The sequence below is a fragment of the Ipomoea nil genome, unplaced genomic scaffold (genome assembly GCF_001879475.1).
Source record: "Ipomoea nil cultivar Tokyo-kokei standard unplaced genomic scaffold, Asagao_1.1 scaffold3069, whole genome shotgun sequence".
NCBI lineage: Eukaryota > Viridiplantae > Streptophyta > Magnoliopsida > Solanales > Convolvulaceae > Ipomoea > Ipomoea nil.
In genome coordinates this window covers 7189960-7311855 of record NW_017619497.1, presented here as the reverse complement: position 1 = coordinate 7311855, position 121896 = coordinate 7189960, and the positions used below count along the sequence as shown (strand labels likewise).

The 121896-nt window shown below is 35.0% G+C and overlaps 15 protein-coding genes, 3 long non-coding RNA genes and 2 other non-coding genes across 23 annotated transcripts in view; 6 read left to right on the top strand and 14 right to left on the bottom strand.

Annotated features, from left to right (window-relative positions):
• Positions 1-426: 426 nt before the first annotated feature.
• Positions 427-1854, top strand: LOC109165660 (squamosa promoter-binding protein 1). The gene is made up of 2 exons (XM_019314515.1): positions 427-845; positions 1465-1854. The coding sequence occupies exons 1-2, from the start codon at positions 541-543 to the stop codon at positions 1580-1582; spliced, it is 423 nt and encodes a 140-aa protein (XP_019170060.1). The 5' UTR covers positions 427-540; the 3' UTR covers positions 1583-1854.
• Positions 1855-4920: 3066 nt separating this feature from the next.
• LOC109165659 (mitochondrial arginine transporter BAC1) lies at positions 4921-9815 on the bottom strand. Of its 2 annotated transcripts, none has more exons than XM_019314513.1 (8): positions 9415-9813; positions 8222-8311; positions 6525-6626; positions 6264-6368; positions 6095-6193; positions 5838-6026; positions 5630-5728; positions 4921-5553 (listed from the first exon to the last, which is right to left on the bottom strand). In XM_019314513.1, the coding sequence occupies exons 1-8, from the start codon at positions 9505-9507 to the stop codon at positions 5419-5421; spliced, it is 912 nt and encodes a 303-aa protein (XP_019170058.1). In that variant the 5' UTR covers positions 9508-9813; the 3' UTR covers positions 4921-5418. The 2 variants fall into 2 exon arrangements, with proteins under 2 accessions (XP_019170058.1, XP_019170059.1); XM_019314514.1 differs by having other exon boundaries at positions 5428-5545; positions 9415-9815.
• Positions 9816-12140: 2325 nt separating this feature from the next.
• On the bottom strand, positions 12141-13276 carry LOC109165661 (dormancy-associated protein 1-like). Its single transcript, XM_019314516.1, has 3 exons — positions 13014-13276; positions 12637-12859; positions 12141-12558 (listed from the first exon to the last, which is right to left on the bottom strand). Exons 1-3 carry the CDS (start codon positions 13105-13107, stop codon positions 12522-12524), a joined length of 354 nt encoding a protein of 117 aa, XP_019170061.1. The 5' UTR covers positions 13108-13276; the 3' UTR covers positions 12141-12521.
• Positions 13277-19209: 5933 nt separating this feature from the next.
• LOC109165778 (putative leucine-rich repeat receptor-like serine/threonine-protein kinase At2g14440) lies at positions 19210-24725 on the top strand. Its single transcript, XM_019314705.1, has 9 exons — positions 19210-19454; positions 20023-21081; positions 21359-21506; positions 22497-22568; positions 23078-23149; positions 23296-23367; positions 23443-23520; positions 23977-24158; positions 24281-24725. Exons 1-9 carry the CDS (start codon positions 19361-19363, stop codon positions 24409-24411), a joined length of 1908 nt encoding a protein of 635 aa, XP_019170250.1. The 5' UTR covers positions 19210-19360; the 3' UTR covers positions 24412-24725.
• A 7463-nt stretch (positions 24726-32188) lies between these two features.
• LOC109164548 (ethylene-responsive transcription factor 4-like) lies at positions 32189-33269 on the bottom strand. Its single transcript, XM_019313039.1, has one exon. The coding sequence runs from the start codon at positions 33168-33170 to the stop codon at positions 32481-32483; it is 690 nt and encodes a 229-aa protein (XP_019168584.1). The 5' UTR covers positions 33171-33269; the 3' UTR covers positions 32189-32480.
• An 11421-nt stretch (positions 33270-44690) lies between these two features.
• Positions 44691-45865, bottom strand: LOC109165380. Its single transcript, XR_002051537.1, has 2 exons — positions 45553-45865; positions 44691-44996 (listed from the first exon to the last, which is right to left on the bottom strand). It is a non-coding gene; the product is annotated as an uncharacterized LOC109165380 (long non-coding RNA).
• A 1347-nt stretch (positions 45866-47212) lies between these two features.
• Positions 47213-49484, bottom strand: LOC109165376 (protein DEHYDRATION-INDUCED 19 homolog 4-like). Of its 3 annotated transcripts, XM_019314101.1 has the most exons (6): positions 49267-49484; positions 49017-49156; positions 48136-48213; positions 47737-48023; positions 47538-47654; positions 47213-47407 (listed from the first exon to the last, which is right to left on the bottom strand). In XM_019314101.1, the coding sequence occupies exons 1-5, from the start codon at positions 49379-49381 to the stop codon at positions 47546-47548; spliced, it is 729 nt and encodes a 242-aa protein (XP_019169646.1). In that variant the 5' UTR covers positions 49382-49484; the 3' UTR covers positions 47213-47407; positions 47538-47545. The 3 variants fall into 3 exon arrangements, with proteins under 3 accessions (XP_019169646.1, XP_019169645.1, XP_019169647.1); XM_019314100.1 differs by having other exon boundaries at positions 47213-47654; positions 49267-49483; XM_019314102.1 differs by lacking the exon at positions 48136-48213 and having other exon boundaries at positions 47213-47654; positions 47737-48017; positions 49267-49483.
• On the bottom strand, positions 48247-49001 carry LOC109165382. The gene is made up of 2 exons (XR_002051539.1): positions 48569-49001; positions 48247-48357 (listed from the first exon to the last, which is right to left on the bottom strand). It is a non-coding gene; the product is annotated as an uncharacterized LOC109165382 (long non-coding RNA).
• Positions 49485-50488: 1004 nt separating the features above from the next.
• Positions 50489-50560, bottom strand: TRNAG-UCC. The gene has a single exon. It is a non-coding gene; the product is annotated as a tRNA-Gly (tRNA).
• Positions 50561-52869: 2309 nt separating this feature from the next.
• On the bottom strand, positions 52870-53329 carry LOC109165381. Its single transcript, XR_002051538.1, has 3 exons — positions 53248-53329; positions 52999-53082; positions 52870-52912 (listed from the first exon to the last, which is right to left on the bottom strand). It is a non-coding gene; the product is annotated as an uncharacterized LOC109165381 (long non-coding RNA).
• A 774-nt stretch (positions 53330-54103) lies between these two features.
• TRNAG-UCC lies at positions 54104-54175 on the bottom strand. The gene has a single exon. It is a non-coding gene; the product is annotated as a tRNA-Gly (tRNA).
• A 4415-nt stretch (positions 54176-58590) lies between these two features.
• On the top strand, positions 58591-60538 carry LOC109165378 (protein NUCLEAR FUSION DEFECTIVE 6, chloroplastic/mitochondrial-like). The gene is made up of 3 exons (XM_019314104.1): positions 58591-58854; positions 58954-59078; positions 60087-60538. Exons 1-3 carry the CDS (start codon positions 58688-58690, stop codon positions 60092-60094), a joined length of 300 nt encoding a protein of 99 aa, XP_019169649.1. The 5' UTR covers positions 58591-58687; the 3' UTR covers positions 60095-60538.
• A 1637-nt stretch (positions 60539-62175) lies between these two features.
• LOC109164810 (protein E6-like) lies at positions 62176-62889 on the bottom strand. Its single transcript, XM_019313357.1, has one exon. The coding sequence runs from the start codon at positions 62887-62889 to the stop codon at positions 62176-62178; it is 714 nt and encodes a 237-aa protein (XP_019168902.1).
• Positions 62890-67315: 4426 nt separating this feature from the next.
• LOC109165375 (dnaJ homolog subfamily B member 13-like) lies at positions 67316-68721 on the top strand. The gene is made up of 3 exons (XM_019314099.1): positions 67316-67606; positions 67761-68173; positions 68283-68721. The coding sequence occupies exons 1-3, from the start codon at positions 67442-67444 to the stop codon at positions 68719-68721; spliced, it is 1017 nt and encodes a 338-aa protein (XP_019169644.1). The 5' UTR covers positions 67316-67441.
• A 242-nt stretch (positions 68722-68963) lies between these two features.
• LOC109165374 (triose phosphate/phosphate translocator, chloroplastic) lies at positions 68964-72050 on the bottom strand. Its single transcript, XM_019314098.1, has 12 exons — positions 71594-72050; positions 71449-71514; positions 71301-71366; positions 71130-71208; positions 70580-70700; positions 70373-70468; positions 70155-70267; positions 69984-70061; positions 69767-69883; positions 69590-69689; positions 69396-69496; positions 68964-69255 (listed from the first exon to the last, which is right to left on the bottom strand). The coding sequence occupies exons 1-12, from the start codon at positions 71860-71862 to the stop codon at positions 69238-69240; spliced, it is 1224 nt and encodes a 407-aa protein (XP_019169643.1). The 5' UTR covers positions 71863-72050; the 3' UTR covers positions 68964-69237.
• Positions 72051-75009: 2959 nt separating this feature from the next.
• LOC109165377 lies at positions 75010-75849 on the bottom strand. The gene has a single exon (XM_019314103.1). The coding sequence runs from the start codon at positions 75810-75812 to the stop codon at positions 75177-75179; it is 636 nt and encodes a 211-aa protein (XP_019169648.1). The 5' UTR covers positions 75813-75849; the 3' UTR covers positions 75010-75176.
• Positions 75850-90580: 14731 nt separating this feature from the next.
• Positions 90581-94177, top strand: LOC109165841 (receptor-like protein kinase HSL1). The gene is made up of 2 exons (XM_019314794.1): positions 90581-93336; positions 93494-94177. Exons 1-2 carry the CDS (start codon positions 90747-90749, stop codon positions 93889-93891), a joined length of 2988 nt encoding a protein of 995 aa, XP_019170339.1. The 5' UTR covers positions 90581-90746; the 3' UTR covers positions 93892-94177.
• A 4240-nt stretch (positions 94178-98417) lies between these two features.
• LOC109165749 (guanylate-binding protein 4) lies at positions 98418-104978 on the bottom strand. The gene is made up of 14 exons (XM_019314665.1): positions 104558-104978; positions 103688-103849; positions 103354-103419; positions 103020-103163; positions 102799-102912; positions 102578-102679; positions 102296-102481; positions 101736-101825; positions 101536-101670; positions 101092-101214; positions 100908-100993; positions 100200-100812; positions 100020-100097; positions 98418-99719 (listed from the first exon to the last, which is right to left on the bottom strand). Exons 1-14 carry the CDS (start codon positions 104822-104824, stop codon positions 98682-98684), a joined length of 3204 nt encoding a protein of 1067 aa, XP_019170210.1. The 5' UTR covers positions 104825-104978; the 3' UTR covers positions 98418-98681.
• Positions 104979-112762: 7784 nt separating this feature from the next.
• Positions 112763-114446, bottom strand: LOC109164961 (aldehyde oxidase GLOX1-like). The gene has a single exon (XM_019313526.1). It carries the CDS (start codon positions 114428-114430, stop codon positions 112787-112789), a length of 1644 nt encoding a protein of 547 aa, XP_019169071.1. The 5' UTR covers positions 114431-114446; the 3' UTR covers positions 112763-112786.
• Positions 114447-121213: 6767 nt separating this feature from the next.
• The window catches only part of LOC109164928 (homeobox-leucine zipper protein ATHB-52-like), a 1211-nt gene continuing 528 nt past the window's right edge, over positions 121214-121896 (top strand). The window contains exon 1 of the mRNA XM_019313486.1: positions 121214-121896. This exon is cut by the window's right edge and continues 528 nt beyond it. Within this exon, the coding sequence (XP_019169031.1) occupies positions 121303-121896 (594 nt within the window). The 5' untranslated portion in view covers positions 121214-121302.

Sequence of the window (121896 nt, the reverse complement as noted above, 5' to 3'; positions counted from 1 at the left end):
CTAGTTGATGACAGACAGGTCTGCTGACTGCCCAACTAATTGCACTCTAATGGAAAAGTAGGGGAATTAGAGATAGCAAATCTTAATACAGATACCACCACAGTTCATCATAAATGCTCTTCATATGACTCTTGTACTATGCTATTGATGGTCACATTTTTCTCTCCCATATAATAATGCATGGTCACATTAAAGTTTGAAGTTTGTGTGTAAAGTTAAGACCAATGGGCAATAAGAGAAGTTTCCAACAGCTATCACCTCTCTTTCTGTACAATTCACCTATCATACTTAATTACTTTTAGCTCATTTTCACCTATCTTTTTGTACAATTCACTAATCAGATTTTAGTATTTTCCAGCTATCTTAACCTCAAAGCCTATTCTACACTACTATTACAGACCCTCAATTAGGAAAAAGTATGGAGCCAGTGGTCCTCACATATTCTTTACCTTTCATCTTTCCTTCAAGTTTCCCATTCTTCATCTTCTTCTCTTCTCCTGCTTGAGTTACTTCTTCCCAACTTCTTTTACCATCAAAGAAATGGAAACAAGCAAACCAGAGGGGAAAAGAAGCATAAATGAAACTGACTCGGTGGCAGAGGGGGGAGAAGATGAAGACGAAGATGTTGAAGAAGACAACAAAAAGAAAAGAGCATTGACTCTATCTGGAAGGAAGTTAACTGGTGGAGGGTCAACACAGCTGTTCTGTCAGGTGGAAGACTGCACCACAGATATGACAGATGCCAAGCCATACCATCGCCGCCACAAGGTCTGTGAGATTCACGCAAAGGCTCCGTCAGTACTTATAAATGGAGTCCAACAGCGCTTCTGTCAGCAATGCAGCAGGTTAAGAAACCTAATTTCACAAATTTTTCTTCTATCTCACTGTTTCTCTGTCCTGCCTTTGATAAAAATTGTAACAAGGCAATATATATATACATGCCCATTTAGAGTTCTAAGTTGAATTCATAATGCTTGGTGTGCTAGCATATAAATTCAGTTTCCCATCACTGAAAAAACATGTTTCTTAAACCACTCAAGAGAAACAGTGTATAAATTACACAAACAGGACTGCATCCAAGTTAAAACAGGCAACTAGCCAACTACTAGTAATTTATTGAACAAATTCTTAGCGTGTTTCATCATGGAATTATGTCCGGATGTGTTCATCATGCAAGCTACCTTAATTCAAATATAAGAAATTGATCAATAAACAAGGTAAAATATATTATTTGCCATTCTCTTCAATTCTGTTGATCTCTTTAGTACTAAGTTCCCCCATTCCCTCCCATCTCTCTCCCTAAAATGCAGGAAGTAAACATAACTTCCTGCAAAATGTGCAATCATTGATATAAAATAACATTTGTAGTGCAAGTTATCGTGCATTTATTAATGACTAGCTAGATAAGAATATATAAGTGTGCAAAGGGCAGAGGTTTTTCTTCTTACCATTATGTATATTCAGGTTTCATGAATTAGCCCAGTTTGATGAAGCTAAGAGGAGTTGCCGGAGGCGATTGGCAGGTCACAATGAGCGCCGCAGGAGAATTACATATGATCCTCGTGGTGAAGGGTCAACCTGAAGACGTAATACCAGTGGGGGGACAAACCAACTCCTTATTGGAACTCATAAGAAGATTGGTCTCTGAACCACATAGCTTATCAATGTAATTTCTAGCATGCTCTCTATCTTCTGTCAATTGCTAGACTTCAATTACAAATCATTGCCTCTATGTGTGGTTTGTAATTCATTCAGCCTCCATCCCCTCTCCCAGTGGGAGGGTGATTCAGGGGAGCATTATCATTTGGATGAAGTTTCCTATATCTTATTATCATTTGAGGCTTGAACATCTCACTCTGCTAGTATATATTCGCCCACCAACATCACAAGTATCTCTAGATCTCAAACAGTGCTTAGCTTCATACTAGAAACTAGCCCTGCAATTGCTTTTGCCTGTGCAAGATAATACTTGGCATCATGTTAGTACATCCATCACTTGGCACTTTAACATTAATAACTATAGAAGTCAAGCCTTTGAGTTCTCGTAAACTTAAACTCAACCACTCAATTGGAAATTAAGCCAGTAGGAACATGGATATGATGCTGGAAGGCAACAATATTTTTATCAATTACTGCGTATTTATTAGATGTTTTAGTTAGATTAGAATTGTTTGATAGTTAGTTGCTTAGTTTTTTAGGTATTCCAATTTGATTCAATTAGAAGTCTTTCTACTAATTAGTTATCTAGTCTTAAAGTGATTATTAGTTATGGCATTCTTGTATTTCTCCTATATAAAAAGTGAGAATTAATTGGATTAATGGGGAACATAATTTTAAATTCCAAAAGGGGGCTAAGGGAGTTTTGGGTCTCAAGCAAACCCAGCCAATGTGGCAAGACACTTCTTCCTATTCCTCCTTCTGCCCGTGACGGAGACCATAACATTTGGTCTTTCGGACAATCCAGCATTCAAAGCTCTCAAAGAATCAGTGAATGAGTTGGAGAAGTTAATAAAAGAGTACTGCATACAACGTCTCAGAGAATTAGGCAAAGATGACAGTGAACTATAGCAGTCAATAACTAAATACCTAAAAACCCTAGGCAAAACACCGAAAACCAATACACCCACTTCCTCAAAAATTCAGCAAGCTGAGGGTGATGTTATTTCACTCAATGTGGATGATCCATCCTCCACAATTATTAATCACCCATTTTGAGGTAGCGCCAATGCAAGCTAATGTATCGGCCGATCAGCCTCATGTGGGTGATAATTCAACATGGAGGGCTGCTGATTTTCCAGAAACTGATGATGTGTCCTTTCTAAAAACTATCTAGTGCATGGGAGGGTTATTTCACCACTCTACCGCCCCATCTCATTCCATCAAGGTTGTAAAAGGTGCCTAGGTTTAGATCCACTAGATCGATGGCTAGCATTTGCCCACACTTCTTACAAGATGCTTTGTTCTCATGGGAGTCAGACCCTATATATATGTAGGACCAGGTTCACATGAGAACAACCTCCCAAGTGAGAACTGTGGACAAATCTGATCCATCCATCTAGGATGATCAAACGCTGAAAATCAATGAAAAAAGAGAAAAAATGCAGTGACATTTATGTAATTATGATTGTGCATTTAGAAATGTTTGACAGTGCATTTGGAAATGCTTTCAATGCATGAAATGCGTTTATGTTCGTTTATTAAGGTAAACAAACATAAATGAACAAATTTTAGAGCTCATTTAATAAGTGAACAGAGTCTGAACATTTGTAGGCTCGTTTGCTAAGAGCTCATAAACAAGCTCGTTAGTGTTTGCTTAATAATGTTCATGAACAAGCTCGGGTTAGTGTTCGCTTAATAATGTTCACGGACATGCTCGTTTAGTGTTCGTTTAAGATTGTTAAATGAACAAACTCATTTAAATACAAGTGTTGATTATGCACAATTTGTGCTCATTCCGGAAGGAGCTTTGCTAATTAGGACGAAAGGAGGAAAATATGAAAAATACTATTTCTTATTCACGAACGAATTATGATCATGATCATGTACATGTTTGTTTATTAGCGTTCATGAACGTGTTCGCAAACGTTAACGAACATGTTCGTGAACGTGTTTTAAAACCTTAACGAAATGAACACGAACATGAACACTCCAAAAATCTTAACAAACGACGTTAACAACCCTAGTTATCTTATCTAGTGATTGGAGTCTTGTATTTTCCCTATTATAAAAAGGGAGAACTCATTGCATTAATGGAGGAGGAGAATTTTAAATCTCAAAAAGGGGCTAAGGGAGTCTTGGGTCTCAAGCAAACTCAGCATTTGAGGTGTGGCAAAACACTTCCTCCTATTCCTTCTTCTGCCCATGACGTAAACCATAACAGCCAGCTTTTAACGTATAACATGTACCAATTAAGAGATATGCAACTGAACATCAATAAAGTCTCACCATTTATCATTAATCACTTAAAAGCACTACAAGATGAACCACAGAAGCCATGAATAATAATCAGAAAAAAGGTAAAGATGAGAGCAAAAGTTGTGTACCCGAAGCAATCTGCATCAGTGAACAACCTTGAAATTTTTACTCATACCTTTTGCCTTTCCATTCCACAAGTTCCACAAAGTTGAGTAAAGGGTAAAAATCTTAAAGTGCTTCAAGCAACATAGCTGCACATGCATTTCACATAACAATCCTATCCTATTTCCAACAAAGACCACAGAACACTGGAAAGCTACTAATTCAGAAAAATGGTTTAGAGAGAATAGTTGGAACTATATTGAACGTCTATTTAAATTCAATTTGGTGCTTCAAAGATTTAGTATAAAACCTCAAAAATGTTGCATTCCTAGATGTTAGGTCATAGAAAAGAATTTTTTTGACAGATGTAAGAGATTACCTTCCCTTTATTGCTCCATTTTTTAGCATATTTCCGACATTCTTCATGAAGCAAACTTAACAGATACTCCAGAGCTTAAGCAACCATTTTTTTTCCACCAACCTATGTAAGTATTTTCTGAAAACTTATGCACATTCATGATCATCATTAAAATTGTCAAATATAATATAGCAAAAGTTTGAATATGGAGCATAAATTTCTATCTACTGCAAAACAAATACACACAGAGAACTGTGGTCAATTCTCAAGTACCCTTAAAAAGAGGAAGCTACAATGATTTCTGTCTGAAGTCTATGCCATGTAAAATTCAGTATTTTCAAGTTTCAACAAATGACCTTTACATACAATATTTATATGACAACTGTTTACAACTTAACCTATATCAGAGTTTGTAATCACACAATTTATCTGCAGAGTCATGCACAGTGTATACATAAATAAAAAATAGCAATAACCGAAAATCAAGTGCATCATCAATCATGAGTTTAGCTGTATTAAGAATCAATGTTTTTCCTTTCAAAAAAAAGAATCAATGTTTTCCATCACCATGTAACAAGAATTGTCTGACTTCTTTGAAATTGCAATGAACAGCCATCATGCAAGAACCATTCCAGATAAAATCTCTGATTATTCATTAGTTTCAAAAGACCAAATCAAGTTCTCGTGTATTGCAAGCATTTTGACTATCATCCAGGACTCAAAAAAGCATGCTTGACAAACACAATGTCATGCTAATGATTCTCCAACCTTCTGAAGACAAAAGGCTAAATTTCTTGCAGAAGAAACAGCCAATACTCTGGAATTGATCAAATTTTCAGTTTCCTTGGAAGATCCTTTGCTGTGATGTGCATTTTGAATCAAGTGAAATGTCATGTCAGATTAGTTGAACCATAGACCGGCCATGTCAATGTCGAATCTTGTCATGTGACAAACTTAGGTGTTAGGTGACAGCCTCTAAAGCATTAAGCCAATGGCATCAGAAGAAATACCTAACAGAGTAGGCAATCAATTTTGCAACAGTTTTAATCACGTTTGATCCCTAAGATCTTTGCAGATACCTCCCAGGTAACTATGGCAGCAGCATTGGCAGGGAAAGCCCTAACCAGAGTAGGGCCTAAACCTGTATAGCATCCTCTAAGGCCGGATAGCCTGTAAATCTAACATAAAGAACCAATCATGCATTCTGTATTAAAACTATCTCATGATGAAAGCAGAAAGGATTAGGATAAATACCTTTTGTAAAATCTGAAAAGGATTTCTTGTATGGTTTATATCAGGGGAGGTTTGGATTATAGTTTTTGCGACATCCAATGGCAGAACAGCAGACCAACACTGAAAAGCCCAAAGTTAAACGAAGAAATTTAAGCCAATATGGCACACATCAAAACAAAAAAGGTTGAACATTTGAATATGTAATACTAAGTAACAAAAGAATACACACCGCTATACCACCAAGGCCACCACTCATTATGCCAACTCCCACATCAACCAATTGATTTGACTCAGATGAAGCCCCTTTCAATTGCAGATGCATTTGATAACGTACATATTCGTATGTACTAAAAAAAACAACATTTCCCACAGATTCTCTTAACAAGGTCGTGAAGCCTCCTTGAAAAATGCCTGTAAACTGAGGAGTTATTCTGTTAGCTTCAACTAAATCAGATAGCAAAATAGCCTTGAGCAGAGTTTTCTTACCCCTCCTGTTTTTACTGTTTTAATGGCACAATCAAGAGGACCACTGTATCTGGTGGAGTTCAGTAACAGAGAATCTGTGCCCTGAACTTGTATCCTACACTGGAGCACATAACTTCAATATAATGACACTGCAGCAAGATGATGGCAAGAACCCATGCATATGACTTACCTTAATCAGTTCTGAGGGGCACAATATAAAGCTGATTATACTTCCAGCTAAAGCTGCTGATGGAATTATTACATGAGGCTGTGGCTTACCACCTTCGAGTCCTCCCTTCAAGAGCAAAGGGAAAATGTTTATCTGGCATTCAAAGCATTTTGATGCAAGAAACATAGGCAAAAAAATAGCTAAATTGAAGAGACCTTTCTCAGAGACGATCTTTGAAACAAATAGCATTTAGGTTATCCAAATAATAAGCATAGAACAAACCTGAAGGAACCTTTTTGTTTGTGAATAAATGCCAAAAGCAAGTGAGCTTTCGAAAGCCATCCCAACAAAAGAAGAGGTTGCTCCTCGGTAGAGCCCTTTCATCTGTGAAAAAGTAATTGTCAGTTAGTGCCTCGAGGATTCCCTCCAACCAACCAACAAAAGGACAAAAAGGAGGGGAAAAAAAAAAAACTTTTGGGGAGAAGAAGAACAACTAAAAGCCACATGAACCTATTTAACTTGAAAGATAATAAGAACCAATAGAGAAAGTTCACGAAGGATAGAAATACACTTTCCATTGGAGGAGAAGATGATAAAGATTATGAAAAATCAATTAAATATGTATACTAATGATAACGTGAATTCCTATGAGCAAGTACACAACTTTTTCATGACAGATAGCAGACTCATTATTATTCAGAAAGTACTCAGAATATGAAACCAGTCACACTGTGCCTATCCATTCTACTAGTTTCCTGCCTTGCAAAATAGTAATTCTGGTCCTTCATTATTTTTTTCCTTTTTTTTTTGGCCAAAAGGTGTTTTCTCCAGGATCTACTTATATTCCTAATAAGTGTCAATCGCAGTGTATTCCAAATTTATCTTTCTGGAACACACTCCAAATCATGCTAGTTAACTCAACAGACCTTCCTTAGTTCTCATAATTTGTAGGAGTTCACAAGACCATTATGAATTCGGAATTCCTCCTGCAAGCATTATAATTGTTTTCTTCAAGAAGTTCCACTTGCATCAAAATGGGCCATGACTTGTTCTCACATTAGTTGAGGGCAGCATCGTTGAGGACCTCTGACAAATCAGTACTCCCTTCATCCCATTTTTATTGGCCCTTTCCACTCCCTAGTGGCAACTAACTTATCTTTGATCCACTATTTCAAATATATGTTTTTAAAAATTTAAGATTCCAATTAAAGAGAAAAGTGGTACTTTTCATATGTTTCTTAATGCATAGCTTATAACTTATACAATTAAATTTACCATTGCCAAAACTTAATTCAAAGCTTAGTAAAATTGACCAAACGGAGTAAATTTTTTCTATTTGCTTTAAAGTGAGGACTGAGCCACTGAGGAGTATAAAATCTCACTCCAACTTATAGGGTTCTAGAAATCCAGCTAATGTTTGCCATGAAAAAATACTCCCTCTTTCCTCTGAGCCCATGGAGATTGTTAGTAATGTAGAAGAACAAAAGTAGGAAAAGGGGAGAAAGTTAACTGATTTCATCATTCTTGTTTTCTCCTTATCATCTAGTGTGGTTGTACACACATATAGAGTATATACGGACTATGTTAACTCTTGGCCCTTTATGACTCTTCCCTCTAGATAAGTGAATTACATTCTAAACAGAGATTACTAATTTTGTAAACCTCCAAGTCATATGCAAGTAAAACTACTTTCATCAGATATCAGGAACCACAAAGTTCTTTACACTCCTCCCAGTGTAGAACTGAACATTCATGCTAAAGTTCAATACTGCTTACATAAAACTTGCAATGGAGTACTAAATCTCTGCCATGATCACTTCATAGAAAAATGCACATGAAGGAAACATATATAAGAATATTAAAAAAAAAAAAAAAAAAAAAAAAAAAAAAAAAAAAAAAAAAAAAAATCATGCAAAGAGAATCTGCAAACACCAAAAAGTAGTTTACAATTGGATCTCAAAACAAAGTTAGAAGCATACTCCTTCAGCCTTCAATATCCTAGCAGCACAATGCAGTCCATTCTTGTACTTAATACCATTGGCAGAAGTGTTGTGTTTTTGGAGCTTTACCTGACAAATACGAATTGCGACATTCGAACAGATTTTTCATTAATTCTAGGACCTCAGTTCATTAATTCAAAACAGTACAGAGATACTCAAAAAGAAAAGCAACTGTGTCTAACATCAGGACTTGATCAAGTGTATCTTAAAACTTTAACCATGTTTTCTTAAAATGTAGAACTGATTTAATATCCATTTTATCCAGCATTGATGGCTTTATGGAGATGATTCATAGTTAGTTAACATTTAAACCAAAATTCACTAATACCCTTTTAAACTGTTGTAGTTTCTAAACAAAAATCGTGTAAATTGAATATACAAGTTTTCTACTACCTTCTTTCTTTTTCCTCCTTGAGTGGCCAAGTGAGGAAAACATAGATACAAAATAAAGCAAGAACGATCTCTGCTCTCCATATAGCATATAAACGATCAGAAGAAACATTCCCTTCTGCGCTTTAAATCTAATTACAACTTACAGGAAGCAATATATAACACTTGCTGCAGCTGTTCACATTCACAAAGTTAAAGCTACTAGGTAGTCAGGAGTCCAAATAAAGGGATGACTACTTGATATAAAGTGACCAACACTAACAAATGAAGAAGCAAAGATCATTTAAACTTTGCACAACAAAAGTTTGATGAATACTATGCTCGAGACAATCTATATCAGTCTATATATAATACTCCATACTATATATAAAAGTGCCTTAATTTGTTCCCATCTTTTTTTGTAAAGAGCAAAATACCATTTACTTAAATTCTATCTTCCTTTTTATTTCACTTAATAATTATTGATTATTTGAATCCGCATTCATACTTTTATACTCTTGATTTGCATCATATTCAGCACAAATGACAGGCACATACATTTTACTAGCTTTCTACATCCGGTTTTGCTTCATCAAGTAACAATGCCCTTTAATCTTTGAGCTATGTGAAGCTGTATGTCACATGATCAAAATACTACGAACAATAATTAATTAGATTAGCTATCCTGTGCAACGAAAACTGAGATGAATTATAAAGAATGAGTAATTAATGCAGATGCGTGTTCTCGTATCGAATGATATTATGATAATAAGGAGAAAACAAAGTGAACCGGATCGAAATACCTTGACTGTATCGAATGGGTGCCCGGCAATCACAGTGGCAACTCCGGCTAACATTCCCGCCACATAATCTTTGTACCCTGAACTCTCCCCCATATCTCTCTCTCCCTCTATCTCTCTCTCTCTCTCGCTCGCTCACTCACTCACACTCACACTCACACACACACACAAGTTATGGTGTGATTTGAGGTGAGGATCGAGGTGCCATTATCATATAGCCTGTTGTGCAATTTTGCAGGGTTTTAAAATCGGAAGGGTTTTTGGCTCAGTGGACCAAAGAGCTTGAACGGCGGTGGCACTTTTAGCAGCGCCGGTGAGTGCTGGGGGCGGCTGCAGTTAACGGCGTTCAGGCGTTGAGTCCATCATCCGCGCTTTATTTTCATTTTCTTACCATTTTAGGGAATTTTGCATTTTACTACCTATAGTTTGACTTTTCACAAGTTTGCATATTTTGGGCATCTTCAATAGTTAGAAATTTTACCTAAATTTTTGTGGATCCCAACATCCACCTCATCATTCATTATCTCACTCAATCACAAAATTTATTTTTTCATTAATTTTAAGTTTTTTCACAACTTTTTGTGGACCCACCATTTTATATCTGTATTTTAATTGTTTATTTATTTATTATTATTATAAAAAATTATAATTATAATTATTATTTTTATTATATTTAAATTACACATATCAAAATTAAAGTAAGTTGAAAATTATAAATGTTTACAAATTTTTTAAATATAATTTTATTGCATAAAAATTTAATAACAAAATTCAACAAAAAAAAAACTTTAAAAAATTAACTTTTCAGCTAAAAAAAAAAAAAGAAAGAAAAAAAAAATTAATCGGAGGAGCTTCAATGACATCCATAACTAAAGCTGTTTTTCTCCTGCAAAATCTCCGTGCTTACAGGAGTTTAAAACCATTAAAATCTTTCCTTCCCAGTTGTCTAAAATCTCCAACGTACCAAAATTCCCTTAAAACACACAAATGGAGATGCCCTTAGGTTAAGTTTCTTTTCCTTATATACAATAATCACATAAATAGTATCTAGATAGGTAATATAATCCTGACCTAAGCCCCTAATCGAACTATTCATTCTTAGAAAACATATATATAAAGGAAACACAAATAGGTAATAAGAACATTGCACAAGGTAATAAAAAAAAAAAGACTTGAGAAAAAAATTCTTTATTGAAGATGACTAATGTATGGTTGAATTCAACTCTAATCAATGATTACAGGACTTTGAAATAAGTTCCAAAATGAAATACTAGCCTAATTTTCGCTACAAGTGTCTAAAGAATAAAAAGAAATCAGTATCTTTTCATGCCCAACTCTTTATACTATCAAAAGACCCTAAAATCTCTAATAATTCGTAATAGGGGACTACCACACAGGCATGCACACACTCATGTCTGAACATGAGCTAACTCACTGGCATCGCCTATATCCAAAGATGGGCATGCGCACAGGCGTTGCACCGCCTCTGTGACAATCAATGTCAGAATTCCAGCCATCTTTTGTGCGTAAGAGCTCGTCCATACAATCTCCTTCCAAAGTACTCAAGCGTGACACCGCCTATGCGACCATGCCATAATTTCATCAATCTTTTGCGCGCAAGAACTCGTCTATGCAATAAAATCTCATTCCAAACTACTCCATAATGCTCTTAACTGTCTCGAAAGTCATGCCCTTACTTACATTGACATTGTGGGTGTTGCCAAACCAACCAACCGCTATATCATGCACCAGGGCGCACAATGCATTGAGCGCCTTGTCCAAAACGACGTCGTTTTTTTATGTTCATATTTTATGTGTATTATGTTAAAAGTTTACGTGTATTCAGTTATGACTTTATATGTATTAAAAGTTTATGTGTATTCTGAGAGTTTATGTGTATTATGTTAGATTATATGTATTCTGTTATGAGTTTGCATTCGAAACAATGATTTTTATTTTTTTTTTTAAATTAACAGCAGAAACGAGAAATGAAATTTCTATTAAAAAAAAAAAAAAAAAAAAAAAAACAAGCCAAAACAAAATCATTTTGGTCCGAGCGCATAGTACATGTCCACATGTTCTTACGGGAGGGACTATATGTGCACCGTTTTGATATTTGAGGGACAATATTTACGTCACTCATAATTCAGGAATAACATTGATAATTGGTATATTATAGATGAACTTTTTTAACAATTTTCCTATTATTTACTACCTTGTTCATTCTCTATGGGATATTTGTGTGCAGTTATTATACAATATAAAACATTGAACCTCTTATTAACAACTCGATCCAAATCCTTATCCACCATTAATACCAACTTATTTGATTTATCCCAAAAAAAACTTGTAATTGCTATCTCAAGAATTAATTAATTTTAATGTATCCACACGGGTTTAGCTCAATAGTTCAGTAGTTCAGTGAGCAGTGGATAATATTTGAGAGAAGAGATCAGAGTTCAAATCTCAGCAACAGTAATGAACAGATTCCCCTTCTGCCATTGAGTAATCACCGTTTTACATCCTCCCAAATATTTTGCGGGGTGTGAGGTCTTTGGAGTTGGGAATTCAACATTTTGAGAGAAGTTAATTTTAATCTACTAAAAAAGGGTAATTTTAATAATAAAAAATGAAAATATCAGTTATCACTATCGACAAACGGCGCAAGTGCCAACTGTCTAAATTGTTGATCTGCCAGGTTTAAGATAAGGTTGACAACACAACGACACTAACACAAAACAACCTTACTATTATTATTCATAATCATTATTATCACCCCTATTATTCTAATTTATTACTCGGAATCTCCGACTGATGCGCACACAGATTACTATAAACTGATTTGGCATCATCGGAGGAGTTAGGTCATCACAAAACCTTAATTACAACAAACCATACCAAAAACAAAACCAAAATTAAACAGGAAGCATGACGCCATAGCCGTAACTAATATTCTTAATTAAAGATAATTATACGCCATAGCTACGCTTCTTAACCGGAAAATTTAACCGCCGGCAAAGCAACTGACGACGGACCCACACCCTATTTACACGTACGCAAACACACTTCTTGTCGGCGAATGGCACGAAATGAACCCCTCCGATCGATCTTCAACGATGCTTGGATCTTGTTTCACCACTATACAGCCTGCAATTAAGTAGCTTTGGTTAATTACATAAAGTGAGATTTAGTTAGATAAAAAAAAAAAAAAAATTGATGGCCCACCAGTCATAAACAGTAGGAGAGTTGGTATTCTTAGGCTTGTCGAAAACCTGGGCGCCGATGTTCTTGGTGGCGAGGTTGCTGCCGGGGTTGAAGACACTCCTCCACACGTTATCTTTACGCGCCGCCGTGGGCGACGGAGTGGTTGGTGTCATCGGACCTACAGGGCTGACCGGCATCGACAAAGAGCTCTGGTACTTGCTGGATCCTTCTCCAACCCCAGAATCTAATCGCAAAACACAACAACCAACCAAACATTAACAACTAAAAACAGTACAAAAACAATCAAGTCCCCTTAAAAACTCTGAAATCTCAATCAAACCGCTAGATCACAACATCTTTGAGATGCATATATGCATGATCGGAGAAGTTAAGAATACTTGTTTTGACAGTAACTGTCTGCGTGCGAAGCTTGTCGAAACCTCGATCTCCATTTCTACGAACATCATCCCAACTCCTATCAATCAAAACCATCTTTAACAACGTTTGCCTTCCTTCTTTTTACCCCTTAGCTTCTGTGTTTTCTCCCTAGCTATGGCGGCTAAAGTGAGAAACTTCTTTTACTTGGCCTTGTGATATATAGAGGCTTTGGACTTTTTGGAAAGATCTCCCCACACTCTTTACCACGGTTAACTTTAATTTGATTATATGGCTAAAGTGCCACGACAATTCGCTATTAATTTGATTATTTGTTCAAGAGTCATTGAAAAAGATAAATTATGAATTTAGAAATAACCCAATATTGGATAAATTAAAATTTGATAGAAACAAGAATTGGGTGCAAGAACGTTACCAACTTTGACGGTAAGGCTCTTGAGCTTGCCAAGGGCAGGGTGGGGTCCAGCCATCACATCATCCCAGCAATCTGCCATTTTTGTTCCCTTTCTTTTTTCTACTGTATTTGTTCTTGTGTTAGTTGTGTAGTTTGTGAAGATAACAGAATGCTAATCCTCAAATAAATACTAAGATTAGAGCTAAAAAGTTTCCTAGTATCTTGTAAATTCAGTTGCAAAAACTTCCCCGTTTTGAATTTGTCTTTTTTACATGAAATATATTAATATAACGAAATTAGGAAGATTATTTAGTGTTTAACCAAATTAGAAAGTAATAAGTGAAATTTTTTTTAAAAAAAATCGTTTTTTGGATAAGGATGAGATCATGAGAGTAGTGGCAAAAGTGGGACCCGGTAGAGTAGACAATAATCCCTCTGAGTGAGGGATGGGTGTCCAGGTGTAATCAGATTTTAATGAAGTGTGTCATGTTCTTTAGTAGAAAACGTGGGGTCCATGCATGATGGAGTCTACAGACTACAGTTAATTTAAGTTTGATTTGGGATCCAATTCCATGGAAAAAGGTGCATGATTCACCATGATGTGATTTTTTTGATCTTATGATAAGATTTCTCTACAAAGACTTGCATTTCTTGGATGCACTAACTTCTTTTTTTAACTGTTATCTCAGTTTCGTCAAAATAATTCTAAATTCACATAATTTTGTCCCTAGAGTCACTGTGGAGGTAAATCACAAGTTGCGTCATCAATTGATCATTCAAATCTTAATTTTCATGTCTGTACAAATTATTCAATCCAGACCTTCCAGTATCCTTTGATACACTAAATTGAAAGATCAACCAGATGATAAGTATTATATTCTTTGTACACGTGTGTAACTTTGAGTTCTCAAAGATAATTCATAAGTCATTTACAAGCTTTTAAAAATACTCCATAAGAGATAAATCATTATCTAATTCGACCATCTAATAAGGAATTTACGAGCACAACCAGGCATATTCGATTCGTACGATATTAGTCGGAACCAACCATCTATGATCGCTGCTAACCTCATTTACCTACCAGAGTTCTCGATATGAATAAGCGTCTGATAGACTCTCTTCAACTTATATTGTGTCCGTCATTCCTGACTGGACCCAATGAGTTGTCGAGCCTTTTCCTCCAGAATTACCTCAAAAGGTAATCCCCAATTAATCCCCAACAGAGCAACTAGTCATATCATATTCCATCACATTTTTAGTGTCATCTAAACACTTTGCATGAAGATTCTAACAATCAAACCTACATTCAACACGTGTAAGATATGACCGTAACTTGACATGTTTACTCTGCCTCGCCTATAAAATGTGCATTAATTGTTAGTATGGGGGGACTTATAGACCTTGAGCCACCTCAAACACTTTACTTTCGACCACACCATATTCACTTCTCAATATTATCACTGTCTAGAGTAGTTAGATTCATAAAGCTACATGATCACATTTTTTTTACCAAAAACTTTAGTATTTAGCATAACACCATCTATTATACATTTAACATAAAAATGAGTCACTCCCAAAATGGCACGTTTTTAAGTCATTGACAACATTTTTTCCGCACAACCTATAGGCTCTTAAGTCTTAAGGTTAAGGATGGACCAAACTTCAACCCCATTTTCACTGCTGATAGAGTCTTAGTAATAGTATATACATAAACCTCGTAAGCTAATAACTTAAGTCATTACGAATCAACAATTGTTATACAGGGACAATGGTCCATATAGTACTATGTGAACCATGATCTTCAAATAAAATTATAGTATAATTAAAATAATACTTTAGGGTTGTTATAATGAAACTAGCGTGTGTAATAAAAGAAACTAAAAAGCATAACTCATCCAACAACGTATATTGTCAAATGAAATTGTAGTATAATTAAAATGATAATTTACTATAATGAAATTAGTGTGTAGAAAATGAAACTAAAATCCATAATCATACACTAACATATATTGTCGAATGATCCTAGAGTGTAATTAAAATATCATTTTAATATTACTATAATTAAACTAATGGGTATGGAAAATGAAACTACAAAATAGAGCTCATGCAATAATGCATATTGTCAAATGAAACTGTAGCATAATTAAAATGATACTTCGTTATTGTTATAACTAGTAATCCACCCGCGCGATGCACGAAAAAAAATTATGTTATTGTGAATATAAATAAAAAATAGAAAAACTAAAATATTTTAAATTATTTAATATAATAATATTTTTGAGCTTCCATTGGTCAAGTATTTATTATTTTTATAGAATACAAAATTACAATTAAAATTAAAATTATAATTTTGTATGGTTAATATAATCTCTAATTATGTGCATATTCAAATAAATTTATAGAGATAATTTACATAATTACATTGATTTATTCTTAATTGTATTTCATTTATATTATAATTTTCACATAACAAATACTAGCTAAGATAATTACATTTGGAAAGCAAATTTCAAATTTTGTATGTGTAAATTTAAACTCTAATTGAACACATTTTTTATATGATTATATAATATATAGCTATTTTATTTTTCAAAAGTATATTTTTTTATATGATTATATAATATATAGCTATTTTATTGTTTAAATGTTGTGTTTTTTTTTTTATTTATAATAAAGGATGTTGTGGCATTAATTGTAATATTAATTATTTTTCAAACCATATAGCTTTATTATATAATAAAGGATGAAATTAGTGTGTGTGAAAAATGAAACTAGAAAACAAAGCAATAATGTCAAATGAAATTGAAGTGTAATTAGAATGATATTTACTTCATTGACCACACTGCTACACGGACCATGGTCCACAGCAAAATTTGCCACGAAAACTGGTTATACCATGGACCATGGTCTACATTGCAATGTGGACCCTGGTCCTAATCGATGTATAAATGTGTATATTTAGTATTGAAATTGTGAATTTCTAGAATATAAATTGTGTTTCTATGTCGAAACACATAACAAGTTGTAGAAGGGAATTTGTGAATACAATACATGGTCATCAAATTCTAATATGTTAATATTGTGTGACGGTAGTATTTGAAAGAAATTTTGTGAATATAAAATAAGATATTAATTACATATATGTTAATATTGTGTTATAGAAATTGTAAATTTTCAAAAGGTAAATTGCGAAGATTGGACCGGATCTATAGAATAATTTGCGCAATTTAAAAGGCCAGTTTTTGTTTTTTTTTTTGGGCTCACGGAGATGGCAGTAGCTTTCACCCAAGTGGGCCCTTCAAGCACTTATATGGACCAAAAAGAATATGGGTCACATCGTTAATCGCCCATTAACTTCCAAGAGTCCGGCCCGTATCCGGAACTGGAGGCTTTGATGGCGCACTAATTTCCGGCGGATTGGAAGTTTGATATATGCAATTACAAGCGAGTAAAAAGTCTCCTCTATCAACGGTTCGGAACTTCCCTTAAAGTCAAGGTCAAACCATTCAAGACTTTAGAGTGAAGAATTGACTTTCTCATTAACTATTTTATTGTTTATGATTACTACTAACCATTTCATTATTTATAAATTTTTTTTTTTTATGAAAGTTTTGTTTTTCATTTTTCAAATTGTGAAGTTTTATTTAATGTTACCAAAAGCATTGAATAAGAGGACATGAGTTTCTTAATCACAATATCAACAGGTCAAAATAATTTGTATGTAACAAAATGGCGTGATGTCCTTCTCAACTAATGGCAAATTAGTCTTAAGGGCGTTGGGTAAAATCTCTCTGGCTTGACCGTCAAATTACTTTCTTTTGCGTTAACAATTATCGCACCACGGAAACAAAAAAAAAACAAAAAATAAAAAAAAATAAAAAACTTATGATGCAATTATTGATTGACTCGTTAGAGTTAATAACTAACATAGATGTTTGGAATCTCTGGCTACCATCAACAACTCAAGAGATAAAATCTACCTATCAAATTGAGTTATGATGCATTTCGAAGCTTTTAAGACTTTAAAATTGAATAAGTTTATTTTATATATATATATATATATATATATATATATATATATATATATATATATATATATGTATTTAATGAAGTTATATCTATGTATTACATCATAAGTAACTAAAATAAAGTTCATGAATAAAAACATATCATAATTAAAGTATACTTAACTTAAAGATGAACTTATCACAAAATACCAAACTAAATTGTACTTTTATTCTCCGTTTCACTGTACAATCCTCACCGTTGGATGTTTCCCTTTGCACCATTGCTTTTGTCGTTGGTTAGCTAGAATAAATGAATACTCCCTCCGTCCCGAATTGGTTGTCTCATTTGCTTTTTGCACGCTTTTTAAGGAATTAAAGTAAATGTTATGTATTTTTCAATTATGCCCTTCACTTTTTCACTTTTGGGAATAAAAGCAAAAGTCATAAGGGTAATTTGGGAAAAAGTAGAATGATGGTGATGTTCAATTTTGGAAAGAGGACAACATTTTGGGACAAACTAAAAAGGAAAGTAAGACATGCAAAATGGGACAGAGGGAGTATTTAATAGTGCATGGGGGGAAGTGGTTGGGGTGGGATGGACTTTGAAAGCTTAATAGGGTAGGCAATAGGCATCAATGAATATTATGAATGAAAATGATGAATGATTAGCGGCCCCAGTGTGACGCATGCGCACACTTACTCCCTGGACCCGCAATTTTTAATTTACACGTGACCCGTCAATATTCACTAATGAGCAATGATTATTGTTTCCTCCTTTCTCACGGATCAAGAGTCTAAGATCGTTTTCCGCTATTCCGACGGCCATCGTGTAGCCTCCACCAACACTTTCCTACACCTCAGTAGCACGCAAATATTACCTTGTTCACGGGTCAAAATAAAAAGAAAATAATTTAGAGTATTGCAATGTTTGCTTTCTAAAATTACATCCCAATTTTCATATTCTATTGACTTATTAATTACTCTATTAGCTTTTTATGTTAAAATAAAATAATTAAACGCTACCAATTAAAAAGACAATCTAACTAATTAGAATAACCTTTATAACTAAATTCATAAATTTTTGTACCCGAATGTGCACTCTAACTAAAGATTACTTTATAATCTTAGCCGAACTAAAAGACCATAAGGAGGCAAATCGACATAGTTACATATGTATTTGTTCAAACTAAATATGCTAATAGACAATCCTCACTAGTAGTCAAATTTAAGATCTTATGATTACCAAACTACCGGTTAGTACTTACCAACTTAATGATTATTGAACCAAATATGGTAAAGACTCAATCCTATATTAGTGGGATTTGAATGCGGTAATTTCGCGTACGAGAATAACAGGCTTAAAATAGAAAAAGTTTAAAAAAAAACATTTTCAAAGAATAATATTGTTTTTTCTCTTAATTTTATAGTTGTAATGTGTGACAATAAAATAATTTTTATTCATCAAGTATTGTGAATTCGCTGATCATATTCAACATTATCCTAAATTAGTGAGATCTAAATATAATAATTACGCATAAGGAAATAACTGTCTTAAAATAGAAACATGAAAAAAGAAAACATTTTTCAAAGAATAAATCTATTTGTTCTCTTGATTTTCTAGTTGTAATGTGTGACAATAAAAGTATAAAACCATTTTTATTCATTGGTATTGTGAATGGGAACATTACCCTAAATTAGTGGGATGTGAATGTAATAATTACACAATAGGGAATAACTGCCTTTAAAATAGAAAAAGAAAAAAAAAACATTTTTCAACAGTAATATAATATACAACTACAAACTACCGTATAGCTGCAGAATTAGCTGCACAGCACGTCCGGCTTGTCCATCTCTTCACCTTTATCTCTCTCTACATTCTCAGAAGAAATGGAAAATGGAGGATTCAACGATTCAAAAAGACTGAGGAGAAATTGAAGCAAAGAATCCGATGAAGAAGTTCCAGTCCAAAATGCACAGCCTTCGTTTCCTCTCCATCTTCCTCGCTCTCTGTTTCGCCTTCAAGCTCTCCTTCTCTAGCCCTGGTAATCTCTTCTCTCTCTCTCTCTCTCGCTCTCTATTTACATTCACATATTTCTGTAACTCTGTATAGGTCAAGTGGTCACAGTCATTCTCTGTGGTTTTGTAGTAGTATGGACATGCAGTTGGGGTAGCGAACCTTTCGTTTTCGCCGTTGTACTATATTTTGCTCTAATTTTCGGTTTCCTGAAAGTTGAATTGAAGTTCTAGAGCTTCTTTTATCTCTTGATTTGATGTTTAGGTTGATAGATTAGGTTATATGTAGTTGTGCTTTGACCAGGAGTTAACAGTTGTTTGGATCTGAAGAAAAGATGGGTGGAGATGGAGATGGAAATTGAAATACTCATGTTTTTGTTTTGATAAAAAAAATATTAAGTTTAGAGAAGTGTGAAGATAGGTAGTAATTTCCGTCGCAACTTTAATCATTTTAGACGGAATGTTGGTAGTTATGTCTGCTGGCTTCATATCAGTTGCTTCTGAAACTCTGTGAGAAATGAAAGTATGAAACTTTACTTGAATATTGGAATCTGAGTCTAGATTTTTACTTATATAATGGTGTTATGTCAACTGCAGGGCCTTATGTTATGCGGATTAGTTGTGGAGCTAGGCAGAATGTTCATACCAAACCTACAAATACTCTCTGGTATAAAGATTTTGCATATACAGGAGGGATACCAACTAATGGAACCCGCCCGACTTTTATCAGTCCTCCACTTGAAACACTTCGGTACTTCCCTTTATCGGAAGGTCCAGAAAATTGCTACAATATCAAGAGAGTGCCACATGGCCACTATTCAGTAAGGATTTATTTTGGGTTGGTGGCAGATCCTAGTTTTGATAATGAACCACTTTTTGATGTATCTGTTGAAGGAACCTTAATTTATACTCTGCAATCTGGTTGGAGCATTCATGATGATGAGGGAGTGTTTGTTGAAGCCCTTGTATTTCTTGAAGATGGCACTGCATCGCTATGCTTTCACAGCACTGGTCATGGAGATCCTGCAATACTGGCTATTGAAATTCTCCAAGTAGATGATAGAGCATACTACTTTGGAACTGGATATGGTCAAGGAACAATCCTTAGAACTCATAAAAGACTGAGCTGTGGTGCTAAGAATTCACAATTTGATGTTGACTACAGTGGAGATCGTTGGGGTGGGGATCGATTCTGGAATTCCATCCTTACTTTTGGACAAGGTTCTGATAACTCTATATCTACGCAAAAAAGTATCAAACAGGCCTCTATTCGGCCTAATGTTTATCCCGAAGCTCTCTACAAATCTGCTATTGTTAGTACTGCTGAACAGCCAGATTTAACATACTCAGTGGATGTGGAACCCAATCAAAATTACTCCATTTGGTTGCACTTTGCAGAAATTGACTCATCTATTACAGGAGAAGGGCAAAGAGTGCTTGATATCCTGATAAATGGGGATGTTGCATTTCCAGGGGTTGACATTGTGAAGATGGCTGGGGGTATTAACAGTGCTCTTGTCCTGAACAAGACAGTTGCTATCAATGGCAGGACTTTAACTATAACGCTGCAGCCTACCAAAGGAACTAGTGCCATAATCAATGCCATTGAGATTTTTGAGGTTCTAGTAGCTGAATCCAAAACTGTACCAGAAGAAGGTAAAAATAAACTTTTAATCAAATCATATTCTCATGATGCTTCTTATCAATAATGCTATAAGAGGTAAAATGGATTGTGAAGGTTTAAGACTTCTTAATAATAGCATTGTGCTAGGCAAAATAGCTTCATGTTTAATTGCCAAAGGGACTTCTGGTTGCTCCAGAGACTTTTACTTTTCACGCACACAAACATTTTCAACAATTTTTAATCTTCAACGTTAGATGATGTAAATCAGTAAATGAACACTGCAGTTTCTCCTTGTCTTTTTTCTTTTAGTCAAGGCCTTGCAGTCACTTAAGGATGCACTTGGACTTCCACTTCGTCTTGGATGGAATGGTGATCCGTGTGTTCCACAGCAGCATCCATGGAGTGGAACAGACTGCCTATATGACAAAACTTCTAATAAATGGGTTATTGATGGCCTGTATGTCCTTGATCTTATGCTCTTGCTGAGTACTTTCTGATATCCAAATATATCATGCAAATATTTATTCTATGCACATACAGAAGAATTACTTCAGTGAGTAGTGATAATTTATTTCCTTGAGAACATAGAGCATATTGTCTGTCCATATAGAAGAACTTTACAGAAACAAAAATCTCACATTTATATGCTTAGGGTGTTTGGTTCAAACATTGGAATCGAAATGGTAATTGGAACCAAATACTTGGTAATGAATAATGATAATGGATTTAAGTAGAAGTAGTCTCTTTGTTTGGTAGTAAATAGGAATTGGAATCAAAATAAATAAACAAATAATTAATTATTTAAAATAAAAATAAATAAATATATAACAATGTACATATATATACACATACATATATGTGCGCACGTGTGTGTGTGTGTGTATTAAAGTTGCATTGATAATGACCTTTTTATTTGTTTTCCCCTCATTTTTTATTCCATTGTGGCATTGTTCAAAAGTGTGGGAAGAGAGGGGTAATGGGTTTTATGATTACTTAAAAGGGATTTGAATCCAGTAGTAGGATAACAAAAGTAGACAAACAAACATGGTTATGGGTATCAAATCCCATAGTAAGGTACAAAAGTCCACAATCAAACGCCACCTTAATGTAGTAGTGTCTCCAAAAATTAATAACATTACTAGACTGTTCTCTTCCATTTGTTCTTAGAGGTGTTATAGCCTAAAGACAATATTGACTTGTCTAGTCATTTAATAGATGAGTTACTTTGTGTTTAGTGTTGGTTTTGAAGATCTGAGTTTCTAAGCTTCATTGCACAACTAACCTTCTGAGTTACTTAAAAAATGTGCGTCACTTTGTGCTAACTACTATATTTTATATTTATTGTATAATAAATGCATGCGTCACATTCATTAACTATAATGTAAAAATGCTTTTACTTTTTCTTGTATGATCATAATCACTCATGTGACATTTTTACTGCAATCAGTGGCCTGGACAACCAAGGTTTGCGGGGGTTTTTGCCAAATGAGATTTCCCATTTGCGTCATCTGCAAAGCATGTAAGTTAAGAGATACAAGGTTGGAATATGTATTTCAATAATTACATAGGTCATTTTGAAGGTTGATGATTTTTGTTAAAGAATAAAAGACAGCCCATTCATGCTTACGGTTCTGCTTTTATCATTATTAAGAGCTGGTTCTGGCCTTTGGGCCAGATAAAGGAAAGGTTTTCTCATGCCTAGTTCTTAGGGGTGAGTGTGTGTGTATATGAAGTTAATTTAAGTTTGAGCAACATGTATACACTATTTTGTGTGAGTGTGTGTGTATATGAAGTTAATTGTGTGATATTGTATTAAATGATGCATTAATAGCATTAGTGCATCACACTCACAACATATTGCACTATTTTAGGGACATTATCCTTTTCCTATTCTTGCAACTGAAACAAATGCTAACAGAACCCTGCATGCCAAGCAGCAAGTTTCAAAGTTTTACTCTGTCAGCATGTATAGTATATATATGAGTCATTTAGCAAAATCCCATCTCTTATGTTCTTGTACATTTTCAGAAATCTGAGTGGAAACAGTATCAAAGGACCTATTCCCTCAGCACTTGGACTGGTGACTGCCCTAGAAATGCTGTAAGTTAAACCCCTGCATATTACTCTTATGATGCAATTGATTAACAAAGTATGAGAAAAGTACATAAAACTAGGAGGCTTCACTCTTCTCCGGTTCTCTTTGAAATGCTGGCTTGGTGATTCATAATGCAATATTTGAATGGCAGGGATCTTTCGTACAATTCTTTCAATGGATCTATTCCTGAAAGCCTCGGACAATTGACCTCATTACGAATATTGTAAGATACTTTAAACATCTGAGGTAATGAGTATATATAGAACTGAGCTCTAATCTCTTGAGTCATGTTTTACAGAAATCTCAATGGAAACTCCCTCTCTGGAAGAGTTCCTGTTGCGTTGGGCGGAAGACTCTTGCATAGAGCTAGTTTCAAGTACGGTTTGTTAATTTTTCATTGTTTAATTTGTATTGGCATTTGGCAAAGGGTTTTGAAATATTCTTAAGAGATTTAGGCTATGCAGTTGTGCGATGTCACTCAGATATGTTCCTTCCAAAGAGTTTCTTTCACATGAATCAAACTATCAAAAGTCCAGAATGAGGTGTTTAGAACACTTTCTACAGATATAATTTAGCATAGGTTTTTCTGCCTGCTATCTGATTCTTGTTTGATTTAAGATGATTAGTACAATGGAATATGCAGCTTTGACATTTACTCGAAAAGCATTTGCAGATGTCTTTGCTATCTAGCAGATGAATGAGCTTTTTTTATTTTATTTTTTATTCCTGTGCTGGTAGGATAATGGAGTCTGAAATCATTGCATATTGTGCATGCACCTAATCTTCTATCTATACTTTCTGTATTGTAAATACTAACTAGGGATGTTTGCAGCTTTACTGATAATGCAGGCCTCTGCGGAATTCCTGGATTGAGAACATGTGGGCCTCACCTTTCTGTTGGAGCCAAAGTCGCTGTTGGATTTGGAGCTCTCGTGGCACTTTTGCTAATCGCAACATGCTTGACATGTTGGTGGAAAAGAAGGCAAAACATTCTTCGGGCTCAAAGAATTGCAGGTAAAGGATATTAATTCATTCAAGCTTCATGATCGTTTCACCAAACTATCCATCCTTCAATCTTCTTGGTTTCTCCTCTGATAAAGTTGTCTTCTTTAACTGTTCTTTCATCTTTTACTCAGCACGAGAAGCTCCTTACGCAAAGGCAAGAACCCATTTCTCTCGCGATGTGCAAATGGCAAGACATCATGGTCAAGAAAACAGTAAAAACACTCGAACAGCTGCAGAAAATGGACCTCCTCTGCTAACCTGATCAAATTAGTTGTGAAATCCCAGATGCAGTGCACAGAAGATGCCCATTTTTGTCAACGGACGATTTGTATATTTGGAAAATATGCAATTAATTAAATTCAGTGATATGAAGAACACTGCACACTTCCACAGGTTAAAATATTTAATACGATGCGACCTCCTGCCTCGTTGCATTTGACACTGCAAGAAATGTTGTATATTACCACTGTTGCATTGGAAGAATGTAACCAACCAAAGCTTTAATTTATTTTATTTATGATAGAAAATTAAACCTTATATGTCTATATAGTGCTCCGGATTGAGGATGCTGATGAATCATGAATCATTCCACAATAACCCTTTTACACTAAGAATGGCTTTATTTATTACACAATATTCTACACATACATGAAATGAATATGTTTATGACATTTTAAATTCTTTTATGAGTAAATACCCAAAATGGTCCCTCGACTATAGCTAAATTCACAAATTGGTCTTCAACTTTTAATTTCACCCAATTAAGTCCTTAACTTTGTAATTTTGACACGATTTGGTCCTCCATCTAATTGACCGTTTGTTGACCGTGATCGATGATCTCCAAAAGAACCTTCAGCTCTCGTCGGAGCACGTGGAGGCCTCCAGGATGACGTTGCACCGGTTCGGAAACACGTCGTCTTCTTCGCTCTGGTACGAATTCAACTACATTGAATCCAAAGGGAGGATGAAGAAGGTGACCGGGTTTGGTAGATTGCTTTCGACAGTGGATTCAAATGTAACAGTGCGGTCTGGAAATGCAACCGGAATCTTAAAAAACCGATGATGGACGATGAAATTACATATATATCCTCAAAAATCACAGTCAACAAACGGTCAAATAGATAGAGGACCAAATTGTGTTAAAATTACAAAGTTAAGGACTTAATTGGGTGAAATTGAAAGTTGAGGACCAATTTGTGAATTTAGCTATAGTCGAGGGACCATTTTGGGTATTTACTCTTCTTTTATTAACTGTAGGAATTAATTTCACTTTTGGTCCCACGACTTTTGATGTTCTATCACTTTTAGTGCACAACTTTAAAAATTTTTAATTTTGGTGCCTAATTTTGTTATTTTTATCAGTTTTGATCCTTTTGGCCAAATTGACAGCGAAATGTTGCTGTATTTTATATTGTTAGGGGTAAAATCGTCATCTCAAGGAAACATCTTCAATATCTAAACAAAATTACTGTAAAATTATATCTATAGGTGTTTGATGATGAGAATAATGGGAAAGACGAGCAGAAATCAGACAGATCTATGGGATTTATAGTTTCAACCATTGGCAAACTCTTTTTTTTCCTCTTAATATGATTTTTCTTTTGTTTAAATATTGAAGATCTTTTCATGGGATGACGATTTTGCCCCTAAAATATAAAATTTGGAAATATTTTACCGTCAATTTGGCTGGAAGGACCAAAACTGATAAAAATACAAAGTTGGGCACCAAAATTAAAAAAATTTAAAATTGTGCACCAAAAATAATAAGAATTCAAAAACCGTGGGACCAAAAGTGAAATTAATTCTTAACTGTAGTGTAGATTTAACTCCTCAAGTACGGTGAAATGGTTTTTTTTTTTTTTTTTTTTGTTTCGATGTTAAAATTTCATTAAAAGCGTTGAAAATTTAGGGATTAAAAAAAATGATATTTTTAACTTTTAGTTTATTGTTTCTTGATGCAGTGTATATATCGCCAGGACATTATTTTTATTGGAAAAGAAAAAATTAAAGCTGTAAATGGATGTAATGATCCCATTAAAGACAAATTCGGTGCCGGAATAGCAGGTTGGAAGAACCAACATAGTGTGGGACCTACATTATTACGCGTCGGAAAAGATGTCATAGAAAAGGAGCCACGGCATTGACGGGAAGCGTGTCTTTCCTTTTTGAAAAGAAAAGAAATAATACTAAATAAGAATAATAAAAAAACAAAATAAAATTTCTATCGAGTTTTTTCCACGTTTGATTCCATGAGTATGAGACTGTTTTCACATTTAATCTCGGATTACTAGAATTTTAAAATGTAATCTCACGATTTTTAAATTCTTACCACATTTGATCCCTGATCATTAAACTTTTTAAATTTGATCTCACGACTTTTAAATCATTATCACATTTGATCTCCGATTATTAAAATTATCTAAATTTAATCTCATAACTTTTAAAATCATTGTTACATTTGACCCATTCAATCTAAATTTTATTTATCAGTAATAAAATTTATTAATGGTAATTTTTTTTTTTTTTAGTACCATAACTCCATACTTTAGTTGTGCTTTTTTTACTTTAAGGTGTCGTGCGGACAGGGTCACGGCGCTGTTGGTGACGGCTTTGAACGTCTTGGTGGTGTGGTGCCTTTAGCCTTAGCTCTGACGGTCGTCCAATCAGGGCGCAGCATTCTGTCACCCACTCTCTTAATCATTATAATTTCCGTCTTATCCGCGCCGTTAACTCCCTATCCTTTTTGTCAAATTCTTCGCCTCATCCACTCATCACCCTTTGTGGGCCCAAGGTTTACCACCCCCATTTACTCAACTCTCAAGCATTTCACTTTTTAAAAAAAAAAAAAAAATCAACTTTTGCATATTATATCTACTATATATACAAATAAGAGCCCAAGAGAGTTAGGCCTATAATGGGTAGAAAAAATGACGGTCAAATTTTTTAATCAAATGAATGACTCAGATTAGATTTTAATTTTTTCTTAAGATTTCCTAATTTATCCTTAATGAATATGATTATCCGTTAACTTTTTCACTAATTTCTGTTAATTCACTGTTAACTTACTCATTGATTTCAATACGAAAGGTCTTACGTTCGAACCTCATCTCAATCAAAGTTGGCATAATTAGTACTCTATTTTACTCTTATTAAATTAAATAATAACTTAGTAGCTACAACAAAAAATAATACATATGCATTTCTTTAATTTAGAATTATGTGTCTACAATGTCTTTATTCAAAAAAAATTATTCATTATCAATAAATTAAATAAGAGAAATAATTTCATTAGTTATATTGTATTTATTTTTCTCCAATATAAAAATTCTTTACATTCAAATTCATCAATTAATTATATTCGCCACATTGTCCTTACAATGTTTTTATCGGTTGTTAAAAAGATATTTAAAAAAATTAGTTGTTTAGATTAACATGTAAATGACCTAAAGGTATACATATATTTACACTACTGGAAATTATGGAATTTCCGACCACCTGAAAGTGATCTTAAATCAAGTCGAAAGTCTTGTTCCGACCACTTTTGGTATCCGGAAAAACCTTTGTTGCTATTTCCGATCACTTTTTGCTTTTGACTTGATTTAAGATCACTTTCATGTGGTCGGAAATTTCATAATTTCCAGCAGTGTTAATAATAATAATAATAATAATAATAATATAATAATAATAATAATAATAATAACAACAACAACAACAACAACAACAACAACAACAATAATAATAATAATAATAATAATAATAATAATAATAATTGTTTTAAAAAAAAATTAAGTCAATCATATTAACTATTTGGGGGATTTATTGACAAAAAGAGTATTCAAATCACACAACAAAATGAAGTAAAAAACTATCTCGTAATGTCCTTGTTTGACAATCAGCAATTAGCTCTTCAATATTAGTATATATTTAATATTTTATACCCTAATTTTTATTTGCTCTCCCTTATGTCCCGTATTTGGTTTCAACCATACCTATACAATTATTTTATTGACAATTATAATCAATCTTGACTATATTATCTTGCATTTGTAAACTTAGAATTGTCTATTTTGGGATAAGAATTGTCTATTTAAATACACAAATTTAACATTCAATTATCTATGCATGAACAATTCCAATATAATCTTGCTTTAATATACTTTAAAGTAATTATTTAAAAAAAATATTGGGCATTATCTCAATCGCGTAAAAAACTAGTATATATATATATATATATATATATATATATATATATACACACACACACACACACATTTTTCACTTTCCTACTTATACCAAAAAAAAAAAAAAAAAATCATGCTTCACGTGTTAAGAAAAATATGATATAATTACTTCGTTGATAAAAATATATTTCATGTGATATATCGTAATTGATATGTTTAATTAAATAGTCAATAATTCAACTGCATCATGACAAGTAAAACTTTTACTATCGAAGTAAAATACAGAAGTATTCAATGAATCAATAACGGATTACAAAGTCAATTATTATTCCTTAACGAAACTCTTGATAACACATGTCAATAGTTTACTTCGCGTGTAAGACAGTCATATTTTTCTTATGAAAATAATACCATGTACGGAGTATTATATTCATTGATTCATATAGTCAAGTGAAAGATCTCCACAAAAGATTACAGAATATATATAATGTTGGGTGACATTGGGCACTTGTGTTTAAAGTCAGTACATAGAACATGAACCATATATGTAGTGTGGATTCAACATATAACACTGTTTTTTTCCCCTTAGTTAATATTTTTCTTTCCTTAGCCTTCTAGAAACTCTGTTCTTTTTCCCTAAAATTGTATGGATGTGAAGTTCCCAGTTTCAATAACTTTAATTTTTTTGTAGCAGCTTCGGCGTTAGGTTAGGTAGCATTTCGTCGTCTTTTGTCTTCATCTTTATCACCGGTGACGGCAAACGTGCCGCCTACGGCGGCGCTCTTCTTTTCCTCGGCCGGGCCCTACGTCTATCTTTTTGCTTTCATGATTTTATTGTGATAGCTTTAAGATAGTATCATAGAATATGATTAATTAAGTTAGTTAATGGGTTTCACATTTTAATTGGTTCTTTGAGAACAATTATGTCTGCAAAATAAGACACAAACACTAGGTGGGAGCTTAGCCTGGTGGTTCGTCGCTTGACCTGAAATGGTGGTTCGTCGCTTGACCTGAAATCATGATTGAAGACGGTAAATAGTAGTGTAGGAGTTTGAATCTCACTGAAAAATAAATGAGACACATGATGAAGCTAGACTAGAGTTTAAGCGGTGAGATGATTACTTTACTCGGGGTTTACTTCTGCAGTGGCTCTAGGGGCGGGCTCATGTGGGTTTAGAATTTGTCCAGTGAAGTTATGATCACTTAAGTAAAAAAAAAAAAAAAAACACTAAGTACAACTACAACTGAATTGATTGTCAATACATTTAACTTATAATGGAAGAGGCCTATTGATCTTCATGGCTCGGGTTATAGCTATAATAACCTACTTTTGATGTCATAATGCAAGCCTAGATCGACTTATATATTCAGACATTTAACATTTAATTTTCTAAGACCAATTTTTCTAATTTGTTGAGTTTGATTAAGTTTCCAAAGAAATTGTCTAGGTTAATTATTGGTAAGTGTGTGATCTATAAATCTATCATAATACATTTGATTTTTATTTCTATTGTATTTAGTCATTTTGGACAAGTGTATACTAAAAAAAAAATTATATTTTAGTTTTGAACCATATTTATTAAAATAGTTTAACGCTTTAAAGAGAGAACATATGATTTCAAATTATAAATATGACATCTTCTAGTTATCGTTTTAGAAATTTTATTAAATGAAAAAAAAAAACTTGCAAGTTAAATGTAAAATAGTGTAAGACTAACATTATCCTTAAAAATTTAGGATTGACAAGATGACATGGAAGAAAGATAATTTTTTTTTTAATATATCTAAAGCCAAGTGTATTCCAAGTAGAGAGAGAATTGACAATATTAACAAATGAAGAGAGAATTGACAAATGACAATTTTTTGTACTAACTATTTCACTTTTTAATTGGGCTGCTGGGAAAGCTGCCTAACCATTTCACTTTTTTTTTTTAAATATTATTTTATTATTATATTTATAATTTATAATATAATATAAAAGTGGACTCATTTTTTAAAATGAGCGATATTTGTAAAGATGTAAGGTAAATAGTAGAGAATTTGTAAATTTGATGATGTAGAAGTGAGACGTATTTTAGCAAATGAGAGAAATTTATAGAGATAATGTTAGCCTAATAATTACAAAATATTGAAATTAATTCAAGTAAATACGCATTCAAAAAAATTCAAGTAAATACAAGACCTACCGGAGAAATTTTGATTCTAGATTCGTATACAAAATAGTCTAAGACGATGCCGTCGGTCGGCAATTGTTCTCAGCCTATCAAAAGGAATCTTTTTTTTTTTTTTGGTTATTTTTAATATAAAGAAATAATAAAGTTAGTACGGAGTAATAAATGACGGCAACAACGGCAAGTTGAATGAGGTCATCGGTGTTGGCTTTAATTAGTCAGCAACTACGTAATAAATACACATACTTCTTCACATATACGGATATTTTTTTAAGAATTTCATGAATATTTGACAATTTGTTGTGGATTTAACAATACACAAAATTGGACACGAAAATAATGAATTAGAGGCAGCGTGGTGCTCGATTAAAATGTCCAACGATGATGAAAAGTCTGAATTGTGAAGACTAGGATCTAACTGGTGTAATGATTGCTTGACTCGGGATTTATCTTCGCAATGGCTCTATGGGTGGGGTTCTTTTGAATTGGGATCAGTCCAGCAAAGCTGAGATCACCTAAGTTAAAAAATAATAATAATAAACTTGCTAAAATTTGTGCATTAATAGGTTAACCCGCTAAACCCTTTAAAAACGGATTAATATTAGGATTAATTATAAATTTTAGATATTATTTTATCATATTATGAATATTATGGTATGTCATGAATTAAATATCTTTACTATTTTTGTTGATTTAGTATAACATTTTTCCTAAAATTTTATTAAAAAATATATACATTAACATGCCTAATAAGTTTTAAATAAGTTATCATGTTATATAATGTTGTGTAGATACAAAATATGTTAATTAAACATGTCTATCATGTCAATCCATTTAACACAATTAAAGTTCGTGTTCATGTATATATTTGAAACTCTAACATGTTAATTTTAACAAATCGTGCTTGTGTTTAGTTTTTTGTATTATGTCAACCCGTTAACAAGTTTGTTTATAGGAAATTAGGAATTATCAATTTATTTTGTTGTATGATCTTAAATGAGGTTAGCAACAATGGCAAAGAATACATAAGTATTTATCAATCTGAAAACTTGAACACCCTAAATTTTATTTCCTTTTTAATTTTTATTATTCTCACCATGTCAATCAAGACAACGTCAATGTCGACAAGAAGTAATATTTTTCTTATTTATTGGTCAAATCAAATTTTTTTAATTATTTATTTATTTTCTTTACTTATTTTTAAATTTGATTTAATGTTTAATAATACTTTTAGGTGTAATATTTAAATAAATAAAATTTAAATAAATAAATATACTGTATACTAATATTAAATAAAATATTATAAAAAAATTAATTAAAATAAATTTAATCAAATCTCATTAATTAAATCAGAATTATAACCTTTTTTTGTCGATTTTTCAAATTACTATTTTAATGAAATTTTTGTGGATTTCAAAAATGATTTTGCGATCTTACGATACACTTGTTTGACCCAAGGGCTGCCAGTCGGCTTTCCTGTCCCAATCAAATCACATTACCCTTTTTTTAAAAAAAAAAAAAAAAAAAATTACGTATTTTTTTATAATCCAAATCTAGCGACAACCTCGCCGGGGCCGCGGCTACGCCGTCCTTGCCTTTAACCCAATTTGAGGTAAACAAATCCTCGAATTTAGTGATATATTTTATGTTAAAATAGGAACATTTAATCAATTAAAGTTTCGAATTAAATAATTATAATTATAATTAATAATAATAATTGAAAACAAGAATTTCTTTCTCAGAGAAATTGTTGGTACTATACAAAAACACATCACATTTAATTTGCGAGATTAAGGTTATAATCTAAGGGGACACGCAAAATCGTGTCCGCTACATAACCAACAGCCTGCAAAATGTAGTAAATTCTATCGATTTTCTCTGATCTGATGCCAAAAAGTTAGATCAGCTTTTCCTATTTTCCACGGCGGCGCCGACACGCCCACCGATAGATATTCAATTTCTTCCTGCTTTTACCCGCTTTACGAATTTTCCGGGGGCGGTAGGTTGAGATCCAGGTTGAGGCCGCCCTTTTTCGGCTGATTGTTAATGATTGAGGACGAGTCTGACTCGGTCGGAGTTCCGGCGCCGCCCAGGAAATCCACCGTCTCCAGTTGACGGTTAGGCGGGGGATTCGCCGTCCCGCCTCGCGCCAGCGCGTCGAGGTAGAACATCTGGCCGGAGAGATTTACGGCGGGCGGGTTGTACCCGACCGGGAAAATAGGAGAACCGGATGGAGGATGATAGTTCATCGACGGAAACCACCCCGCCGTTATGGCGGCAGGACCTCGGAGGGCGAGATCCGGCGGCGTCGGCGAGAAAATTCCGCCGTCGCGGCCCGACGACTCCACAGTGCTGCTGTGGCTAGGGCTCTGGTTGTGGCTGTTGTTTTTCTTCCCAAAATTACCGAGAGGAAATTGATGATCCCCTAGCGGCGGCGCGAAATTTGTCTTCGCCTTGGCGCCGCGAAACTCCCTGGCCGCCTTGTCGTAAGCCCTAGCGGCCTCCTCCGCCGTCTCGAACGTCCCGAGCCAAACCCGCGTCCTCCGAGCGGGATCTCTGATCTCCGCCGCGTACTTCCCCCACGGCCTCTTCCTTACGCCCCTGTAACGCACCTCTTCATTCTGCTCCGCCGGGTTAACTCTCCTCGCCGCAGCCTTCTTTGGAGCCATTATCTCTCTCTCTCTATATATACGTATATGTCTTTCTGTATGTATACATTGTTGTCTGTCAAGTTCGTAAACTCAGGCTGTGGGTTTGCGAAAGAGGAGAGAATGCGAATATATATAGTCGGCAAATTGAGCGAAAGCCGGGTCAAGTCGGGTTTCATTTACGTGGCATTTCTTAAATATTGACGGCACAATCAATTATTGATTTATAAAATTATAAATGGGAGACAATAAGTAATTAAATTAAACTTTCGAATTCGATACTCAGTTATAATTATGAACTACTAAATTTACTCTCTCGGTCTGTTTCCTTATTACCATCGAGGTATCGAGTAATAAATGTGATTTCTCACACACATATAAAATGTAACGTAACCAATCAAACAATGAAAAAAATTATGATTTAGGAACTAGTAGCATTACTTATATTTTATTATAAATAAATATATCAAATTATATATAAATTAAATATAACTAGTGTTGTAAATTATATTATGAAAATTGCCAAGTATGGTGAGGAAGTTAAATAATATATTTGTCATATATTCTTTATTGATGATATAAAAGGAAAAGAAATAAAATTGATGACAATTGGCACTTATAATATGTTATCCTATACAAAATAAAAAAAGAATAAAACAAAAAGGAGATCTATTAAAATTCTTATATTGTTCCGTATGTCAGAAAATATAGTAGACTAGGAAGTGCCGGCAGGCGAAGTTGCCTTCCAATTTACAACTCTTCAAGCTCAACACGTATACATAGTATAAGTAGTTTAGCCAATACCGGCGGTCTCATTTTGGATTTGGACTTTACGCCCTTTTATTATTATTATTTAAAAAGATTTATTACCAAAAATTGCAATTGATTCCTTCATCAACAAGTTTATCATAAGTTATATCATTACTTTATTATTTTATACTTTTAAAATTTATCATAAGTATATCTTTATTATTTTATACTTTTAAAATTTCAGTCAATGCAATAAAAGTTTATAACCTGTATTTTATCGTTTCCAGTTACTTGTTGTGGAGTTGAAATATGGTTCGTAAAGAAAAATACACAATAAATGAAACGACATTATTAATTTTGATGTACGAAAGTTCTTTAAAATAATACTCTGCATTATCAAAACTGTTAAAGAAAAATAATCATGAATGACTTTATAATAATTAGAAGTGACGACATTCATGCTATATGAATTAAGTTTACTATTATCTTATGATGACTTTGGAAATCATATGCGTAAATTTTTTCTAAATAAATATTTTTAAAATCCTTTTATCCTTAGTTGGTATCGATTAATTAATCTCTCTCTTTCCATCTCATGTACAAATTATTTCCTTATTTCATTATCTTTTATCACAATTAATTTTATATGGAGAGAAAATAACTTTTTAAATTCTTATTATAATAAAATAACAATATAATATAATAATAGGTTCCGACGTTCCGTGTGGGTCTACTTCACTGAAGAAAATCAACACCCCCAAAAGCATTGAGTCAATGAAGCGAACTTCCTCCTCCGTCACCGCTACTTTTTGTGGTGGTGTACGTTTCCGTTGCCATTTCCGACCCATGCATGATTGCTACTTTGCTAGATCCAACTAGTGATATTGTCTGCACGGGTCTAGCTCAATAACTTAATACATAATATTTGGGAGAAGAAATTAATGTTTAAATTTTGGCGGCGACAGTGCGGAAATTATATTTAAAATGGATAGATCCCTTGTGCGCACCAATATTTGATGTGTGCTGAGTCATTGAGTCAGTATAATTTACATCATCCTAAATACTTTGTCATGTTTGGGTGTGACAACTTTTGAAGTTAAATATTCAACATTTTGAGAGAATAAGATGCTATCTTCCAACACTCTTTATATATATATATATATATATATATATATATATATATATATATATATATATATATATATATAGAGGCCAGGGAAGGGATCATGCATTTGTTGCTTCTCGTGCGTATGTGCGGTGGATTAATGTGTGTGAGGTTTATACTTAATGTGCGTGAGATTTGTACTCAATGTGTCTGAGATTTGTACTTAATGTGCGTCATGTTAATATGTGTGAGTTTTGTACTTAATGTGCCTGAGTATTGTGTTTAATGTGCGTGAGATTTGTGCTTAATGTGCGTGAGTATTTCAAAATTACGAGCTCAGAAGGAAGCAGAACAGAAACTCACGCACATTAACGCCCAAGCTTCTTGTTACTTCTTCCTTCAATTTGGCCATGGATTCTGGATTATCAGCTACCTTCAATGCAGTTGAATGTTTATATAAATGACGCACATACAGTAAAATTTGCACAGCAGCAAAGTGTGAATTTTTGTTATATTATTCCCATAATTCTTAACCATCATAGCTCGCCTTCACATCATCATCTTCAGGGAGGGCACAAATGGCTACTGGGGATGGGGAAGAAGCTGACATCAGTATTTTATGCTGTATTTTACACATTCACGCACATTAAGTACAAATCTCAGGCATATTAAACACAACACTCACGCACATTGAGTACAAATGTCACGCACATTAATCCACCGCACGGGAACCTTTCAATATATATATATATATATATATATAGTCTGCCGTTAGCTCCTCATTTCTGAAGCCTATGTTTCAGTGGAATGGAAGATGAATAGAAATTTCTTTATTACCGACGATTCCGTCCATCATTAATGGATTGTTTTCTTTTTCTACGTACTTTGACATTATCATTTTCTTTCTTTTATTTTTATTTTTATATAGAGTAGAAGAAAAATTATAGAACTAACTTTGAAGAAAATAACATTCAAGATAATATCGTCAAAAAAGAGTTGGGTCTAAAACTTTAGAGGGACTCTAAAAAAATATTTATTTGAACTTTAATGAGAATGATTAGGGTGTGTAGACATCTAATTTGAGGCACGATTAATTTTCTATGGATATATGTTATTGAGTAGACTTATCCCATATCACAAGTATATAGTTTCTTTCTTTTTATTTCATTTTCGTTGGTTCATAAGATTTATAAAAAAAAAAAATTATAATGCTATAATTTCTTTACTATAAAATATAAATTAAATATGTGGACATGGTACGGCACATAGGGGCTATTTCAATGCTCAAATTAGTAATAATGCTTGAGACACGAAGAATATGATTTTGATGATGTTTGAACAAATGTTTTAATATGATCTTTTATACGCTTTAAGTAACAATTATTTTGGTATGTTAAGTACTTTAAATTTTAAAACATGAGAAGCGTGTGCCACTTAATTTTTAACTAAGTCCCAACACAATATTATAAATGGGATAACGTGTCACGGCTTGTTACATAGTATATGGAAACATCTTAATTAATGTTCCAGTAGCACCAAATAATTTTTCAGTATGAAGTTACGCTCTAAACATAAATAGAATAAAGTGTACCCAATTTTAATACAAATTGCTAATGATGGGTACGTTTATAATATTTTAGATACATCTAATTAGTAAGTTGGAATTACTCAACTTTTTTTTTTTTTTTGGTTGATCTCAATCCATTCTAATGGAGACATGCTAAAGGCTACATCATTGACTTAGAAAGACAAATTTTGTCAATTTCAATTTTAGTGAAATTATATTGTCGCATAGAATAATAAGTAGACAAGTTTTATATTTGTCTTATGCATGAGGTAAAACATCAAAACGAGAAATGAGGACTCTATAATGCTAAAGTGTGGCCCTAATTTGAAATTAAATTTGCTCACCAATATTTGATTTTATATTTCAACTAAATATAATGTTTTTTTTTTTTTGGGGGGGGGGGGAGTACCAAGGGTGTGTTTTGTTTCTACATGGGAATCGGAATTGGAAAAATGAGAATCAAATACTTGGTAATGACACTGCTGAAAATCTTGCATTTTCCGTCTAAACAAACAAACATTAACAATCACTTATTCACTTTGATTCTCATTCCTGATAGCTAAACTCATGAATCAAACATATCATAATATTATTCTTTAATTTATATGTTATATGCCCGCACTAAATATAATGTTGTAAATTTGTAACTTGTGACAAAGCCAGACGGTTAACACTATAAATAATGACTAATAAAGTATTGAACTTAAATTCAACTATGCAATTAATATATTGTAAACTTATAAACGTATTATTAAATACTAGTATTTTATATGCACAATGACCATAAACGCATGATTATAATAATGAAAAAACATAATAGAAGTTATAACGGTAGAGATATTTTTGATCAAAAAATTATATAATACAATTCTTATACCATAATGTATAAAAAAATTAACAAAAAACGGACATAAATCAGTATGTGGTATAACTTGGATTGAGCCTTATTATTGTTATTATTATAAATATTCATTAAGCACTTGCGTTACAGGGCGTTTGGTTGGAATTGAATGAAGAAATTGGGGGAGGAGGAATTGTAATATGGTTCAAAAAGAATAATGTGAGAATAAAGTAGGACTTCAAATTACAGTGTTTGGTATGTAGTAATAGGATTACAGGGAATTGAATGGGAATAAGTGTATAATGACTGAAATGCCCTTTGTGAGAGATAAGGATGATGAAATGGGATGAGAATAATGACAGGGGCAAAAATGCAATTCTTAGGTAGGGGCCATGAATTACAATTCAGTCAAGGGAGGGAATTGCAATTCCCTCAAACCAAACAACGTAATTGATGGGGAAACAAATTACCATGCAATTACAACCAAATTATATCCATCCAATCCAAACAAACAGGCACTTACAGGGCGTTTGGTTGGAGGGATTTTAAATTCCCTTCCCACTTAATTCCCACATAATTCCAAAGGCCATTAAATTCCGTAGTTTGGTTGGAGGGAATTGCAACTGCATGGAATTGCAATTTCCCCCATTTTCATGGAATTAAAATCCCAGGTCCCCCCCTGAGATTTTAATTCCTGGGAAAAAAAGATAGTGATGAGTCAAAATTACCCTTCCTTTTTTAACCTAAAATTAATGTCTAACACCAATAATGGACATTTTTGACTTTATACTACTTATTCCCTTTCAATTCCCATGTATACCAAACATTGGAATTGAAATTCCCAGTAATTCTATTCCTGTCAACCAAACACAGGAATTTAAATTCCCACTTTATTCCCAGTAATTCAACTCCTATAGAATTACAATTCTTTTCCCACATAATTCCCCTCCTCCAACCAAATGCCCTGGTAGTTAAGAATAAAAAGAAATGTTCACACAATGTAAATAGGCCTATGCTATTTTCAAACCAATGGAAAGTTCTCAAACACACACACCCAGTGTGTGTGTGTGTGAGATACGGACAAATACATGGAATAGCGGAATAGTATAAAACGCGGACTTTAACGTACGATGGTACATAGTACACACTCATCATATCAGTCGTCACCATTGACTTGTGTTGTTCCAGGCACCAACGTAACGCGTCCTCGTTGAATCACTCCATCCTCTCCCTTGGAATTTTAATTAGTAAAAAGTATATCACGTGAATTCATACATTTCTTGTTCAAACCATAATGCTCTATCAATGTCCACTCACCTCTCATTTCACAATACACTTTCAGTATATATATCAACCGAGTGGTGAAATGTAGACTTGAGTGCGGAGAAAAATGTTGAACCCCAACCCTAAGGGCCCGACAGAGTATCTGGGAAGATGTAAATCAACTGAACATGAACCGTAGAGACTAGACATTTGCTTACTGCACACAAGGAACCCCCGTCACTTTGAGAGGTTGCTCCCAAAGTACTGCTGGTGAGACTCGATCCCTGGTTATTCTTTCCAACTTTCACTTTTATGACCAGTTGAGCTGCCAATGTGGGCTGCATATTTACTTTATTAGCTTCTCAGAATATGGGTGGACAGGATATAATGGATTTTGAGAAGTTACATCCACATCCAATTCACTAGTGGATTTTAATTAAATGAATTTGCATCCGATTCGATCACTTTAAGTAGATATAGATAGAATGTGAGCATATTTGGCAGATCATTGCTCACTCCTAGACTAATGATACCGAGATAATGATATTGATAGTGATGACAATTTTATTAGAAGTAAGTGGATGTGTTCTAAAAGGAATGATCGAATGAATAGCTAGAATATTAGAGTAGATTACGAGTTTGATTATTATTTTTGGTACTGTTTGGGGAAAGAATATAATGGTGCAGGCCAGGCGTGCCGCATATAGTCAAGAAATGCTGCTATACTGCAAGGCTAGCAGCCGTTCTTTACTTTCTTCACATATTAATATATCCTCATTTTTTTTTTTCATGATATTATTGGGTTATTGAAAGACCCAAACTAATAAACAACCCATTAATAACTAATTTGAAAAAGAATATGGGACATACCAACCATACCAGTTTCTGATCTGATGATCATCTTTCGACCAAAATGTCGTTAATTTTCTTCAAAATTCAAATAATTAAGATATCCCTTTTCTCCCCAACTTTAATTTCTATATACTTTTTAAAATGTTAAAAAAAAAAAAAAAACTTTTACTAGCTTAATTAGGTTGTGTCGTTGGGATAGCGGCCAGAAAATAATTGGGACTTGAATATTTCAATTGGCTTTGCAATTACGTTATTAATATTTCTTTTTTATTCATTCCACTCTTCCTTCTCGTTTTCTCTTCAAGAATATGAATTTTTTTTTATTTAAAATACTCGTAATTTTTTACAAGATAATAGTATCTATTTTATACTTTTTAACTATTTTCAACATAAGGAATCTAAGGCCCACCTCCAAAGTTCGGACCTATGACCATCTATTTGGAATGACAATTGGAATGTCAATGCATTACTCGGTAATATTTACAAGGTAGTATCTTGTTTTATATATTTTTTTCATAAATATAATATAATCATTTGAAATTTAACATATTTGACAATATTAATGGAAAAAATTAATGTTAAAAATTATAGAAGCATTGGGAATCATATTATTACCTTGACATTCATGAGATCGAATTTCAACACATTTTGTTACTATGTCAAGCAAGCTAATGCATGCGTAAATTGACTATAAATAGATCGATGCAACACATTAAAATTATAATAATATTAAGGACAATAATACTAATAATCCTCACTCCTTGATAAACAAAATGACACATCATAAACATGTAATAAGAGCATCCATACGAGTGACTCTTGGGAAACTTTTTTCATAACAAAAAACTTGGGATCAGATTTTTAATTGATTGGATGGCTTTTTTGTAATTTTTCTCCTACAAAATCAAAATTTTTTGTGAGACCTATTGAACGGTAAATCGGGAAGAAGTTGTCAGAGCGTGTGTAGGGAACTGTTGTGCCTAGTTGGACATTTAAATGAACTTTTTTTATATGACAACAAATTCCTTTTATTTATTTTTTTCTCTCTCCCAATTGACTTGCAAAAATTGAGCGAAAAAAACTTCCTTTTATTGTTTTCTATATCCTTAAAATTTTACCTCTTTCAAGATTATTAATTGAAAAAATAAATGTTAACACAATGTCTTAAATAAGAGAGAGAGTTTTGTCACTTGTTTTGTTTATCATTTTTAATAATTGAACTAATATAATAATATTTTTAATGTGAGCCAACTTTTGAAACTATGTTGAAATTGCAATGATTTGAAAAAATAATGAATGGATTGCAAATTTAATGATGAAAAATCTTGAAAGTGAGATAGTATTGCATGGATAAATATAGGAGTATGTAATATGGTTCTATTATTGACATATGAATTCTACTACATGTATTCTTAAATCTTACTTCCTGATGTGGCGGGCTCTGATAGATTATTTTCTTCATGTGAGCCTTTGTAAAAATGTCTATATCAATATTTTAAGTGTGAAGTAAAAGTTAAGAGTAGAGAATAAGGGTGTGTTTGGTTGGTGGGTTTTGCCCATAGGAATTGGTATGAAAGTGATTGTTGTTGTTTGGTTGATAGGTTTTTAGAACACTACTATGGGTTTCGAATACCCCATCAATTGAAAAACCCATACCCAAATACAATAAGGGTTTCATTCCCTTATTCATTCTCAAGCACTACTATTAGTAACCATTCATATTCCACCCTACTACCAAACATGTTAAATACTTTCATCAAAACCCATTACCATTACCAAATATTTGATACCCATTCCAATTCCGATTCCGATTCCTATGTGCGAACCAAACACACCCTAAGAGTATATGTAGTATTTTTCTTGACATATTTATCATTCATGGCGTGTTGTAGACTTGTAGTATGACTATTTTGATAGGGTTTGGTAGAAAGTGAAATGAAGAAAAATGAGGATCGTTGAGACAATTTGGTGTTTGGATAAGAAACAAAATTAGAGGAAGATAGGTTACATGTCGAAGCTTCCATTTGTAGTGTATGTCGAGGTTCAATTATATTAAACTTTTTTTTCTTTAGGAGTATTTGACATTACCCTTTTAATTTTAAATTTATTTTTTAATATTCACTTAACATCTTTAAGTAGCAATATATAGTTAATTCTTTTTATATTTAATTTATAAATAAATTTCTTTTTTAACGTGTCAGTCAATTAATTTACAACAATCAATGAATAAAAAATATATTTTATTATGACGATATAAATTAAATATTAACAGATAAAATCAAATCTCCTTCCCTCCTCTCACTCTTCAAACTACGGTGGTAGATCTATAAAAGTGACACCTATATGCTTATAGCAACCATGGCTTTGGCGTGAGTGGTTCGGTCTCACATATTTTTCATCAAGTATTTAAGTATTGTCAAGAAAATTCGATAAGCAATAGAAATTGTTAATTAACAATCCACAACTTTGACACACTCAAAAATCTTGACTAATGACATTAATGTACATATTTAATAATGTCATTGTAACATTTTTAAATCGAATAAAAGATGTTTTCAAAAAAAAAAAATCGAATAAAAGATCATCTAAATCTATTTCTTGTAACGTTTATCCGTTACTATTATTATAACATTAGGATAAGTTATGATAATATTCAGTATTTGATATGTGGTGCAACACTAATAACTTAATAACTATACTACGATTATGATTAGGAGTCTGGTTAGAGTTTAGGAGACCTAAAGACATACAACCACAATGATGGCCAGTGGTTATATAAGGTCACTACTAGTCCTCTCACTGCTCACATTACATACCTCATACACCATCTAGAGAGAGTTGAGTGAAGTGAGAGACAAAATACTCGTTATCTCTGCAGCAGTCCAGATCGCTCAACCGTATCAAGAACTATGGCTGGATGTTAGTCGATCCTATTATCACATATTATAATGATACATGTGATATTTTAGTCTAACATTTCTAACATATTGTTATAAGAAAAAGTAATTGCAAAATTATTACAACATTGTACATGATCATTGTGATTGAATTAATAGAACATAATTTGACTTACAATATTTAATTTTATACAATTACCTTGTTAGTAATGTTATTATTTCATGTTATATTTGTTTTATATTATAGTTATAATTGTGTGGTATTAGATTAGTTTACTAGAGCCAGTGTATTAGTTAGGGAGAGTTTAGCGTTTTCTATCTGATATAGGCTCTGTTTGGCCGAGCTTATTTAGGAGTTTATACCTTATTTTAAGCTACTAATAAGCTATAAGCTCTGTTTGGTAATGTTCTCAAAATAAGCTTGTAACTTAAAATAAGAGATTACTTTGAAACGCTACCTTAAGTAGCGTTTCAAAATAAGCTAGTAGCTTCCTAATTTTTTTTCCATCTTTGTCCTTATTATTTTAAAGAAATGACATCATTTACCCTTCCCAATTAAAATCATTTTACCAAACACTTTCAAATATAACAGCTAGCTTAACGTCTCTTCCGTTTTCAGCTCCTAACTTATAGCTTTTCAGCTTTCAACCACCTTTTCAGCTATGTTTGCCAAATATAGCCATACTATTGTAATCTCTATCTCTTGTAACTAAATTGATTCACTTCTCTCCTATACCTAACCTTTAGATTGGTTTTTTTTTCCTGCTTGATTGACTCTTTTTTTCTTTCAGGGAAATAATTACACATAATAAGCACTGCAATACTGCAAACTACATCCTGCCAATGAAAATACTCACTCCATTTTGATAAATCATTATACTACGAACCATGGTTTACATTGTAAGATGAACCAATGAAGGCAGCCTGTGTGACCGACTTCTACGATTGAAGGCAGCCTGCATGACTGCCTTTTTTGTTTTTGTTTTTTTAATTATAATGAAATAATATTATAATATAAATTAGTGGCACGCAAGCAAGTAACCGGTGACAAAGTAAGGTAACTTGTTATTTGGTACAATTTCATCATTTCAAGTGGTTTGATGGCTTAATTGTAATTTTTTTTTAATTCAGTGGTTCAATTGCATTTTCGTGTCTAGTTCAATGGTCTATTTACTTTATTTCTTTATTTTTTTATATACTGAAGAATTATTATTTGATATACTGCTTAAAAATTAAAATTAATATATTAAAAATAAATATTCAATATAAAAAAAATAACATTTAAATTTGATCCACGATATAATTTACTCATTTTGATGGGCTCTTTGGACAACCTATAGGAGGCATGGAATCTGACAAGAATCCAATTTATAGGGGCCTTCAAACATTGGGCGTTGGGCAGAAGATCAATTTTCCCTTGCTTGGGTTGATCAAATTATTCAGTGTATCCGGATCCATCTTGTAAGGTGGATCAAGTTTAAAATATATAATTTATATATTAAATGTACACAATTTTATATACTACATGTTCATAATTTACATACTGAATATTTACAATTTTACATATTAAATATTCACAATTTATATACTAAATGTTCACAATTCAAATTGTGAACATTCAATATGTAAATTATCTATTTTGGACTTGGATCTATCTTGCAAGGTGGATCCAGGTCCATGGTATAACTGTTGTATCAAATTCCTTTTGTTTGTTTTTATGAATTTTCTATTCTTGTTTATATTTAAATAATTTAATTAATTGATTGTTTAAAGAGAGAGAGAGCTGGAAATGGCGGTTTGGCTGAATGGACAGTAGATGTGGATCAAAATGGAAGAGAAAGAGAAATAAGACAGTGAAGCCCAGAAGGTTGCCTTTATTTATTTATTTATTTTTTTTAATCTTTTCTTTTTGCATAAATCTTAAATCTCTTACACCAAAAAAATAATTCTAAAATCTCTATGAACAACTAATTATATTTCTTGACACATGAACATAAACAACACTTGTGACTTGCCCAACCATATTCACATTTGACATTGTATGTACAAGTATTTAAAAATATGTATGCCATTTGTTTTCCAAAAAAAAAAAAAAAAAGTGTATGCCATTTAAGGTATATCTAACTATTTATTTCAGATCTCTTTCACTGCATTTATGGCAAAAGTGGTGAAAGAACTTTCAGTTTAGAGTTCAAATTTATTACAATATATAAAAACGCTAATAATTTTTCTCTTCTTCCATAAAAATAAAAATAAAAATAAAAATAAAAATAAAAGAAAGGTAATAAATTATTGCTTTACTTTAAAACATAGCAACACTTGAGCCTGCCTTGTAATCATTACATTTGACATATTATGCTATACATTATTATACACTAAATTTTCAAATCAATTCACAATTAAGATATAATCTCCTTAATAAAGCAATGCGAATATGCGATGGTTAATCACAAGAAGCGTGGCGTTAGGTGCAAAGGCTCCGATCCGCTCCTACTTTCACCAACTCAGTGAGTTGCGATTTCAGCATCATCTCCTCCACTTGTTTATCTACCATCCAATCATTCCCAGGAAACTGCACCAAAATAAATAAATAAATAAAATGAAAGAAAAAAAAAATCATACAGAAATGAAAGAAATTCGATGGAATATACGACATGCCACATTATGACCTTAGCTTGTTTGATCATTATTGGACAGCGAATTATGCGAACAATTTTGATTAGCGAATATAATTGTGATAGCCTCATCAAAGTTTTCGTATATTTTTAAGTAGCTTATAGATCAATATATACACATTATATTAGCGCATCTCAAACATATATTTTCCGTGATTGAGACTATTCACCACACGTTAATATAAAAGTGGGGCGGTGGACCGACCACAATATAATGGTTTCCAGTAGGTAGAATCTTTTTTTTTTTTTTTTTTTTTTTAATTCTATCATTATTCTTCAATAAAATGAAGAAATTAAAAGAGGCATTGAGAAAAGCAGCGATCCATAACGTTATAGGTAGCGAGGAAAATTAAAATGAAGAGTAAAGAGATCAAATTAAATCTGGATATGTGTAATTGTATGGAATCGGAGGGCGGCCGGAGATAATGGCGGCGCTAACGGAAGTGTGCGTACCTGAGGGAGCGGATGGCGACCTGGTGAGTGAGAGCGTGGAAGAAGAAGTTGGCTCCGTGAAGGAACACCACAATTCCGGTGCACCCTAGCAGGAAGAACTCCACCATCATCTCCGATCGATGATCTCCCTTCAAAACCCCTGATATAATTTATACTCCGTATATATATACAGATAAGTTAGGGTTTATCTCTGTTTGTATTGCACTTACGAATTGAAATTTGTTTGATCAGAGAGAGAAAGAGAGAGCAGAGGAACGGATTGAAGGTTTGACGTTTGGAGAGATGGAAGTATAAATAGTGGTAGGAAAAAAAAAAAAAAAAGAGCAGAGAGCAGTGGGAGGTGGTACAATCGGATAATTTACTTAATTAATTAAATAAGTAATCTGATATAATTGGTGGACATGACGTGGATGTTCGACCCTTTTGGATGTCTCGGTTTCATTTGATGTGGTTTGAATAAGTTAAAAGAAACTTCCATAGAAGTATTTTTAGTTTAATTTTTCATAATATTAAGCTTAATATTAATATATAAATTTTAAATATTTAAAAATTATAGTAAAAGTATTATTAAATAAAAAAATTAAATTTAAAAATAAATAAAAATAAATATAAAAAATAATAATTTATAGCTAATAACAAGTAAATAAAACATAAAACAAGTCAGAAAGAGTATTTTAATACTCATTTGATATAAATTGTACATTTTTGTTCATTTATCATTCCGTCTAATCTTTATTAAATTCACCATTATCTGCATCCTATATAATAAAATTAATTCAATCAAATCTCGATTAGACCGGGTCTCTTTCGAGCCATTTATTTGCAGATAAAATTTTACGTCTTCTTAACGCACACGCAGTTGAAATCGCTCTCAGCAACCTATGAACCCAATTTTCATTTTGGAATTTGGAGGATTGAATTTGTCAAACTCCAAATTACTTTGCTTCATATAACGGCGGAGTTAATCCAATCCCACCAATTTATATTTTATACGGAGGAGTATTAAATAATAATAATAATAATAATAATAATAATAATATATTATTATTATTATTATTATTATTATATGAAGAAATGAAGCAGAGGAATCCACCAAAACCTCCAAGAAAACTTTGTCCACTCATCTGCAAACCGCAGCACCGTCCACCGTCATAGCCGGCCGTCCAATGATTGGTTTTGAAGTGCTTGGAAAATAATTGTTAACTGATTGAGTTAGTGATTTGACGAGTTAATAGCATTAGTTGATTATAGAAAGATATTTAGTAAATTAGTTGTTAACTAATAGTTTGTAAAATGATTTTTAAAAAAAATTAATCGAAAAACTGCTATGAGCAGCTTTTTGAAAATAATAAAATGTTATAAAAAGCTAATTAATCAAATACTTCTATTACTTATTTCAAGTCAAACCGTTAATAGTGGTCAAATAAGCTAAAATTAGTTAATAAACTAAGCATATTATCAAAGGGTCATATTTAACCAAGTGGCTTGTGGTCCACTGGTATCGGATTGCTCCCCTATGTGGGAGGTGTTTGTATGGATATTCTGGGTATCCCCTTCTTTTGTAATAAAAAATAAAAAATAAAAAAACAAGCCACCTTCCAAGTTCCATCTACTTGCCCCACCTTATTCCCTGTTTAACGTTTTTGGTCTGTTATTATTGTTTCCAGCTTGCAACAGCATAAATTTCTGCTAAAATCTAGCTTAAAATTCTCTGAGAATAATATGTAATATATGTTACAAAGCAAGGAAAAATGAGAAAGATAAAAGAACATGGATTCATCGTCATCGACCTCGGGTACAAAGATCCCTCATTGAGAGGAGTTGCGAAGATGGATATTTGGTTGATGATCATCATCTGTATTAATCCAGTTTCAAGAAACATTCAGATGCTGGGCTGTTAAAGTTAATTCTTTGAGCCACCCAGAAAACCCCTTGATCTGAATCTTAGTTTAAACCCGAGATAGTACTTCTTTCACAAAACTTACTGCATCTATTAGTCGGCTAACAAAGTCGATGCAAACAGATCCTGAACGAAGATCGCTTTCCCAGTAGCCTGCTGTATCCTCTTCTCTCGCTCTTCAGAACTTAGCGACGGGTCAAAACTGCAAAGAAAAAAAGGAGCATTTACAGAGAAGATAAGCTAATATCAGGCAGTATGGGAACCAGAAAACGTAAATAACTAACCTCAACTTCCATATATGTTGCGGTGTTACATTCTTTGAATTGGTGTCCTCGATACTGGAAACCAGAGACTTTGAAATTTCGTCTGCTTCGGATCCAGGGAAGTTGAGAACGAGGGATTGAAGAAGGGGATCATTAGTTGCAGCACTAGATGATTTTGCACTGCCCGATCGATACCCACTGCCTCCTAGAAGCACCTGAAGATGGGCTTCCCGAAGATCTCTTCCTAATAACGAGAGCGCTTGACTGCTGGGAATTGCAAGTCTACGTAGCCTTCGACGACGCTGCAAGTATTTTTAAGTTAAGGAAATCTTCAAGAAGGTTTGGAATTTGGAAACAGAAACCTACTCGGGAATTCCCTTGTACATTCAAACAATAACAAATTTCCACACAAAAGGATATCTTGAGCAAGTGCCCATGTTGCAGTGTGATATGACTTAGCATGTCCCGGGATACTTTAATAGAACAAATGGGACAAACCTGAGAGCAAAAGAGGATGTAATGAGATTCATTCAAATAGAAATAACAAGTTGCTTCATCCCAGAGAGTCAAATGTATGTGTTTTGTCCATGATGTTAAAGATGACAACTTTCTGCAAATATTTTCGTTCATATTCCTCTAATACTTGTTTAATTTATACACAACGAAGCACATTAACTCCCTCCCTCCCTATCCTTCCCAGAGCAAATTAAATCAACAACGAAAGCAAAAGGCCTGAATAGTCTGAGTATGGTACGGGCTTAAAGGTGCCTCCTATTGTTAGGGTTTACTCGAGAGTCAAGACACCTCGTCGTCTAACCAAAAAAACGCAAAAGACTTCCATTACAAAAACAACCTCCAATTGATAATTCTACAATATTTGCTTAGTTATCGAATCATATTATTCTTCGTGGGCAGACATTACCAAATGAAACCACATCTATGTCACTCCTAATGAATAACATATTTCCTTCGATCGAATCAATACCACCGTAGAGATGCACCAACCAACCAAAAATAACATAATCCTTTATCATAGTACTATACCCTGGCAGCTTATCTGTGATGAACACCATCTTTCTCACACATTTTAAAGCTATCCTTACATAGAAATGGAAAGAACAGATACAATCCACATGATAATCATTAATATTAACGAAACACATAATTTTTTTTCCATAAAGATCAAATCTTTTCGCTAAAAGAAACTAACCCATCATTCAAATTCCATGATTTCTAACAGGAAACAAAAAAGTGCAAACACAGGCATTAAAAAGTATATGTGGATCTGCAGAAAAACTTACGGTGACTTTGGACTCGCAAGAGTGCTCATCCTCGAGATGGGAGCAAAGAGAGGAGATATCAAAATCCTCGTAGCAATAAGGGCAAGGGAAATCAGGTCGGACCTCTTCTTCAACCTCCAAATCGTCTATGCTCAACCGATCTACAATCACCCACAAACAAAAACAAATCTTTATCGAACCCAAAACATTTCCGGATCAACCAAAATCCAAAAGAACATTTACAGGAAAAGAAAAAAAAAAGAACACAAACCGAGCTGCGAGGAGAGTTGGGCGTTGGCGTGGTGGCGATGGCCGTGATGGTGGTGCTGCAAATTGAATTGCCGCTTGGCAGCGGCGAGGCGAGAGGTCCAGAAATCAGAGTCCATGGAGAGAGACTAGAGAGAGAAGAAGACGATGAGAGGGAAATGGAGAAGAAATGAAGAATATAGGCAAGAGAGAAGAATGCCGTAAAATTTTTACTATTTCTGCTTGATTTTGATATGTTTGTCGCAGAACCTGTCTTTTCATATTTTATTTAATTTAGTTTATAAAAATAGAATCAGGTGTTATTTTATTTACTTTTTGGTAAGATTTTTTTACAACTGTACAAATAAATAAGGAACACGAATACAAGTACACAGACAGTTGGGTTACATTGGCGAGTAAATGTCGGATTTCCCAATGCAATGCATGTATGGTTGGTACGAAAAATTAAAGAGGAAAAGAATTTGATGAAAAAAATAAAGTGATAAGTTAAATTACATGAATATAACGATTGAGAATTGAATATAAAGACTAAAATAAGTATAAAATGAAATAAATTATTAAAAAGTAATTTATAATATCTTAAATTATGTAATAAATTGTTCCTTTGTGTTGTTAATGTCCTTTTCTTTTCGACATCGGAATTAGTTTTTACCCCAAAAACAAAAATGACAGGACACAAGTTTTTTTAATTAGGACACTGAAACTAATCGTGTTTCTGCGGAGTAAAATATTAAAAGATGGTAAAAAATTTCATCATAAATTTTGAAGTAATTGCGTTATTAAGTGTCAAATTCGATACTTTTGATTAAGTTAGGAGAGATTCATGTCATCTCACCTATACTGTATGAGTCACAAAAATTCTTTTACGATATGCAATTGTGTGTTATTCTCATCCTTAACGAATTTGCCAAAATGTTAGATGCTTAAATAGAAATCTATCCTCTAATTAACATGTTCCCATTCACCAATTCTCTTATTCCATTTAGTATTTTGATAAACAAATTTGATAGCTACCTTCGACCCTACAGTGCCTCAATTGAATCGGTCAAGGAGATGCTATGATTAAAAAAAAAAAGCATAAATTAAATTTTACTAGGGATAGTTGAAACTTTATTTGCAAATAATTTAATTATATGTACTCACCACTAAAAATACCCAAAAAAGCATTTCTTGTTTGCAGGATAAAATGATTCAATACAGAATATCACGGAAAAGACAATGATGCCTGCGTTTGCCGGGAGTCGAACCCAGGTCTATTGCTTGGAAGGCAATTATCCTAACCGTTGGACTACAAACGCCATCGCTGAGAAGAATTCTCGTGTGCCTTTCAAGTGTTTGATAAAAGGTGTGAAAGGGTTGATACAAAGTACAGATTTCTTATTATGCATACCAAGTGTTTGATAAAAGGTGTGAAAGGGTTGCTGCGACTGCGAGCCTGAGCATCTCCATTCCCACGATAGCTTTGATACAAACAGCAAAAAAGGAAAAAGAATGGAAGCCTGTCAGACAGCCAAGAGACCATCCCAACCATGATAGCTTTGATACAAACAGCAAAAAAGGAAAAAGAATGAAAGCCTGTCAGACAGCCAAGAGACCATCCCAACCGTGAACCCATGGCTGAGAACGATCATCTACGGCTCAGACCAGTGAAGGGCTGGAGCTATTAATCACGCTCTAGTCTCTTGGCCATAGTTCATCCACCAGGCTTGGTTTCCTGTCTCCTTAGAACTCAAGGATACAGAGGTACGAGCCTATAGAACAGATCCTGTTCAAGTAAGGTCGTGCCCATTTGCCTCCTTCAGCAACTTATATTGCGGTATCCGGCTTACTAGGTTTTCGATGTGGGACAAATTTCATTCTTTAAACAGTGTGTTCTATGTGTTGTTTTGTCCGGTGAATGTTGCTTGCATTCTTTCTGGTCTTAGTGAAGTTTAATCCCTTCACAAGTCTGTTTACCACCATTATCTCAATGCCTCTCGAGGTGTGAGATCCAAAAAGTAAAGAATGGGTATTTCAGCTCTGATTTTGGCCCAATAATAATTGCAGAGTGAAATGATTCAGTACAGAATATCACAGAGCATGAAAAATAATATTGGAAAATCTGCGTCTGCGGGAGTCAAACCCGGGTCTATTGCTTGGAAGGAAATTATCCTAACCGTTGGACTACAAACGCCATTGATGAGAAGGATTCTCATGTGTAGAAGGATTCTCATGTGTTCATCAAGTGTTTTTACAAAGTACTGATTTCTTACTATGCCTACCAATTGTTTGATAAAAGGTGTCATAGGGTTGCAGCAAAGCACAGATTTACTGCTGCGAGCCTGAGGATCTGATATTCTAATATCAGAATGTCCATTCCCATGGAAGCTTTGATACAAACAGCAAAAAAGAAAAAGTTTGGAAGCCTGTCAGACAGCCTAAAGACCATCCCATGGGCTGTTAATCACGCTCTAGTAGTCTATAGAACAGATCCTATTCAAGTAAGATCGTGCTTTATTGTTTCCTTCATCAACTTATGTTCAGGTATCAACTTTCACAGGCTTACGATGTGGGACATTTATGTCCTATAAAACCTGTACTCCTATGTGTTGTTTTCTTGTTTTCAAGTAAATGTCGTCTTAATTCTCCTGATCTTGATGAAGTTTTGTTATGGCACATCATTATCTCATCCAGAGGGAATCAATGTCTCTTAATATAACAATAATCTGGTCAGCAATTATTTTCTTGATGCCTTTTTTGGTGATGATCATAAGATAATGCCTCATTATCTTTCCATTTTGGAAGACTGGAAAAGATAGCTCATAGCTGTATAATGTTCAAGACTACTATACACACACATATAATGTTCATTGAGCTTTGTTGAATCAAAGAAGGCGTTGTGAGTTAAGAGGCTCATGATGCAATAAACGGCGTTAGATTTGTGAGGAGGGAGTTTGAGTGCAGAAACAAGCTCCAGAATGGTGATTGGTTTTCCATGGGTGTGGATTATGTGTGGAATATTTAGCTGAATTGCAGTGGCAAGCACCATGGAGTTTACGTAGTTGCATGCGTGCTCTGGCGGAGCCACCATGAGGGCAGTGGGGGCAGCTGTTCCCACTCCCCCATCCCTTAGATATAGTATATATATAACATATACCAAGTTGTATACAAAAGTTTATTTAGTTTAGATAGTAAGGCCTTTGTTTCCATAGGGAATGGTCAGTAGTTGAGTCCTAAAGCACTTGCTTGTGAGGTTTTGTTCCACTGCTATTTCCAGCTTTTCAAACTCTACTTCACTGCTTTTCAAACTACTATGTATGTGTTTATATGCAATGAATTATGTGTTTGATAGTTCATTGCTTATAAGTTACGAGTGTATATACATGTTTTGTGTATAGTCTATTACTTATAAGTTATGAGTATATATTTTTTTGGTTTGATTATGGAAAATTCTTTTTAAACAAATTTACTTTTAAGGATTCATTAGTCAAGTAAAATTTTGCCTCCACTCACAAAAAATCCTGGATCCGCCACTGCATGCGTGCTTATAGATATGAGCCTGAGCTCGAAACATTTCAATGCCGCCTTCTGATTTACCATTGGCTTCCATCAAGCAATTCACAAATTATTGGAGAAGACCCCAATTTCACATGAATTCTCGAACTGCAACCCTGCATAAATAAAACAAGCATCCAATAACAGTATTTAAACTTTGTAGAATAAATTCTCAATCATTTACATACTCCGATTTACTTACTAGCTGCCATGGTAAGGACAAAACGAGGAGCTTTTTCCTTGTCAAAAAGGACTTCCTCAGTGTACTCGCTTTCTCAGAGTGTGCCTGCCAATTTATTTCTTACCGAGAATCAGATTTCTATTCCTCACATATAAATTAACTGATTGACATATGTTTTTGAGGTGTTTCCATGAGCATCCTATAGAAAGTATGCTATCAGAAACGGCTTTTGCCATGGCCGAAGAAATTACGCTATGTGAATCTTGATACCTGAAATTCCTAAACAGGCCGAACGGTAGCGGTGGTGGCGGCGGCGACAGCGTCGGTAATGGTGGAGCGACGAAGACTAGTGATGTTCCAGAGACCATGCAATAATTTGAAATGGCAGCCACCGGCTGTCCTCGCAGAACAGCCGGTGGCTGTATTTTTTTTTTTTTTTTTTTTTTTTATAATTTTTAAATTATTTTGAAATTATTTTTTAATAATTGAATTGGTAATCTGCAAAAAAAAAAAAACTAATTGAACAAATTTAGTAGGTAAGTGTGGTTAATTAGCCTTTAATTTAGTTTATGGTGGGAATTGAGCACTTGATAAGAATACATGGGCCTATTTGACACTTCTCCCTCTTCAAAATAAGTATAAAATGAAATAAATTATTTAAAAATGGTTTATAATATCTTGAATTATGTAATAAAATGTTCTTTTGTGGTGTTGATATCCGGGGTAAAAAGAAAATGACAGGCCGCAAGTTTTTTCAATTAGGACATTGAAACTAATTGTGTTCTTGCAAAGTAAAATTTTAAAAGGTGGTAAAGAATTCTCTTGTTAATTTTAAAGTAATTGCATTATCAAGTGTTAAATTCGATACTTATTAAGTTAGGAGAGACATATGTCATCTTACTCATACTATATAGGTGATGGGTCACACAAATTCTTTTACGATATGCAATTGTGCATTATTCTCATCCTTAACGAATTTGCCAAATTGTTAGATGCTTAAATAGAAATCTATACTCTAATTAATATGTTCCCATTTACCAATTCTGTTTAGCATTTTCCTAGTAAAATGATTTAATACAGTAGATTACAGAATATCACAAAGCATCACAGAAAAGACAGTGATGCCTGCGTTTGCCGGGAGTCAAACCCGGGTCTATTGCTTGGAAGGCAATTATCCTAACCGTTGGACTACAAACGCCATCGCTGAGAAGAATTCTCGCGTGCCTTCCAAGTGACTGATAAAAGGTGTGAAAGGGCAGATACAAAGTACAGATTTCTTACTATGCCTATCAAGTGTTTGATAAAAGGTGTGAAAGGGTTGCTGCGACTGCGAGCCTGAGCATCTCCATTCCCACGATAGCTTTGATGCAAACAGCACAAAGGAAAAAGAATGGAAGCCTGTCAGACAGCCAAGAGACCATCCCAACCATGAACCCATGGCTGAGAACGATCCTCTACGGCTCAGCCCAATGAAAGTCTGGGGCTGTTAATCACGCTCTAGTCTCCTGGCCATATTCATCCACCAAGCTTGGTTTCCTGTCTCCTTAGAACTCAAAGATACAGAGGTACGAGCCTATAGAACAGATCCTGTTCAAGTAAGGTCGTGTCCTTTCAATTCCTTCAGCAACTTATGTTCAGGTATCCAGCTTCACAGGCTTCCGATGTGGGACATTTCTGTCGTTTAAACCTGTACTCCTATCCTATGTGTTGTTTTCTTGTTTTGAAGAAAACGTCTCTTTAATTCTCCTGATCTTGATGAAGTTTTGTTTTGTTAATGCGTCTTATCTTTCCATTTTGGAAGACTGGAAAAGATAGCTGTATAATGTTCAAGACTACTATATATACACACACATATAATGCTCATTGAGCTTTGTTGAATCAAAGAAGGCGTTGTGAGTTAAGAAGCGCATGATGCGATGAACGGCGTTTGATTTGTGAGGAGGGAGTTTGAGTGCAGAAACAAGGTCGGGAATGGTGATTGGCTTTCCATGGGTGTGGATTATGTGTGGAATATTTAGCTGAATTGCAGTGGCAAAGACCATTGAATGTACGTAGTTCAATGCGTGGTTGAAGATATGAGCCTTAGCTCGAAATAATTCAATGTCGCCTTCTGCTTTACCATTGCCTTCCATCAAATATTTCTATGATTCAATTGGTTTACATCACACTTAAAATTAATGTTATTGTTAAGAATAGATCCTCTAGTGAAAGAGTATCTTTAGGCAATTATATAGTTTGATCACCTAAATATTGTGTAGTTCAAGAGCTAGTATAGATAGTTTGTTACCTTTTGTATAGTTTCTTGGTGTACTATGTATATAAGTTTGTACTATATATATAGTACACTACTATAATATTATAAGTTTGAGTTAATTTCATTTTTTATCATAAATTTATGGGTAACAGTTCATTTTTAGTCTTTTTTTAATGAACATTTCTTTTTTATCCTAGTATTATTGTGACATTATTAATTTTGGTCCTTTATAAAAAAAAATTTTGGAATTTTATTAAATATAAGGCCATTTCGCTTTTCAATTATGAATTTTTTCAAACAAAATAAACATAACAAATATAACGGGTCAACACACTTTGCATTAAAAAAGATCAAAATGTCTTTTAATTTAAACGATTTTGTTGATAGATGACCAAAATTGATCATGTCACAATAATACTATGACCAAAATATGATGTTTTACTAAAAAATGACTAAAAGCGGATTGTCACTTATAAATATAGGATATCAATTTACATATTATTATTTACACTATTTATTCTTTATTTTTTTTGTATAAATACAATCAAGTTACAAAATTTATTATTATAAAATATCTTATTGAAATTTTTTGAATGATACTATATAGTCATATATATTAATATATTTTGAATCTTAATTTTTTATTAATGGACTTGCAATATTTAAAACATTGGACAAAATTAATATAGTGACTTAATATAATTGTATGTTGATTTAAAATGTTAAAAGAAAAATATCAATATGAGTGCCATTTAAAATATCTTAATTATAACTTTTTAATAATATATTTTTATGTACTAATTTTATTTGTATAAAAGAACAAAATAATCTTAAGTTGCAATATATATATATATATATATATATATATATATATATATATATATATATATATATATATATATATATATTCATAACTATTTTTTCAACTAAATGAAGCACAAAGCGCCAATATCGCCTCCACTGAGGCGAGAACCCACAACCTCTCCTATGAGGGAACAACTTGGTGTCATTAGACTACAATGTCCTTGGGCATATATATATATATATATATATATATATATATATATATATATATATATATATATATATATATATATATATATATATATATATATATATATATATATATATATATACTAGTTTTTTACGCGCATTGCGCGATTGGATAATGCCCAATGTTTTTTTTTTTTAAATAAATAGTTTAAAGTATATCAAGGCAAGATTATATTGGATTGTTCATGCATAGATAATTGAATTTTAAATTTGCGTATTTAAATAGGCAATTCTAAGTTTACAAATGCAAGCTAATATAGTCAAGATTAATTATAATTGTCAATAAAATAATTGTATAGGTATACTTGAAACCAAATACGGGACATAAGGGAGAGCAACTAAAAATTAGGGCATAAAATATTAAATATATACTAATATTAAAGAGCTAACTGCTGATTGCCAAACAAGGACATTGTGAGATATTTTCTCACTTCAATTTGTTGTGTGATTTGAATACTCTTTTTGTCAATAAATCCCTCAAGTAGTTCATATGATTTGGCTTAATTTTTTTTTTAAACAATTATTATTATTATTATTATTATTATTATTATTATTATTATTATTATTATTATTATTATTATTAAATATATGTATACCCTTAGGTCATTTTACATGTTAATCTTAACAGCTAATTTTTTCAAATATCTTTTTACCAACCGTTGATATAATTCGCTGGTCAAATTCACTAATATAATCCGTTAACGCTAACCGCTAACTGCTGATTGTCAAACAAGGACATTGCGAGGTAGTTCTCATTTCAATTTGTTGTGTGATTTGAATATTCTCTTTGTCAACAAATCACTCAAGTAGTTAATATGATTGACTTTATTAATTATATTTTTTTTAATTTTTTCATGGTATTAATAAAATACTTGGTAAATAAATATATAGGATTATTTTGTATTATAACTTTGATATTTAATTAAAAAATAGTGCACAAAAAAGATAATAGACAATGTAGTGAATATAATCAATTGATGAATTTGAATGTATAGAATTTTTTACATTGGAGAAATATAAAGACAATATAACTAATAAAATTATTTATCTTAATTAATTTATTGATAATGAATAATTTTTTTTTAATAAAGACATTGTAGGGACAATGTAGCGAATATAATCAATTGATGAATTTGAATATAAAGAATTTTTATATTGGAGAAAAATAAATACAATATAACTGATGGAATTATTTCTCTTATTTAATTTATTTATAATAATAATAATTTTTTTTTAAAATAAAGACATTGTAGACACATAATTCTATTCTAAATTAAAGAAATGCATATGTATTATTTTTTGTTGTAGCTACTAAATTATTATTTAGTTTAATAAGAGTAAAATAGAGTACTAATTATGCCAATTTTAATTGGGATGAGGTTCGAACCTAAGACATTTCTTATTGAAATCAATGAGTAAGTTAACGGTGAACTAACAGAAATTAACGGAAAGGATAATATTTAACGGAAAAGTTAACGGATAATCATATTCATTAAGGATAAATTAGAAAATTTAAAGGAAAAAAGTAAAATTTGATCAATCTGAGCCATTCATTTGATTAAAAAACTTGACCGCCATTTTTTCTACCCATTATAGGCTTAACTCTCTTGGGCTCTTATATATATATATATATATATATATATATATATATATATATATATATATATATATATATATATATATATAATTTGGTTCATTGTAAAGTGCTTCATTCATAATATATGGTATAACAATCTAAATTATGTAAAGGTGTGAAATTTGGGGAGTGACATGCGTCAAGGTGTCTAAAGCTCAACTCTCTAGACGCAATTAAAAGAGGTTTTAAACTGAACTACGTCGAACCTAATGTATCAAGAGCATGATTCGAGTGTTGCCTCTAATAATCACTATTCACTATGGAGCTAACTAAATGTGCGAAAAGAATAGTGTCTGAATGTTACGCACCATGCTAAAATTCCAATTCCTTACATTGCGACTAACGGTCCTAATGAACATTACTTCCATTTTAACATGACAAATAAAAATCTACTAAAATAGTTAATATAAAGTAGAATTAAAGTTTGAACTTTTATGTGGTCTAATGGTATCCGGGTTGGATTTTCATTTGGAAGGTTATGAGTTTGAGCCCCAGTGGATGCGTTATTGGTTCTTTGTGTTTCAGTAGGTAAGTTTGAACTTTTATTATAATGTGTATACACTTATAATTTTGAGAAAGTGTTGGTTTTGCCTTATTATAAACCCCATTTGTAGTCATTTCTGTGTATTAATTGTTATGCAAATTATTATTTAGTTAAGATAATTTAATTAGAAAGAACTAAAAAATCGGAAAATGTAAAACCCCAGCAAACCCCTCTTACGCAGTCGCGCACATCTCGATCTGTCAATCAGAATCCCCGAGAAAACATGGCCGCCAAGTCAGTCTTCTGCTCTGCCGCCATATGTGTTCGGGCTGCCGCCACTTCATCTATCCGAACTGCCGCCACCAGAGCGGCCGCCGGAGCGAAGCGGAGGACTTCCGCGTCGCCCTTTGCCATCCCCACTCAGAGACCTCTCACTTCGCGCATTTTCAGGTAGTTTTTGCTATTAATTTCATCTTTTCATTTCTGAGCACGATAATTAGGTGGAATCTATTTTTAGGTATGTGCTTCTGACACGGTTATTGTATGAAGGTCACCTGTGGAATTGAGCTGTGTTAGAGTGGAAACTATGCTACCGTATCACACTGCAACTGCCTCTGCATTGCTCAATTCCATGCTCTCTGTTGCGCCTCGCTGCTACGGATGGACGCTTGAAGGTACATATTTTATATTTTCTTAAAAAAACTTTTTAGCTCTGCAAATCGAGTGATAATATCTTGCTGTTATTTGCTATCTGTTTTTGGTCCATGTATGCTTATTTTCTTATGTTCTGATAAACACATTGCTGCTTGTTTGATTGGGAGGCTAAGATAAAAACTCACTGTAGTTTGAATGCTATTATTGAGGATTTACCCCCTGCATTTGCAGAATTTATCTGGAGATGATGTTTGTTATGGCTCATTTTAGGGTTATTCCAGTTTGCTACTAATCTAAGGGCTTAGATTTCTTCAATCATTTGAGTTAACACAGTAGAGGAATGACAAGCAAAAAGGGAAAAAAGTGTGTCGAGCTTTGAATCTCACATAGCTCGTGTTGTTGAATTTAAAGATTTAACGCATAATTCATGAGCTTCCAGACATTCAGAATGTAGTTAAAAGGAATCTGGCAAGTAAAAATTTGTTATCTCATCTCCTGAGTTCTATAAATTTAATAATAATATATACAGATCTAGTATTTACTCCTCGGTTTGCTGTTCTTGCCCTGTGAATCATCCCGCTGCTTGTGCTTTCTCTTTTAATTCCTCAACTTTGCATAAGGTAAAATGGGTTGTATTTCATCTTGTAGGACAAAAGAGGACTAGATGAAGATCATGAAATGGAGTTCGAGTTATATGAAATCTTCTTTTTTCCTGCTTCTTATGCATAATAAGCAAAGGAACTTTGTTTCTAAACTTTTAGCAACCTAAAGGTCGAACATTTCAAAGAAACTTTTGTTGAATGTTATAGTATCTTAGCAACATAAGATATATCTTTTGAAAACAAAGTCATTTCGGTATTTGAGTATTTTATTGGTATGGCTTTAAATCTTAATTTATTTACCAAATGTGAGGAATTTCAGTGTCATGATTACTTAATCATTGTGGTAACACGTTGTTCACCAACTATATTATGTATGCTGTGCCCACACCCAGTTATAGATTAATCTGGAGGTACTATTTCTTGCAGATTTGTGAATCATGCAGCTGTCATTGATTGTTGATGAGTTAAATCCATAAAAAAGCCTCGAGATAACTGAATCAGATAGTCGCCACAGGCTGCATGCCTAGCTTATAGTTTTGCCTTTCTGTAGTTAGCTTAATCCAAGGGTCCTGCTAATACGTGGTTTTTAATCAGATTGCAACGATGGTGTATGATGAATGTCAAAGGGTTCAAGCAAGGTTATATGGCTATATGCTCATCTTCACTCTAGGAGATTGTTGAATAAGTAGAGTGCAGAAAATATGCATGGTTGGAGACATATCTCTTTTTGTTTGCATGTGCTATATACTAGGGGCTTCAGAATTAAGACTCTTGATGATCCAGGATCTTTTGGAAATGTTATAATTGGTTTGATTTTATCCTCTTTTCTGGGATCATTTAGCACCTGTATAATCATATATTCATATGTTTACTTAATACAAGATAACTTGAATCAAATGTATCTTAAAGTCTTATTTCTTTTACTTTGTAAAATCCATGTGCAGGCTTTAGTGCTTTACTAGTCTCGGGTTGGTTTGGTCCTAAATTGACCCATGAACACCTAATACACTGCCATGTGTCATGCTAGAGTGGGGTTGATAGATTGGGCTTACCCAATCCAATTTTCTACCTCTTCTATTTGAGCCTGGAGAGTTGGGCATGACCCAAGGACTATTAGCATCACATGCCACTCCCAAAATTTCCCACCTTTACATAATTCCATCCCCTTCCCCAAACATCATGAGTGCTTGTGAATTATGACTTTGGAGGCCTACTTACCCAAATAACTTTTTCTTTTTGGAGGGAATGATTTTTTACAGTTCAGCCTCAATCACTACAGATCATTGTCATAGATACAAGGCATTTTTTGGGTGACCTAAAGAATAACAAAGAGGTAAACCAACTTAGGATATCCATAGTTGACCGACTCAAACTAATAAAGTCAATAGGGCAACCCTGCTATGAGTTGAACTTGTAATTTTGTGATTACCAAAGTAACAATATAATCAAGTTGGTTGGATTGTCAAATGCTGAGTGAATATAGCATAATTCTCATAAATAAAGGTCATAAGTTTAATCGGAGTCTACTTTAAGTACTTAGTATGTGTTACCTTTCTTGTGTGATTTGTAAACTATTATACAAGAGTATAGTAAAATTTTAAAATCACCTTTTTTTTTTTCAAATATAAATTTAGCTATTTTATTAGTTTAATCAAAGTAAAACTGACGGTAGTGTGATGACACCTCTGTTACCCTTCCAATTGGGTAGTCATAGCCTCAAACTCTAGTGATGAGATATTGATTCTTTGAGATGAAAGAGTGCAAAAATATATAGAATATATACTACTTTGCAAAGAATAACGAGTAATTAAAAAAAAAAAAAAAAAAAAAAACTAACACAAGGTAATTATTAGGATTTGATACTGACTGAAATGAAAAAAGTTAAGAAAATCAAATTAAAGATGAAAATGGAATTCATTTTAAAGATCCGCCATTCACGGCAGAAAACAGGAAAAGTCCAATTTTCCAATAAGATATTGTTGTGACTTTTTATGGGTTTAGTTATGCATTTGTTAACCTTACACCTTTCAATTTGTTTGTGTTAACTTTTGACTAACCTTCTCGTAGATACTTGAAACAATGTATCTATGCAATTAGCACCGCATACATTACACAAAAAATTTATTATTTATTCATTAACAAAAAAAATCACTACTTATTATTGCAGTCAATATCATAATATGAAAAAAGAATATCAATCTAGATGACTCATAACTGATCAATTCAATCAAATAAAATAAATAATCAATATAATATTATTCAGTAAAACAAAAATCACATTAAATCTTAAAGGACGATCTATGTGATATTACAATGTGAGCAGAACATATTCATCGGCAATAAATTAAACACAACCCATAAAAACCTAGAATTTAGTCAAAGTATAACTACTTAAAACCATGGTAATACTCAACAAGATCGACAATCTTAATCACTTATACCCAACAGTTGCGAACATGAAAGACAAATAATAACATTTATATGTTCTGCAAATTAAAGAGCTAGGAAGTGTTCCTCAGGGCAAATCATCATCATCTTCATCTTCGAACTCCTCCTCATTTTGGTAGCTGTTCTCCATGAAATTGTTGTTGTTTTCGTTGAAATACCTGCTGTTTCCAAACTGGTTTCTTGAATTGTCCAATGGGTTTCTGGGGAACCTCTCGCCGTTGTTATAATATCTCCCACCGTCCAAGAATCTGGTGTCACTCATCCCCTGTTTCTTGAATCCTCCATTAGCATCGCCGCCGTTGTACTGATCATTCCGGTTGCCGGTGGTGGTGGTGGCGGAGGGGTACCTCTCCTTCTGGTTGTTGAAGTAATTCTCGCCGCCGTTGGTGTAGCCGCTCTGCATGAATGTGTCACTGGGCATGGATGTTTTCTGCTTGCCGGCGCCGGCGCCGGCGGAGGTATCCTCCGGGACGGTGACGTAGGAAACGGGGCTGTAGTTCTTGGGGAGGTATTTCTTGTTGGGAATATTCTCCTCCCAGGAAGGGAGGTTTTTGGCGGCGGCGGTGGTGGATTCACGGCCGTAAAGACCGTAGCCGCCGTTTTCAGATTCCTGGACGAAGTTGGGCTGTTGTTCTTGGGGGTTTAATGTTGTCTGCGCCTTGATAACAACGTTGTTTCTGGGAATTTTGCTGAAGAACTGACTTTCTCTTGCATGGAGATGAAGTGGGGAAAGAAGGGAGAAGAGGAAGAAGATTGAGAAATGAGTGACAATGGAAGCCATGGAAGGAGAGAGACGACAGAGAAACAGTGATACGATGATGTTTGGTTGTGTTGTGGTATGAAGGATTGGAGTTTTATTTTGTTTATATAGAGAGGGCGATGAAGTTTATTAGGAAGGATTTGTTTTCCTATTTTTATACCAAAAATTTCTGCTGATTTTTTGTGTGAGGACATGGAAAATATATGGTTAATTACCGGAACCAATGCTATTTTATCCCAATCTATACTTAATTGAATTTATTTATTTATTTATTAAATATTTTCCAATTTCAAAAGTTGGTCTTATATCACCATTCTAAATCATTCCACTTCACCTAGATTTTAAAATAATACGGAGTAATAATAATATAATAATAATAATTATTATTATTTTATTTTTTTGGTTGCCCAAATTAAAGATATCCCTCCCGTCGATAGCCAGAAGACTAATCCCTCGTTTCTCAGCACACGAAATGGTAGGGGCTGGCCAAATGGGTAATAAATTTTCACGATGTGTTATTATTATTATGGTCCTTTCAATGGTTTCAACTAATTGTCTAATTCACGATGGTTGGTTGATTTCAATTTTCAACCACCAAGAAGGCAAGAATTCATTCATTGGTAATAAAGATACATTAAAAGCCTAATTAATTAAGTAATATAAATTGTATAGTTGGGGATTCATGGTAGCATTTGTCAAGAAGTTTTAAAATATTTATTCTACTAAATAATAATTAAAACCTTTATTTTTTATTTTTATATTTTATACTAGTCTAGCTATCTATTTGTAAAGTTAATTATTCGCAGACATGAAACATTCTTTCATTTTTAAAAAATTAGACTTTACTATCATATAACTAAATTTACAACTAATCACTGTTTATTCTCCATTCAAGTAATTCTCTCCCTATTTTGAAGAGTAGTTATATTTTCACATCACCTAACTTTTTTTTTTTTTTTTTGTTACAATGAATATCTTTTATCTTTTATAATAATAATAATAATAATAATAATAATAATAATAATAATTATTATTATTATTATTATTATTATTATAAAAAATTAGATTAGAAATGAAAAGTACAACTTTCGCAAGTGACCTATTTCGTCATCCAAAAGACGAAAACATTCATTCCACCTATATATATATATATATATATATATATATATATATATATATATATATATATATAACTTTAAAATAGGGTTGAGGTTCAACTTTTTGAAAGAATATATACTTAAAAAACAGAAAATGTAATTATCTCTTCCATTAATATTTTAATTTCTCCTTATTTACACACTACTTTCCTTGCTTATGATACCATAGGAATTGCGATAGACAAGGGAGATGGAAATAATATTAGAAACCTTTTGTATTTTTTTGAAAGGAAGACAAAAAGGAAAGGAAAACGAGTGAGGAGATAGATTATATACTATATAGTGAAGAAGATGAGAGATTGAAACAATGAAAAGTGCAGGCGTATAATAATGCGGGGATGGTGGACTCAACATAATTATGCCATTTTTGATCCATGCAATATATATAATGCTCCCTTCTATAGTGTATATACTCCATACTCCATACTCCATATTTGAGCTTTATCATATATCAATTGTGATATATTGGACCCTCCAACTTTCTGCGTAATTGATGGATATCCCATATTAACACCATTTACAATTTTTCATCTTTTTTTCACTCTCTCATATATAACAATATCAATATCCGAACCTCTAGCTTCATCCACTCATATATCTACTTGGATATAATTTTGATTTATTTAATTTATATATTTTAAAAACGAGAATGTGACAAATTGACCGTACCCTCAAAATTAAACAAATAGTGTAATTAGAGCTCCTAATCTCCTACTAGGCTACTAAAAAACACGTAAAGAACCCTAAATTGACATATTAGTGCAATTACGTTCTAATATTATGTATTCAACAAGTTACTGCTAATGTGACACGATTAACAATAAAATTTAGTGACAAATAAATAAATGAGCGTCATCTTCTGTTTAGGATAATTATATTTGTTTAATTAATTCTAATCAAGCATGGAAAGTATACATTTATGGTGTGCTCTTTGGATAAACCATTTGCTTTTCTCTTAAATTCTTTTGGATAAATCATATTTCTTTGGGTGAATAAAATTAATTTATCTTTCAAAAAAGAAAAAAGAAGATTATGCTTAATTTACGGGCGGTAGCGGACCGAAAGCAGACAAATAGTTAGTTTAAAAATTAAAAATATTTTGCTTCCAAAATAAAAATAAAATATTTTATTACAAAAGAATTGTGTTTTGTACCCACACTGTTGACTAGAAGTATATAATTGTTTGACGTACTTTTTGTAGGTTTTGTGGAAATTGTTGCGTGATTAACGGCGCCATCATATTTCATGCGACTTCGTAACATTCAAGGCTCTGTCTCTCTGTCTGTCATCACACTCACTACTGAAATTGGAAAACATAAAATATTAAATAATTAAATACCCAAAGAAATAAAGAGGTATATAGATAAAAAGAAAAAAAAAATAAAGTAAAAGAGAATAAAGAAAATACATTATTAGTGTTACATAAAGTCTCGTGTGCAATTGTGTAACTTTCTTGTACAATGCACATAAAAAAACAGAAAAACTAAAAGAAATATACTTAGATTTATAACTGAAACAACTAAAAAGGGATTGAAATTATAAGTAACTTACAAATCAAATTAAATAAAAAAAAAATGACATGTCAGATAGTAGTTAATAAGAAGCGGTAATTGTAGAAGTGTAGCATTTTTATTTTCATAGTCATATTCCCTAATAGATGAGAAATATAAAGATATTAAAGAAGATGATATGAAATCTTAGAGAATGAGAAATATAAAGATATTAAAGAAGATGATATGAAATCTTAGAGAATGAACTCTATAAAGATATTAAAGAAGTCGATATGAAATCTTAGAGAATGACCTCTCTTTGGTGGCAAATTATTATGGTCCACACAGTACTGTGTGGATCATAATAAAAAGTACGGAGGACATTTTAATATACTAAAAGTACATTATTAGTGTACTGAATGTACATTATACAAAATAATATATATTTTTATCAGACCACGAGGTATTCTGAGCATGCCTTAATTGTAGGAGACACCTTTAAGCCCATATCATATTCAGACTAATTCTCGTTCGCACCGACAATTAAGTGGTAAAGTGTTGGCCCAATTAAGGGACAAAATAATGTACTTTCAGTACTCAAATAATGTGTTTTCCTTGAATATAATGCACATTTTAATATACTAAAAGTACATTATTTATGTACTGAATATACATTATTTGATAATATAGTCCAATACACAATAATGATTGCTCTTTAGATAAACCATGTGCTTTTCTCTTAAATTCTACCAATTTCACATGCTAGATCTCTAATATTAGCAACAAATCATTTCAAATTGTCACTATATACATACATAAATGGAAAGGAAAATTAATACATGAGGAAAACCCAAAGCCCAATTTGGACACTTGATTCATTGTACCATGATATAAGATGGGGGTAATGCTACATTTCCCTCGATCTTAAGTAGTTTTATATAAATTATTATTATGCACAATTATTAGTGATTCAAAGCAAGCATATTTTAACGTAAGAGTGTATTACTATACATTGAAAACAAATATTTAATATGTGTGTAGACGGGATGGTAACGTCCTCGAGTGTGAGGATTTGTAAATCTTTGAAATCCTTTCCCTTAATGAGAACGAACTTTTATAATATGTTATCACATAATATCAAACTCTTCAAACAAACAGATGGGGCCTTAGTCCATAGGCCCAGAAATTGCAAACAAACTAGGGGTAGGTATTGGGCTAGTACTGAAAAATACTCTATCAAGAAGACAATAGGTTATAGTCCAAAACGCAACAAAATGGCCTGTGGATTATTACTTTATATTACAGTTTTAGGATATTAGGCACGTAAAAAGTTCAAAGGTTAGTGTTAAAATAGTGGCTCTTTACTAATTGTTATTCTAATTTACTCGAAGCTATTAAAGATTTAAAGAGGTGAGATTAAACTTGTGTGATCAAACACATTCATAAAGAAACTAATTGTTGTACAGATTGGATAACAACCCATCATATTCACTTTCATCATGAAATACATATATTGACGATTTGAGTTAGTCAGAGAAATTAGATAAATATATTCTTTTTCCTATTAAAATCATAAAACAGTGTTTATCTAATATATACATTTTAAAATAATGATTGTGAATTTATTTTGTCAGTCCAAAGTCAAACAAAACAAACTTTCCATATTAAGAAACTTTGACAGTCAAATTAGAATAGCCGCTGCTGCCAGCTAAAATCTGGAAACTTCTCCATTCTTCTTCTGATATCCCCTTCCCCGCTTTCTAGACCCCTCCATATCTTCTATATTTAAACCTATACTCTCTCTCTCTCTGTATATATACCAATTAACAGAAACACAGATAAATAAACAAACCAATACACAAACATCTATATAATATAATTCTCTGAGTTCAATATAAAGAAGCGCAAGATAAGAGACGGAAGAAGATGGGGGTAGATTACTATAAGATATTGCAGGTGGACAAGAATGCAAAAGATGAAGATTTGAAGAAAGCTTATAGAAAGCTGGCTATGAAATGGCACCCTGACAAGAACCCAACCAACAAGAAAGAAGCCGAGGCCAAATTCAAGCAGATCTCCGAAGCCTATGAGGTATGCAATTACCAATTGTATTTGCAATTTCTTGAATGTTCAGAAAGATCCGATCCTTGCACAGATTTTCCATGATTCTTGTTTTTGGATTGAATATGGCGTCTGGGTTTTACGGGATTAATCACATTATTACCTATTTGTTAACATCTTACAGGTTCTGAGTGATCCACAGAAGAGGGCAATCTATGATCAATACGGCGAGGAAGGACTTAAAGGTGAAGTGCCGCCGCCTAACGCCGGCGGGGCTGGTGGGACGACGTTCTTCCATACAGGGTCAGGGGATGGGCCAAATGTGTTTCGATTCAACCCCAGAAATGCTAATGATATTTTCGCTGAATTCTTTGGATTTGGTGGGATGGGAGGTGGGATGAGAGGGAATTCAATGTTCTCCAGTTCATTGTTTGGGGATGATAATAACTTCAGTTCATTTGGAGATGGCAGACCGATGAATTCAGTGCCACGAAAAGCACCTCCAATTGAAAGAAAGTTGCCTTGCAGCCTTGAAGAGCTTTACAAGGGAACCACTAAGAAGATGAAAATCTCCAGGGAGATTGCTGATATGAGTGGGTAAGTATTTTTTTTTTATACTTGTCTGGCATTCAAAGTCTTTAAACATCAATATTCTTGTGATGAATGATGTATGATAATGGTGATTATATATCCATTTTCTGGGCAGGAAGACATTGCCAGTAGAAGAGATCTTAACTCTTGACATCAAACCAGGCTGGAAGAAGGGAACAAAGATCACATTTGCAGAGAAAGGAAACGAGGAGCCGAATCTCATCCCTGCAGATCTTGTATTCATAATCGACGAAAAGCCCCATAGCACCTTCACAAGAGAAGGGAATGATCTTGTTGTCACACAGAGAATCTCTCTCGCAGAAGCTTTAACAGGCTACACTGTCCATTTGACAACTCTAGATGGAAGAAAACTCACCATTCCTATCAACTCTGTCATTCATCCAGGCTATGAAGAGGTTGTCCCAAAAGAAGGGATGCCAATTGCCAAAGAGCCCACAAAGAGAGGCAATTTGAGGATCAAGTTTAACATCAAGTTCCCAGCAAGGGTGACTCCAGAGCAGAAGTCTGGAATCAAGAAATTGCTTGCTTCTTGACTTTAAACCATTCATTTGGTCTACCAGTTTTGTGCATATAGTCTATCTCTTTCTCTCTCAGACATTTCTTTGATGAAGACTTGAAGTCCAATTATATGTACAAGAATCTGCAAAACATGCTTATATAGATCTTACATCTTTCTTTAAGGATTTCTAAATTACTGTAGTACTTTAACCAGTATAAGTTATCCATAACTGATCAGCTCAAACTAAGAACAAACTAAGAAGGTTAATAGACCGTATCTGCTAACTCTCATAAGAGCTTGTAAACATAAATATTTCGTCGCGAAATATAAGTAGTGCAAGTACACATTATTCCAACCATTGAGAGTGGTTGAGGATCAGTGATCTCCGAATCAAAATAATCAACTGGAAAACTAACTACACAATTATACAGAATAACTCAAATTTGGGTTTTTTCTTCCTCTTTTTCATTTTCATTGGATGAAAAAAATACAAATCAACCAGCCAGGCAATTGTCCTCCACATCCATCCATGCTCTCCTTTATGATCTCCTCAGGTAGATTTCATTTGCTGCAGATGTTCCAAGAAAAGAAAACAATGTTTTCATGTTAGACAACAAAGATGCAGACAGTACCATTACTAAGACCAAAATATAAGGTTGGTTGGTTTAATGTTCAACAGAAAGTTCAGATTGAGGTTGTTGGTCTCACCCGTTTCTCTTCCTCTATCTTGGCCTTAATGAAGGAGTAGAGTGCAACTCCAGCGATTGCTATACTGGTTCCAATAGCAGTTTGAGTCGAAATCTTGTTGCCTGCAAAAGATAAAAACGTTAGATTGTTGTGTCATTTGAACACAAGTATTGGAAAGATTTAGCATGAGAAAGTTTACGAGGATTTGTATTTACCAAAGACAATGATTGAGAATCCAATGACAAAAACACGTTTCAACACATTCCCAACTGCATGGGTGAGCGGTGCAACCCTCTCAAGGGTGTTAGTGGCTATCTGCAAACCGAAAAGAAAGAGCTTAACAAGTTTCGGATGAATCCAACAACATAGGAAGTTTAAGGAAAAGAAAATACCTGATTGTACAAGTGGTAGAACATTCCCACCCAGAAAAGATCCGACAGGAATTTTGTCATACCAACTTTAGCAATTGCATCATTAAATCCATTATTCATTAGCTTAGGTCCCTCGAGCTGTGGTATAGTTGAAACCAAAACAAAAAGGATGAAAAAGCAGCAGAGAGGAAGAAAGAAAACGATATTGTTCCAACTGTTCTAGTGTTCTTTCACTCACAATTATTGCTGGCGGGAGGCAGAAAAGGAGGGCAATGATAGATATGTAGGCATAAATGTTAGTGCTATCCATATCAGTCTGCAAAAGAAATGGTACAAATAAGACATTAATAAATGGTAGATCGAAACTGATGAATTTTATAGAACTAATGAAAGATTAACGAGAGCCAACCATAGCTTTCTTCGAGTATATACTCCTGTAAGTGAATGAGATGTTTGAAATCATAGCACTGATAAATCCAAGCCAGTTGAACGAAAGCTCAGTCAGGGATGCCATTGACACACCTGCATCCAGTTTGATAACCGTAAACTAACATCTATATCCAACTTTTACACGAGGAGCAAAAAAACGCAGAATGAAGAACCAGATAAACGAGTATAGGTGCTAACCAATAACAACGGGGGCCAGTGAGAGCCATAGTGTCAAGGGTATCTGTTGCCCGAGTATGAACTGAGATGCAGCAGCATTGAAGAAAGGCTCGAGAGCTGCACCAAAACGACGATACCAGCTGTTAATTAACAATGCAAATTATACAACAGAACGGTTGCTTCCTAGTAACCCTTCCTTCATCAACATAACGACACACGAAACATCACCTTTGATTGTATGGGTGAACGAGACAGCAACAGCAGCAAACGAAATATTGCTAGTCACATGGCCCAGTGCATGACAGAAGGCAACGGGTATGAGCAGTTTTAGGAGGTTTGAGTCAATAGGCTACAAGAAAGGATTCCCAACAAAGTTTAATAACAAATCAGTAAATTCGATTATCACAAAACTCATAAACACACTAATGGGGGCAACAACAACCAAGTCGGTCAGTTAGTTAACTTGGTAACCATAAGGTTCCAAGTTCAACATCTAATAGGAGCGGCCTATTAACCTTTTTGGTCTGAGCCAGTCAGCTATGACAACTTAGGCTGGTCTATGTCGACTAAGGTCACAAGGTAATGGCTGCGAGTTTCCCTCGTCATCCAAAAAATAAGTAATCAATATTACTACATTCAGATCATAAAATACTAAAAATGATTGCTTTAAAGGTCAACAATGCATTACTAACATAACCAAGTTTTGATTTTTTTCCATTTCCCTTTCTTGGATTCATGCCACTCTTTAATTTTCTTTAACTGTAAATAGAGAACTTACAGCTCGCTTAGGTAGGCCTACAACCCAGCTCACCAAGCAATACACAACTCCAACAGCCAAATGTATAACAGACACAAAGCTGCAGCCAATTAATGTTTTTATCATATAAACATGTAACCGAAATAACAGAAAAAACTAACATAGTGAAAATATATATAAAGGTTTACTCACTAAGGATAAGGGAAGTAATTGTAGATCTTCTTGTTGAGAATGTTGAATATCACATTCAGGAAATACCTGCAAAAGGCAGGGCTAAATTAGTTATTTTGGGGAAATAACGGTTGGCCGTTAAAATAACCGGAGAGATCACGTGACATACCACATGAAGAAGAAGAACCCGGTAAGAAGTGCCGGGTATTTGTCAAAGAACCCGACTTTAGCCTCCCTGCGAGAAACACGGGTCAGGACGACGAGGATTAATTCGGGTCGGATCAATGGGGATTGAGAAAACGGACAGAACTTACCCGGTGGAACCACTGCCTTCGGCGGCGGCCTGACACGGACGGAGAATCTCCCTCTTCATCGCCGGCATAATAGGGCTGGCCGGCGAAGTCTCGAGCAGAATAGCCGGCCGCAACTGCCGTCCCCATACCAAGTTCGCCCCGATAGGCTTCGCGGCGGCGGCGGCAGGGAAGCTGAAGGCGTTGCACCTCGCCGCCACCGCTGCCAGCGGCTTCCGAAGAAGTGGGAGGCCGCGAGCCGTGGTGGCGCCAGTAAGGACGCGAGACTCCATTTGACTGTAGAGAGAGAGAGAGAGAGAGAGAGATAGGAAGAGAGGCAGTCGCAGGTAGTTTCTTGTGAGTTGAGAGCTCGCACTTTCACTTGAGAAGAGAAAAATAACGTACGCCGAGGAAGTTAACCTGCGCGGCTACGAACAGTGAGGACGGTTTTTGTGGTTGCTGTCGCGTAAACAGACGGACGGTTCATATTTCTTTCGGATTGAAGCTTTTATTCCATAGCATGATCCGCTGCTTCGCACCCCATCATTATAACAATTTTAATCCTAGAAGAACAATGAGAGGAGTGACAGTTAATTAAATCAATTAAACCATTGTAATCACCACGACTACTTTTATAAAGTAATTAGAGTGACGATCTATTTCAACTACTCAAACTGTTACCCAAATTTTTTGTGTAAACTTTTAGCTGAAACTCTGAAAGATGTGGTATTGTTAGATGATTTTAAACTCTATATAATAGTGATTTCAGTTTGACATGGTTTATACTTTGTACTATTTAAAGTCTTAAATTCTATTAACGGGTTATTAGGTATGCTGAATAATGCATATTTGATCATAATACTACATCAAGACTCCTAATTGATCCTTTTATTTGATTAGATACTCTTTAAATATGGTGATGTGGTTATAAAGTATTCCATTTTAAAAGTATTTATTGTGCAAAAGCAATTAAATATGGGGTATTGTTATTAATCATAGTATATTAAATATCATACTCCGTATTAAATATGAGGACAAACACGTGAAACTCTTATATGGGACCTCTAAGAGGTTTTTTTTTTTTTTTTTTTTTTTTTGCAAAATTTAATAGGCTGGGTTAAGAAACATTGTATCCACTGTAATAACTGTATTTATTTTAATTTTTCTATTCTTCCTTTTTGTTTTCAAATCAAGAAAAAAAAATATAAACATGAAACACTTGTTTGTTTTTCCTTTCTACAATTAGTAAACACAAAGTAATACTCTTTAACAACCTATTTGATTCGCTGAAAAATATTTGAAGAAAATGAAATTGAAATTTCATGGAAAATAAATTTCAGAAAAATGGATTCCATTGTTTGGTTGGTGGAAAAATAAATTAATGAGAATATAGATTCCATTGTTTGATTGAGTTTAGAAATGTAAGGAATAATGAATATTTTTTTTTTTTGAATAAGTAAGGAATAATGAATATAAAGACTAATATGTTACTAAAAAGATCAATAAATAAATAGGTACCTAACTACCTATGTAATTAAGAAACTTTCATAAAGGTAAAATGGTCCAGTTATGTACTTTATCCCAAGTCATGCAGAAAACAAAATCACACCCTTTTACAAATAATTCATTTTCCTCAACTTTGAAGAATTCATTTTCTAATGAAAAATGAATTCCATGAACCAAACACGCATACAACTATATTTTCCTTAACTTTTAGGAAAATATTTTTTTTTCCATAAAACCAATGTTAGGGTTGGTAAAATGCAAAGTATATATTTTATGCTCTTTTTTTTTTTTTTTTTTTTTCATAATACACTAAAACAATATTAATCTAAAACTTCTTTCCCAAAAATTTCATATGATATATGGATAACTATGTTCTATGTAGTGGAAGGATTCGATCTCATCTGAGAGAAACCGGATACCATTAGACCACAAGATTCTTGATGAGTAATTATCATATTTATTGTTAGAATAATGTTTTTTTCTCTTTTATAATTTTAAATCATATGTTCATATTTGTCATGGTAATAAAATTCTTTTTTTTATTTGAAGAATAATAAAATTCTTTTATTCAATGACTATCGTAAATTTATTGACTCTACTTCACGTTAATAAATATTTTATCACGTAAAAAAATACATATTACCATCCAACACGAAATTATCCTTACTTGAACTACGACAATATATCAAACAAAATATTGTCGATTATTTCACCAAACATGAAACACCATGATCTCCCAACAATAACATGATTTGTTTTTTTGAATGCGACGGATCATACAAGTCTGTCTTGAGATTGTAAAATCAGGAGAAAAAAATCAACGGCGCAAAATGGATGGGGTGCAGATTGCTGTTTCTGGTCGCGCAGTACTGAATCAACGTGGGGCCCAGATGATATCCGGTCCGGTTGGATGTGGGAAACTGGAAATGGTTAAAACGAAATTTGGTGAAACCGGAGGGGATTTGTGGGGCCTTATCTTATCCTCCAAGAAGAGGTTTCTAACCAATAGGCTGTCATCTCCAATCTTATTGTCTGCCTCAGCCTTTTCTTTTTCTTATCAACATTTTCCCATTTTTCTTGTGATGCCAATCGCTCTTTCAATTGCGCAAATCCAAAATGCAATTTCTTGAGATATTTTTTTATCGCATCAAGGAAAAAAACAAAAAAAATAGTATAATCTTTGAAGTAAACATCAATTTATAATCAGTGGGGTTCAATTCTTACCATAAACATTGGAGTTAGTTAGGCTTGTGCGTAGCAGCGTAAAGTTTGTATCCATGATTTTTTTCCAATTGCAAAGTTGATGTGTAGAGGTTGAATTCACAACCCTAAAGACCCCCACACCCTGATTCGACGGAGGATGTAAATTATGATATGATAATTTAGCTGAACACAGAGGTTAAATATTTGCTTACTGCGTACAAAGAGCTCCCTCACTACCGCTGATGAGACTCAATTCCTGAACTTCACCCCTATGAGGCTATGACCAACTGAATGCGGGCTAACAAATAATACTCGTGAATGGGGATAGCCTAATATTTACATTCATAATTGAAAGCTTGAAATTACTATTTCATTATTATAGAAAGGTAAAAGACGAAAAATGTTTTAATAATTCTTCAAAAAAAAATGTTATAATGAAAAGATGAAGAGGATCAATAAAGCACAGATTCAGAAAGATTTATGAAAACTTTCGGCCCATTAAAAGGTTCGCACGGCCCAATACTGCTCGACGGGGTTACGGATCCGGATAGAAAGTCAGACATCGGTCCGCTTATTCCGGTGTTTGGTCTAGACTACCTACGAAGCCGACAACCTGCTTGATAAAATGCCTCTACAACAAAATTGTTGCTCACATTTTTGTTCTGTTTGGGCGAAACAAATCTGCCACGTTACATGCAAATGAATCTTGGTTGAAAAATACATAGCTAAAATAATTCCAAGACTTTACATACAAATTTCATTAACTCACTCCATTCAATCAATTTTCCTTAAATCACCCCATCCAATTTTCAATATTAAACAATTTTTTTTTTCTTTCTATACAATGAAAGGGTTATCAAACATTTTTTTTTTAAAATATGGGTATATATAGATCGAGTTAATTATCAGTCGTTAAGGGGAAACCAATTCCATGGCGTTTGGTGGGGAAAACAACAAAAAGCATACTGCAAACCACCCCAATGCCGACCGGCACCGCCGTGAGGATCTCCTGCGCTTCCTTGGACGGCGCCGGGTAGAAACAACTCACAACATTCTGATCAAACAGCGCAATAGCCCCGAAAACCAGGACCGACATGACGGCGTGCACGAAATCAATGAATTTCACCTTGTACTTCGCCGCAAGTTCCGGCGGCAGACTCGCCGACCCGTCGATCACCCACAGCCCTTTCACCGTCGCCACCCCGTAACAGACGTTCCCCTTCTGGTCCTTGAAGCTGTCGGTGAAGCTGAGCAGAAAACACGAGAGGCCACACATGGCGACGAGAGACGCCGTCAAGAACCGACTCACGGCGTCGCAGTCGCCCTGGTTGGAGAATATGGGCGATAGAAGCTGGAAAGCCAGAACCGCGCCGGTGGGGAGAAGGTTGGCTAAATGGGCGGCGCTCTGAAACGTCTGACTAATGGCTTTCTGTACGAGGTTTTTCTCCACTTCATCGGGAACCAACAATGGAACTTTTTCACTAACAACAACATTATTATGGGACAACTCTTCGTCTCCCACATGAATATCCATCTCTTAGAATCTGACAATTTCTTTATCGTTTCTTGGTCGAGTTTTTCTGCTTCATTTAACACCTCTTTTATACGAAACAACATTTACATAAATTATATTTGATGACGGAAAGGTATTGAGTGCAGGAAAAGGGAGGTATAAGCGTTACACTGCCTTGCAAGAAACAAAGAGAAATTTATGTAGTTTTAGTTTGCCCAACATATCATGTTCTGGATTTTGGCCGCCCAGTTTGGTACATACTACTAAAGCTATGGATCGGATCATTAAACTTTTAAGAATAAGTTTTGCAGCGTATCCGCAACATTATTGTTGCTTCTTCACTGGAATACTTAATTTTGCAGACACGATTATAAACTTATAGGATTGCGTAGAAGTGATACCTCAAATTGGGCATTTGATTGGAGTTTATATGTCAGCATGACCAAATAAACAAGAATTTGTTATCCCTGTTTTGGGAGCTGAGGAAGGGATTTTTCCAAGATTAGAAAGTAAAAGTCGTGTAATACATTATCGTATGGTTCCTTTAACGAGATGGGGTGTTTCAAAAATGTTACGAGGCCTACATCATCAAAATTGGTAGCAGTTAGTACATCCGGATAGTTATGTTGTGCATCCGTATGCACCATGCAGTCGTTTTATTAAAAAACGCGCGTCTCCCCTTTAAAAGAAATTCAGGTTCGATTCCCAGCAACAACATTATATTGTTCATTCATTCTGGAATTTTAGTTCATAGATTATGAAATTATAGTTCATTGATTATGGAATTATAGTTCATCGATTATGGAATTGTAGTTCATCGATTCTGAAATTTTAGTTTATAGATTAGATTATGGAATTATAGTTCATCGATTATGAAATTTTAGTTCATATGTTATTGCTGGGAATCGAACCTGATTTTTTTTTTTAAGGGGAGACGCGCGTTTTATTAAAACGACGTCGTTTTTGCATCCGTATGCACCATGGGTGCACAACATAATTTGCCCATAACTATTGTAGCTTTTTTAGACATAGAACATTGAATTTCATCGTAGCCCACTAGGTTTGGCCCAATAAAAGACAACAAATCTCCGAAAAGAATTGAACAAGTTGGACCATAGGGCATTGCCCAACCAAGTTGAATTGGCTCAACTGGAGACAACAATTCAAATAATGAAGTATTGTAAAAAAATAAATTCGGTATAATGTAACCGAATGCACTTTGTAATGTTGTTATTGTAAGAATGCACTATCGTTGAGTTAATCGGTTTCGAAGAATATGGAAATTAAAAGCTGATGATCATTTGCATTGTTGATATAATTAATGAGTTAAGGACTCTAATGTATTCCTGGGCAACTAGCTGGTTGAGCTGCTCCTCCACTGCACAGAGATTTTCCTTCCAATCATATCTGAATCCAATTATGTCATCCTTTCAAATTATTGAATCCCCACATCCTCACCCCAGAGAGTGGATGCTCAAAAAGAAAGAAAGAAAAAGGGAAAATGGCACTTTTTCCCCCTATGTTATATACTTATAGCACTTTTTCCCCCTCAATTATTTATGTAAGCACATTAGCCCCCTCAATTATTTTAAAAGTGGTGGTTTCCCCCCTTAATATATTAAATTGACATTTCTACCCTTAAAGTAAACATTTTATTTATTTTACTTCTCCAACAAATTATTGCGTATATGTAGCGATTACCACGGTTCGATTCGAACTGAACCAGACACTATAGCAATCGAATTAAAAGTTTTCAGTTATGATTCAGATCTAGAACCCAATATTTGGATTTCAATTTATTAAATTTAAGAATAAAAAAAAAAACTGGATCATGAACCGGCGGTTCCGAATCCCGTTCGCGATTTTGAACCGTCTTTATTTTAAAATTTTATTTTTTATTTTAAAATAGCTTAAATTCAACAATAAATGTATTTTATTTTTTCAGTTCGGAACATGAACCGGCCATTCCAGTTCGTGATTTTAATAAACTCTAAATATCGCGTTTTGATTATAAATTGTAATTGGAATATTTTAGTTTGGTTACTATAGTATCTAGTTTGAACCAAATTATAGTAATAATTTATTAGAGAATAAAAATAAATGAAATATTTATTTTAAGGGTAAATATGTTCATTTAACATTTCAGGGGGAAAAAGAGCCACTTAAATAATTGAGGGGGGAAAAGTGCTATAAGTATATAACATAGTGGGAAAAAGTGCCATTTTCCCAAAGAAAAATAAGAGAGCAAATGATTACACATTGAATCTGATCATTCAGACTATCCCATGTTTAAGAATGTTTTTAAAGAAATCCTACATTCAATAATAATACAATATTTTGCTAAATTAATAATAGTTACAACATCCAAATGTACCTCAATATTGATAGGTGGTAAATTTAAAAGAAGATCAAAATGGATAATATCTAAAATATAAAGATTTGAAAATTTTTCTCAAATCCTAATAATCATAGAGCATTGAAAAAATTGACATTTTTAATCTCTCAGTTATGACCTCTCGCTCAATGCTATAAAAGCCAGCTTGCTCTACAGAAAAGAAAGTTCTTAATATTTCTCGATCTATCGAGCAATCATATACTTATAATACTTATTTGACTATACATTTATGTTTATATATTATATTATTATATATGTATGTTCCTCAATCATCTTGTTTGAAATCTCAAATTCAATCATCTTTTTAAACAAGGTGTGGTTAGTCATGTTTAAAAATATTTAAAAGGTAGGCACAAAATAAATATAATAAGGAAAAGAAAGGGTTTTGTGTGATCCAATGACGGAGTCGGATCCTAGTCCTACCACAACTAATGATTCACAAAATATTAGAGGCAAAAGGGGATGGGAGTTTTGTGGTGATCAGAAAAGAAGAGAAAGGCAAAGCAAACAAAGGTGGTGAGAAATGAATTTTCCAATGCACACTTACAAATTATAGCTTTTTTCACGCAAAAAGGAGTGACAAAAAGGAAAAGTTCCCAAAAGAAAGGTTGAAGAGAGAGAGAGAGAGAGAGGGTATGGGGTTGAGTCATGAGATTACAATCATTAATGTGTCGAGGAACAAATTCAACTGGGCTATTCACAATATCACTTTCTTGCCCACTTGCAAAAATTTAATCTCAATTTAATACTGCTTTATTATCTCTTATAAAGTCGATATAAATCACATTAGCAAGAGTTAGAAAATATGTTGCGGTCGCTGCCTAATGCCTCTATTGTTAATCGAAGTTTTTATCTTCACATCTGTTTCTATTTTTTGAATTTTATACCCTCCTTGTTGAGAAAATGATTCAGAATCTCGTTGAGTTTGAGTGTAATTGTTACATGATATAATAATGACTTAAAATACAGATGGAGCAATGGGGCCCCAAGGATCAGTCTTGGTTTCCACCTATCATCAGTAACTCCCCATCTTTAAAGATTAAAGATGTTGATGGCCAAATCCCAGAAGCCAGCCATCCAGTTGTATATGCCATATATTTTTAAAAAAAAATCTCATAAAGGGCACACCATCATTGGAATGGCAAGGTCACTACTTTAGGCATGGACCATAGCTATAGCTAATTTATTGTCCTACTTTAGTTTGCTATATTTTTAACTCCTAAAAGCCTAATCCATCATCCCCTAAAATAACAATTCTTCATACAAAATAACTAACCCATCAAAAAAGGGCATGCCCAAGAATCTTGCTATTATTAGAGGTAACATAAAGTGGCTGGGTGGGAATGTGCAATCTTGGCATCCAAATGGTAATGCACTAGACCCTAGTTTAGCCAATGCATGTGAAAAATATTAACAATTATAGAATCTATGATATAAAAGGGTAAAAGATTAAAAAAAAAAACAAAATTATAATGTAGGGTGATTTGTACAATTATACCCTATGATTTGCCAAATGTATATAAGGAAGAAAGTATAATTTTATGAACCACAAAGTACATTTCATAATGTATAAAATACGATTGTAGATTTTTTATTTTTTTTAATAATGTTTTCCAAAAAAAATGTGCACAAAAATACTATTTGCACAAAGCACGGACAATTGAATGTAAGCACTTATAGTGAGGTTGAGTAATTTATTAATAATTATTACTAAATAAATATTATTCTTCCCAAAAGGTTGAATTCACAACCCCAAGGCCCCCCACACCCTGACCCGACAGAGCACTAAACAAATATTATTTATAAGACATTTGGTAGCTAAGAAAGTTTAATTTTTTTTTTAATATAATATAAAAGGTAGAAAATTTTGGGTCAGCTAGGAATCAAATAAAATCAAAGAAAATATATAAATCCTACCTATGGTGGCATGGTATGATTTTTTTCAATGTGATTGAGAAAGTATAAAACTTATTCAATTACATGTTCAATTTTTTATTATGCAATGTTAAAAAGAACTCTTTTATAATATATCATGTTTGCCTCTTGCTTTACCTATTTGTAGAAAGATAACATTTTACCATTGAATAGAAGATCTCAACTCACCGAAGAAGATTGCAACTCACCATAAAAGTGTATGTCATTTTTTTTTGGGATAAATTTTCTTTTGTATGTATTTCGTTGCTGAATATATTCTATTGGTTTCAATATGCATATACAAAATATATTTTATATTATATATACACATTGCGTTAGTATTGTATGATTATATGGTAATGGTCATTTTGGAGATTTTTTTTTAAAAAATTAAGAAAGTAAACGAATTGAAGGTTTGAAATAGCTTGATAATTTAATTGTTATGATTCTAGCTAGAGTAATATCAAGCATCTTAATTAAAATTCTTTCAAATGTACGTATTTCCTGCAATTATTTTCTATAAATTTAATTAATAAGAAAACAACAAATAACTTAACATTCGAGAATTGATTGTAAAATTTATTACAAATAACATTATTTCATTTGCATAAACATCCGATATCTCATTCAATCATGTTATATCTGTAATGTTTTGACTTTACCATATGAAAAGCCCCATAATTCTTATAATTAAATAATAGGTTATTTGAAGTACGTATTGGTGGGAAGTAGTGATCTAAACAATTCAATTTGTATCCACACATACACCGCCAACGCTACTTTTTCCCTTTAAAATGTGAATTAAGAAACTATTTAAAAAGTAAGTAGAAATGATGGAAAAAGAGATCCAAGAATAATCATAGCCAGATGTAGATATAAAACATGCTATTGCCACAATAATAATGATTGATAAAAATAAATAAATAAACAAACACATCGCTATTAGATGCTACTACTTAGCTTGATTCATATAGAGTACTTTCAAGTATTTCTTTTCCTCTTTGGAAGGACGATGGTCCCCTTTGGCCACCATATGTATATCCTGTTACACCTTTCTCAATCTCAGCCATGAAAGAGATCATGGCTAGTTAGCTAGCTAGCTGCGTTGGTGATTGTGAAAAAGAAACCCTTAAAAAAAAAAAAAGAAGAAGCCCTGGTGCGAAAGTATTGACGACTATCTTATTATTATTATTTTTAATAACATTTTCTCTCTCGCTTTTATTTAGCTTGACGAAAACCTCAAAGAAACTTAGGGGCAACTAATTTAACCATGTTGGTCAGATAGTTGACCTGATAATCACAAGATTTCAAATTTGACTCTTCGTGCAAGTTGAAACTCAAATTGAAAGGAATTTTGCTATTTTTTAAAAAACCCTAATATAATGATACGTTAATAGTAAATTAGTGTAGTTTATTGCTAGATATTACGTGCAGTATAGAACATAATGATGATAAGCTTAAGATCAACCCTAATAAGGGGGTTGTACACAAGATTTAAGAAAAAATGACAAGGTGGAGGAGAAAGGAGAGAGGAGAGGGAAGGCTAAGTTTGTTGCAGTAAAATGAGGATTTTATCAATAATGTGGGTCCCATCTGTTTTCTTATTTGCGCATCTCTTACGCTTTGGGTAAAAACAGCGCGCTCACCGGGCGCATGCCATTGTTAAACTTTTTTGAGAAAAGGGTCAAATAGGCCCTCGAACTTTAGTTTAAAAGTCAATTAGGCCCCTAAACTTTTTAAAGGTGCAATTACACCCATCAACAATTCATTTAAGTGCAATGAAGCACAAAAACAAATTAATGACCTGCTATCACAGGTCATTAGGGTTCAGGCTACCTTCCGGCGAATTTTCTGGCAAAAAAAAGTGACCAGCAACCGACCTAGATTTGTCGAAAATTTCGCCGATCACTTTTTTATCGAAAATTTTGCCGGTCACTTTTTTTTTTTTGGCCGAAAAATTCGCTAGAAGGTGGCCTGAACCTTAATGACCTGTGATAGCAGGTCATTAATTTATTTTTGGGCTTCATTGCACTTAAATGAATTATTGATGGGTGTAATTGCACATTTAAAAAGTTTAGGGGCCTAATTGACTTTTAAGCTAAAGTTCGAGGGCCTATTTGACCATTTTCCCAACTTTTTTTTTATGTGTTTTTATTTTATTTTGTTTTTCTTTTTTCTTTATCTCTTTTCTCTCATTTTCTCTTTGCTAATCACACCTGTAAAATTCCCTCAAAATACGGGGTTAATGTCAGATGAAATAGCTTGGATGGGGTTATTTATAGATGTGGGGTGGGATTAATGAGTGAATTATTTCTCCTGCAAAGATCAAAATAATGTCAAAAAAAAAAAAAAAAAACAACACATGTTGTGCGCGTTCGCGGACAACCGATGGCCACACGGGCGCGTGACTATTTCTTTTATTATTATTATTTTTTAAATTTCAATTTTGTTTTTTCTTTCTTTCTTTTTTTTCTCCACTCTCATCTTCTCTTTCATAATCATAAGGAATGATATACAGTAAACTCTATATATCGACTATCAAGGATGAGCTAGCTAGGGAGTTGGGCATGGCTGACTTGGACATAGCTGCTGACTTGGCTACTAAAACCCATCTACAATGATGACAGGATATTTCTATTCACATAATCACTTAATTATATATATCTGTCTATCTTTACGTCATTATCAGTAATTATTTATATTATTTATTATAAATTAAATGTGTGGCCTGTAATCCCTGTATACACACTTGTAGGTTTTTGTTGATTATATTGGACTTGTTTGGCTGATTTGGCATGTAAAATATCCAACATATATTATGATACTTGTTAGTGTAAATATGAATGCTATGACCCTAACATATATGAAGTCAGATGATGGATTTTAATAGATTAAAGGGAATGGAACAATAAAGCAATAATGTAAACGAAAGACTTTGAGTAGCCCACAACTCTCAAATCTAAGAATAGTCCGGAGTAATGTATTTGAATTGCTCCCTCCTGGTGAGGTTGCATTTTTAGTATTTATATATATTAGCTATTTTAGAGTTAACAACATTCAAATTGTTACAAACAAAATAAATACACGTTTTTACCAGCCATCTAAAACATGTTTCATATTGCCTCAGCGGTGAAGCTACTGAGCATAACAAATGTAACTATGACGTTAGATAGCAACTTTTAGCATGGCCGTTAGGGGCATTAGTTTGATCTGGTCGAGCTCCCACCTCAGTTGATCATCATATTTAGTTTTAGTATGGTAATGGTTTCTATCAAGCTTTAATTTAGGTCAGCTATGGAATTGATGAAGGAGCTGATCAAGGCTAGTGATAATTAGCCCAACAATACTCTAATATGAAACTAAGGCTGCCATTATCCCGGTTTGGGATTGGCAAGCATACATGGCAAGAGAGAGAAACTTTTTTCTTATTTAAAGTCAAGTGTATTGCAAGAGGAAAGAGAATTGACAAAATTAGCAAATGGAGAGAGAATTGACTAATATGACAAAAGTATCGACAACATTACATATATTATGATATTGTTGACCTAGCTAGCTAGATTACTAGATTAGTAGATAGTCATGCCAAATGTGAAATGTACATATATGCCATGCCAAGATATGTTGATCGATTAGTGCAGTCCTAGTCTCCCAGATAGGTAGCTACAATGATGATTGCAATGGCGAATTGAACACCTTTCTTCCATCATGCCACTTTCTCAGCTCCCTAGCTTAACAACCAAGCAAATTAAACTGAGACCTTCATCATTTTATTTTGCACTTTCACCTTCCCATTCACGCTTTCCGCCCTGCAAATGTCTTAGGTCATTTTTCTTTGGTATTGGTTGTGGAGTTATCTAGCTAATTAAGTGATAAAATATACCACTAATACCAGCTAATGTGACAAAAGTAGTGAGCTTATTAAAACGTATTGCTCGTTTGATCTTAAACTCTCAGATCATGTTGGTTGTGGGTTTTTAGATGACAAAAGGTATCAGAAAAATAACACAAATATTTTTTGACATAAATACTAATAATCTGACGTATCACTTTATTCTTGGGAGTTTATAATCTATGGATTTTGTCATCATTTTAATTACTTCAAAATTGACTTCAAAAATTAATACATCCTTGGACAACATTTCATTTACTATATATTAAAACCCTTTGACCAGTCAAATTATATCCATATAATATTAGGGACATCTATCAATTTCTTGACATAATTCTTTCATAATGAGTACTGTCTCTAAAGTATTCTACTGCTTAATTATATGTTTTAATTGCATGCTGCATGCTACTTCAGACTTCAAATAATCAGGGAATTTCTCGCAGGAAATACAAAATATAAAATAATATTAAATTGATTAGTACAGCTAGGTCCAAAATGAATGACCGACTGACAGTAGGTAGGTAGCATTGCAGCATGCATGATTTAAAAGTCACGACATTATGTTATGTATATATATGTATGTGTCTCTATATATATATAATCCGCACACATCATAACATTCTATATGCACACACATATTTTTAATCTCCTAAATTAATTTCAACCATAGATCTATCTTTTTTAATACGTACACCAGATTGATTCTTATGTTATTAATTATGAGTAGTTCTCATATGATCACTAATATATATGTGTGTGTGTGTGTGTATGTGCGCGCGCGCGCGTGTACGTGTGTGTGTGTGTTATTCAATAAATTCAATATAATAAGAAATTAACAAGTTCAGTATAGCAGGCGTTCTAAACTTGGTAAGTTAAGTTTTTTTGTTTTTTTTTTGTTTTTTTTTGTTTTTTTTTGTTTTTAATATGTGCATTAGACATCTTTTATGGGAATTATGGCATTTAATACTCACGTATATATGGAACGCCATCACAATACAATAGGCGAGGTATCACTAAAATCTTTAACCCAATGATTTCACCTCACATTTGAAGATGAGTATAGCTAGTATAAATATCAAGTCTTCATATCATACGCGAATATGAATCTCCAAAACAAGTAGTAAACAAAACATTGTTACATTTTTACTAAAAAGTATTACATACTTAAGATTTGTTTCACATGAAATTAACGACCTCACAAGTTTTTGTATTCTTAAATTATTCATGTCTAGAGCATAATAATCAGGTGTTAATGACATGTTCGTACCCGAGTTTATTATATTTTACAAAATGAGCAATATATAAATATGCATATATTATAAGATAAAATTAGTATTACATGTGGGAAACACGTAAATGGCATAGTGTGTCGAGACTATATAATTACGCGACCAAACTAGTAGACATGAACATAAAAGTACTTAATGATTTATGTTTTGTTTTAATTAAAGAGGATAAAACAATTCCTTTTTTTTTTTTTTAAGAAAATCTTTCAACTAGAAATGAGTCAATTAAATTTCTTTCTACAAGGGCGTGGAGAGATAGCTTCATTGACACTGCATTAATGCTCTTTACATGGTGATTTTGGGACATGTCGGTAGGTTTTCAGTAATAATATTAATGATCAAAATAAATGAACATTTTTAATGGAATAAAATCATAACAAAGATCGTAAAAAAAAAAAAAAAAAAAAAAAAAAAAAAAAAAGTCAATCAAGTCATTAATGGTCAAATTATATACAAGATAACAAAATTATAAAGAAAGTTTTAATTAGTGCAACCTTATTTATTGAGATATTTTGTTGATTTTTCTAACTCAAGTAGGAAAGAGGAGAGAGGAAAAGGTGAGCAAAAGAAAAGGAAAAAAAGTCTGCGTTGACAAAGAAAAAAATTTAAGAAGGGATTTTTATGTGCCCAGCCTGCCGCGTGTTGGGCGCATGAGTGTGCGAAACACGCGTTTTGTGCGTAAAAATTTATATTATTGGGGTCCACAAAAAACTTGTCTTTGCAAGAGAAAAAATCATGCTTCCCATTAGCAAATAAAGCAAGCCCAATTTTTTTTTTCACGTGTAAGCCCATTAAGCATAGATTTTGAGGAGTTTTTGTCAAATTACAAGGAAAGATGAGAGATAACAAAAGTTTTTTTTTATTTTATTTTAAAAAACATCACAAGAAGAAGAACAAAAAAAGCTTTTACGCACCATTTGGGCGCACATCTTGCGTTGAACGCGAGTTAATGAGAGTGGCTTTTCCTTTTTTCTTTCTCGTGGGCCCCACAAAAAATCACTCATCCTGCAAGAATCTTTTATCCTCTCTCTCTCTCTCTCTCTCTCTCTCTCTCTCTCACATCACATTAGGCTCACAACAAAACTCCTAAAATTTACAATTGGGTATGCTAAAACAATTTTCCCATATTAAGGATTATAATTCATCTATTGTTTAGTCTTTACTGTTAACTTTATTCTCCATTAGAGTAGATCTTCTTTGTTGTGTAACTTATCTCCTGTAATGTCTCTTGGTTATACCTATATATTGTACATATATATGCTTCTGCTCTTTAATGCTTAATACAACAGTTAATACTTTTCCTTCATATGGTATCAGAGCCTAAAACACTCTCACGATATTTTGTTTTTCTTTTCTTCTTCTCTTTGATCCAATGGAGATTACAACTAGTACTGCTATCATTCAATTGTCTGCTGCTCCTACTCACTTTCCAATTCGTCTCACTATGGTTAACTTTCCGGTATGGCGTCGACAGTTCACTCCACTCTCATTGGACTTAGACTGCTAGGCTATATTGACGGCACACAAAAGGAACGCGTTCCTTGACATTGCACGTCCTAACCAAATTCCTGTCACCTCATTTGATTCAGCCGATAACACTTCTCATCTCTCTGAAAGCGAAAATGGCTAAGAATCCCAAGGGCTCACGATCTGTGACTGAGTATCTGTCAGTCACACATTATTTGCCTTAATTGAGGTTCAAACCTTTCACCTCCCACTAAAGGGAGCAACCCAATACCAGTAGACCACAAGTCACTTAGTAAAGATATGACATTTGTGTAGACCACAAGTCACTTAGTAAAGATATGACATTTGTGTTACTAAGAATGGTTTATCTAATGCATTTAGATTTATTTATTTGGTTTAAATTTTAAAATCTTTTAATTTTTGTCTATAATGTGGGCACACTAATATTTACTAATTAATGTGTCACTATCTACAATATAATTCTTTTAAATAATTTTTGTTATTTAATTAGTTAGTCTTGAATTGATTGATCTCGTTACAAATTAATATATAATTTACATAATAATTAAATATAGAAATACGGATTATATTAGAAACTCAATAATTTTGTAAAAGAATGTAGGGCTCGTTTGGTTCGCTGGAAAATATTTGAAGGGAAATGGAATTGAAATTCCATGGAAAATAAATTCCAAGAAAATAGATTCCATTGTTTGGTTGGTGGAAAAGAAATTACTGGGAATATGAATTCCATTGTTTGGTTGAGTTTGGAATGGTAAGGAATAATGTGTATAATGACAAATATAACCCTACACAACAATAATAATATAATAATAATAAGAGTAATTAATAAAGAATGGTGAGGGTAAAATTGACATATTAGTTTTTCATGGAAAACAAAATACCTAACAAAAGTTAGGAATTTGTTTTCCTTATACTCAAGGAAAACTTTTTCCAATGAAAAATGTTTTCCATCCAACCAAACAACATAAAACATCATTTTCCTTCACTTTTAGAAAAATATTTTTCATGGAAAATGTTTTCCATCCAACCAAACACCCCGTAGTGTTACTTTATTTGATGGTATAGTTAGTGCAATGAAAAGGACATGTGATATACCAAACATGTTGGTACAGGATAATAGGTTGAGTTGAGTCAGAAAAATTAATTATTATAAATCCGAAATTACATTCGAAAACATTGAGGAAAATAAATCTCCCTGGTACGATGTCGGATCCTCACCTACCTGCCATCAAAATATATTATGACAATTCCCACGCTTCTCTACAGCTGCACTCAAATTCCCTATCTCCCAACTCACAACCAAACGATTCAACATGCCAAACAGGACCCCACCAAAAAGACCTCTATCCAAATTAATATTTTTTATTTACGAAAAAAATCCTCAGCCTTTTTTTTTTTTTTTTTGAATGCTATGACTCAAAAGAATCAGGCTCGAACTCACGACCTCTCACGCACCTTAAAATTTCAACAATTATTCATATTAAGCACAAAACTCACGTACATACTTTAAGCACGAGACTCACGCACCTTAAGTACAAAATTTACGTACTTTAAGCATAAAACTCATCACCTTAAGTTTCAACAACTACTCACATTAAGTACACATTCACACACCTTAAACACAAAACTCACACACCTTAAGCACAAGACTCACGCACTTTAAGTACAAAACTCACGCACCTTAAAACCGCGCGGGAAACATTCACCCGCACTGGAACTTAATTCTATATATAAATCTTTATTTTTAACAATCTATTTAACAGGAGACGAAAAAAATCATCACTTTTGAAATAATTGAGAGGAAAAATATGAAAAACATGAATAATTCATGAAAAAAAAAATGTATAATCGTATAATTCAAGAGAAAAAAATATCATTTTTTCCTTAATATTTCAAACTATGCACAATCACTGGAACATGATGATCCGTACTTAGGTTATAAAGTTGATTCTTACTAATATTTTTTTGATCAAATTTATGGTACATAATAATCTTTATAGTGCAGAATTATGAGTTACTACACAACACAGGATGTGAATTTACTCTGTATTCACCTTCAAATAAATAAATTGGATTGAAAAGTGAAACCCGAAATTGGTGTGTGACATATTTTCCCATAAATGGGAGTTCCCCAGCTCGTGTTCTCCGCTGCATCGAACAAGCAATGTTACGTTACTGGAGAAAACAGAAATTGAAAAATGTGGGAAGAACAGTTCGACAGGTTTCACTGTTTTCATTGACCTCGTTGGGAACTCTGCCCACACTTTTGTCTTGTTTCTCACTGACTCTGAATCTATTTTGTTTCTCTTTTATCGCAGCTTCCTGGACTTAATTTGACACTCGGTTTCCTATCCTGGAGTTACATGCACAAGTCCCATCATAGCATAGAGATTAGAGAACTGATCTGACCATGAATAGACCGTCCCCAACACAAAGAATAACACCTTGGAGCGAGCGTACTCACAAAACTCAAATTCATCACACTATGGGCATCATATAAATCCCACTTTGTGACCCTTGTCAATAGACCACATCAGTGTAAGTTATAATTCACTGATTTAAATAAAGAAGGTTTGACTCAAACAATAGGCGATTCTACTCTCATAGAAAATTAAACTTGAAGCATTGTGGTTACTAAATTAACAATCCAACTAATATAACTTGGCCGGCTAGCAAGTAATAACCTCAATTTAGTAGGCTAAGCTTTTTTCTTTTTAAGTGACGAGAGAAACTTGCAGCTACTACTCGATAGTTCGTATTGGGTAAATGTCACTTTGTGACCATAGCCGAGAAGGTAAAGTAACCTAGGTTATCCATAGTTGACCAGCTCAAATAAAGAAGACGAAGCCTTTTTAACATGATACTAAGAAGTGAAAAATGCCCGCATGGGTAGCTCAACGGGTCATAGAGGTGAAACTTTGGAAGAATGACCAGGGCGCAGTGAGCACCGGTTTAGCCTCTGTGATTAATGTTCAGTTGAGTCACCATGATTTACAACCTCCCACTGCTCTGTCGGGTTGGGGTTCAACCTTTTGGAAGAAGAAGTGAAAAATCAATATAAGTATTTGATTAATTAGCTTTTTATAACTCTAAAATGCTAAAATTCAAAAAATTGCTCAAAGTAACTTTTTGAATTAGTAATTATACCAAACAGTTATCAGCGAACAGCTAATTTACCAAACACCTTTCTACAATCAACTAATGTTATTAATTAATTATATCATCTAATTAATCCAATTAGCTAACAAACATTTACCAAACATGGTTGTATTTTCGAGGACAAAACTATTGTCACATGTTTAATTACTTCATTTACTTGAGCATAAATACGTTTTATGAATCTGCCGCTACTCGTATGGTATTTGCCTGTTTTACGGGCGTGCCCTAATCCACTGTCCCACAACCTGTTGGACTGGGGTCTTTCTCCATCAACCGTACATTACCAATTTTTTCTTTAAAATTTTTACAAAATAATAAAATAATAATAATAAAAAGAAGCATGATCATATAAATACAATCGCTGCAATACAAAAACATGTGAGGCTTGGTGTAGAAATTTGTCGAATAACATAATCATGTAAAAGTTCAGCAAAAAACACACAATCATGAACAGCACAATTGTAATGTTTGATGAAGCATAAACAAAAATTATACATAGTTTTCTCCTTAAATAGGAAATGAAAAGGACAGAATTATGGTAGTAATCAAGAAGCGAGGAAGAAGCATAGACAAAATATGTACTGAGTTTAAACACAGTAAGTCCGTAACTGCAAGTATATATATAAACAAAAAATCTATACATTCCCTCACAGTTTCACACTCTACTTCAACATGTCTTCCACTGTTTTCGTCTCCCACTTCTTCTTAAACTGTTCTTCAGTTTAATCTTCTTCTTCTTCCATCTTTTTCACAGGCGAAGAAAAGAAAAGAAAAGAAAAGAAGCTTCTTCTCTGCTACTGCTATACTCTGCTATTTGGATCAGAATGGTTCTTGAAGTCTTTCTTGTTCTTCTTTTCTTTCCAGTTTTCGTTGTTTCTGTAAACCAGGAAGTTCTGTATCTCCACAGTGTGAAGGTCGGGCTGGACGACCCGGATGGGGTGCTTTCGGGCTGGAATGACGGCGACAAGTCGCCGTGTAAGTGGTTTGGTGTTTCATGTGGCGGGTCGGGATCGGTGACGGCTCTGGATCTTTCGAATGCGAATGTTGGTGGGTCTTTCCCGGAGGTTCTTTGCCGGCTTAAAGATTTGAGCTTTGTTTCGTTTTATAACAACTCGATAGCCTCCACGCTTCCGGATGGGTTGTCGGCATGTAAGGCTATGGAGCATCTGGATTTGGCGCAGAACTACTTGACTGGGTCGCTTCCGCCGGTTTTGGCGGAGCTGCCCAACTTGAAGTACCTTGATTTGAGCGGGAATAATTTTTCCGGCGACATTCCGGCCAGCTTCGGGAGGTTTCAGAAGCTTGAAGTGTTGGGGTTGGTCGAGAATTTGTTGGACGGGACGGTTCCGGCGTTTCTCGGGAATGTTTCGAGTTTGAAGCAGTTGAATCTGTCGTACAACCCGCTTTCTCCGGGTCGGATCCCGCCGGAGCTGGGGAACTTAACGAATCTGGAGGTGCTGTGGCTTAGCTACTGTAACTTAATCGGAGAAATTCCTGACTCGCTGAGTCGGCTCACCAAACTGATCGATTTGGACCTTGCATGGAACCAGCTGAGCGGGCCGGTGCCGAGTTGGATCACCGAGTTGACCAGCGCCGTACAAATTGAGCTCTTCAACAACTCGTTAACCGGGGAGCTTCCGGCGAAAGGGTGGTCGAAAATGACGGCGCTGAGGCTAATAGACGCGTCGATGAACCAGTTGACGGGGACAATTCCGGCGGAGTTGTGCGAGTTGCCGCTCGAGTCACTCAATCTCTACGAAAACCAGTTGGAAGGTAACTTGCCGGAAAGCATTGCAAACTCGCCCAACTTATATGAGTTGAAGCTTTTCCAAAACAAGCTGAACGGAAGCTTGCCCAAAAATCTCGGTAAAATCTCGCCTTTACTGTGGATAGATGTTTCTGATAATCACTTTTCCGGTGAAATTCCGGCAACTCTTTGTGAAATGGGAGTTTTAGAGGAGGTCTTGATGATAGACAACTCATTTTCCGGAGAGATTCCGGCGAGTTTGAGCCAATGCCGCAGCTTACAACGGGTGAGATTTGCGCGCAACAAATTTTCCGGCAGCATTCCGGCGGGGTTTTGGGGGTTGCCCCATATATCCTTGCTTGAGCTGGCAGACAATTCATTTTCCGGAGAAATCTCAAAAACCATCGCCGGAGCTTCAAACTTATCGTCTTTAGTTTTATCAAAGAACAAATTTTCCGGTACCATTCCAGAGGAGATTGGTTTTCTTGAAAATCTTCTTGATTTTCTGGGCAATGATAACCAGTTTTCCGGGCCTTTACCGGCGAGCATTGTGAATCTTGGGCAGATGGGAAGGTTTGATCTTCACAACAATGAATTATCCGGTACACTTCCTAACGGTATTCATTATTGGAAGAGATTAAATGAATTGAATCTTGCAAATAATGATCTTTCTGGGAATATTCCTCTGGAAATTGGTAGTTTGTCTGTTTTAAACTATCTTGATTTATCAGGAAACCAGTTTTCAGGTAAAGTTCCAATGGAACTACAAAATCTGAAGCTAAATCAACTGAACTTGTCGAATAATCGCCTTTCTGGTGATATTCCGCCTTTGTATGCGAAGCCAATGTACAAGAACAGCTTTCTGGGGAATCCCGGGTTGTGTGGAGACATTGAGGGGTTGTGTGATGGGAGAGATGAAGGCAAACATTCTGGTTATGTTTGGTTGCTGAGGTTAATGTTTGTGTTTGCCGGTTTGGTGCTTATCGTGGGAGTGGCTTGGTTCTATTGGAAGTATAGGAGCTTCGAGAAAGCGAAAAGGGCTATTGATAGATCGAAATGGAGCTTAATGTCTTTCCATAAACTGGGTTTTGATGAGTACGAGATATTGGATGCCCTAGACGAGGATAACGTCATTGGAAGCGGGCTATCTGGGAAGGTTTACAAGGTTGTCTTGAGCAACGGAGAGGCGGTGGCTGTGAAAAAAATCCAGACGAACACGAAGCTGCAAGACGAGAGTTGTGATCTCGAGAAGGGCAAGTCTCGGGACGACGGATTTGAAGCGGAGGTGGAGACCCTCGGGAAGATCAGGCATAAGAACATCGTTAAGCTCTGGTGTTCTTGCATCACGAGGGACTGCAAGCTCTTGGTGTACGAGTACATGCCTAATGGTAGCTTAGGCGATTTGCTTCACAGTAGCAAAAGCGGGCTGCTCGATTGGGCGATGAGGTATAAGATAGCCATGGATTCTGCCGAGGGACTCTCCTATCTGCACCACGATTGTGTGCCCCCGATTGTGCACAGAGATGTTAAGTCCAACAATATCCTGCTCGATGGCGATTTTGGAGCCCGAGTTGCTGATTTTGGTGTCGCTAAGGTTGTCGATGGAAACGAGAAGGGCACCAAACCCATGTCTGGCATTGCAGGCTCTTGTGGTTACATTGCACCAGGTATATATCTATATTATACATATATTGCCAGTATTGATCATTGTTGAGTATATAACCATTAATGTGCAATCCAACTATCAGCTTAGGCTTTTAGTTGAAATGGAGCACATGCTTCAATTTGGTATCAATTTAAACCAAATTTGATCTGTATTTGTAGAATATGGATACACGCTTAGGGTGAACGAGAAGAGCGATATATACAGCTTCGGGGTAGTTATACTGGAGTTAGTGACAGGAAAGCGCCCGGTAGATCCCGAGCTCGGGGAAAAGGATTTAGTGAAGTGGGTATGCACCACTTTGGACCAGAAAGGCATAGAGAATGTGATTGATCCAAAACTGGATTCCTGTTTCAAGGAAGAAATCTGCAAAGTTCTCAACATTGGCCTCCTCTGCACCAGCCCTCTCCCGATCAACCGCCCTTCCATGAGACGCGTGGTGAAGATGCTGCAAGAAGTAGGCGAAGCGGGGAAGCAGCAGCCAAAGGCGGGCTCGAAGGACGGGAAGTTAACGCCTTACTACTACGAAGACGCGTCTGATCATGGAAGCACAGCATAGAATGGATGATGGATGGCCCCTTTGGATTCTCTTCTCCATCTGCTAACTACCCAGTTTTATTCCCAGTCCCCACTTGGTCTGTGTTTTAATTGCATGAGGGTGAAGAGTGAAGACAACATGACAGAAGAATTGAAGTGAGACAGAGAAAGAGAGAGTAGAAAACTACTTGTGGATAGTTGGATTGATTTGATTGTAAATTACTCATCCCACAAAATTTTCTACTGTTAACAAGTTTGATCAACTATATGTATTAAGCAAGTTTCAATTCATTCCATATTTGTAGTAATTCTCACCCACCTGGTCCGACTAGATAGTAAAGAGGTAAATTACGATGATTTAACGACCTATTAGGTGGGAGGACCCGTCACTGGTCATCTCACAAGGAATATGTAGTAATTCACAAAAAACAGAATCGCCCACCCTTTTTGCTCACTGCGCACAAAGAGTCCTCATTTTGAGAGATTTGTTCACACTGTCGTTGGTAAGATTTGATTCTTGATCTCTTATGACAAATTTCACATTTGTGATCAGTTGAGCTGTTCATGCGAGCAATATGTAGCAATTGTTGTGACAAAAGATGGAATCGTTCACCTCTTTTGCTCATTGCTCACAAAGAGTCCTTATTTTGAGAGATTGTTCTCATACTGTCGCTGATAAAACTCAATTTTTTATCTCTTGTAACAAATTTTACCTCTGTGACCAGTTTAGCTGCCAATGCAAGCAATACGTAGTAATTCTTATTCCACCAGTACCGTATGGGCAGGCTATAGTTACTAACTTACTATTACCTTAAATGGGAAAATGCAAGAGTTTTCTACTTTGAAAAAGTAGATTTGAAGAGTATCTGTATAGGGGAAAAATTTCACTGTCTTCTGGGTTAAACTGTTGCTCATATTAGAGCAGTTCTGAATAGTAATTAGGTGTAGATTTCAACAGTGGTATGGGGGGGTACTGGACAGCATATATGTTGCACAGGAGAAGTTATGAATGGCAATTATTAGGTTTTATTTATTATGGCTACCTCCATTCACTGCTTTGGGTCCCTAGCCTACCAAATTCCATTGTACACTGCATCTTGAAATTAAATATGTTCTAAAATAAGCTCAAGAATGGCATTCCATAATATATCTAACAAAATACGGATTGTACTTCAATTTTAATAGCCTCCACCGACCCCTGTCTTGGAACGTCGATAGAGGATTCACCGATTCTTGTCTTGGAGAATGTTGACAGAGGAGGTAAGGAATCAAACTCTTAACTTAGCGACTACCAACAGAGCAGTTATTAACTCTATTTGAATTGATCAATCAGTTGAGCTGTGTCGATAACAACAGAAATGCTGATGTAGGTGATTGTGTATTCTCATTCATTCATTTGTGGACTTTGAGCTAATGATGAAATGGCAGAAGGATTGAGGATGAGTGGATGAGCATTAGTGGGATTGGTTTTGATTTGATCTGAAATATGAGCACCCAAACTTCACATTCAAATCCTTGTTGAGTGTGTTCTTGGCCACCCTTGTTTCTTTAGATGAACTATGGAAAAAAACACTACAAGTGCTCATTCAAAATATACATAAAAATGTGATATAGTCAAAATAAAAAAAGTGACGACGAGTATCACCTGATACCACTTGTTTAGCTAAACTTTTCAAATTTGAGTATTATTGGCGAATTTGACGCTATTACAATGTAATATCTGTCCATACATATTAAATCCGTGACCTCCTATTTGAGAGGGTCACAATTATACCACTTAACTACAAAATCTTTAATATACTTAATATTAAATTAAAATGAAAATCTTAAATTCAATACCCAATACCCAATGTTATTTTTAATGACTTAAATCCTTAAATCTAGGCATCTAGGTCAAGGGTACATAGTCCATAGAGGTGATAGGCAACATTTGGTAGGAACTAATGGTAGGATGTATATGATTAATCTGTACAACCTAAGAAAATGTGGTTTGTGAAATGTGAAAGATAATCTCACATAATGTGTAGCTTTTAATTAAAGGGAATATAAAAAAGAAACTTGAAATAGGCATTACTCAACCTCAAAATAGGTAATAGGTAATAGGTTGGATTCCTTTGGAAACAGAGAAGGGTAGTTGAAACAGTAATTTCATTTCTTTAATCTTATTTTGTACTTTATGATGTACTCTTACCTCTCTAAACCATAATCTACGTTCTACAACCTAGGCTGCACCCAACATCACTGCTCTGAACAAAAAAAAAAAAAAAAAAAAAAAAAAAAAAAAATCTTCGAAAATTTTGAAAAAGCTTATATCTCCATAACTCCATCACAGTTAAATTTATTGATAAGTTTGACTTTGTTGCATATAATTGATAAGTTTGACTTTGTTGCATATAAAAATATAAGATACGTATAATAGCAACTTCAATAGGGGTAGATTTTTGTGAATTTTTATAAGTCATGTAAGAGAGAAGAAAATAAGAAAGATAAAATAATAATAATAATAATAATAATAATAAGTTTTGACAAGAAAAACAAAAAAAACAAAAAAACATTACGCGCCCAAAGACGTGTGCATTGCACGCGCCTTCTGGACGTGCAAATTGCTGCACACGCCCAACAATCTACCGCAAATTTTTCTCTTTCCCCTAAAAGTAGACCCTCCCACAAATCATATTTTCAAGACAAAAATCTAACTAAAAATTTTCATTTTTCATTAGATAAAAACTAATTCTTAATTTTTTTCTTCCTCAAAACTAAACAAAAACTACTGAGATACTTTCTGTGATTAATTTTATGTACCTAATCCCTCAACTAATAGATTTAAAAATTGAGTTCACATTCTTAAAAAAAAAAAAAAATTGAGTTCTCAATGTTATATCATCTGTGGGAATTAGGTTTCGTTTGGCAGTGTCAGAGTGTATGTGTTCACATTTAATTTGAGATGCAACCATATGGCAGAAGCGGTGGAAAGTGATATGACAAGATAGCTGCGGACTACAGATTAAGTGTAGGTAAATATTAATGTTGAACATAAATGGAGATCTAAATTTTATGCGAAAACCCATTTACTAATTTCAGTGTAAGTTCATGTTGTGTCAAAAGATGATAAATTATCTTTATCACGTAGATCCCAATAAAAATGTCAACATCAAAATTTTATGAGAAGAAATAAAAATTAAAAATAAAATTTAAAAATAAACATAGTATTTTGATAATGTATCCATAACTACTTTCTCAACCTATTGAAGCACAATAGTCAATACTGACTCCACTCAATCGTTATACCGTGCACCAGGACGTACATAGCACTGTGCGCGCTACGCTTCCCAAAACAACATCGTTTTGTTAAGTTGTTAAAAAAAATCACCTGTTTCGAATGCACATAAACTCATAACAGAATACACATAAACTCATAATAGAATACACATAATCTAACATAATACATAATACACATAATCTAACATAATACATAATACACATAATTTAACATAATACATAATACACATAAACTTTTAACTGAATACACATAATGGGGTTTGGTTAACATAATACACATAAATTCTTAAGTGAATACACATAAACAACTCATAACACAATACACATAAAATTTTAACTGAATACACATAATGAGGTTTGATCTATTCGGATGGATGGAGTGACATTAGCATGACTGGGCGCACATTGTTGTGTGCGCCGTGGTGCACGATATAAATCTCCACTGAGGCTTGAACTGACCCACAACCTCCCATATGAGGGAGCAACTTGGTATCATTAGAGCACAAAATCCTTGACGTCCTTGAAAGGATTAATATATCATTTAATAATAATTAAAAGACTAATATCCTGTTTGATAAAATAATTAGTCTATCGGCCAATTTTAACTTATTTGACTTGGTTAAACAACCGATATGAGTGTTTGATTAATTAGCTTTTTGTAACTTAATGCTTCAAAACACTAAAATTCAAAAAGCTGCTCAAATCAGCTTTTTCGATTAGTTTTTTGATAAAGTCATTTTGTATGTAATCAGTTATCAGCTAACAATTAATTTGCCAAACATCTTTTTACAATCAGTTAATACTATTAACTAGTCAAACTCACTAACCCAATAAGCTATTTACTATACACCCCCTAAATATACAAGAAGCCCCAAATCCTTTATTTGGCCGGGAAAGACTGCTTTTGACTTCAAATATTTAAATGACTAAATTTTATATAACTAAATGATTAAAAGTGTCAATTTTTTAATACTTGGCATTTGTCAAAATCTATTAAAATTAAAATACTTGCCATTTGTCAAAATCTATAAAAAGGACACATGCTGACAAGCATTTGGCTCACGGCTTCACCATAAGCAACATTTATGTAAAATCTAGATTATGTTAAAGAAATAACAAATAGTTATGTTTAATTTAAGAAATTAAATTATATTTAGAAAAGAGTAACTCAGTTTTTATTCATTTTCAAAAGACAGCATCAGACTTCAACAGATTTCAGTATGGCAAAAACAAGAAAAACACAAGTTAAAATGTCTATCTAAACCAGCCTGAAACAACTCTAACCAAACCTGAAAACAGAAACCCAAATGAATTTTACAACCATGATCCTGAAATTACATGACTCAGATTTATGTCAGCAGTTAATAGTACATCAGTTACCCAATAATCACACAACTTCTCCAACAAAGTGGTAAAAAGTAAAAATAAAAAAAAATCTGCCAGCTTCAGGTTGTCAAATGTTAGAAGAAAATGTCTAGAGACTAAGGAGAGCACAGTCAGTTCAACCTTTCTACCCAGCTAGCATTTCGAAGGCTAAGACTTGTGGAGAATGCATTTCTCATAGAGAGCTAGAATATCCTTCTTGTTTGGGTTCTTCAACTGGAGCAGCTCAGCACCAAAATTGTGTTTTGTAAGCTCTTGTTTAAGTTTCTGCACTGTGAACTTGGTATAATCTTCTGATTGCTGGCTCTCATTTTCTTCAGATCCCCTGTAAACTGAAGCTCCATCATCAGGTGATCCCATCTTTAGAGGACTACTAGTGCTCTTCGCCCTCTTACTAACCCTCCTTCCTCGATCATTTGTATCCATGTCCTGTACAGAATCCCCCCCTGTTTCGTATTCATGGCCTCTGGCACGTTTTCCATGTGATGCTGTTCTTAGCTTACTGTCTAGTGCGGTTTCATTTAGACGGACAGCAGTCATCTGTTGCTGAAGGAGGTCTAGCTTTCCCTGAGTAGCTTGCAATTGCACAGAGAGAGCTTCAGCCCTATTATTAGCTTCACCACGTGCTGCGCGCTCAGTCTCCAGCAGACTCTCAAGAACTTGAACTGTACTGGCCCTCTGTTCGTTGTTTGATTTCAGTAGAGACTCTATCTCTTTTTCCCTTTCTTCAACTCTAGCCTCAAGTATTGAAACCTTTGACTGAGCATCCGTCTCTGCTGCCCGGTGCCTAGCTAGTTCATCAGTTAGGTCAGTTTTTGCCCTCTCCAGGCTTTCAATGAGTCTCTCAGCCCTCTCAATTTGAGTCAATCTTTCCATTGCTGTTCGCTGAATCTCACTCCTTTCCTTTTGAGCTATAGCAGCTTCAGATCTTGCTTTGTCAGCCAGTTCAGTTGCTCTTTTTGCCTCTATTTCAGCTGATTTGCACCGTTCCTGGACATCCTCAAACCTTTCGAATTCAGATTTGTATTTTTGCTCCAGATGAAGTTTCTCTTGTTCAAGAATTCTAGCTTCTCTTTCAAATGACTGTGCAGTAGCACTAATGTTCTCTAACTTCGCACCCAAATTCCTGATTTCAACCTTCAATGATGATACTTCTAGATCATAGTTTTTTACCTTTGATTCAGCAGCCTGTGAACATGGTTAAGCCATCAAACATTCAAACATATAAATGTGTGCTAGACAACCAAACACAATGACAAACTAAAACATAAGCAAATCGATGCTGCTATGTTATACATAGATAGGTTTAATTATATTACTCAAAAGATTAGGCAAATTTGAGCGACAGACACTAGTTTGCCAGATCTGATTCAAATCACTTTCTATGTGATAACCCATAGATGGATATTCAGAAAACTAGCCAATACTTGTTTGGAAAACATGGCTGTCACATCAAGTGTAAAATGTGCCAACAGAGCAGAATCTCACCTTCAACCCCATGCTGAGGGTTGTCAACTGCTGCTCAGCCTTTTCAAGCTTTGATGCCTTATCCTTAACTTCATCATCCTGTAGTTCAGGAAAAATAAGAGTCAAACATCATCCAGTTAGAAAACTAAAACACAGAAGTATCCATATATGCACTAAAGAAATGTGAGCTAGAAATTTTACCTTCTCAGCCAGGGTAAGGGAAAATTCTTTCCTTAAAGCCTCTTCTCTCATTTGCGTCTGCGTATTTGTACGCTCTTGGACAACTGCTGCCTTCTCTAGAGCTTTTTTCACTTCCTTGACAGCAATTTCATATTTTCGCGCCCACTCCTCAGCTTCCTCTTGAGCAGACTGAGATTGTTCTTTAGCAGCAGCAACTCTTGCTTCAGCAGCAGAAGTTCTTGACTTGAGGATTGCAATTTCTGCATTTACCTGATCTTCATCAGCCCTCAGCTTTGACAATGCTTGCTCGTATTTTCTTTTCCATTCCAAAGACTCATGCTTGGCAGAATCCACTGTTTTTGACAAGCTGGAACATCTCTCTTCTAATGAACTACATTTACTCTGCAAGTTGGTTATACGACTCATATAATCATCTGAAAGCTTCTTCTTGTCATTGATAGCATCTTCATAGCGCTTCAGATATTCAGACTTGTACTTCTCACTAGCTTCCAATTGTCTGTTGAGCAAACCCATCTTATCCTCGATGGAACGGCACTTCAATGCGAGAGAAGTCTTCTCCAATCCAATTTGATCTAGTTGTTTCTTGGTAAGATCTAGAAGTGAGCCTTCCAAACTGGAGAATACAAAGTTGAGCATATCTAAACAAGTATTTCAGTAAAAATAAAAATTAAGAAAATACATTTTCAAGAAAGAAGCACCAATACAAACCTTTGTCGCAAGAAAACACTAAGCTTTCGCCATTTTTCTGGACCATGAGTTGATTCTTCATATTTTGATACAAGCTGATCAAGAACCTGAATTGCACGAAAGAATTACCCAAATTAGTAACTCATAGCACCTATATCAATAGCCTAAAAGATTTCACCCAAAGAGCATAAGACATGAACGTTACTTTAAGTACACCATCTATTTTTGCATCAGGAGCATGACAAGCCATTCTTAGTTCCTTTTCCATGTCCTGTATCGCATTTGAACATTGTAGAAAAGCTTCCCTGAAGGAATCCCTTTTAATATCCTGGGGATCAGCATAGAGCTCAAATTAATGATCATCAAGTCAAATATCAAAGGCTTCAAAGCAGAGTTGGATAATCATTTGTAAGATAAAACTAGCGGTCGGCTTAAATGTATATAAAACATGAACACCCTACCAAAAGAGTACAAAACTCAACCTTTGGGATTGCTAAAGAAAATTTAAGCTTGCCAATCCATATGTAGGTGTAAAGTTTAAGAGTGTAACAGGTCAAAGAATAATATCAAACACAGGACAAAGCTAAGCATCTCTCTCGAAATATGCATCCAAATAAAAATAGGAAAAAATGCGATAGCAAAAGATTACCTCAAATGCCCTTTTAATAAAACTCTGAAGACGCTTCTCATATTTTTGCCTGATTCCTCCAGCCCCGACAGCAGTACCATTAAATGCAGTCATTGAGTTTTGAACAGCATCTTCATGTGCTTCTCTCAATGCAGCCTAAAATCGCCTAAATATTAGAAATCAATGGGATTAAAGAATAATTTGAATGAAGCATCACTTACTTCCTCAGGAGGTGTAGAACGATTGAAAGAAGACATGTAAGCCTCAGCCGCTAGATCATAGGCTCTTTGACACTCTGCTTCCTCAACACTCTACAGAAGTCAATAATACCACTTAAAAAATTGATCAAAACAAACTGCAGGATATAGTTAATGGTCAAACAAGTTTCCATTTCAACCTGCTCATCTTTATGCCATATTGCCATTAAACATCGTCATTTTTATACTTCAATTCAAGTTGGGGCTAAGAGAAGCTGAAACTTGGTCAAAATTGGGTTACACTAAAATCTAACACATTTAGCATCAACTTTTTTTATTCAAAAAATCATATACTCAGTATTGTTTACGTTATGATATTTTAAGATCTCTAACCTTAATTTTTATAAATAATGCAGATTTGATAGAAATGTTTATAGTGAGTTTAGATTGATTAATTTCGTTTTGACTTTCCCAACATAACCTATAGCTAATTTGATTAGATTGACACCACCCAAATTATCCTCAACCCATTTTAACGTCATTTTCCATGAGAAGGTGTGGTATTGATGCAAAATGACACTAACCTGCCATGAAGATGTAATCGTGGGTACTGCACCATTATTTATAGCATCAATAAAAGATTGAGTAATGCGGGCAAAAATGGGTCCCGTCATTACAGTTGCACCAACTTGTTTAGCCCTGGTCCTCTCAAAAACAAATCTTGTCAAAGAATCAAGACCTGCTTTAAATTCTGGCCGGAGTTTATCCAACTGCAAAGGAGGAAAGAAAATTAAAGCATTGCTAAATACTCCCATAATTGAATTATGGGCATTAACATCTGAGTAGGTGTGATGATGGAAACGTACTGCTATTTGATCAAGCCTTTGCAACTCGTTTTCATTGCTCAAGGGTCGCACAAGAGTAAAGCATTCCCTGTCAGGAAAAAGAGCACGAATGGACTCCCTAATCTGCAATGAATAGTATCAAGTCGTTCACACATCTAGAGAAAGGAATACAATAATTCAAATATTAAATACAACACTTCCATAGGAACATAGAAATCTGCAGAGGGTTTTTAATCAAATACCTCATTTTTGGAAGATACATCTCTCCCACCACTTTGAATTGGTCTCAATGCAAGTTCCAAGTAGTCTCGTGGTGTTATTTTCCTATTATCCTCAGTTAAGTCCAAATAAAAATCCTGTTCATCAAAAGATTTATGGAAGGTTTCAAAAGCTAGCAATTTAGAGATCTAACAAGAAATATTCAATAATAATACAAAGATGCATGAAATGAAAGCTAAATTACCCTAAGCAGCCAGACAAATATGGGCGAGAATTGTCCAAGCTCAGATGCTGTATTCCTTCCCCCAGAAGCTCTGACCCGAATATGTTTAGTCATCTCAGTAACGAGTGAGAGCCGATCCAGAGCAGCTTCATCAATACCACCCATCTGGATTTGAGGGGGAAAGAAAGTAGTTTGAAAACTAAGACAACAGAAACTTATATAAAAGTAGAGCAGTAGACATTACAAGTCAATTATGGTTCTTATGAAAAAGGGAATAATAGTGAACACAAAGGATAAAGGACTAAACATGTCCAGAATTATACCGGGAGTAAAAATCTAGTTGAGTAGCACCAACCTGATTATAAATAAACATGCTTGATAGCAGGACTGCCAAAGAAAATATTTGAGTGCTGTATGTTCCCTGTAGTAAAAAAACAAAACGAAAGAAAAGAAACACATAAATCATCTATAACAACTAGGATTGAAGGTGTATGACAGCAACTGCAAGCGCGCGCACACATCTTCAATTGTTTATGTATGCAAATATACCTTTATATTTAATACCAAATGAAATAAAAAAACATAACAACAACAACAACAATAATAATGGAGAAAGAGAAGAGGATATGCAATCTAATATGGGGGAAGCACGCACACACAGAAGAATATGAAATTAGAAAAAATCTCACAGTTTGATCATAAGCATCAATTCCTTCAGTGTCTATCAGCAAAAGGTTATACTCTGTTCCATCTAGAGCTGTTCTCTTTAGTGGTGCACTCCACAACCAAAGACCTTTTGTACATGGACGATGAGTTGATGCCACTTGAAATCCACTACTCCTCCCAAGAAGCTGCAATTTATGCAAGCAATTGTTAATCAGTTCTATACAACTTCTAATAAAAAAATAATAATAATAATAATAATAATAGAATAGTTGAAGAGACATAACTGCTGAGCCAAAAAAGGTCTCTGGCAACTTAACAAAATCATGACTTTGCTGCAGTCTTAGACACTAACAACAAGACTAAGAACAACAACTTAAGGCATTTGTTTAATAAGATGGTTCAACTACCTTTGAAGACATAAAAAGCCTAAACAATAATGATACCTGGTGATTTGCAATCATAGGCAATGCAGAGCTAAACCAACTTGTTAATGTCAAGCCATAGGGTCTCTTTAATCACCAATACAATTTGATACAACAATTTAATTATGAGCATGAATGCTTCCAGAATTTAAATTAAAAGCAGACTAACGTGAAAGTCCTATCTTTTATATACTTCATGCTAACAACTAACCTGACTGGTAAACAGATTAATGCGAAAGTGAAAGTCCTATCTTTTATATACTTGATGCTAACAGCTAACCTGACTGGTAACTCCTAATTGTAACCGCGAAATGCATTAGTAAACCCTAATTTCACAATGAGCATGAAATATAAAATGACACCTCTAATTCATATAAATTAAACAACCCGAGACAATAAAATAAAAACCCTAGATTCCATAGAATGAAGCAAAACTCAAAACTCATATTAATTGAAATGATAAATCCAAACCTGGTTTAGTATATAGCTCTTGCCTTGGCGCGCGCGTCCGCAGACGGACACAACGCCAACGGGCTCCTTAACGAGCTGCAGCACCGCAAGGGCCTCCGGATCGATCTGAAACTTGCCTTTCTCGTCGCAGTACACGAAGCGGATAGGCCTCGCCGGTCCTGTGGCAGTGTTAGCGGGAGGCGGTGGAAACGGCGGCAACGGAGAAGTCGTCGGAGACGCCGTCTGAGTTGGCTCTGCAGTTGATGCTCGGCCGAAAAACCTCCTCATGGTGTTAGCGAAATGTGACGGTGTTCGTAGAAAGAGGAAAGTAGAAGAAGCTTTACGACTTTACAGAGAGAGTGTGTTTGAATATTGAAGAGGGAAAAATTAACAACTTCGTCTTCTCAGAGTTTGTACCGCAAGATGGATTCGATGAAATCCTTGCCAACGAAGATTTGAAAATGGAAATATTAAAAACGATATAAATGTTTTTTTTTTTAAAAAAAAAACGATATAAATAAATAAATGGGCCGAAAATGGGCCGACTAATTAAAATTTTGATATGTCTTCCTAGAAAGGGCCAGAGATCTGAGAACTCACCTTAGTCAACCCGAGATCAGAGAGATATATTCAATAGCCCAACAAGTCTAACAAGAAGTTGGGTTAGCTGCAATGCTTGCAAATTATGCAGTGAGCACGGTTCTATATCCATAATTTCTATACTGTAGATCCATAATTTCTATATTGTAAATTCATAAACTTTATACTTTAGATTTCAATTGTTGAACTCTGTTTTCACAAATCAGAGAACTATATGTTCATAATTAATAACTATACAGTTTAAAAATTATGAATTTACAATACAGAAATTATGAATCTACAGTACATATATTATGAATCTGCAGTATAAAAATTATGAGTCTACTGTATTTAGATTATGAATCTACGGTTTAGAAATTATGAATCTGCAGTATAAAAATTATGAGTCTACTGTATTTAAATTATGATCTACAATTTAGAAATTATGAATCTAAAGTATAAATTTTATAAATCTACAGTATAGAAATTATGAATCTACAGTATAAAAATTATGAATCTACAGTATAGAAATTATGAATATGGAACTGTGCCCACCTTGCAAGATGGGCACATGCTCACAGCATAACGTTCCATGCTTCTACAGTGGACCACGGTCCACGTAGCAAAATGAATTATTTGATATATGTTCATTTTTGGTATATTACAAATTTATTTTAAATATACTATAAATTCCTCTTGACTTGCAAAACTCTAAGGGGTCGTTTGGTTCACGGAATGTCAGATTACCTTAGGGAATGTTAGATTGTTGGGAATGTTAGATTACTGGGAATGTTAGATTCCTGTGTTTGGTTAAAATTGAGGTATGTAATATAATCATGTTTGGTTTAGGTTATCTTTTATACACACTATAATATCCTTAACATATTTTCATATATTTTAATAAATTTAAAAATTAAAATAAATAAATAAGATAACGGTATCATATATAATTACATGATTTTAAAATATTAACTAAAATCTTGAACTTGAAAAACAAAATTATTTTATATGCTAACATAACATAATAAAAATAAAAAAAAAAAATATATATATATATATATATATATATATAATTACAAAAATAATTATATATATATATAATAATAATAATAATAATAATAATAATAAACTAACATAACCAAGGTTATCTTACATTACCTAAGATTTTGAAGGGAATCACATTCCCTTCAAAATCCTATGTGGAGGGAATGTGACATTCCTTGGGAATGTTAGATTCCTTAAGATAATATGAACCAAACACCGGAATGTGAACTTTGGAATGTCACATTCCCTTGGTTATGTTATATAACCTGAACCAAACGCCCCCTAAAATAAATCTATAAGCCAGACATTACTATTACTATATATATATATTAAAATTGAACTTGTGATATATTAAAAATGAACATGTCTTAGAGTTCACAATATAATTTATCGATCTTTTACCTGCATGAACAGCTTAACTGATCATATAAGTAAAATTTGGGAAGAATTTATCGGACTAGCTAAATGAACACCCTAATTATGAGGGTCAAGTTGTGAAGGAAGATAGTTTCTCTTGTAATTTTGCTTAAATTTATTTATTTTTTAATAAAAATAATGGAGATACCGGAACTCATCACAATCAACCTAGCTCGCCGAAAAGGGTCCCTTGGTTTTGGAAAACCTATGGCCCATTTACTAACTTGGAAAATTTTATCAGTTTTCTAAAAAATTAGAGAGCATAAAATAAAAAACATATTTACTAGCACAATTTTTCATTTTGAAAACATGAAATAATTTTTCAATTTTCTAAAAAATTGAAAAACGATTAAAAACTATTTTTTAAATAGAAAACAGAATCATCTATTATATATTTGGCTATATGTCACTATAACCACATTCTCATCATTATCTACTTACATATTTATTCATTACTATGATTACATTCATTATCATCTTCTTTTACTTATCATCATCTTCTTATTTTTCTACTTGCATTACTTATTTAAACATAAACTTATTTGTTTATACTTAAAGTTAGACATTATTTGCATTATCAAAATTAAAAATTAAACTATATACCAAGTTTTATATTTAGATTGAGCTCAATTGATTATTGGTTTAAAATTTTTTAGTTATGTTATATCGTTATACAAGTTTGGTTCAGATATCGGATATTGAAATTTCACATATATTTCTATATTAGAATTCAAAGTAAAAATTTTATATTTATATACATTTGGGTCATTCAAATGAATATATTCAAAATATTTTAAATATTAGCTCAAAAAAATATTAATATTATCTAAACTAAATTTTAGATGAACTTAATATATATATATATATATATATATATATATATATATATATATATATATATATATATATATATATATATATAGTTCGGATATATTTTTAATTATGTTATATACATATATAAATTTGGTTCGGAGGTCAAATGCAAAAATCTTACATATATTGGACTTAAAAGAGAAATTATATTTATTCAATGTAAACCAAATATATTTTAAATATAAGGTTTAAAAATCACTCAAAATGAAACTTGTGTTAATTTTAATTAGAGGAAATTTCAATTTTGGTCCTACGACTATAGGGATCTTGTAAATTTTAGTCCTTGACTTTCAAAAGTGTAAATTTAGTACCTTAACTATGTAATTTTTGTCAATTTTGGTCACACCGGCCAAATTTTGCCAAAAAAAATTAATTAATAGTTAAAATAATAAGGGTATTTTAGTCATTTTACTTGTTTATTCTTTCTTCTCCGACGGTCCATCTCTTAGACCCAGCTTCCGGCGATCGTTTCTTCCTACGTTCTTGAAGTTGTCGCCGCCGTCCTTCATCTCCCCCATATTTCGGATGAGTTGGTCTTCTCTTCTTTCCAAAGCCAATAACGGCAGTGACGAAGCGGCGGTGGCATACAATTCAAGAAACCAAAAAAAAAAAAAAAAAAAAAAAAAAAAAAACACAACCAGACGACAAATTATGACCGACGACGACCTTGATTTGCTTCTCTAGTGGCTTTCCGTGAGCTTTTGCACCATCCAAACACCCTTATTTGCAGGACCCTGAAGAAGCTCATTTGGATGCCAACGACGGCTCACGCAACCTCCGAATTCTGAGGGTTTTCTCTACGAGCTTTGTAATTGAAAAAAATGGCGAAAGTTTGGAGATGGGTTTGAAAAGCGCGAGCCGCGGAAGGATTAAGACTGTATGTGAACGTGGGGAGGGAGCCGAAGAGGAATAGAAGGTGGATGTCAGTGTCGTTCACGCATTCGGCGACGATTGATACGATGGTGATGGATTCAGATCTGAAGAACAGGGTGAAATCTGATTTGGAAGGGTTTCTCAAGTCGAAGCAGTATTATCACCGGCTAGGCCAAGTTTGGAAACGGAGTTACCTGCTTTACGGTCCCTACGGCACCGCAAAATCGACATTCGTTGCGGCAATGGGGAAGTTTCTCGGCTATGACGACGTTTTCCAGTATCGCCGGAAGCTGGGGATAAGAGATGGACCGTCGAAGAAGAAAGAATAAACAAGTAAAATGACTAAAATATCTTCATTATTTTAACTATTAAAATTTTTCGACAAAATTTGGCCGGAGTGACCAAAATTGACAAAAATTACATAGTTAAGGTACTAAATGGTACTTTTGAGCTAGTAGCATTCAAAAAAATTGGTACTTTTGAAAGTCAGAGACTGAAATTAACAAGGCCTCTATAGTCGTAGGACCAAAATTAAATTTTCCTCTTCTAATTATAACGTTAAATCTAAAAAAAATGAAAAAGAAAGTATTAGTAAACAAGTTTTTGAAAATAGAAATGACAACTGAAAAATGAGAAAATAAAAAACAGTTTCGGTTAGTAAACGCCTTAATAATTTGTTTCATAGAAGTGAGAGGGGCAATCACCTCATCCCAATATCTCATCATCTCTATCTTACCTCAAATATCTATTTTTACAAAACAAAGTCAGCTGCTCTATTATATATGCTTGCAATGCAATAAGCATGGCTAAGCACAATATCCTAATTATATTATTGCTGCTTAATTTATATGATATATAATATATTAAGGCGAGTATAAGTTAACAACATCAAGAATGGAAGGAAGTCAAAGCTAAATTGGTTTTGGAGATGGAATATCATGTCGTCTTATCATGAGAGGCCATGAAGTCCAGTTAAATTATTGGCTATAAGCTAATTAACAAGGTAGAGCAGAGCAGAGATTAGGGTAACCTAAAACAGCACAGCAGGTTGAAGCAATGGATGCATGGGTCCATGGATGCTAGCTAGCTAGGAAGCTCCGAGGCCAGACCCATATATCCACTTGCTAGCTACATATATATATATATATATATATATATATATATATATATATATATATATATATATATATATATATATATATAGTACTAACAGCCTAGCACCTCATGCATGGTTGTGGAATCCAATATCAAGCTAAGGGGATGAACAACATGCATGTTCAACTATGTTGCAACATATGTTCATGCCTTTCCTATAAAAGCCAAAGTGTGTGTGTTCCAAGAGTCAATTAAGACTCAAACTTCCATTCATATTTTGTTGAAGAAACCCTATAAAGTGGCCTGTGTGTCGTTTTTCTTCCCAGGTATCAGACACACGCACACAATTGCAGGTGAAACAAGCATGTGTATAGTGGAAGCTTTAATGAGGTGGGGCAACAATTGCAGCCCCTCCTAACGACACAACATGCTCTTCCTCTTTCAATCAAATGTTTTGGAACAGTAGTGGCCTGGTTTGTGTGTGGGGGGGTGGAGGATTACATCGTCATCGAAGTTGTTGAGATGTCTTTGTTGTAGTTTTAGAGGCAATAACTAATTCAAGCAAAATGGGATAGGCTCCCATGTCACATTGGTAAAATCACTACAGCATGATTGTTAGCTTTTAATTGATTGGGTTAATTAGAGGGTATAGGTCCTGTTTGGTAAAATAGCTGTTAGCTGATAGTTCTTAGATGTTAGCTGATTGTGTTAATTAGAGAGTATAACTAGTTGATAACATTAGTTGATTGTAGAAAGGTATTTGGTAAATTAACTGTTAGCTGATAAGTGTTTGGTACAATTTCAATTCCTTTCTCAAAAAGCTAATTGAATAAGTTGTTTTGAACAGCTTTTTGAATTTTTACTTTTTAGAGTTACAAAAAAACTAATTAACCAAACACTTGTATTGATTTTTTAACCAAATAAAAAAGCTAATAGCAGTCAAATAAGTCAAAATTAGTCTATAGACTAATTATTTTACCAAACAAGATGTATATGTCTATACCTCAAACAATTTTTTTTAATGCTACTGACTGTATTACATTGTACGTAGTATCTGTTCAAACATACCTCAAACAATTATTGATGGTTGTTATTGGGGTATTAGCCTTAGGGTTGGATATTCTAAGATAGTGAGCTTAGGCTATGAGCTGACATAATGTATAGATAATGGACCAAGAAGGCGCATCAACAACATTGGATTGAAGTGGCCGATGGCCTAGTCGAAGGGCATGCGGTCCACATCCAATGCAAGCTTGGAAGTATATCAATTGGCTTGGGAAAGAAGAATATATCTAATTAAAAATATATATGTGTCTAATTAATGACTATTTTTGTTATTGTACATTTGTATATGTGAAACTATCTCACTTGATCTGACTTGAAGGCGATAATATTTTCTAGGCTGCGCAACACCTTAATTACTTATAGAGTTATAATTCAAAAATCTCGATTTCATCAACTAAGAATTACATTGGCAACCCAAGAAGTAAAATCTTAATTACCTCCGCTCCCTATAATAATTTTCAAGAATAAGTGGGTTCAAATGAGAATCGCGAGAATTGATCTCAACCGTCTTGATGAATTTAATTCATCTGGGGTAGTCTGAATTATTAAACCCGGATAAGAATACGTACGAAATAAATAATATAACGCAGAGATAACGTAAGGCCGCAAGGACCGTATATTGTATTAATTGTCGCTAATAAGCTATTATAAGACTTGATTAGGACAATAATGCTAGAAGATAGTAATTCAGGAATATATTGTGTTGTGTCCGATGATGATTAGGGGTCCTTTGTTAGGACAAGGAGGGAGCTTTTTATACCAGCTCAACCCCAACCGCACCCCTAGAACCGGGGGTGGTTAGATCGGCCCGCTTTGACCGCGTCCCCTCCGGGACCGGTCCAAAGCGGGGCAACTCGGCATGGCCGAGCTGGGCATGTGCCGAGCTCGGGCTAGCCGAGTCCACCATGAACCGGCTCGACTCGGCAGTAGCCGGGTCCATGGTGACGTGCTCGGGTGTACCGAGCTCATCCGTGGCCGGGCTTGGCCCATGGCCGAATTGCTTTGGGCCGACCCGGCCACGGCCCAAGGGGTTGGGCCGAGGCGCCTCGGGTCCGTTTCTCCGGGTCGTTTCGTTCCGGGTCCAATATATCCATCACGAGTCCCCCATTCTCTTCGTTGTGATAAGTCGACAACGATAGAGAGTAAACACATTGCGAGCCGACTCCCACGCGATTGCCCCGAGTTGATAATGAGCCGACCTCCTGTGACCGAGCTCACCATGACCGAGGCACCTTGGGCCGAGCACGGGGCCCCACCACTATGCCCCGGGTCTATTCCATACTTCCTTGTTCCGCTTTCCCGGGTTGGTTTGCTCCAATCGTAATATATCCATCATGAGCGAGACTTCTTCTCTTCCGCATTCCTCTTTGGCCGACTTTTGGGCGAGCTCATGAGGCAGTTGTCCTCCTCTTGGGTGAGCTCATGAGGTAGCCCCTCTTGGGCCGAGGTGCCTTGTGTCGAGGCGTCTTGGGCCGAGGTTCGTTAATGAAGGAGAGTAAATACGAGTCGCACTCCATGGATCCGAGCCCCAAACAGCCGACCCCAACGTAGCCGGCCCCAACGTGGCCGACCCCAACGTGACCGACCCCAACGTGGCCGACCCCAACGTGGCCGACCCCAACGTGACCGACCCCAACGTGGCCGACCCCAACGTGACCGACCCCAACGTGGCTGACCCCAACCTCAAGGATTAGACTTGATAGCGGCTTGATTAGCGTCATCCCTTCTTTATCATATGGGTTCCGTCTTCCGCTCCACCACTTTGCACTTTTCCTAACATGCCTCTCCCCCTGGAGGTAGGCACATTTGTGTCTCTCCTCCGGGAGGTGGGCACATTTTATGTCTCCCCTCCGGGAGGTGGGCACATTTTATGACTCCCCTCCGGGAGGTGTGTCCTTTTGTATCTTGCTTCGATAAGCATGCTTCCCCTCTCGGAGGTGGGCACATTTTATGTCTCCTCTCCGGGAGGTACTTCCTTTTGTCTTTGCTTTGTTAAACATGTTCCCCCTCCCGGAGGTGGGCACCTTTTATGTCTCCCCTCCGGGAGATGGGCACATTGTATTGACTTGGCATTTTGAATGGACAATCAGCTCTCCCTTATTGATTCATTTTTTTTAGCACAATGCCTTTTTTTTTTTATTATAGAAAATGTTGTACTCTATATATTATTATATGGTACTCTGTACAAGATTACAAAAATAAAAAAATTGAATGCCCATTTCTATACTTCTATCAAGAAGGTTGGATTCCCCACCCTAAAGGACCCCTCACACCGAACAGGTGAGCCCAATCTTCTATTCTGTTCTATTTAATATGCACCCACAATCCCTTGCTGGGTACGCCACGGTGCACAACAAAGATCAAGTAATAGCCTGGTGGTGCAAGCTTGCCAGAGGATGGCGCCACGGCAGAGATGGTGTCCTTGGCCACAGAGGTGAGTTCCAAAATCAGCATCCTTTGGCCCTCAGAGTACCCGTGAGTGGTGAAAGGCGGCGGATACATGGTAACCTTAATACTAGACATGTCCGCAGCATCATCTAGCTTGAAATGGATATTGAAATTCTTTCCATAAACCAATTCCTTTTGGGAAAGGTTCTCCACAATTTGCGGCCGGAACTTTTGCAATGCGGGGGCTAAGTACGGCGGCGAGAATTTCTCGACGCGCATGTCGGTTGGGTATTTGGCTTTCATATCGTAGGAAACGTGGGTGTTACTTCCCGCTACTAAGATCTTAGCGTCGGGCAAAACCGCAGAAGTGGAATGGTACATTCTGGCAATTTTTGTTGGTGTCAACTCAGTAAACCTTTCCCCTTTCGGTTTATCCGGGCTGTAAAGCACCGGAGTGAAATTTGGTTCCTCCGCCGCGTCCCAAGCAGAGGTCCCCTTTTGCGCGCCATTAATTATGAGGACATTCCCGTCGGGAAGAATCAACATATCTCCCATAACCCTCCCCGACGGCATCTCCTCAATTTCCCACTTGGCCCCTTCCTGATTCGCAACAATCCTGCCGCAATCCTTCAACGCCGGCGGAAATTGCCTCGGTGGATCCTCCGTGACCTTGAAGGCTTCGTGTGTATTGCCGCCGCAAACCAAAACCTCCGCCTTCACAAAATCATTCTCTTTGGTGGTGAGTTTGAGAGGAAGAAGCGCGGATTGCCCCGAGGCCGGGTAGTTCCGGGACCCCCCTGGCAGCTTAGGAAGCTCCCGAATCGTCTTTCCGGTTCTAGGGTTGAAAATAATGGAGCGATCGTTGGCGAAGAGGAAGACATTGCCGTCGGGGAGGAGGTACACAAATGGATACAAATTATTCTCCAGACGGCCGTCGGTGGTTTCCTCGAGCAGCCGAAGCGGAAATTGTTTGTTCGGGAATTTAAGCTGATCTGGCGGGACAATTTCATAGTTGGGAGATCTTCTTCCTCCCACCACGATAAAATCACCATTTTCCAATACTTGTTGAGAAGAATACCATCTGTTTGCAGAAAGTCCAACATCTTCCTTGAAATCGCATAATTCGTAGGGTTCCAGGATTCTAATTCCTCGAATACCTTTGTCGTAGCCTCCGGTGCTTATCAATTTTTCGGTGCTCGACAGCCCTCCCGACGAGCACCATGTATTCAGGCTCAACTTGAGTGTCTTGACAACTTTAGCGGTGTCGGGATCATAGGTAATGCCATGAGCCCAGCAGTCATCACGGCCCTTTTCATCTTTTCTGCACCACTTAGGATTCTGCATCAGTGCGGAGCGACCAAGATTAATGGCGTCAAACCAGACAACCTTGTTGTTTGTCATCAACTGCATGTGCATGGCGGAAACACCCACGTTTTCAGTTACAGTTTGCCAGCTCGAGGCCGAAGGATTCATCTCCAAATCTGGTTTCCCATAGGCGCTGCAAACAAACAATACAAGAACATAATAATAAGCTACTGTTATTGATATTTTTGACGCCATTGGAGAAACTCGATCTTTTATTTCTGTTTGTGGATCTTTTATTTATCTAGCTTCTCCAATGCCTTATATTAACCGTTTGAGCCTAGTCTCCCTGGATTAAGCCGCCGGGGTTGATACGCGAGGTCAGACCTCGTGCCCCCTTAGGGTACTTTAGCCGCTTGAGCCTAGTCCTACCGGACTAAGCCACTGGGCTCCTCCGTCGGGGTTGGTACGCGAGGTCGGACCTCGTGCCCCCTTAGGGTGCGCTACCCGCATGAGCTAAGTCCTGCCGAACTAAGTCATCGGACTCTCCCGTCGGGGTTGGTACGCGAGGTCGGACCTCGTGCCCCCTTAGGGTGCGCAAGCCGCTTGGGCCGAGTCCTGCCGGACTAAGCCATCGAGCTCTTCCGTCGGGGTTGGTACGCGAGGTCGAACCTCGTGCCCCCTTAGGGTACGCTACCCGCATGAGCCATGTCCTGCCGGACTAAGCCATCGGACTCTCCCGTCGGGGTTGGTACGCGAGGTCGGACCTCGTGCCCCCTTAGGGTGCGCAAGCCGCTTGTGCCGAGTCCTGCCGGACTAAGCTACCAAGCTCTTCCTTCGGGGTTGGTACGCGAGGTCGGACCTCGTGCCCCCTTAGGGTACGCTACCCGCATGAGCCAAGTCCTGCCGGACTAAGCCATCGGGCTCTCCCGTCGGGTTGGTACGCGAGGTCGGACCTCGTGCCCCCTTAGGGTGCGCAAGCCGCTTGGGCCGAGTCCTGCCGGACTAAGCCACCGAGCTCTTCCGTCGGGGTTGGTACGCGAGGTCGGACCTCGTGCCCCCTTAGGGTACGTTACCCACATGAGCCAAGTCCTGCCGGACTAAGCCATCGGGCTCTCCCGTCGGGGTTGGTACGCGAGGTCGGACCTCGTGCCCCCTTAGGGTACGCTTGGGGGAGGTCGGGTGAGTACTCGATTCTTACAACATCGTTGGAGGGACTTGAAACGTCGTTGGAGGGGACGGTCCACCTCTTAAAACGTTGTAGGATGAGACGCCCCACCTCTTGGAAGATCATTGGAGAGGATGGATCACCTCTTGCCACATCTTTGGAGGGGACGCTCCACCTCTTAAAACATCGTTGGAGGAGACGTTTCCCCTCTTGAAACATCATTGGAGAGGACATACGACCTCTTGAAACATCATTGGAGAGGACGGATGACCTCTTGAAACATCATTGGAGGGAACGGACCCCCTGGTGGACCTGGCAGGTCGCTTTGTGGACCTCCTCTATGACTGACACCTAATGTAGCAATGTGTCATTGGAGGACTTCTTGCAGTGTATATCACAGGGGACTATGTAGGTTCTCCCCACCGGCTTGGCTTCGACCTTGTCTAGGGGCAAGCAACCCATAACATGTTCTTCCGTTAGGTAGTGAGTGGGGCGTCCCCCATGTACTACCGTTAGGTAAATGCCAAGGTCGGGGGCGGCACGCACGACCGCAACCATGGGTTAGTAAGAACATATGTCAATATTTGAGCTCCTGGGGTTCGGGGGAGCCGGGTGCTCGACCTATCACGCCCCCTTGGGAGGGGCGGTGTAAATGTAGGCACCCCTCGAGAGATGTCGGGGCCAAGCAAGAGGGCTCGGACACCTCTTTGGAGCCCCTCAACGGGGTGGGTCGACAAGGTGGTAGCTTGTTGGGGCGCGACCATCCCCTCTAGGATCTCGTTCATTCGCTTACGGAGCTACTCGACCTCGTTACGATTGGTGCTTGGAGCTCGACTATTTGTTTCCTGACCTCTCATCTCGGGAGGCCTACTCGCGTTGCGGCGAAGCTCGGGGCCTGCGGCTTGGCGACCTTCGGGGACATGATTCCTCCGCTTGTAGTGCGTTAGGGGTTGGCATTGGGCCCAACCTATCTCGGGCCGCCACGCGCATGCCCAGCCTCTTAAAGGCGGGCCTAACATGGGTCGACCTCCCTCTATCACCCTCTCGATGGTTATCTTGGCGGATAACACCCCCTCCCCGCGTGTCCGATGGTCGGGGTGAGTTGACATCCTCTTCGATTTGAGTGTTGAGTGCCCGAGGTAGTCGGGTGCTTGGACCGGTGCGCCCCTTGAGGGAGGTGGTGGCGGGGTCGGCATCCTTTGTGTGGCCTCCAGCCCGTCGTGCGCACCTCCTTGTGGACCCTCTGTGAGGTGAGCCAAAGTCGTAGAGGATTGCTAAAGGGTAACCGCCCCCTCCTGTAGCGGGGCGAGATTTGGAGGAGGGGCGATGGAAGCTGGCACCCCACCGCTGCGATGGTTGGTGAGGTGATCTCTTAAGTCCCCGACCTAGTGGAGGCGGTCGGTTGGAGGCTGGGGGCCCCGTTGGAGCCGTTCTCGGTTGCAGCGAGCTGGGTGCCACGGGAACCGTTGGTGTGGTCGAGAGTTGGATCTCGACCTTATCATGGTAGCTGGTCGCGGTGGACCACTGAATGTAGAATATGCTTGAGCTGGTACAGCAGCTCTCAACAAGAGCACCAATGATGGATTTAATTGACCTAGGGTAGACCCGAATCAATGAATCCAGATAAGAATGTGTACGAAATAAATAATATAACGCAGAGATGTCGTAAGGTCGCAGGGACCGTATATTGTATTAATTGTCGCTAATAAGCTATTACAAGACTTGATTAGGACAATAATGCTAGAAGATAGTAATTCAAGAATATATTGTGTTGTGTCCGATGATGATCAGGGGTCCTTTGTTAGGACAAGGAGGGAGCTTTTTATACCAGCTCAACCCCCAACCGCACCCCTAGAACCGAGGGTGGTTAGATCGGCCCGCTTTGACCGCGTCCCCTCCGGGACCGGGTCCAAAGCGGGGCGACTCGGCATGGCCGAGCTGGGCATGTGCCGAGCTCGGGCTAGCCGAGTCCACCATGGACCGGCTCGGCTCGGCAGTAGCCGGGTCCATGGTGACGAGCTCGGGTGTACCGAGCTCATCCGTGGCCGGGCTTGGCCCATGGCCGAGTTGCTTTGGACCGACCCGGCCACGGCCCAAGGGGTTGAACCGAGGCGCCTCGGGTCCGTTTCTCCGGGTCGTTTCGTTCCGGGTCCAATATATCCATCACGTCTATCAGACTGAGTTCATCATTAATGTTTGATAGTTTTAGTAAAAACAAAACATGGGGTTAATTTTTTACAAATTTTTAAATTTATAATATTTATAAAATTAACCATTCTCTCTTTTTTATTTTTCAACAACTCTTAATCGTTGATCTATATAATAGATTGATAAAATTCTTAATTATTGTATTGTAATTCAAATGTAGTGTGTCATACAAAGAGGAACTACCGAATGCAGCTATTATGTGTAGAAATTCATGTTGGAAATTGTTTCCCGCCAAGCATATACAAAGGAATGAATAAAGCATGTAATTTAATAAAATATCTTTTTGATGAATGGGTTAATAAAATGCTTCTTTGATGTTGATAATTTAAGTTTCAAATTATTATTATTATTATTAATTACTATCAATTGTAGAATTTATTAGCTTGATTAATTGTGATATTTATTAGTTTGATTAATTAAGAAATTTATTAGCTTATCAATTGTGAGATTTTAATTTGAATATCAAATTGTTGCACGGATTCTAAAAATTGGTGTGAATTGTAAAATTGTACATGTTTTAGTTGGAAATCATAAAATAAATTTAATAATTAAAAAAATATTATAAATGACGTCGGTTTTTTTTAAGCAAACCGACGTTGTATAATAATTTTTTAAAAAAAAAATAAAATAAAAAACTAAATTAACATACAACTTCGTTTTTTTTTGTTTTTTTTTTTGTTTTTTTTTTTTTTTAAATCGACGTCGTATAATTTTTTTAGTTTTTTAAAATAACACATATGACATTTGGGTTTTTAATAAAAACTGACGTCGTATGGTATTTTTATTTTTAATAAACAACGTCGGTTTTTTAATAAAAAAATCGACATCGTATATTGAATTTTAAAAATTAAAAAAAAAACATGTAATGTCAGTTTTTTGTAACTGACATCGTATCATTTATTTATTATGTCCGCTAGATCAACGTCGAAAAAAATTAACATTAAAAGTGTCAAAAAGTTAACGTTAAAAGTGTTATTTATAGTTGTGCATGTATATGGCTTTCAAGTTGAGTGAAAGTCAAATGAGGGACAGCTAGCTAGTTGGATTATATTTGTTATTATTTTATGAGTAAAAGATATTTTTGGTCCTAGACTTATAGTGACTTGGACAATTTTAGTCCTTTACAAAAAAATTTGCCATTTTATGGACAGGGTTATTGTGGCGATGACATTTTTGGTCCTCTGTCTATATTTTTGTTAGATAACCGTCTGAGAGAGGGGTAATTACGTCAATTTAGACTATCTCCTTCTATCTATTATATCTATGTGTTTTTGTTTTCTTCTCGGTCATAATTCGAAGGAGTCGAAGAGTCCAAGTTGCAGTAAATGCATGGTTGTGGGCAGAGCATTTCGTAGTGCAAAACTACAAATAAATGAGGGTCAGAGTAAAGGCATGGTTGTGGGACCAAAATCGTCCATCTCACAATAAAGTGATAGCCTAAATTGACGTAAGTGCCCCTCTCTCATACGGTTATCTAACAGAAATATAGACGGAGGACCAAAAATGTCCTCGCCACAATAACTCTGTCCATAAAATAACAACTTTTTTTATAAAGGACTAAAATTGTCCAAGCCACTATAAGTCTAAGACCAAAAATGTCTTTTACTCTTATTTTATTTATTTGAAATGCAATTGAATTGAAGGACATCACTTTCAGTGTTCGACTTAGTCAAAAACTCTACGCCTCAGCCTTCAGCTGCCAATACACAGTGAGTAACATTATCTCACATATAGGGGCAAACGTGCACCATTTCTGCTTATTTCTTACACTTAATGCTACGCACTGCATTTCAAGGCAACTTCATAATCAATTTGACCAGAGACTAATCTAGATCTTTCAAACAATCAATTTTCCTTTTTTTTTTTTTAACATTATTTTGCAGAATTGTAAAACAAACAAAAATATGAGTATAGATATTTATTAATTGTTTAATTAATTGGATAATATAATACGGAGTAGTATATATAAAATCTAAATAAAAACATAATAAATCTCAATTAGGTTATACCCCTAATTTATGTCTGTTTTTTTTTTTTTTTTTTCAGATTTGAATATTTTGATGTGGAGTTGTAGAGCTTGGTCCATTCCGACCCCCTTAGTTGTGAAACATTTATAGTGGGGAAGATGTAGGCCCCGTTTAGTAAAATAGTTAGCCTATCAGTTAATTTTGACTTATTTGACCATTATTAGCTGTTTGACTTTGTTAAACAATCAATATGAGTGTTTGATTAATTAGCTTTTTGTAATAATTTATACTTCAAAATGCTAAAATTCAAAAAGATGTGCAAAGTAGCTTTTTCAATCAGTTTTTTGTATATAATCAGCTAACAACTAATTTACCAAATACTTTTCCACAATCAGCTAATATTATTAACTAGTTAAACTCACTAACCCAATCAGCTAACAATCATTTATCAAACACTCTCTTACTGTAGAGGACAAGACATTCGTGATGTGTTAACGATTATTTGTGAAATAATAACTAATCACGACAAATAATAAAATGTTATAAATATGTCTTGGTTGAATAATACTGAAATAGTAGAGATTTATGGTAAATAATAATGGTACAATTGTGTAATAATGTTCCAGAAATCATTTTGATTGACACTAATTTTTTTTTTTTTATCACTAATATGAAATAGTTAATCTTGCGATTCAAGACATTTATTTATCTTCCAATCAATTAAGGGGTAATCTCATAAGCATACAAACTAAAGTATGCAAACATGTCAAATTAATCAACTTGGATGACAATTAATTTCTGGGGGGGGGGGGGGGGGGGGGGGTGGGGGTGGTATCAAGGAAATTTATAATAGTGCACACATCTTATGACTTTTAACCCATTTTTCTATTTCATTAATTATACATATATAGCCCCTAAAAACTATACAACCACAATTTCAACTCTCAAACAGTCAAACCAATTAAAAAGTAATATCTAAAGACTAACATCAACATCGGTAAGTACTCAATATTTGAATTCTTTGTCCGAACAAGTACGGTAATGTTGTTTGTTTAGTTTTTTAAACATTTTTTGTTACAGTGTATGTTTGATGTTGTTATTTTTGGGTTACCTGGAAAATCAATAGTCATTATCGATCCAAGGGTACACATTAGATACGACCTTGTGTGACGAGTTTAACCGAGAGACAGAGAGAGTATTCGGGTAATGAGGGAAATCTACCGCCACTAGAGGGTAAGACCCTGTGTGACCTCACTTTTTTTTTTTTTTTTTTTTTGAGTGAGGAGAGAAACTCGCAGTCACTACTCGAAGGTGTGTACCGGCTAAACCCAGTCTTATGACCCTACTTGACAAAGGACCACAATGAGATAAACCACTCTAGGTTGTCCATAATTGACCAGCTGAGATCCTACTTATACAGAACCACAATGAGGTAAACTAGTCTAGATTGTCCATAGCTGGCCGACTCAAATTAAGAAAGCCAATAATAAGCCGCTCATGTTGAGAATCGAACTTATAGCCTTACGGTTACTAAGCCAATAGTACAATCTGATTAACTTGGTTGGAGTACAGTTTCACCCACAGGTCATTCATTTGGGGGTATTTTTTACCTTGTTGGATTAGCTTATTTATGGGTACAATTTAATATGATTAGAGAAAATAATACCAAAAAAAAGGTACATATTTTCCATTAATGGTATTATCTAATAGTCTAACCAAAAAGATTTCGTTTCTACACTGAATCACTCGTAGGCCATACGCCCACGTGAAGGCCTTGCCCCTCATGCATGAAAACGATGGCTACCATTAGCTCCTCAACTTTCTTCATCTTCTTAATCAACTTGGAAGTAACATTTAACCTAATCCTTTCTACGTACTTCTATATATGTCTTGTCGAATCCTTCCTATTTCTTCATCATCATCAAACTTCCCGAATGGATTACTTCAATTCCCAGCAGGCCCGGAAAACCCTACTCAAGTGCCACAACAAGCGGCTCACCCAGGATCAAGTCCGCCTCCTGGAGATCAGCTTCAAGGCCAACACCAAGCTCGACCCGGACCGGAAGTCGCAGCTGGCGCAGGAGCTCGGGCTGCCGCCGCGCCAGGTGGCGATATGGTACCAGAACAAGCGGGCGCGGTGGAAGAACCAGAGCCTGGAGGTGGACCACAAGGCCATGCAGCAGCGTCTCAACGGCGTGGCGGCGGAGAACCAGCGGCTCGAGAGGGAGGTTCACCGCCTCAGGGAGGAGCTCAGCCGGACGCAGGAAATGCTCTTCTCCCTCAACGCCACCGCCTACTCGTCTCTCTCCAGCTCCGGCGATGACGGCGGGAGCTGCTCCGATTTGCTGCATGATTCCAAGGACCTTTATGCTTGTCTGATT

Bases quoted from the DNA above. Each gene is read 5' to 3' on its own strand.
- LOC109165375 (XM_019314099.1), top strand. From the start codon at position 67,442: ATGGGGGTAGATTACTATAAGATATTGCAGGTGGACAAGAATGCAAAA. The intron at 67,607-67,760 runs GTATGCAATTAC...AACATCTTACAG, and splicing joins AGATCTCCGAAGCCTATGAG to GTTCTGAGTGATCCACAGAA. The intron at 68,174-68,282 runs GTAAGTATTTTT...TTTTCTGGGCAG, and splicing joins GAGATTGCTGATATGAGTGG to GAAGACATTGCCAGTAGAAG.
- LOC109165377 (XM_019314103.1), bottom strand. From the start codon at position 75,812: ATGGATATTCATGTGGGAGACGAAGAGTTGTCCCATAATAATGTTGTT.
- LOC109165661 (XM_019314516.1), bottom strand. From the start codon at position 13,107: ATGGTTTTGATTGATAGGAGTTGGGATGATGTTCGTAGAAATGGAGAT. The intron at 12,860-13,013 runs GTATTCTTAACT...TTTTGCGATTAG, and splicing joins GACAGTTACTGTCAAAACAA to ATTCTGGGGTTGGAGAAGGA. The intron at 12,559-12,636 runs GTGGGCCATCAA...ACTTAATTGCAG, and splicing joins TCTCCTACTGTTTATGACTG to GCTGTATAGTGGTGAAACAA.
- LOC109165374 (XM_019314098.1), bottom strand. From the start codon at position 71,862: ATGGAGTCTCGCGTCCTTACTGGCGCCACCACGGCTCGCGGCCTCCCA. The intron at 70,469-70,579 runs GTGATGTTTCGT...GTTTTGGTGCAG, and splicing joins GTTCACCCATACAATCAAAG to CTCTCGAGCCTTTCTTCAAT. The intron at 69,884-69,983 runs GTGAGTGAAAGA...ACTATACCACAG, and splicing joins GCCTCCCGCCAGCAATAATT to CTCGAGGGACCTAAGCTAAT.
- LOC109165660 (XM_019314515.1), top strand. From the start codon at position 541: ATGGAAACAAGCAAACCAGAGGGGAAAAGAAGCATAAATGAAACTGAC. The intron at 846-1,464 runs GTTAAGAAACCT...ATGTATATTCAG, and splicing joins TTCTGTCAGCAATGCAGCAG to GTTTCATGAATTAGCCCAGT.
- LOC109165778 (XM_019314705.1), top strand. From the start codon at position 19,361: ATGAAGAAGTTCCAGTCCAAAATGCACAGCCTTCGTTTCCTCTCCATC. The intron at 21,507-22,496 runs GTATGTCCTTGA...TACTGCAATCAG, and splicing joins AAATGGGTTATTGATGGCCT to TGGCCTGGACAACCAAGGTT. The intron at 23,368-23,442 runs GTAAGATACTTT...CATGTTTTACAG, and splicing joins TTGACCTCATTACGAATATT to AAATCTCAATGGAAACTCCC.
- LOC109165376 (XM_019314101.1), bottom strand. From the start codon at position 49,381: ATGGACTCTGATTTCTGGACCTCTCGCCTCGCCGCTGCCAAGCGGCAA. The intron at 48,214-49,016 runs GTAAGTTTTTCT...TTTTGCTCTCAG, and splicing joins CTTGCGAGTCCAAAGTCACC to GTTTGTCCCATTTGTTCTAT. The intron at 47,655-47,736 runs GTTAGTTATTTA...TTTTCTTTGCAG, and splicing joins CAACATATATGGAAGTTGAG to TTTTGACCCGTCGCTAAGTT.
- LOC109164548 (XM_019313039.1), bottom strand. From the start codon at position 33,170: ATGGCTCCAAAGAAGGCTGCGGCGAGGAGAGTTAACCCGGCGGAGCAG.
- LOC109165378 (XM_019314104.1), top strand. From the start codon at position 58,688: ATGGCCGCCAAGTCAGTCTTCTGCTCTGCCGCCATATGTGTTCGGGCT. The intron at 58,855-58,953 runs GTAGTTTTTGCT...TATTGTATGAAG, and splicing joins CTCACTTCGCGCATTTTCAG to GTCACCTGTGGAATTGAGCT.
- LOC109164810 (XM_019313357.1), bottom strand. From the start codon at position 62,889: ATGGCTTCCATTGTCACTCATTTCTCAATCTTCTTCCTCTTCTCCCTT.
- LOC109165749 (XM_019314665.1), bottom strand. From the start codon at position 104,824: ATGAGGAGGTTTTTCGGCCGAGCATCAACTGCAGAGCCAACTCAGACG. The intron at 100,994-101,091 runs GTAACGTTCATG...CGTGCAATTCAG, and splicing joins AAATAGATGGTGTACTTAAA to GTTCTTGATCAGCTTGTATC. The intron at 100,813-100,907 runs GTTTGTATTGGT...TGTATTCTCCAG, and splicing joins AGTGTTTTCTTGCGACAAAG to TTTGGAAGGCTCACTTCTAG.
- LOC109165841 (XM_019314794.1), top strand. From the start codon at position 90,747: ATGGTTCTTGAAGTCTTTCTTGTTCTTCTTTTCTTTCCAGTTTTCGTT. The intron at 93,337-93,493 runs GTATATATCTAT...CTGTATTTGTAG, and splicing joins TTGTGGTTACATTGCACCAG to AATATGGATACACGCTTAGG.
- LOC109165659 (XM_019314513.1), bottom strand. From the start codon at position 9,507: ATGGGGGAGAGTTCAGGGTACAAAGATTATGTGGCGGGAATGTTAGCC. The intron at 5,729-5,837 runs GTGTGTATTCTT...TGGGCTTTTCAG, and splicing joins GTGGCCTTGGTGGTATAGCG to TGTTGGTCTGCTGTTCTGCC. The intron at 5,554-5,629 runs GTATTTATCCTA...TCTTTATGTTAG, and splicing joins CTTTTCAGATTTTACAAAAG to ATTTACAGGCTATCCGGCCT.
- LOC109164961 (XM_019313526.1), bottom strand. From the start codon at position 114,430: ATGGCGTCAAAAATATCAATAACAGTAGCTTATTATTATGTTCTTGTA.